This window comes from Brachyistius frenatus, unplaced genomic scaffold (genome assembly GCF_029030835.1).
Source record: "Brachyistius frenatus isolate BFR_SWC_R1_liver_20210118 unplaced genomic scaffold, ASM2903083v1 Contig_3, whole genome shotgun sequence".
Lineage (NCBI taxonomy): Eukaryota > Metazoa > Chordata > Actinopteri > Embiotocidae > Brachyistius > Brachyistius frenatus.
In genome coordinates, this window is record NW_027210602.1 from 10,999,917 (window position 1) to 11,144,095 (window position 144,179).

The following is a 144,179-nucleotide window of genomic DNA, read 5'->3' on the forward strand; positions in this document are numbered from 1 at the left end:
TAACTCTGTACTTTGTAGGAGCCCCTCAGTTACAGTTTCACATCTTTTTCGCTAAACCTCTAATAGCTTTGGACACCTAGATTTGGGCCCTTCATCCCATTCTTCCTAACAGACCCTCTCTAGCTCTGTCAGATTGGATGGGAAGTGTCTGTGAACTTCCATCTTCAGCTCTCTTCACAGATGTTCTGTGGTTTACCCTATGGGCTTTTGACCTGTCACCCCAGTTCAAGGTGAACTCTCTGCAGCAGGTTTTCTGCAAGGATTCTCTCTGTATTTGGCAGCATTCATCCTTCCTTTAGTTCTGATGAGTCTCTCTGTCACTGCTTCTGGGAAGTACCCCCATAGCATAATGTGACCACCACCGTGCTTTATTGAAGGGATGGTATTAACACGTGATAAGCAGTATCTACTATTCACCAGACATAGTGCTTAGAGTTCTGCCAAAATGTTTTTTGACTCATTAACCCAGAGAATCTGGCATCTTTGAATCAGAGCAGCTTCGGTCCGGCTGCTCTATCATGAAGGGCAGCAGGTTCCTCCATCTCTGACTGACCGCTCGCTCAGTTCTTCTTCACCTGTCTGCCCAAGGCCCTTCTGGCCTTGTTACTGAGTTATTCTTGATGTCCATTTCAATGAAGAGTCCTGGTGGTTACAAACTTCTACCATTTACAGTTATTGAGGCGACTGTACACAATTGTATCACAGTTTTACTTTATGGGGCCTCATATACACACATCTGAGCCTTTCTAACAATTTGCCACAGACAAAATCCAGTGACGTTATAGACCAGAAAAGCCTAATTTGGTCCTACGGGCCAAGTTTCTTTCATTTGATCCACCAAGGCATTTGACAAGCTTGAGCGCATCCTCCTTACACCTTAAGTGCTGTAAAATCCTAACATATTGATTACGAACCATAAATTTTGTGCTGCAGTACATAATATGAGTTTCACGGCAACGTACCTCAGAGGGCTGTAAAGTTTCCATACATCTTATCTACAAAGAATAATAGTATTCTCTTTCTCTCCTGGTGCTGTAGTGTGTCTTGCGTCACTGACTTTGGGCTAACAGGACTGACAGATATCGAGGCAGTGGTGCACTGACGAGAGAAAATTTGGAAAAAATGTGCAAATCAACTGTTTTTGATAAAAACAATTCTTCAAAATAATACAGTTACTATTTTGCATACATAAGAGTAGTGTTTTAATTATTCTGAAATGTTATCTCTAATTTACAAGGTTAGTTTTGCAAAATATTTTACATTTTAATTAAATGTAATTTTACATAACAAAACATACAGATTAATTTGAGCTCTTCATTGGAAAGACTTTGGGCACCTCTGTTTCAGACACATCTCAATTTTTATTAAAACAAATTACACCCAACCACAGTTTGAAATATTTCATGAATAAGCAAAATAGATAAGAGTGTAGTGATGTGAAAACAGTAGTGACAAATCACTTAATGAATATTGATATAAACATGGCATTACATTAATAGCATTGTTTCAAATCTGTACATGTAATGACTGGTTAAGTGCTTTTCATCTCTAAACAATTTCTTTCTATGCATGTAGTTGCGAGAGGTGCGCCTGGAGGTGGAGGAGCTCCAGAGCTCCAGAGTTCAGGAGGACGTCATCTCCAGGGCAGAGAGCAGACTCAAGGAGCTGGAGAACACTCTGAGGACCGAGGAGAGGTCAGTCAGAAAACAAAGAACCTCTCAGCACGGGCAGCGGACAATGAATGTGCCATGTCTGTCCGTATGATGAGGTCCTCGGTCCGTATACTTTCACTCCGGTCATTTGGCTCCTTCGGTCCTCGTCGATGAAAAATAGACACACCGTTGACTGACATTCCAGTTTTTATTCTACTCTGATGAGCACATAAAAAAAATACTTGTTAATGAGCACTGATAATACAGACTGCAACCAGACCTCACATGTCATAAAGACAAACAAACGTGTACCATATTATTAGGTATGCCAGTATCAAGATCGGCAGGACATATTTGGAAATTATTTGGAAAGAGATCAGGTGAATGAAATGCAATAGAGGTCCTGCCAGCTGGCAATCGAATCGGTGACTCGCTGTCTAGGGCATTTGGGACCGATGTGATTCCCATTTTCAGTAATATGATCATCTCTGTGAGCTTGACAGCAATGATGGGCCTAAGTTAAATTCCACCACAAACTGGGAAATTAATCTCTTGAACTGTAATAATATATCAAACAAATTCTGCCACTTGCTACTGCATATTTTGAACTGAATTGTCCCTTTAATTTTGATTTCAGAGTAGATTTGTTAGGTTTATGCTCAAGGTAACATGAAACTTTACACGGTCATTTGTTGTTGAGTTGAGTTAAAAAAAATTAAAAAAATTAAAAAAAAAAACAGTTCAGCAGACTTTGCAAGTAAACAATTTGAACAGTTTGACTTGTTCTCAACACTTAAATATTCTGATGGTGATGCTGCAGTTGGTTGATCTTTCATTCACTTTCTAAAGAGGGAAAAAACTAAGCTGAAAGAAAAGCTCATCACACCTCTCTTTTCACAGCATGTGCACATGAACAGATGGTTACTAAATATAAATGATGTGATAATAGCCCATAAAGCAATGTTTAGAAGCGATGCACGATATGTAATAATAGCCCATATACAGTGCATCCGGAAAGTATTCACAGCGCTTCACTTTTTACACATTTTGTTATGTTACAGCCTTATTCCAAAATGGATTAAATTCATTTTTTTTCTTCAAAATTCTACACGCAATATCCCATAATGGCAAAGTGAAAATAGTTTCTTTAAAATTTTTGCAAATCTATTAAAAATAAAGAACGAAAATATAACACATACATAAGTATTCACAGCCTTTGCTCAATACTTTGTTGAAGCACCTTTGGCAGAAATTACAGCCTCAAGTCTTTTTGAGTATGATGCTACAAGCTTGGCTCCTATTCTTGGGCAGTTTCTCCCGTTCTTCTTTGCAGGACCTCTCAAGCTCCATCAGGTTGGATGGGGAGCCATTTTCAGATCTCTCCAGAGATGTTCAATCGGGTTCAAGTCTGGGCTCTGGCTGGGCCTCTCAAAGACATTCACAGAGTTGTCCCGAAGCCATTCCTTTGTTATCTTGGCTGTGTGCTTTGGGTCGTTGTCCTGTTGAACCTTCGCCCCAGTCTGAGGTCCAGAGCGCTCTGGAGAAGGTTTTCATCAAGGATGTCTCTGTACATTGCTGCATTCATCTTTCCCTCCATCCTGACTCGTCTCCCAGTTCCTGCCGCTGAAAAACATCCCCACAGCATGATGCTGCCACCACCATGCTTCACCGTAGAGATGGTATTGGCCAGGTGATGATCAGTGCCTGGTTTCCTCCAGACATGACGCTTGGCATTCAGGCCAAAGAGTTCAATCTTTGTTTCATCAGACCAGAGAATTTAGTTTCTCATGGTCTGAGAGTCCTTCAGGTGCCTTTTGTCAAACTACAGGCGGGCTGTCATGTGCCTTTACTGAAGAGTGACTTCCGTCTGGCCACTTTACCACACAGGCCTGCTTGGTGGAGTGCTGCAGAGATGGTTGTCCTTCTGGAAGGTTCTCCTCTCTTCACAGAGCAACGTTGGAGCTCTGTCAGAGTGACCATCGGGTTCTTGGTCACCTCCCTGACTAAGGCCCTTCTCCCCCGATCGCTCAGTTTGGCCGGGCGGCCAACTCCAGGAAGAGTCCTGGTGGTTCCAAACTTCTTCCATTTACAGATGATGGAGGCCACTGTGCTCATTGGGACCTTCGATGCTGCAGACATTTTTCTGTACCCTTCCCCAGATCTGTGCCTCGATACAATCCTGTCTCGGAGGTCTACAGACAATTCTTTGGACTTCATGTCTTGGTTTGTGCTCTGACATGCACTGTCAACTGTGGGACCTTATATAGACGGTGTGTGTCTTTCCAAATCATGTCCAATCAACTGAATTTACCAGGTGGACTCCAATCAAGTTGTAGAAACATCTCAAGGATGATCAGTGGAAACAGGATGCACCTGAGCTCAATTTTGAGTGTCATGGCAAAGGCTATGAATACTTATGTACATGTGATTTTTTTTGTTTTTGATTTTTAATAGATTTGCAAAAATTTCAAAACAAATTATTTCACGTTATCATTATGGGGTATTGTGTGTAGAATTTTGAGGGAAAAAATTAATTTAATCCATTTTGGAATAAAGCTGTAATATAACAAAATGTGGAAAAAGTGAAGCGCTGTGAATACTTTCCGGATGCACCGTAGTACATCACTTATAAACATTGCTTTCTTAATAGTCTGCAGTCCGGTATTCTTGATATTGTTGTTGATCATTTTCTGATTTTGGATTGTTGGATTATAGCTGTTTCCAAACAGCCATTAATTTCTGTTCAAGCAAGTTTAAAAAGTTTGAAAATGAATTTTGACTGTTTTGAAAACAATGAAAAAACACCCTCAAAAATTTGCAGAACAGTTCGCTTTGATATGAACTATATTTTACCACGGTATTGGTTTTGCTTATACTTACAGCTAGTGTATGATTAGACTGGCACGGCCTTTTAAAGTGTGTGGTTGGCTGATGTGTGTGTTTTGTGCAGGAACAAAGCGACTCTGACCAACACCATCAGTAAACTGGAGAGGAGGATCAACGAGCTGAGTGATCAGATGGAGGAAGAGCACCGGATAGCAACGGAGCAGAAAGACCTGGTAACATACGCGCGCACACACATACACACACACACACACAAAGTGTTACACATACAATTTCTCTCCACATGAGGGCAGTAGAACACTGTTCTGGAGGCAAGAGGCAACCCACAAACCTCCTATACATTCAGTCAAATCCAGCCACTGGTCTCAGTTAAATATATAATTTCATGATGAAATCGTCATCAGAACCAAACTTCAACTAAAAGTTTGTGTATTTGGAGACTATGTTGTGTTTTTTTAGTGTTAAGATACGAGAGGATGTACTCTTTTTGAACAGTGGAGTATTCGCATCCACATCACAAATCAGTTCATAATTTGTGATGTCTTGCATTGGAATGGATCAAATGAAAAGTGAAAGTGAAGGTGTTTTTATGTTTTTACTGCTCACACTAACCAGAGCTCTCTGATTGGTTCTCCAGATGAGCCAGAGGATCCGTTCCCTAAAGCGGCAAGTAAATGAGGCAGAGGAGGAGGCAAGCAGAAAGGAGGCGCAGTACCGGCACACCCAAAGAGAGCTGACTGAGGAGAGGGAGACGACCAGCCGACTGCAGAGACAGCTGCTCGACCAGCACCTGCAGAACAAGTACAAACTCCACACACGCACACGCACACGCACACGCACACACACACACACACACACACACACACATACAGAGACAGACAGGTTGAGGATAATACAATCTCCTCTGGTAGGCCTGAATATGCCTCTTTGATATTAAGCAGCAAGTCCCTTTAACTGTTCACATACAGTAAAATATCAGTTATTATTATTTCTCGTATTTATCTTTATCTATGGCTGCTATGGTTACCAGAGGTCAGTTCAGCAACATACAGTAATTTCTCACTTTCCTCTTGTGGTATCAATGCAAAAAAAAAAAAAAAAAATACATCTCTTGCCCTCTTATTCACATACCATGCCATAATTTGGGGGGTAAACAAATAAAGCATCATCTCTGTCTCTAACAGGCGTAAGGAGAACCTGTCGATCCGTCAGACTCTGGATAACCTGAGGTTGGACCTGAGCGTTGACGAGGAAGACGACGATCAGCTGCAACAGAAACAAACAAACAACGTCACCAAAGTCTAAAACTCAACTCTACATTCTGTCACAACAAAAAAATGAATATACATTCATGAAAAAGAAGCTTTTTACATTAAAACACATCCCTAAATCTAACCCTAGCTGAAAAATATGCCGATTGTTGTTTTGTTGGTATCGTCATAAAGTAAAAAACTAAATCCTATTTGTGCCCACCAGGACCCTTTTTTTCTCCTGCGGTATTGGCTGAAATGTTTTTGAACTATTTATTTTACGTTGGCTACAATCTCCAATTAATTTCTGAAGAAATTTACAAACAAAAGTCATAAAACATGGTGCCAAGCATTGAAACAAAGAGAATCTCATTATGTATTTATTACTGAAATCCCTACTGTCCTTACTGTATTTTTTTTTTCATGTACACAGTTTGTTTATACTACTGTGCCCTGACTAAACCTCTCACGATTGGTCTTTAAATTACCTGGGAGTGTACCAGTTGTATTCCATTTTTATTATATTTTTCTGTAAAAAATATTGTCTAGTAGGACTTCTTGTAGCTCACATACGCTCCACCCTCTGCTGGTGATTTCAAGGAACTACAACCATAACCACAGCAAAAGGAAGCTCCTGGAGGACAAAGCCTCTTTGTTCGCCTCGAAATATACAAAAGAATCACGATCCGCTTCTTTGCCACAGAAAGAAAATGCACAGTAGTTTGATAGGGAGATATTTTTACACATCAAAGAAAATCTCACTAGTGGCAGTAATGATATGGTTTTAAGTAAGGTGCCTTAAGGTGCCTTGTACTTTTTAATGTCTTCCACTAGATTGCTGAATTCTGTTAGAGTAAGCTTTTAACAGTTAGAAGTACATTTTGGAGTGTGAATTTTATATATCATCCAGCTGCTCTAAAGTTTGGTGGCCTTCGAGTCCTCAGTTTGGTGAGGATGGGGATGTTAGGTTAGGTTAGGTAGTTACTTTATTAATCCCCGAGGGGGAATTTTTTTCGCTACAGCAGCATACAGATTTATTTTTCAGTTCTCAAACAACAGTGTTCAACCGACTTCTCCAATGGCTCTTTGCTGACCGTTCTTTAATAATGAGGGATTTTCTGTGCTGAAATCACATTTATATGCAGTATTTGGTTGTATCATATTGCAGGGTAAGAAACATAACAAGGTAAAACTGCACGGAATGGTGGGAAGTTATTGTAGCAGTTTTTGATTTACACAATTAAGAGATTATTTATACTGAATGTTTTTTCTAAGTTTATGTTGTTTTTGTGATTTGAAAATGATTGCGTTTGCTGTATTTTCACTTGCTTGTGGGGCAAGCTTTTAAATTTAGAGAATGACATGTTGGATGATTTTAGAGTTTAGTTTCTTTATGGGATTTCTATTAACAAAGACGACAAAAAAAGATAGAATCAAAAAAAGGAGGAAAATCTCTGTTTACACTTTGTGTTATCCAAATTCAATCAAACCACAGGACCAACTGAGGACACGTTACACACATTTAGTTACACAGTACGTGTTTTCTCAAAATACGCATGATACTAAGGGAAGTGTGTTGCATACACACAAAGTTTGTCGGTGATATCCTGTAATTATGAATTATAATTACAAGAAATGATCTTGAGGAATTCAGAAAATCCTTACCTGAAAATCATGGGGTGTTTTAGAATTCTGCAGTGTCACAGCAGTTCAGTCATGGTTGGCAGTATATCCAACGGTGCACAGCAAAAAGAAACTGGTAGTAACTACATCTGTTTTTAATTTGTACACATCCACAGGTAAAAACACAGGGCTCATGTTGCAGCCCATAGTGCAACTCACTCTATCCTTGTAATAATGAGAAACGGTTAACGTTTTTAACGTTGCCATACATACAGTGAGATGCAGGGTTCTTTCCTGTTTGCGCACATTTTTGAAAAATAAGTACACTAAATTAGCTATTAACAGCTTAATTTGCTCTGTACCATTGGATGAGCTGTCACTGAAATTCTTCCTGAATACTGAAGAATGCTAAAAACCAGAAGATTCTCAGGCAAGTTCTGAAATGTTCCACTTCCTGCCTCATTATTCTTGTACATTTTCAATAGCAAGTCATAATTATGAGATAATGCATTTACACAAAAAATTGGAGACTTTGTGGTTGTGGACATATGCTTTGTGATTCTTTGTACCAACTGTTTAATATTCTGCATGCTCTTATTGAGGAGGACATACTGTAGTTTTATTTTTTGGTTGTTTTTTCAAAAGTAAATCTAGCGCACAGACAGAAACAAACAGAACTGGGACATCTAGTTCAAATCATGAGTAGAAAATTAGGTTCATTTGCTTGTTCTATTATTGAATATTGTTAATATCCAAAAAGTTCATCAGTGCTTAAATTTGAAGGAACCTCAATTCCTCCTGATTGAGTAAACTGAACTCAGTTCTGTTCTGCATGTTGGTTGCTTGCTTGAAGGATGATGGTTCGAAACACGTGAAGCTAATATACACATGCAGTTTGAATTCTTTATGTTTACATTTGTTTTGTTTTGTTGTTTTTTGGAGATAGGAGTGCAAATCACATGGTCTCTTAGTGAAAGGGTGTTGTAGCTCAGCTATAATTACTACACCACATCGTGGTTTTTTTTTTTGGGGGGGGGTGTTATCTTTTCTCGTAAAAAAAAAAAAAAAAAAAAAAATATTAACACAAATGTAAAAAGAACTAAAATTAGTTCTGAGTTATTTTTGTAACTATACTTCACATTCCCACTGATTTTGCTGTTCTCGGGTATTTATTTTTATTTTTCATATTTTCTCTTTTGGTAAGAAGTTTCTTAGGACAACATACAAATAAATTCTTCCACACTGTCAATTTGAGGTAACGCGTCTCTTTTTATGATGACAAATTTACTTTTACGAGCATCAATAGTTTGAAACACTGCTAATGGTCAACTATTTTGCCTACATGGGTTTCATATTGTATTTTTCTCCTCCAAATATGAATTAAAGAGCTTTGGAATTTCATAGAATTGGCATCTTGATGAAAACATTTTCAGAGAAAATAATCGTTACATCAGGCAATACTTTACAGAGTGTATAAATTGGATATCATCAGCATACAAATTATACAAATCAAGGATGTCTATAGAGGCAAAATAAAATAGGTCACAAGTCTTGAGGAATTAAATAACTTGTGACTTGATGGGAAAAAAATAGGAAGAAAACTACCCATGTGCTTGTATTCAAGGGGGACCATGTATCTAGTTAATGTGGTGGTTTTATGCTTAAAAGTGACTGAAACAGATTTTTCTTTTCATCTAAAAGAAACATCAAGATTAAGCCATACTGACCTGAGATGTTGAGTTACACTTCAAGTAAATTATTTTTAACTGAACTGGATCATTGCACCCATATTTCTCCTGCCAACCAGTGTAAAAAACAAGCTCAGCAGATAGGGGATTTACAGTTTTTGATCCTGAAAGGAGCACCATGATACTTTTGAACATGGCATCCACAATAAAGCCTAAAAAAAAAAACCGTCCTTAATAGTTAAATCAATGAGCTTAGTGTGATTAACTCACACACATAGTGGTGAGGTATAACAACAACAAACACAAATGATTCCAAAGTTATTATAGTACTAAGTCATCTTTAATCAGCTGTCAAATCTCACAACGCCTGTATGGCTTTACTACAAAGTCAATCAATCATCATCTATAACAAATGCTTCAGCTAGATAAAATGTAAACAACTGACTCTACAAGATACTCATCAAAACATACATGTTCAGTTCCAATTTATAACACTTTCAAAATCAAAAAGCTTTTCTTTAATGTTTTACAACTGTTACATAAACCAAATACTTCAGCATGTGTCAAAAGCAACAGAAGTATTAATCATACTTCATGAAATGTGTCAAAAGAAGCTGAATCAACAGAAATTTTAAATATTTTTTTTTCCAAATGATTTTTTATTAGTTTGATTCCGTGTTCAGAAGGTGCCAGATGGGTGTGGTTATACACCCTTAAAATTAGTGTTATGGTCAGAGTCGTTACCATGGTGGGGCAGTCCTGTTCTGTGACGAGGAGCAGCAAGGTGTCCTGTCATGAATGCACCATTGAGACACTTTTTTTTAAATAAAATATTTCTTATCCCCCCCATTTAAAAAAAAAAGCTAACACATTTTTACAGTTACTTAACAATGGCTACAATTAAGGCCTACTCGCATTATCACAGAGAGTGCAGGTTGCAGGCCCACCCAATCACAATTAAATGGACAGAAGATGAGTAATTATTTGTTGTTGTTGTTAGTTTCTAGTTTCCAGACTTGTAATAACAAATGATCTGGTATTGAGACCAAACAATAAGAAGACAACAGACTGCATTAGAGAAATAGCAGCAAGCTAAACACAGCTTCCAGGCTTGTTACAAAAACACAAACATTCACTGAAATGTAGCAATCTACATTTGCACTGTAGCTAATGTGGCACCACCCGGGGTTTTAAATAAGGTGCAGACCCAGTTAGCCACAAAGGTAGCTGTTTTGTTGCACACTTTGCTGGCTTCAAATAAAAGTTCTTATAATTCCTGAAGGTCCTCTACAGTGCTGTTTTTTTAATATCTGAAAAAATAATACAGAATCAAGCCAATGGTGTATAGTAACAAGTAATTGCGACTTTAATGAAGTTAAATATTCATAATTAATTTTTACTTCATTTGGAGAATAATGATTCCCCCATCCCCAATTTACATTACTCTAATTAAACAGATAACTATTGCTTGATTGATTTATTTTTGAAACAATGACTAGATCCACAACTTCAGCCCAGATTCCTCACTATGCCTAACACGTTTCAATATCATATGTTAAATTAGCAACTCACAAGTCCTTAAAGATTTCTTTTTTTGGTCTTGGGTTAAAAAATTATAATTTTGTTCCTACTGAACCCCTATATTGTATGCAAAAGAGCCCTATCTATTTATCCAAAATTTAAAACAAAAAGAAGGAAAGGTTTGAGAGTAGAGTTGAGACTTTATGAGAATCTCTTCAGAACAGAAACACACCTCAGACAGACACATCAGACTCTTGGGGAGGGTTCACAGTCAAAGAGACAGTTTGTGACTCTGCTGATAAAAACAGCACAGCCACCATCTGCATCAAGTCAAAGCTGACACTTCTAGAAAGAAAAAAAAACACAGGATAAAATGATTTATTTGTAGCTCTGGCATTAGAAACACAGAACGCATCACAGGTCATTCCATTCTCTTGTTGTCAAACATGCTGACAGTGCAACAAGCACACACAGGGAAAACTGAATAAACCAGTACAAATTGCAGGCATCAGAGAGAATTCACTCGCAGGGGATTTCCAAAAATAAAAGCTCTTAGAGGTACTTAGATTGATTAGTAGTTTTGATATATCGGGCACAAAAACAACATCAGGACTTCTGTTCTCTTTTACTTCTGCTTTGAAAACTATAACCAATAATGCATCAAAATATTCAGTAGCTCACAAACTTTACAGAGGATCAGACAGAAGAGTTATTACAACAGGCACAACATGACTCGGCAAACAGTGTAAACTGTCATTTCAAAAAGTACATATAAGACACAGGAGGTCTATGGAGGAGATGTTTCAAGAAAAACATGATTGAGGCAGCGAAAAAACAACAATTAAAAAACATGTAAAAAGACAAAACAGGGTCTATAGATATAAATAAAAATATGAGCAACATAAGATAAAAAGCTGTCAATTTGTCGTGGATCATCACAATAAATACTTTGTTTTGAGGAAAATATGCTGAAATTTTTTCTAAAATACACCCAAAAAAACCAACACATTAATCATAGCATTTCTTTTCTATTTGATCCAAAGTGTCCTTTTTTCATTAGAAATTCATTGAAATGACTGAAGACATCATGCAACATTTTAACCGAAACTGTTGCAAGTCACCTTGATCAAAGGGCTGTATGACATTTATGGATAGCAAATATGTTTGTGCCACTTCGTAACTGAACAAGACACTCAAAAAAGAAGAAGGAAAAGGTTGACCACTATTAGCGGCTTCAATAAAATCAACTTGTAAAGACAAATATAAGACATTTTTAAGTTGCAATAATTTATATTTTAGTAGTACCAATAGATGGCATGACTGTGTTGTGAACCCAGAGAGAATTATGCATCATGACACTGAGATTTGTATCTGTCTTTAGCTCCAAGTTTTGGTTTATTGTCTGGTTTTGTCTCAATGCTCTCATCAACCAAGCAAAAGGTTCCAGCAAACCGCAGGTGGAAAAAGTTTGTGAGTAGCTGGTGAAGAAAGTGAAACATTTTTCAGTTAAAGATACAATTCATTCAGTTGGTGGAGACACAACCAGAACTAAAACAAGGAATATAAAATGAAAAAAGGAAAAATACAACTCTAGTGGAATGATGTTGGAATTAGGTCCAGTGGATATCTTAACAGCAGCTATTTGCCAATACTGTACATCATAACAGTTTCATAAAGGGATAACCTGTCACTGTGGTGTTTTAGCTTGGTCCAATGGCCAAACACCCCAATTTCACTTAATGCATATTTTCTACTGAAATATGTCTTAATTCCTTATTGAAATACTGAATCATATTACATTCACATAAGAAAACCACTTTTTTATAGCTTATCTCATAATTATGAGTTGTGGATCTCTTAATTATGAGATCCGGATCTTGTAATTACGAGATCCTTCCTCATAATTATGAGATCTTTTTGCATAATCAGGATATCCAGGTCTTGTAATTTTAAAGAGATCTGGATCTTAGTGTTTTTTGACACATTAAAATTAACTGTCAATTTGGTTTCTTATGTGAATGCAATGCACTTCTGTAATGAAAGCTGGAACAAAGAAGACAGATTAACAGGATTTTCTGGAAATGTTGCTGCTAAGTAACTGGTACACAAAGCAAACCAACAATTCATGCTCTGATCAACTTAAAATAAATCAGCAGTTCGGTGATGATTTAAAATGGGATCATCTGTTGGCAAATTACTCAGTTTGGTTTTGAAATTTCTTTAAAAAATAGGAAATAGGAGCAAAAAGCAACCTAAAAAACTGTGAAGGCTTAGTGAAAGGCAAGGTGAGGTATGGGTTTGTCAAAATCCAACCCTTTCTATTTGGCACACTGGCAGATTAAATTGGTGACAGCAAGGTGAAGCCACAGCTCTGTGTTTTTGTTTTTTTGTTTTTTTAAATCCAGAGAACACAATACAAAAACTATTACTAATAAAAATAATTGAATCAAATCTTAAAATTAAAAACGGTATCTGTATAAAATGATCAAAGTAGTGTTTTTCCATTATTGAGCCACACATATCAGCTATTATTCTTAACATTACTGCTAACCCACTGGAAACCACTGGTCACATGTTTCAGTAGTAATACTGGGATTACCTGGCGTAATTAAACTCAGCTGGTTCACCAAGTAACAAAATAAAGATTTATCTGCTGCCAGGTGGCAAGCAAATTTCACCTTTTCCCTTGTTTCTGGTACATCTCAATTTTGCTCAAGATTTTTCATGAAGTAAGGCAGATCAAGGTGTTACTTGATTTAGTGAAAACTGTTGAGTTGCACTTTATACAAAAGAAATCATCTCAGAATTGACATTTTCATTAATTGTCTGGCTTCTAAAGACATGTTTTAAGTGTAGGGTCCTGGTGCAAAACCAGCAGCCTCTTATCAATATGCCATCATATTACTGTGTTTTGGCACAGAAATTGCTAAATGGTCGGGCATGCAAAGAAGAAAAATAAAAATACAAATTAAAAAAACACCAAAAATAAAATAAAATATGGTTTCCTATAGTATTTAAATTTTAGCACTTTTAGCACCCTATCTTTATGTGAAATAATATTAAAATATTGTTGATATTAACCATAATGACATTTTCCCCATTAACCCATAATGACAGGATGAAAACATATTTTCAGAATTATTAAACTCTAAAACAGATTTAGTATTTATTCAGATTATTTATTGTGGTCAGTTGCAACCGGTTAGCTTGAGACATTGTCCAAAACTTCCCTTGAGTCCGCCTGTGGCAATCTGAAGGATTTGGACATAATTTACAAAGGCAGACAATTCACCTTGCATGTCAGGAGAAAAACAAATCCATGAAATCCAAAGGTCTCCCATGATAAAACTGTGGCAGGGCATCAGGACAAGGGAATAAAACCATTTCTAAAGCTGTAAGATTTCTCAGGAGCGCAGTGGTCTGACTATTGTAACTCCTCTTAGATTTGGCCATGCAGCCAAATTGAGCAAATTAGCAAGGTCATTGTCAGGGTTGTAATACCACACTTGTGGTGAAACACGGTGGTAACAGCAACATTCTATTGGAGGCTTCTCAGCAGCAGGGAGAGAAAGACTCGTCAGAACTGAATGCAGCCAAACACATCGATGTCCTTGAAGAAAATCTGCTCCAGAGTGCAGTGACATAAGACTGGGATAATTGTTTGCCTTTCAGTATGGCAGTGAATTTAAGCAAACAGCCTTGGGTCATTGAGTGGCCCAGAAAATGGACAGACTAAAGCCCCATAGATTATAAGTGGAGAGTCCTAAAGATAGCAGTTCACAGATCTTTCCCGTCCAATTTGACAAAGCTTGAGAGAATCTGTCAGGAGGAATGTCTTAAAATGTTAAAATCCACCTATGAAAAGTTTGTAGATATTCTTACCCAAGAATACTTCAAGCTAAAAGTGCTGAATTAAGGATCTGCAGAATTTTGTAAATTAGATATTTCAGTTTTGGATCTTTAATAAATTTGCAAAACTTTATAAAAAACGTTTTTACTTTCTCCTTATAGTGTATTGAGATTGGATTGATGGGGAAAAAAATGCTAAATTTATCAATGTTAAATTAAATCTACAACAAAATAAAGCTTGCAAAAAGTGAAGGAGTCTGAATACCCTCTGAAGCGTCATGAATATAGTGTTAAGCAACCAAACACAGCAAGAAGTTGGTCCACAGAGTAAGTTAAGTGTTAAGCCAAAACAGTCCAATTCATAGCCAAGAACAAAACTCTGAAACGACTTCTACTGTATGTTAGTATTTCACACATAAACATAAATCTGGACTAAAGACTTTAGTATATTTTCTTTATTTTAGAGAAATGTTTGATCAATTTGTTAACTAAGCTTAAGAAGTCTAAAGTAATGAGAAAGTAAATCACAAATTTAATGCAGTTTGCACAATAAAATTAAAATTACAACAAATAAAATAAAATGAGTGTTGAATTTAAAGAATAAAACAAAAATATGAAAACAGAAATAACAATTTATGTTTTACATTTATTTTAATATAAATAATGGGTCACTGTAAATTCTAAGACTGGTCACGTACAGTATGGGCCTGAAAGCCATATTTCACTTTGATTATCTATCAAAGATAATCAAAGCAAAGGTCAAAATCTAAAATCAGCTGCACTAAAGATCTGATGACACCTGACTTATATTTGACATATTTCTCAGTTTTCCAAAAATGTGTATCTTTATTATTTCACTATAAGAGACAATTCAAGGCATATATATTGAAAGGATATATTCAATGACCTTCCTTCAATATAGCCTATATCATGTTTGTTCTCTGTAAATTTTGAATTATATTTTAGGCTACACATTACCATTAATTTTGTTTTTCAGTTTATTTGTAGAAAGTTACGCTGACAACACATTTCCAGAACATCAAATTAGCTGACTGGTCCAAAACTCCCACAGACATTATGGGATAATGTGGGATAATGCTTTAAAAGCCAAGGCAGTTTGGAACATTAAGTAAGTATTTTCTCTATTTTACATGTCCCGTGCTGTACCCAGGGCGGCATGGTGGTGCAGTGGTTAGCACTGTCGCCTCACAGCGAGAAGGCTTCGTGTTTGATCCTGGGCCGGGGCCTTTCTGTGTGGAGTTTGCTTGTTCTCCCTGTGCCTGCGTGGGTACTCTCTGGGTACTTTGGCTTCCTCCCACCATCCAAAGACATGCATGTTAGGTTAAGTGATTCTACAAATTGCCCTTAGGTGTGAATGGTCTTTGTTTCGGTCTCTCTATATGTGTTGGCCCTGTGTTGGACTGGCGACCTGTCCGGGGTGAACCCTGCCTTTGCCCAAAGTGAGGTGGGATAGGTGAGCCTCTTCAGGATAAAGTGATTATAGATAATAGATTGGTGGATGCTGTACCCATATTGATCCTAGAATATGAATGATGTCTGCAATCAACCAAGTCTGGAAACATTATGGAGTTTTAATGATGAGTTGCATCAGCAAACTATAACCTGGCAGTGAATTGAAGTAGTTTTGTGGCTGGGGGAAAAGTATTATATAATTATTATAATCAAATGATAAAGTATCATATGTTATATAAGTAATGTGAAATACAAAATAGCCAAACATTGCTGATATAAGTCATGGACATATCTGTTCTAACGTTCTCTTTTTACAAAAAAAATGCCCAGAAGGGTATACTACATTAGCTCGTTTTTGTATGAAGTTGGTTGGGATGATGAAAGAACGGTGCTTAGGACAAAAACTGACTTGAAAAAGAATTGGCACTTTATGCAACAACTCAGCAGCCACAACCTTGAACACAATGAAGTGGCAAGATCTTTAAATCTATCTTTATCTTTAAACCTTGACTGACAATTTAGAAATTGCAGAAACCTTAGAAAATTGTCTTTATTCCAATACAGAGCTGCTTTTAAAAAAAAAAAAAATTAGCATCCCCCTGGTAGCCACTAAATCTAACTAGCCAGCACTGATAGTCTACATTAGTCGCCTTAGCTATAGCTACAGTACCTGCTAATTTAACAACAAAAAAAGAGGTCAGCGATGGTTACTGACCTTGTATGGTCTTGGACAGTAATTTCTGCATGTGCAGTGGGTGCAGATTCTTTTCTGAAAGGTGCATTGTTTGACAGTCGTGTCCAATTTTCAGTTTAGAAGGTACTAATGATTACTATCAAGCGGTCATAAACACAATAATCAACTCTGATTGGTTCAATTATGGAAAATAACAAACCCCAAAGAGGTTATTTACATGGTGTTCTTTGCGTCTCAGGTCTCTCTGTTGAGAATTTTTACTTTCTACAAGTAGAAATTTGAAAATAGGCCTAAATCTTTACAGCTCACTGTGGATCAAGCTATGATGACATATGCTAGCCAAAGAAGCTAAGAGCCAAAATTAGGTAAACAAACAAACATGCTACCAGCTTGATTGACAGCAAAGCCAATTATAAAAAATTATATGGCATTGTCAACCAGACAAAGCTGGTGTGAACACTGAAAGATTACCATATGTGGCTAACACAGGTACAGCATAGGAAACCATGTGAAACAGGGAAAAACTAACATAAAATAGCATTGGTCATATTTACTCACCCAGGTCCAGGAGGAAAAGCTTCAGGAGAGGACCATGACTTAATATACATGATACGGAATAGTAATAAACTCATAAAGAGTTCAACATAACTCTTTATGGAATCAATTAAACATGACATAAAAATGTTCCCCTGTTATGAAGTAATGAATAGAACAACAGATCAGCAGTCCAAATTAAAATTTTAAACATGCCTTTTTGGGTGTTTAGGTCCATTTAAATCATTCAAAGCACTTGCGAGCAGAGAAATTGGAGCTTGCAGAGCTTAATTCCCAGGGTGTATGTTTTCAGTGAGGCACAATTTGTATCTGACAGTGATGAAACTGTCCCCTCCTGTTTTAATTTCCTCCTAAAGGCTAACAGGCTGACACTTTATTACTTTAAATGTCCATTAGAGGGGGATAGAGTTGTTTCATTGTCAGAGTGACAGAAAGTTTGCAAGGATAAAGAAGAATAAAGGGAGCCAAAATATGAGGAAAAGATGGCCAAAGATTTAGTTAGAGTTTAGTTAGAGAGTGAACAGGAGAAGATGAAGAACATGCTACCAAAACTGACAGTGAAGGATGAACTAAAAGAAGGAGGGAATGTGGCTAGAAGAAAGGACAGACGAAAGGGGAGCGCTGACTGGTTGTTGTCCTGAATCATTTCTTGATCTAACATGCACATTTCTTCTCGTTGGGCTGTGCATCAGCAAGCTTTGTGGCCCCATTCCCATTGGCTGGATCAGCAGGTGGTTTGTCAACGCACTGCTCCATCCTCTTCATGACCAGGTCCAACAGCGTTATCACCGCCTTGTCTACCTCCAATCCTGTTGCAGCGCTGGTCTCAAAGTAAGGGATCCTGTAAGGAACAAATGTGTATTTTAAAAAGGTACAAAAAAGAGTAGCTTCACACATCATGACCATTTTTCCAATGCTCCTATCAATTTTAACATTGATTTCCATTTGCTTGAAGTCATATTGTAGAGACATTGATGTAAAAAGTCATATGCAGTATGATCCTTGCAGTGTGGTCCTTGTGCAACTTTAACAAGGACCAAATCATTATGGCCAGATGACCGGATTGAAGCCTCCGCAGTTTGAGGGGTGCCCTTGGTCAGCAGTGTTGACTACTGATGAACCAACAACAGGGTGTTCTGGAATGAGTCCAATCTGCGGCAGCACCAATTCTCATCTTACCTTTTGGTGCCTGATTGAATAGTACACCAGTAAAGCTGTGTTCTGCATCACCTTCAGTACCAAAAGTATATTTGGCAGAGTTGATTAACTAGCTCATCAGTATATAGTATGCATTTAAAAAAATCAAATCAAATTTGCATAATCCTGCTATGTTTGGGTTGGTAAGAGTATAAAGGCAACAGACTCTTAAAACGTGTCTGTGGGAAAACAGTGGGTTTCTACAAACCAAGGTTTGTAGTTAATGTGCAAAATTTGGCCAAATTTGCCAGTATGATTCTACAAGCATTTATACTAATACAAGTAACTGTCAAACAATCTACGACAAGTTGAATGATTAATTCATTGATATAATCATTTCTTAATTCAAATGACCAAAAACCTTTCCAGTTTACTTCATGATTTGATTCTGATGATATATAACTGATAACATGGACTCACTTTAAATCAACACTTTGAGTTCTAACAAATCAATTTCAGACCTTTTATTAACTAAACAGCTAATTATTAGCAAACATAACAGATATATGTTTATTTTGTTGTTTTATTTTGAAAAGACAATTTCCTTTGAAAAAAAACAGTTTCTATGTAGAATGACAAATATGATAAAGATATCTAAGTAAATCAATATCTGGCCTCTTCTGTTTGACATGTACAGCATTGTGAATGTGGAAATAAAACTGAAAATGTCAATTGACGGTTATCTGTAAGTACATTTAGGATCTGGTGATCATATCATATTTATACTCATGAACATTTTTAATTTCACCAAAGAATAAGATCAAATGTTCTACTTCCAGCAACAAAACTTGGTAGGTTGTGGCTGGCTGAAGTGATACCTGATAAATCATTTTTACTTTTTCTATTAGGAAGTAATTTTTTTTGACAAATCCCTGATACGTCATTTGTGCACCCAGGTTTGTCTTGTACTGTTTGTCTGTAATGCTGCATTTTGCCTCACTGCTTGTTTTATAGACAAGCTGTTCTGTGAAATGTGTGAGACTCTTAACAATTTAACAAAGTAATATACATCCGTTTAAAAATAAATCAATGCAAACACTATAAATGTTTAATGATAAAAGTTTAAAAAGTATTGTTTTGACGTGAACTACTGAATGTAGTTAAAGCACTAAAAGGAATGTGTCAGTTTAAGCAAGGAAAGGTCTTAATGAAGTGCTAAAAGCAGCTGAAATTGGCCAAAGCTCAAACGTTTGAAAAGTATTTGTAATTTTAGTTTTTAGTGTAAGTCCGCCAGGTAATTACTTAAAATCTGTCAAAAGCAGTTGACGTGTAAGAGATGACGCCAGTTCAACTGTTAGAGATGAAAGCAGTTCAAGTATAAGAGATGACAGTAGCTGAAGTGTAAAAGATAACGGCAGTTGAAATGTCAGTTGAAGTTAAAGTGTAAGAGACAGTTTGGCAATAGAGAGACAGAGCAACACTATGGTCATTGAATCTTAAGTGAAAATGGAAAAGAGAGGCTCCTGTGGTGAGTTCCCCGATGAACTAGAAGAAACATTATGTTCAGTCATACTTAGCCACAATTAAATATGTGCAACAAATGCGATACATCAAAAATAAACTTGCCCGTATTTATCAGCCAGCTCCTTGGCCTGTTTCTCCTGGACTTCCCGTTGGTCGGCCAAGTCCGCTTTGTTTCCTACCAAAACGATATCAGGGTTCTCACAGTATGCGTTGGCCTGTAGCTGGCCTAAAAACGAAAACAAATAAACAAAAACAAAATAACATGGCCAAAATGTAATACTTAAAAAACAAAACCTATTTACATGCCTGAAAATCTGTGAGGTGCACGAGGGGAACGTTTGTAAGAGAGAAAAAAGTTTTTATTCATTGTTCTTTTATTTCTCCAACTTCCTTTAAGTTATCTGCAGATTCGATAACAACTTTCAAGTTATCTGTAGACTTTTGAGCAAGACTATACTTCGGTGAAATGTTTTGATAGCTGAAGATGTAGCAGAAGACAATCCAAAGCTGAAACAAGGGGCCCTATTTTCATCTGCCGAGGTGCAGCGCATTGTGTGCCCGGAAGCTCAGGTGCACCAAAGGCATAAGTGGGTTTGGCCAATTTTGCATTTCGGTGCAGTGGAAAAATAGAACTCGATAGTTAGAAGGTGTGTCATAGCCGTCATGGCCAATCAAATCAGCTCCTCCCATTCCCTTTAAGACCAGTGGGATGCAGTGGAATGTCCGTTTCTTATTAATGAATAAGGTGTAGACCAGCACTGTCATCCAAACTTTAGGTTGGAGAAATTACTTGTCTGGAGGTTCAGGCTTGAATCACCGAATTTATGGTCCTAAGACTTGGCCTCCACGATCTAATCATGTTAAAATGGCTGCTGAAGAGGTAACTAATATCATAAATAACTCTTTTCCCGGTATTATGAGAACTGCTGCCCAGTGTAAGAAGCAGTTCATGATACAAGACAAAAACCTGTATCTTATAGATGCAAAACACTGGCAATTAAATGACAAAGTGAACAAAGAACACTCCACTATAGTGAAAGCGGGTGCTGGAAAGATATTAAGGAGTGCCAATATGTAAATTAGGTTAGCTCCCCAAGTAATTCATGTACAGTATTACCAAAACTGATAAAGAGCAATGTGCTCCAAACGTCACTGATGTTGTGGTGTAATAAATGAACTGTATGCTTTGAGTGTGCCTAACTCATTTTCAAATCATTATTTAAATGACCTAAGTTGCTGTGAGTAAATTGCCCAGACTCGTTTTTGGGTAAGTTTCACACTCTGAGGTCTTGCATCACTGGCGAGATAACTAAACCAGATGAGTAGATGAGAATACTTTTGAATTGTTACCCCTTTAGGTGTCATTTAATTGCAATTCATTTGTAGTTAAGTTTTATATTTTATGGATAAGATTCTCTATTGCATCATTAAGTGCGCCAACTGCCTGATTCACATCCAAGTCAATGAACAAGAGTCAGATAAAGTTTTCATATGATAAACTGAATTGGAAGGTTGCATTAAAAAATATATTGTTTTAATTATTTATTTAAGTGGATTAAATACATAGGACATCCACCAAACCTGTCTGCGGTACTTTGGATAGGTCTGTTCATGTGGTCTCTTGGCCACTGGCAAGTGGCCCAGGTGCAAGTTCAACTCAAAATTGACAACAGTTGTACTGCACTGGCAAATCTTCAGCAACACACCCCATGTTGCGCTGCTCCATCTATATTGCCGCAGCCGGGTTGACTTTGGTCTACAAAAATTGCAAATAAGGGGAGGTGCGGAACAACGCCCCTTACCCTGCACCAAAATACCACTGCACTTGGATTTCTGCTGTGTCTGCGCTGGGTATGAAAATTTGGCCCCAAGCAGTTAACATACTCATCCAGTTTCTGACGTTGAGAAAGCTCTGCTGGCTGGTGAGATCAAACATAAGCAGGAACCCCATGGCGTCCCTAAAGAATGCCGTTGTTAGACTGCGGAACCTGAAAAACAAATAGCAAAGGTAAAAAAAAAAAAAAAAAAAGAAGATGGTTTAATCACCGTCCCACTAAGAACATATATTATCTGAAGCTGTAAGTTACAGAGCAACATTACCATTAATTTGTGTTAAGTGAATACAAGTACAATTTCACTCACTATTAACTGTGGTTTTGGTAATCCTGAAGGAGATATTGGACTCTTAGATACTAAATGCATCACTACATTTACCAGCTACATTGCTGTCTTTGCTTGCCTGCTGTTTGGCACTGAGTAGGTTTACAGTGGCTTTTAAGATCTTTTTCTTTAAATACAACTTGGCCAAAAATTACACTACGAGAGCAGAGAGAGTGAACCAAAACAGCTGGACAGCTAAACAAATAGCTGAAATTTGCCAAGCTACTATAGCCTACTAAAATGAGTGACAGCAGTAACACATAACAGTTTTCAGAAAACAAAGTACTGAAAACATAGTGCACACAACCTCCCGAACAGTGAACAACAACCCCATTATTAGCATTAGTATTTAGCAAAGAGTTAGATTTGCTCAGGAGTTTGCTGGTGTTGACCAGAAAAGAGATGTTTTATTTATGGATGTTATATTTCAATTTGTCAGATGACTAGACACAAAAGTTGAAATAAATGCGAGTGTTGCTTTGTGTTTGCTAGAAGTGCTATATGCTAGATGTAACTGTGTTCAGAACAAACGCAAAGTGAAATTTGCCTCACTACTTACGTGAGTACGGCCACGCAAGTTAAATATTTTCAATCCGCACAGATGCAAATTTGCATCCCTTTCCATCAACTGGTGCCAATTCACTGACAATCACGTCTTTGCATTGTATGTAATCACTGTAATTGCTGTAATGATTTGCTTCGCGTTTGGTCTGAACACACCATAACTCAACAACTTGGCTATACCACAATTTTAAAGCTGCCCCCAAGTGGCCATATAAATATGTTATTTCAGACCTTAATGTGTGATACTATCTTTCACAAAACACTAACAAGCAGAGAAACACAGACTTTGAGATAATGCAGAACACGATGTTCTTGTGTTTCAGATACATGGGCCAGACATGGCCATCAAACAGGCCAGGGGGGTCTGGTACCGTGTAGTTCATGGATCCTATTACTTGGCTTTTAATAGGGCCAATGCAAATCAGAGTCAATCACAGAAATGATAGCCTAAATGAAGACAGTGTACATAAAGTAGATGTGTGCTGCTTATTCTACCAACACTACAGAGTAATGGGTCTTCCCCAGTTGATCTGCATGTTTTGCAGCATGCTGGGCTTCTGAGTGTGACACCAGCAAGTGTCAATAACTTATTAGCAAATATTTAATAAGCAACCAATCAGAATAAAGCAGCAGATATCAGGGGTGTTTCCTAAGCAAACTGTGTGATGAACAGATCTTACAGGTGGAGTAATGGCTTCATATGTGTGTATGATCATTAGGATCACTTTATGAAAACAGGAATGTGTTCTGTTACACTGATCCAAACAAACACAGATAAAATTATATAACTAACACTGACTCATTTAGCAGTGAGTCATCAGGCCTTTATAAACTGAATCAACAGATCGAGGTCGGGTCCAATTAAAGGCCACAAACGCACACACTCACACACACTCTACATGACTGACACATGCCCTCATAAATACAGATCTGTTGTTTTGCCTTCCAACCATTCATAATGGTAATACATGCAATGGCTTTCATTGGTTTCCAATCATTATCTTTTACTTCTATTACAAAAAAGACACAATTATAATAGGATTAGCAGCCCACCTCTCCTGTCCAGCTGTATCCCAGAGCTGAAGGTGAACCTTGAAGGTTTTTCCTGTGGTCGTCCCATTGGAGTTAGTAGCTGTATAGGCCTAAGGAGATAGAAAGAACATGATTTTAGGTGTGAAAGACTCTTGGTTACAGAGCAAATGACTGGCTTTGTACACTTCATATACAAATGTAACTATTTATAATATATATTATATAATACATTTCAGCGCAACAGAATAGAATTAAAAATCTCAAAAAACTACTGCCTTTTGTATGACCCCAGAGCAGTATCAACACCTCTTTAACACAGTCTCAACAAATTGAAGGTTGTATGTATCGATGGGTATTAGATAGTGTTTGTTTTAGCTGGGTGAAACTAAATGCACTGGCGACTAAGCATGTGTATTCATCACATTGTTGAAGACAGCATATTTTTTGTGTACAATCACATTTAAGGAGATGTAAACTTGGACCTTAGTAGACCTCACTAGACAACCTTCAACATAACTTTCCACCCTTAAAATATTTTATAATGTAATTAAAATATTAAGGCTTTCATATCTACTCATGCCATCTGAAAACACACTACATTGGACTTGGGCAAAATATCAAATATATTTGATGAATTAAAAATTTTGTTTTTGTATGATGTACATTTCTGCATGCATTGTCTATGGTTTTCCTGGCAACAGTATGATAAATGTCTACGGTTGTGAAATCCTTCCTCATTGTTTTCTATCATGACCGTGCAGTGTTTCAGCATCTGATAAGCCATTAAATTCACAGATCTTTTCCTGAAACTGAACTTCCAAGATTGTGTTTTATCTGGTATGTGAAGAAATATGTGCCAACTTATGCAGCTTCTCCATTTTTGTACTTCTCCGTTGCTTCAGATTGTGAATATCTATGAGAAACACCAACACATCTGGACAGTGCTCTTGACCATGTAATAATGAACTCTTGTATGCTGCAGCTGGTTTTGTTTGTGTCTCCACAGGAAGCCTCTGGCATGATTCGCACCTCTGACTCTCCCAGATGAGACACTGTCAATTTCTCTGACACTCCGAAGGCTGAGTTTACATGGATCATGCTCACAGCAGTTAGGTTAGACACTGAGGTTGTTCGGTTTTCCAGGTGATAACTGACATCCATTTAAGTAGAAAATGTTAATACTTGTTCGTACATTTGACAGTTTGAGTCCTCTACGCTGAGCCAAAACATCATGAGCAACTGGCTAACATGCTGTTGGTGCCCCTACATGATTAAGCATTGTCCTTAGTTAAAAGGTTGGAAACGACTGCTTTGACTCAGCTTTGTCAAATACAGGCATACACCAATGAGCCAAAATGTTATGACCACCCCTGTTTACTAAGATGTTGGACCTTCACGTTCTGCCAGAACGTGAAGTTACGGACCAAGATACAGACTCTGAAGGTGCCCTGCATTATTCTGACCAAGATATTACAGGTAGACCCAATAGGTCCTGTAAAATGTGAGCTGAAGCCACTGTGGATTAGACTTGTTCCAGAATATCAAACAACACCTTGCTCTTAGACTGGTGGTTTGGTTATGAGGTTGAGTTTTGCAGGACCATGGCACTGCATTTTGGCACTTCACCTTCTGCAATTCCTTTCTTTTCTTTGCCAAATATATTCACATTCACAAGTGACTTCAAAAATGATCCTGACAAAGCAAACCTCAGATCTTCAGGAGGGTAGTTCCAAAGTTGAGAAGCCCTGACTGCAAAAGCCTTATCAGACCTTTGGTCTTGAGCCAAGACTCAGCAGGGATTTAGACCCCAAAAAAGCCCAGCATTAACAAAATTAAGAAATGATGCTTTGGTGGGGATCTAATGTTTAAGGTAAAACATGATATCTAATCCAGGAAAAATATTTAGATCAACAAAAGTATGTGTTTAAACTGTGTGCAATAGTCATACAAGATTGTATTACGCTGGTAAGTTATCATAGCAGTAAGTAGTACTTTTTTATTAGTATCTTTTTCACAACAACCGTGAGGTAAACATTTGAAATATAGGTCATGTTACATACTAGAAGGCACCTTGATGGATGGTGCGAGCTGTGGAATAAAGTGAACCTCTATAAATTTTGTTTTGCAGGAGCTTCCTGCATTGACACCCCTGCTATATTGCCAGACTTGGAGACGAGCAGCAATAACACTTGGAGCCAGCACATTAGGTTCTTAAAACCAAATCAGCAAAGTCTTAAAATCAGCTGACAAGTAATCAGGGAACAGGGACAAGACAAGGCTAATCTACTCATGCCGTTGTAAATTTGTTAACAGTTGAGCAGTTGCATTCTGTACCAAATAAAGGCATGAGATACTTTTTGACGTGAAAAATAGGGGTCGGGTCTATTTTATAAATGATGCAGCTGAGATGCACGTCTTAGCAGGCAGTGTGGTGGCTCTCATCCATTAATATGGACGACGAAATGAACAGTAATAGGTAACGCACACGGCATGCAAGCAGTGTGTTACAGGCCAAAGTCAGAGGCTGCAAAGCCTAGGTAATCCTAATTTAGAACAGAACAGAAATTATTTATATTTTAAATACAAATAAATATTGTTTTGGAAGCCACAACAGTTTCACTTCACAAATTCAGTATTTAAACTCAATAATATCTCAAAGGTAATGAATTTAAAATGTCTGAATAAATAAAAAATAGATGACATCAAAATACTGAGTGAAGTGTAAAGAGAATGACCATGGAAATCAAACAGCACCTACATTTTAAATAATTTATAAAATTTTATATGCATGCCAAACAAAGAAAAACAGTTAGTCTAAATACAGCTTTTGTCTTAGCTTGTTCATAATAATTTGCAATTGGCCAGTGTGCTGTGTTTGTGTTAAACATACTGGTGGTGGATGGAATACTGTGAGCAAAACTGAAAAATACATTGCTTTTCAACATGTTTATTTCTCTCCAAAAAAATTTTTTTTATTTTTTTTTATTGATTGACAGCATATACACAATCATCTGGATCTGACCGAAATTAGATTCTATGTATAAATTAAAATAACTTGACTGTGACTCAGCTCAGCAGCCAAGGTGGGAGAAAAGCAGCAGAAAATCCAGACTTGGCCTGACCGAAAATGGCTGAATAAATACCATGGTAACTATGGTAACCAAGTCTCTATCACCTGCGTAAGGTGTACCAGAAAACTGATTGAAAAATTGAGATTAACCTGTTGATGAATTAAATGTTATTCCAAAACTACAAAGCCTAGAATAATTATCTACAAACATACTGCTAGCAATATTCACACATTTCCCTCATTTTGTTTCTAAAAATTATAAGAGTTGGGAACTCACCACTCTCTTTTCCCTGAAGTCAATTCCAACGGTGGTGATGAATTTGGGGTTGAATTTGTTGTCGGTGTATCGGTACAGGAACGTGGTCTTCCCCACACCGGAGTCCCCCAGGGCAAGGAGCTTTATAAGGTAATCATAATCCCCATCAGTCATAGTGATGTCCGCAATAAACCTGTAGAAGAGAGATATGTATGGTCACATGCAGATGCACATTTATTAACTTTAAGTTCAAGTTTGAGCTTCCATGGGTATTCAGGGTGCGTGTGAAAAATAGCAAATGACATGAATGATGAAATAAGTCACCGGATAGAAAACATACTTTGTAAGAGAAATGACATGGTGTGTGCCTGTGGGTGTGTTCTACGCACTGCCATGTTGAATTATGGTAGCAGGAATCACAGGGTCATGCTGACCAAAACATTACTTTCTGGGAAAATAGTAACTTTGAGTGTGTTTGTGTGAGAACATGATTGCTGGTGAGAGAGTGCCTGTGGATATGAGAAAGCAGAAGAGACAGTGTGAAAATGCAGTTCAACAAAAGAAGAGCACAGAAACAAACCTATACCGTGCATTCACAAATAGAAATGTATTAAAAATATTGATTTATAATGTGCACAAAACATGTTTTTTATTCAATTGTATTTATTTTGAGTAGTGAAACACGAAAAAATGCTGCAGCAAGAGTACTGACAGGATTTAGCAAGACCCCCCTCTCTAGCTTTAAGGTTGGACTTAAAACTTTCAGATTTGATAAAGTTTGTAGTTAGGGCTGTCACGGGTGACGCTGAACCATCCCTTTGTTATGCTGTTGTAGGCCTTAGCTGCTGGGGGATCTCATGATGCACTGAGCTCTTTTCCTCTCTCTCTCTCTTTCACTTTCTATGCACTTAGATGGCATCATTACATTAACCATTAACTTCATGCTTTCTCTCTCCACTAGGGGATGATGCCCCTGACAACACAGCTTCCAGGATTACTGAGACCCCCCCCCCCTCCCACCATCACCACCACCACCACGTTAAGGTGTTGATTCTCAGAGGGGGCCAAGCACTTTTATGGCTTTTTCTATGCTGATGATACCAATTTGTATACCATCACCAGATTACGAATTTAAACTTGTTTAAATTATTTTTAACTCCAAAGAGACCTAATGTATATATTTTACATGGGCGTGTACCAAACAGATCTAAATGATAGTCCCACAAAAACGCCTGCTCAAAAAAAAAAAAAAAAAAACATTTTGTTTGGTATTTTACTGAAACAGAGATGGTTTCTCTTGAAAACAGAAACCCATTATACAATCCATCTACATTTGATTATGGAGATTAAGTGTTGTGTATGTGAATGCAAACACTGCTACCTTTAAAATTTTGGATGCTGCCTAGGAATGTGGTTTTCATGTGAAATTCTTTAATATGATGTATGAAGTGTTTGTGTATCTAGTGAGTTGTAGTCTGGGGACTGTGTGCCTCAAGGCTAAATTTGGTATATTTAGAGAGGATCATAAGACTAATTCAGTCAGCTGAGCAGAAACATTTCTGCTCATCTGACTGAAATGTCACACTGCGCTTTATCGCAGGACTCTGCTCTCCTTAGAATAGCCTCTCTGTGAGTACAGAGACAATCAAAAGTAGCCTATAACACCATCCACCAGTCCAATTGAAGTAACGCTCCACTGGTGTTAATTTTATTCAGTGAGCAATAAAATTATATTATTATAATAAAAGAAAATAATCTCTAAAAAAATCTTTGTAATTGAGAATTCCTCATTTTCTTTTCTTGTGGAGAAACGTTGTACCACAGATTGACCTTTTTTTTTTTTTTTCTCTTGCTCACACTTTTAGCATCTGTCAATCCTGGTTATGATGATGGCCTCTGTAAATGCGAGGTTGGGGGTGCACACTTGGGAGGAGTTGAGTTTATTGATCTGTTGTCATTAGAGTGAAACCAGAACTGTTCACTGTGTGAGCAGTCGTGATTTCATTGGTCAATTGTTTAGATGGGAAAAGGAATTATTTGAACTACTTAATCATGAAGATAATAGTGCCTCCTGCTCTCTGCACATCACAGTACTACTTAACATTCACATGCAATAGGAGCAGTCTCAGAACTGTTTGATTGACCCTCATATAGGAAGTACTAGCTTAAACTGTTCATCTTTACTGTTCCCCCTTTCTCTAATCCCTTTCAAAATGTTGTTTTTGGATGCATCAGAGAGCTGTGTCAGTAGAAGTCGCTCTATAAATCCACTGTACAGGATCTTCTCAACACCAAACAACAGACACAGTTAGCAACTATTTAGTATAGCAGTTAAACAAACAGATATTTCTCAAGAGTTAGTTGCTCCATAACTGGTGCATGTCAGTAAGTTACTACTCATATTCACTAGCAATTTAAAAGTTGATGCCGTGTCAATGTGGTGATGATACATCATGTTGTCTACTGCCAAAGTGGCCAAAAAACCCCTGTTACTCTCGATTTAAAATTCGTTATTTGAGCAAATTCACCACCAATACGCTTCTGCAGCTCTTGTTGGATAGCCAATATTCCCTAAGATACACTAAGATAGCCTGAACATGCCTTCAATAATCAGCACCTAACTGTGTCATTTATATAGGGTTTCCTTTGAGAGGCAGAAGAATATTGACTGAGTTGCTGGTTTTCTAATGCAGTCTAATGCAACAGTCTAGCAATAAATCCTACCTAAATTAAGGCTATTATGTTTGGATTTTTTATAATTGTTTTAAATAAGGGTAAAGTCAATTTCATGGCCATTTATAGTGAGAAGTGATTCTAATATCTGGTCTTCCTCATTGATATGAATAAGATTCATTACAGGTCAGTTCAATTACACAGTTTCTGTTAAGTGGACCTAATCAAATTAAAATTTGCTGCACATCTGATAACAGAAATATATATTTTTAAAAGACAAAGATATTGGTTCGAGGCTTTGTTACATTCAGGGTGTGGGGACATTCTATCTCAATAACAAGCTAGTGCAATACCATAAAACACACAGAGACATTAAAAATGTATGAGCAATTACACAACAGGAGGAGGAGGAAACAAACTAAAATAAATGGCAAGAGAGAGGGAAAGACTATGAGGACACATCAGGCAGGTATGAGGACACATCATCGGTGTCACTATCAAAGATTCTATTACGAAGTTGTGTTCAAATCCTTCAAATCTGCATGATAACAACAGACTGCTTTCAGTCAGACTGATACACAAAAAAGTCTGCAGCTTCATAACCAATACAGTTGTATACTTTTAGACTACACATGAAAAGGCCTTTGTAGTGACGTATCTGTACAGTTCTACAACCACAGACAAGCATATTCTATTTTTTTTTATTCTGGAAATTGTCTTGAATATTTGAAAGCTGTAATTTTTTAAGAATTAAATCCAATTTCATTGTAAATTAAGGGGCAGTAGTGAGTCACGGTAGTATCCAAGCAGTCTGTTCTCAGTTCAGTGTAACGCTGAAATCTGTGACCCATCAGATATGTTACCAACTGTTGGCTGGTTAGGTTGGCCAGGTTTAGGAATGAGGAGTGAGGGTAAGACTCTCAGGGCAGGTCACAGAATCTGATGTGGAACAGATCACTGTGTAACACCAGTTGCTCTAGATAGCAGGAAAGCACTTTGCATTTCAGCTCTGCCGCCTTTCCTATGTCTGTCTGTGTGTGTGCGTGCGTGCGTGTGTGTGTGTGTGGGAATAGGAAACCGTGTGAAATGCTTTGAGACCATTAAAGGGATAATTTGCCATTTTGTAGATGGACTAAAAATGGGGGCAGCACAGTGGTGCAGTGGTTAGCATTGTCGCCTCACAGCAAAAAGGTTTTGGGTTGGAATCCGGGCCTGGGCCTTTCTGTGCGGAGTTTGCATGTTCTCCCTGTGCCTGCGTGGGTTCTCTCCGGGTACTCTCACTTCCTCTCACCATCCAAAAATGTGCAGGGAAGTGTTGGCCCTGTGATAGACTGGCGACCTGTCCAGGGTGTACCATTGGACCGGACCGCATACAGCAACAGAACTAAAAAGAAAGAACAACTGATGGAAACGTAACAAAGGAAGTGATCAAGACTGACCAGACTGCATGTTTACAAAAGGCCTGTCTCACCTAGCCGGGTGTTACCAGAGCCAAATTCCCTGCATGAATAATATGGGTTTAGGTACACTGCAATGTGTCGTTGCATCCCACAGGGGGTGGACCGCGGGTTAATTTTGAAACTATTGGAGCAGCCTTTAACCAATCAGAATTGACCACCATATGCGGAGAGACTCTAACACCGCTGCAACTAGATCTAGAAAAGAATTTGACCCCAGCATCACCACACTTAGCCTTGACACTCGTCACTACCCTTCAGAGTGGCCGAGCAAACGTTAATGCTTACAGCCTTTCGAGACTATAATTGCAAACTGAAGCTGTGCTCTACAGTGTAGCAAAACCAGGCGAGGTCTCAACAGAAAAAATAAATAAAGTTGACTGATACCAAAAGTTCACATCTTTATCTCCAAAGAGTGCTCATTGTTGGTTTCTTTGAATCATGAAAAACAACTTCTAACATTTTCTAAGAAGTTTATGTCCTGTGTGGAGATCTTTCATATCTCCTGTTCATATATGTTATGATTTATAACATTACATATTACTATCATATCTTATTAACACATCTAACATAGCATAGCATACTACTATAGCAGCTTATATATTTTTACCCTGTTGTGACACTATGGAAATAACATGGCAGAGTTGAACTCTATATACTCCCTATTAGTCACAGATAAACTAGTCACAGGTGAGCTGTCCGTAAACACCATAAAGGTGACTTGTGGCAAGACTGAACCCTATACACTTCCTGCAAGTTACAAACATGTTTTGATAAACAACACTAAATGTTATTTATGATATAAGTGAAACCAGCTGGATCTATGTGCTCAGCACTTATCCATATATGGACCTATGTATGGATTCTGTGAAATAACATCAGCCCACTTCTGTGCAAAGTGAGAGTATAAAAACTGTATTTGTGTTTGTATATGTGGTAGAACTTCATTGCTTAGCGCAGTGATGAACTTCTCCCCATGCGCATGTGTAAATAAAGAATTCTTGTGTATTGATCTTTGACTCCATCCTCATCTGTGACCTGTCTCCCGAAATTGACCACCACACCTGCATCTGACATTAGCCATCAAGATGGCAGATCAGTCATATGTATTTCATTTGTTTTGTGATGGTTCACTTTGAAAGGCAATCATGCTTAATGAGTGGAGAAAACAAACAGCTACTGGAGAAAGGCTCAGTAATATTCTCTAATATAGTAAAAATAATTAAATCACCAATCTCATTGGTTCTTTATTGCAGTACTTCAGTATGAAGTTGAAGTACAACATGGTCTGATAAAGTACAAAATATACATGTAGTGTTGCTTTGTTTTCTCTGGTCAGCAAGTTAAATCCTACACTGAACTACACATTATTTCCGACACCACAGCAATCTCATTTTTCACAGAGCAGCATAAATACACCTGACAGACCCGGAGTGTAGTTTCCATCATTCGATTCCATGTTGCTCTAAACACACACTGATTTATTACACACTATGCAGAGTGAGAAGAAGAAGAAAACTGTGTGAAGCACTACAGAATGTTTGCAGCAATGAAATCCAAATATGACTCCATTACGAGATGAGATTTCAAATTGAACAAGCTGATTTCACTGCAAAGGTGGATAGATAATGTAAGAAAAAACTGAATGTCCCATAACTTATTTGCTTAACAATCTATAAACTACGTGATCAACAGTCCATAACCAACGTGATCAACAGTCCATAACCTACGTGATCAACATGTCTGGGTGTTATATTTGACTGTGACTTGAGCCTGTACCTACATTTAAAGGAATTAATCCAGTCATGTTTTTATTACCTAAGGAATATCTCCAAAATTGCTATTTATTATTATTAAATAACATAGTGTTACATTTGCCTTTAAATCGTTGCGCCCTGATTATTGTAATGCCTCGTTAGCACTCCCAGGGTTTTACAAATTAATTCAGTTATACTAATCCTGAGTGATAGCACAGGCCACAACAAAGCAACAAATCTCAGCTTCATTGCAAAGGCTGCCAATCTTTTAAACCATTTGTTCTGCTACGAGGCCTCAGTTTGGGTCCAGGTTAACCAAATTTCTCCAGTCATACTAACAGTGGTGATTAGAGAAAAATGATAATGTTAGCATATTAAAATATTGACAAAGACAATGCTAACATGCTGATTTCTTTAGCAGGTATAATGTTAACAGTTTTAGCACACAATTCGCAATTGATTAGAATGTTATTAGTTTTGACGCCACGTGGTCATAAAAATTATTGCCTGATGATCGCGCAAGAGATGAAATATAATGGGTCAGTAAAGTGATTACAGTTCATCCTAAAGATGATTTTGCCTTTGTTCTATTTTCAATTTCATATGGGTTTACATGATTTGGAAATCATCACAAACTGTTTTTATTTACATTCTATGCAGCGTCTCAACTTTTTTGGAAACAGGATGGTAAACAATTCAAAAAATTATTCTGAATTACCAGGATATCGGTAGGGAAGAAGTATCCCAACCCAAAATGAATCATATTAGAAAATAGTATGAAGGGGACAGGGTAAAAAACACAATCATCCACGGCATTAAAAGAAAAATATTTTTGAGTCAGTATTAGAGATTTATACTTAGAAAAAAAGGCAAAGAAACACTGGCCTTTACTTTGTGTTACTCGTTATCTGCTGATTACAAAAGAGGTGTTTTATATTTGGGGTTCATTAGATCGTTATACATATTGTGGCCTTGATCCTTTAATTAAATCAATAAATAATAAATTTTAGTTTAATACACTTTAATCCAAATCCAATTTAGTGAGTTTCAAATTAGATTTAGTCACATTAGAGCAGATGGCTCTGCACAAAACACTGGACTGTGTGTAGAGTTTAGAGCTGCATAACAGCATGGTAGTTTTCACAGTTTATATGACAAGAGGCAAACTGTAGGTGACACAACAGCATACAAGTTAAAGGTTTTAGCAAAATTACTAAAGTGTATTTTGGCCAAGTTTTTGTAAATTTAACAATACAGGTTTGTGCAGAGAATATTCCAGGAAAAGATATAGTTTTTTTGCAAAAATTTCCATTAGGCCTTTACTACTGAAAGCAACCTCTCCTGTATTAACTATTTATCAACACCAACAGAATTTATGTGTCTTCTGATTGAAAATGCCCACTGCAGTTTGAGGCTCACTGCAAATGATGACAGATTATTTAACATTTATGTTTTGAAGGCTCCTCAAAGCCCCAAAGCATCAGATACATTTTGTTAACAGAGTGTCACATCTCTGCAAATTGAATGAAAAATCTTTTTTCTCTGACTAATGTCTGGTCACAGCAGCAGGTAAAAGATTTTCTCACAAGGGTAAACCAACTGAGCCAAAGGTATTAAATGTTAAAGGTTTCCTAAACACAATAATTTTGCCTACAATTAAAATTATTTCAATTTGATCAGCTGTCAGTACTTAACAGATACACAATGATAAAGACACATTGCAGTTACTACCAAAAAAAGCATTAAGGTATCCATTGATTAAATATATTTACCTTGTGCCCTCTCAAACTGTAGTTTAAAAATGTTTGTTGCCAAATAATCTATTAGCTGTAAAAGGTCAGCAATCACTTGTCAGAGACCTTTACGTTTCATTGTAATGGCCTCCAAATCATCCTAAATAGATCAGATGAATAATTTGTTTTCCATCTGTCCTGTGGACTCTGTTGAAGGCCTTTGCTGCTGTTACCGATCTATTCTCTGGAGTCAGCAATCAATAACTGCTAACAGATTAAGATTGACCCTTGATAATTGAATTTGCCAAAACGTCCTCCTGGGTTACCACTTAAATCGTCCACAACCTTTCAGCATTTCAGACCCACTTAGCAAAACAGTGAGACACATCTTATCTGACAAGTTAACCAGTGGGTACCAGTGGGTTATTCCAAAACCCTTATACATCTTATGGCTGTTCTAACATAAATTGGCCATCTTCTTTATCTTCATCTATAAGTATACAAATAAGTTATATAATAACTACAAAAGCTTTGGTACATGTATGAATGTGCTTGATAACTCAAGTGCATACTGATCTGTTGGCTCTGTTGAATGTCTGGTAGGGTAAGTAAAGTATTTTCTGAACCCCGAACCGGATAAGACGCCACACTTGACAGACCTTGCCATGAAACATGTCTTCAGGATTTTAGATAGGTCTGTTAATTTGCGCTCTTGCCCACTGAAGCCACAAAAACAGCTCTCCACCAGCTGTTCTGGACTTGGACATGGTCTGAGCCAACAAACGCGCAAGCCGAAACAAGGTGCAACAAAAAAATGCACTTCACTGGCACATCATCAACGACGCACCCCCTATTGCACCGTTCCGCCCATCTCGGCGTGGCCAGGGCTACCTTGGTCTATGAAAATTGCAAATATTTTGTAGTGTCGCAAGGAGCTTTTTTCTGTGCTTGTGCCGCACCAAAATAACACTGCACCTGGATTTGCCCTGCACTGGTTATGAAAATAAAGCCCCTAATGTTCATTGCTAGAGAAGAAGTTAGGAGATACTCAAAGTCATCCTCTGGAAACAACAAATGTCTATACAGAGTGTCACAGCAATGCATCCAATAGTTGTTTAGATATTTTAGTCTAGACCAAAAAAGTCAACCATATTTCTATTAAAATCAATCAACCATTATCTATAGTACTGCTACAGTATATGGATGGCTTTGTACTCAAAATATAATGACATGAGCCAAAGAATCACATCCTATAATAAATGTAAGGTGTTACCAGGTGTATTACATCCTTAAAGAAGCCGATAAAATGATAATTACCATCTAAATCAATATGTTCTGCTGTTCTGTCAATTTCCATTTGCTCATGGTCTGGTATGTCTTGGCTGTCATACAGGAAGTGATGGTTTTTAACATTTCTTGGTTTCTTTCCAAATAGAAGAAATAAACTGCAAAACAGATAATGAAAAGACAAAGAAGACGTCGCAGATTGAAATATGCAGGACAAAACAAGCCCGCAGCAAAGACATCAGAAATTAGGACTGAAAACACAAGACTTTCTTTCAAGGCACCCACAAAAATCAAAGCTCTTCCTGTTCTGTGCTGTTGTGACTGAAATAAACAAAACCTTTCAATTTACAAACCTTTCACTTTATAGCGATTATATGATGAACATTTAGCAAAGGAGAATGAGAGAGAAACAGAAGCTGTGTTTTAATTGCAATGGCTGAAATGGACATGAATGTTTTACTTGAGAAGAAAACCCACTGTAAAGGTGTAACCACATGGTCCACTTGTGGTCAGAGGGTGACGTTAGCTATTAGTGCTTCTTTCTGTAACAAACTATCTTTGGCTGGAAAAACAAAAATCTAAAAGGGAGGAGGGATAAAAAAATTAAAAAATTAAAAAAAACCCGATGAGATTAACCTCTAAACTTGGTGAATCTGGATATTATGCCAATTTGGAATCAGATCTAAAATGGATGTGGCTTTCAGAATCAAATACTTGGTTCAAGAGGCATAGAGTTTCAAGACAAAAAACAAGTATAACTTCAGCAGAGATGAGGAGGGGTTTACTACTCTGTGAAAGACTGCATGGGCATGTAGTGCAACAAAGAATAATGTTTCTCAATGTAAAAATTGCAAAGAATTTGGGGATTTCATTATCTACGGTTTATAATATAATTTACAGATTCAGAGAACCGGTAGAAATCTCTGTACACACTGGACAACGCCAACAATCAATATTGGATAGCCACGATCTTCGGGCCCAGACAAAAATCTATAGTGGAATTCACGACATGGATTTAGGAACACTTCCGAAAACCACTGTCTGTGAACACAGTTTGTCGCTGCACACATGTATGTAGGTTAGAACTCTACAATACACAGAAGAAACTTTACATAAACTTGATCTAGAGACTCCGCTGCCGTCTCTATGCTTGAGCTCATTTAAGATAGATTGAGGTGAAGGAAAAAACTGTCCTTTGGTCTGACAAATCAAAATTTGAAATAATTTTTGGAATTTATGATGCAGAGTTGTCCACACTAAAGAAGAGAGAGACCATCCAGCATGTTATCAGCACATAGTTAAAAAGCCAGCATCCGTGATGGTATGAGGGTACATTAGTGCACATGGCATGGGTAGCTTGCACATCTGGGGAGGAACCATCAATGCTGAACGATATTTACAGATTTTGGAGCAACATATGCTGCCATCCATACAATGTCTTTTCAGGGAAAGCATTGCTTATTTCAGCAAAACAATGCTAAACCGCATTGTGCACATATTTCAACAGCATGGCTCAATAGTAAAAGAGTCTAGCTGCTACAATGGCCTCCCTGCTGTCCAGAACTGCCCCCCGTTTAAAACATTTGGTGCCTCATGAAATGAAAAATATGACAAAGGAGAACCGGAACTGTTGAGCAGCTGAAATCCTATATCAGGCAAGAATCATAGATATTTCACTTTCAAAACTCCAACTCTTCAGTTTCCAAACATTCAGAGAGTGTTGTTAAAAGAAGAGGTGATGCAACACAGTGGTAATCATGCCCCTTTTTTAAAACATTTTGCTGGCATCAAATTCCAAAAAAGCATATATTTTTCAGAGAATAATAACATTTCTCAGTTTCAAAAGTGTTGTACAGTCTATTTTCAATTAAATACGGGTTTACATGATTTGCAAACCAGCACTTTCTGTTTTTATTTACATTTCACACAGCGTCCCAATTTTTTTGTAAATGGAGTTGTAATAAAGTCAAAGATTGCATAGGTGAACTTAATGAAAAACAATGATATTGAAGGTGGGATAACTTAACTACTGCGAGCACGATGTAAACATGTAGTGTAATTGACAGATGCAAAACATGCAAAGGTCTAACTAAAGACATCAATGTTAGCACAGGTATAACTCATAAAATCAGTGACAGATAGCCTAGCCAATAATGTTAAAGAAAGCATTGATATAGCTAACCAAAAATAGTGTATGTGTAACATGACCATAATTGGTACTCAAAACCTTTAGAGACTCCACTACTCCTTAATTCTCAAGGTATCTACTTAACAAGACCATTTTCTTTCAAAGCTTAAATGTATTTTAGTTTTTCAGACGTTGTACTCTTTTTTTATTTCCTAAAATGACTGATTTTAAGTTCAACTCATTTAAAATTATTTCTCTTAATGTTAGAGGGATTCGGGACAGTATTATAAAGGAAAGCAATTATCCTCTTTACTAAAACAAACTGATGCCAACATCATTATGTTACAAGAAACTCACTCTTGTGATATAGACAATACATTTTGGAACTGTCAATGGGGGAATCACGCATACTTTTATTATGCCTCTCTTCACTCTGCAGGTGTTTCTCTTCTCTTTAACACATTTACAGGTGATATATTGGAAAACTTCAACTCTGAAGATGGCAGATGGATTATTGCAGATAATACTCAGATTTACTCAAAGATAAAAAAAAATTTACAAGATAAATACAAAGATGCATACTTGATTGTAGGTGGGGACTTTAACAATGCTCCAAACAATTTGATGGATAGAATCCCAGAAAGAATGTCACAAAACTCACAATTTAAAGCCACAGCCTATCTGAATGAGAAGTTGCATGGCGTTTTCTTAACCCAAACTATAAAGAGTTTACATGGTGTAATGCGAGAGGAACACAATAATCCAGGATAGATTTATGGTTAACCTCTACATCTTGCCTACAATACATATCCAAAGTTTCAACAAATTTAATTTAATTCCCTGTGATTTCACAGAAAATCACAGGGGACTCTGATGGTTTATCTACTGAATTTTACTTGTGCTTTTGGGAGATTATTGAAACTCCTCTTGTGGAAATGTATAAAGAATGTATTGATAAGAAAGAAATGACAACAGCAATGAAACAAGGATTAATCAGTTTGATACCAAAACCAAATAAGGACCCTATGTCAATAGAAAACTGGAGACCAATCACACTCATAAATGTGTATTATAAATTATTCGCACTGGTATTTGCTACACTTTTAAAATGCAACCTTACAGAAATCAGATGAAACCCAAACAGGATTTATGGCTAATCATCATATAAGTAACAACATAAGATTGGTTCTAGACTCTAGGCTTGATTATTCTTGAGTATGTAGAGTCACAAGCAGTCATTGTATTTATTGACTTCTATACAGCATTTGATAGTGAAACACCCATTTATTAACAAGGTTTTAGATTTGTTCGGATTTAACTTTATTTCAGTAGTTAAAATGTTATACAAGGACATCAATAGTAACTTAATGATTTACCCCAGTACCTCCAAGAGATTTTCTGTTAATTGATCAGTACATTAAGGCTGTCCAATTTATCCTTTTTTTTTTTAATTATTTCTGATTGTTGCTGAATTACTTTCGCTAAAGATTTTTAAAATCCCAAATATAAATGTTTTGTCTACATTTCGAGACAGTTTTGTTTCTGAAAGATAAACACCAAATTGAACCAACTATACAACTAGTTGATGAATTTGTAAAGGCTTTGTGATCACATCTTAACAGGACAATGTGAGATGTTCAGCCTTTCTGACACAGATGAGGAGAGCATATCCAACATTAAGGTGAAAAAACCTGTCAAATATTTAGGTATTGATGTGTCTAAAGATATGTTGATTAGAAAACAACTAAACGTGTCTTCCTAGACTTACAAAGACAAGAGATTTTTTTTTTTTGAATATGTGGCTTTAACATGACCAGTCTATTTTTTGCAGAATTCTCTTAACTAAGGCTGAAGGTATTTCTAGATTCGTCTACCATGCCATTATTGTTTGTTCAAGACTCAACTTCTAAGGAAATCAACAGCATACTTACTAATTTTGCCTGGAAAAACAAAGATCACTACCTAAAAAAAAGAAATATTATCTGGATCCAGACAAGGTGGATTTGATTTATTGAACGTTATAGATCTAAATAATACATTTAAAGTAAAATGGATCAGAGAATGCCTTAAAGCCCCAAATTCCATTTGGTATTTTATTCCTAACAACATTTTTTGAAAATTGGGTGATCTTCGTTTTTCGCTTACCTGCAATTTCACTTTTACCAAATTGCCTATAAAATTATCAAAATATCATCAACAGGCCCTCCTAGCTTGGAAGTTATGTTACATACACAACTTCTCCCCACATAAAACTATGACATGGAATAATGGAGACATCACTGCAGGAAAGAAATCTATCTTTAAACAAAACTGGGTTGACAAAGATGTAATTTATGCAAGTGACCTTTTTGACACCAGTGGTGTATTGTTTAGCTATGAACAAGTCCTTTCTGTCAAATTCTTTCCTTTAACAAGCAAATAATTTAATTACGTAATGAAAGCTATTCCCAACGGTCTATCCCAATTAATGAGAAATGATCTTCAATTTCAAGAAGCATCAAGAATAGAATCACTTTTGATGATAAACGGTACTGATCTCAGGAATACTAAATGTAACAATAAACATATACAGTGGTGTGAAAAGTGTTTGCCCCCTTCCTGATTTCTTGCATGTTTGTCACACTTAAATGTTTCAGATCATCAAACAAATTTAAATATTAGTCAAAGATAACAAGTAAACACAAAATGCAGTTTTTAAATGAAGGTTTTTGTTATTAAGGGAGAACAAAACAATCCAAACCCACATGGCCCTGTGTGAAAAAGTGTTTGCCCCTAAACCTAATAACTGGTTGGGCCACCCTTAGCAGCAACAACTGCAATCAAGCATTTGCAATAACTTGCAATGAGTCTTTTACAGTACTGTGGAGGAATTTTGGCCCACTCATCTTTACAGCGTTGTTGTAATTCAGCCACATTGGAGGGTTTTTGAGTACGAACCGCCTTTTTAAGGTCATGCCACAGCATCTCAATAGGATTCAGGTCAGGACTTTGACTCGGCCACTCCAAAGTCTTCATTTTGTTTTTCTTCATCCATTCAGAGGTGGACTTGCTGGTGTGTTTTGGATCATTGTCCTGCTGCAGAACCCAAGTTGGCTTCAGCTTGAGGTCACGAACAGATGGCCGGACATTCTCCTTCAGGAGTTTTTGGTAAACAGTAGAATTCATGGTTCCATTCATCACAGCAAGTCTTCCAGGTCCTGAAGCAGCAAAACAGCCCCAGACCATCACACTACCACCACCATATCTTACTGTTGGTGTGATGTTCTTTTTCTGAAATGCGGTGTTACTTTTACGCCAGATGTAATGGGACACACACCTTCCAAAAAGTTCAACTTTTGTCTCGTCAGTCCACAGAGTATTTTCCCAAAAGTCTTGAGGATCATCGAGATGTTTTCTGGCAAAAATGAGATGAGCCTTAATGTTCTTTTTGCTCAGCGATGGTTTTGGTCTTGGAACTCTGCCATGCAGCCATTTCTGCCGAGTCTCTTTCTTATGGTGGAGTCATGAACACTGACCTTAACTGAGGCAAGTGAGGCCTGCAGTTCTTTGGATGTTGTCGTGGGGTCTTTTGTGACCTCTCGGATGAGTCGTCGCTGCGCTCTTGGGGTAATTTTGGTCGGCCGGCCACTCCTGGGAAGGTTCACCACTGTTCCATGTTTTCTCCATTTGTGGATAATGGTTCTCACTGTGGTTCGCTGGAGTCCCAAAGCTTTAGAAATGGTTTTATAACCTTTTCCAGACTGATAGATCTCAATTACTTTCTTTCTCATTTGTTCCTGAATTTCTTTGGATCTTGGCATGATGTCTAGCTTTTGAGGATCTTTTGGTCGACTTCACTTTGTCAGGCAGATCCTATTTAAGTGATTTCTAGATTGAGAACAGGTGTGGCAGTAATCAGGCCTGGGTGTGGCTAGATAAATTGAACTCAGGTGTGATAAACCACAGTTAAGTTATGTTTTAACAGGAGGGGGAAAACATTTTTTCACAGGGCCATGTGGGTTTGGATTTTTTTCTCTCCCTTAATAATAAAAACCTTCATTTAAAAACTGCATTTTGTGTTTACTTGTGTTATCTTTGACTAATATTTAAATTTGTTTAATGATCTGAAACATTTAAGTGTGACAGACATGCAAAAAAATTGGAAATCAGGAAGGGGGCAAACACTTTTTCACACCACTGTACGCAATATATTCTATGAGAGAAAGAAAATTACCCCTCGGAGGAAAGCCTTTTGGCACAAAATGTTACGGGTACCAAGAGGGCATGGCTACTGCCAAATAAATTCTACATAATATATATCTAACCAATCTAGTGCAAATTTTTGGACATTGAAAACAAATGTAATTTATGTAATCATGATCCAGAATTATTAATACATGTTTTTACCATTGTACACATTATATTATTTTCTGGTATAGAATGGAAGATTACATAATGGGTCAAATTAATGTTAACATTCAATTTAATGTAAAAATGCTATCACATATTTTGAACATGAAAATCATGACTTTGAATTCATTATGAGTTCATTATGAACTTGTATTGAATACTGAATTGTCTATGGCAAATTTTAAATGTAGAATAAAAAAGAATCTCCCTAACTTCACTTGATTTTTGGGTGAATTTAAAAAGTATGTTAAGACTCTCAAACTGATTAATACTAAGAGGAGTAACTGTCCAACTGTATAGTGAAATTCTTGAAGAGGAATAATAGGCTATTTTTATTTATGTTTCTTTTTCTCCTATGATATTTGCATCAAGTGAATTTATGTATTCAAATCCATCTATATTTGTTTATTTGTTTATTTCATTTTATTTATTTTTGTTATTCTACTGTCCTATTATTTCCACATTGCTACCTTTCTGTACGAAATAATGAGTGAGTACTTGTCTACATTGTTTGTAAATTTATATATTGTTCAACAAAGTTCAAAATAAAAAAAGAGACGGCCAGGTGAGGCAAAAACGTGACACTAACATGGTATCCTTTAGAAGACTGACTGGTGTATTACACAATTTGGTATGTTACCAGGCTATAATATCAGGGACCTGGACATTAACATTATTAGTTTAACTTGTATGTGGCAAAATCAAAATCTCTTTCGTAAAAAACATTTATATTCTGCTTGACTCCGCTTCTTTATGACCAATCATAGTCCACTATGGCCTGCACTGCTCTACAGAGCTCATTTCTCCTGTATTTGATGTCATCTGATCCTTTGGTCCCTAAATTAGATGAGGAGGTAAAAAAATAAAAAAAAAAAAAAAAGAGCTCTCAAGAGTTTTCTCTTCTTTCCCTTGTATTGCTTATTGTGTTGTAGGTCATGTGATCAGTCAGCTGACTTGATGTGATGTCCTGCTGTTTGCCCCAGGACAGTAAAAAACACAAAGCATCATTACCAGCTGGAGTATGTGCCCTGCTCTTCAGTGTCTCCTCGGTCCTAAAGGAAAGTGATTTGGCTTCCCTGCATTGCACTGCACTGTTACAGTATTGTAAAAGATTATTTTCTGATGCTAGAATTAATACTGTCGTTACATTACATTTCATTTAGCTGACGCTTTTATCCAAAGTGACTTACAATAAGTGCATTTCAACCATAAGGGTACAAAACCCAGAACAACAGGAATCAAGTAAATACAATTTCTTGTCGGCTTGTCATCATATGTTTCTATCTCTAATAGGTGGAAACAAGCAAGGAAATATATAATTTTTTTTTTAGGTTGTCAGAGTTAAGCATTCCATGTTGTGTGTAAAATCTAATAATCAATAGAATTCCATTACAATTCATCGACATCTTCTGGTTTGCCATTTCTCAATCTAATTAAGCTTCTTTTGTGACCTTTTCTGATTCCATTTTAGGTCCTTAACTCTGCTGTTAGTGTTTTTATGTCAACTTTGAGTGAAGTGTTTTACTTTCAGGAGCGTATAGAGATAAAGACACAATTATTAGCTATTTTAATTTAAGCTATTTATTCTATTGTTTTACTACAAATTAGTCATGCAAATGAACAGAACATTTACCACAATCCTACGTGGGCTGTGCACCCGAAGCAGAGAAACGGATCTAATTTCTCAAACAGAGGCAGAGTAAAAGTGAAATTGTTTCTGTCTTTAAATATTAACTCTCTACCCTTAATGCTTGTGACACAATTTTAAGTTGAGAAACCCGAAAACAAACTAATGCTTTAGTTTTCAGAAAATCTGTCAGTTTACAAAGATTAATCTGGTTAAATTAAGAGTCGGTGGTCTTTTCTCATCGTCGATATTTCACTTTGAAGTTAATCTCTTTACTTCCAATCAATGCCTGGTGCCTGTCGGGGATATTGGAAATCATTTAACCTTTGACCCCTGTCACAGTAACTGTTTCATCCAGCCACGAATTTGTGGTTGTGAGAGAAGGAATAAATTTGTCTAAAAGAAGAGTGAGTGTTTTCTTTGTCCTGGACCAGAGCAGTAGAGTACTTCTTCAGATTACATTCTCACTTTCTGAATGCACTTTTTCGAATGTATCTTTACTTAAAAGTGGCGATCAGGATTTTGTGTCAAATTCAAGTCCAAAAAATAAAACTGCTCAAATTTGAGCCGTTAAATTTAAACATCAAAACACAATTAGCTTAGCTTCAAAATGTGTACTACTAAAGATAACCAATCTGAATGGAATCTAAGAAGAGGAAGACGTATCCCTACTTCAAGTATTTTATCTATGTTTTGGCTGATTTAAATTCTTAGTTACGTTGAGGGTAAGAATGTGGGACATTTTGTTGTTGCCAAGTACTATAAGGATAACTGAAAAATACTTTTTTTAACACTATTTTTCTTTTTTAAATGAAGCCTAAAAGACTAAAGACTAAAAGCAGTGAAACAGAGTTTACAAGAGAAAAAAACACATCAGATTAATATTTACCTCAACATTGTCAGTGTACCTGGAAAGAGTGAACTAACTGTAAAACAAACTGTAAAATAAATCATGAAGAAAGAAATGCCTTTGATATGTGAGCAGGAGGAAGCGGCATTTGTCACCACACCGAAATCAACACTTTCATGCATATCCAGTGAACCTCGCAGATTATTAGCATGTTCTTAACATATTAAAGACTTTACATGATTTCACCTCGTCAGTCAAACCAGTTTTCCGATCATACTGTTTAAACAAAGCATGTCTTTTTGTTTTGTTTTTCTACACAATAGAAGAAGCTCCTATTACAGTGTTAGGCTTCAAAATTTAGGTAACAAGTCAGATTTAAAAAGCTAAGGGAAACAAAAGTATTTCCTCTGAATGACAATCAAATACATCAAACAAACCTGACATGACTGAAGACAAAAATCCGCTACAAGTGTTCACCGTATTAGTTTTATACTAGTCAGCTGAACAGGAAACATAAGTTTGGTGAAAGCTAAAAGAAGTTAAATTAAATTACACAAGCTCCCTAAAGGATATGGCTGATGTTATCCTCTATTGCTCCAGACCTTCTTCCTTTTCTCACCCATCTCATCAACACTTCTCTGTCAACTGGCTGCTTTCTGAACTCGCTGAAGGAGGCAAGAGTGAACCCTCTCCTGAAGAAACCCACCCTCAACCCGGCTGATGTAAACAACTACAGATCTGTCTCTCTTCTTCCCTTTCTTTCCAAAACTCTCGAACGAGCTATCTCCAATCAACTCTGCTCCTATCTCCACCATAATAACCTTCTTGACCCTCACCAGTCTGGTTTCAAGGCAGGCCACTCAACAGAGACGGAGACAGCTTCACACTGCTAGAGCAGCCTCTCTCTCCTCTGTCCTGATCCTTCTTGACCTTTCTGCTGCATTTGACACAGTGAACCACCAGATCCTTATTTCCTCTCTTCAGGACCTCGGTGTCTCAGGCTCTGCTCTCTCCCTGTTCTCATCCTACCTCAACGACCGCACCTACTGGGTAGCTTGGAGAGGATCTGTGTCTGAACCTTGTCCTCTCACTACTGGTGTCCCTCAAGGCTCCGTCCTGGGTCCCCTCCTCTTCTCTCTGTACAACAACTCTCTCGGCTCTGTCATTCGCTCGCATGGCTTTTCCTACCACAGCTATGCTGATGACACCCAACTGATCCTCTCTTTTCCCCGATCTGAAACGCAGGTAGCAGCATGAATCTCTGCCTGTCTGACTGACATCTCTCAGTGGATGTCCTCACACCACCTGAAACTCAACCTCGACAAGACCGAACTGCCCTTCCTTCCGGGGAAAGATTCTCTCACCCTCGACCTGACTACTACCTTGGACAACTCTGTGTTATCCCTGACCCTGACTGCTAAGAACCTCGGCGTGACACTCGACAGTCAACTCTCTCTTTCTGCCAACATCGCTGCAACGACGCGTTCCTGTAGATACATGCTGCACAACATTAGGAGAATACGTCCTCTTCTCACTCAGAAGGCAGCGCAGGGTCTGGTCCAGGTTCTGGTCCAGGTTCTGGTCCAGGTTCTGGTCATCTCACGTCTGGACTACTGTAACTCCCTCCTGGCAGGTCTACCTGTTAGTGCCATCCGACCTCTGCAGCTCATCCAGAATGCCGCAGCTCGACTGGTCTTTAACCTCCCGAAATTCACTCACAATACTCCGCTCCTCCTCTTCTTCTTCCTCCTCCTCCTCCGCTCCCTTCACTGGTTACCAGTAGCCGCCCGCATCCGTTTTAAAACATTGGTACTTGCGTACCGCGCTGTGAACAGATCGGGTCCAGTTTACATCCAGGACATGGTCAAACCCTACATCCCAGCCCGCTCCCTCCGCTCTGCTTCGACCAATCGGCTTGTTGCTCCTCACTGAGCTAAACACTCTACAAAATCACGACTGTTTGCTGTCCTGGCTCCTAAATGGTAGAATGAGTTCCCCACCGACATCAGGACAGCGGAAACTCTGTACATCTTCCGCTGCACACTAAAAACACACCTCTTCCGACTTTACCTTGAATAGTATAACTTTAGTAGCACTTAAAATGGCACTTTGTAGTTTGGTTTTCTTGAAGAAATTGTATTTTCTTGATTCCTGTTGTTCTGGGTTTTGTACCCTCATGGTTGAAATGTACTTATTGTAAGTCGCTTTGGATAAAAGCGTCAGCTAAATGAAATGTAATGTAATCCTATTTTTTTTAATGTCAACCAACAAAATAAAAAGACCATATGTGTTTGTCTTTGAATGATCTCTGACAGTCCTTCGTGTTGCCAATAGCCCTGAGCCCATTGGTTCCCATAAGAGTTTTAAGTAAGTGCAGAAATAAAAATGGGTCTCAAATGTAAAGGTTTTTTTTTGTTTTTGTTTTTTAAGAGACTCATTAACTCCACAAAACAACTGGGCACTGTACATTTGATATAAAACAATACTCAAATGGGAGTAACTAGTTCATTTATTGGGGTATATTTTTCAGCAGTCGATTATATCAGCAGGGCATTGTATGTGGGCTCAAATAAACAGTGGCCATGGACATGGCACTAAAGTAACACGCCAGCCAGTTAGAGGCAAAACAATTAAGTCATATTATCAACAAGTCAATCGACAGGAAAGACATTTGTCAAGCAAAGATACTACAATAGAATTTTGGGGGTTTTGATGAAAAAAAGAAAAGAGAAGGAAATGTTGCAGGAGTTTTCTGACATTTCATAGCCCAAACAAATTAGTCAATTAGTCAAGACAGCAACAGATAACCAAATCCACTATTTTTATTGTCAAATAATCTATTAGGCTTTCGCTATAGAAGAATAATTTTTTTTTTTTTTAAATCAATTAATTGATGGATTTAGTCTTTTCTTGAAATTTGTTTACAGTCGGAAAACTACTGTATATACTAACTAGTAGTTACACTAGAGCAGGGGTGTCAAACTCATTTTAGCTAAGGGGCCACATACTGCCCACTTTGATCTCAAGTGGGCCAGACCAGTAAAATCATAGCATAATAACGCATACATAACGACAATATTTCTCTTTGTTTAAATCATTGGTGAAGGTTTTTGGATGATAAACCCTATTTTAAGGTCTTTCTACAATAAACCAGAAACATAAAGACCAAAAACTCAGACATCAGCCCACTGTTTATCTGCCCCGGCTCTCCTCTGCAGATTCCCTCGCTTTGTGATGCGTTTGACGTCAAACTGCCTGTGGCACCGAGCGCTTCTTCCTCCGGAGCAGACGTCGCATTTACGCTGTTTTTGAAGAAATTACTGGATCGATTAAAAAAAAAAAAATAACAAAACGTTTGTACTCATAAACCTCCATATTCTCATAGAAATGCAATTTATGTCTTTCTGTAATTTTCACACTTAGCAAAGTCATCCGGCGGGCCGAGCTGGACCCCCTGGCGGGCCGGATCCGGTCATATGTCATATGTTTGACACCCCTGCACTAGAGGGTGGCACTACAAACCTACAGAGTTTTGTGGTTCCAGAAGCTTAAAAATGCGTTGAGCTACTTGGTGTTAGCTAACTGTTAACACTAATAAAAGTAAACGCTATTCTGTCACAATTAACAAAACAAAACTCCAAACTAGCGAGCTTGCTGACTGTCATTTAACAATGTAGCCAGCTCAGTCCAGGTATACAACAACAGAGATTTAAATCCAGTTTTCAGACACTGTGCCCTTTATAAATCTGTTTAATGAACACACGTTTATATTAAACAAATATTTACCATTGAAGCATCACAGTCTTGAAGAAGTCATTTCAGAGGGAAGTTGTAAATTAATGTTTTCTTTTCCGCAAATGTTGTCTTCCTTTATGTTTTCCTATATAAATTTGCCTACGTTTATTTAATTAATTCTTTCAAAAAGTAAATATTACTATAATCTATTTTTATGACAAGTTTATCCTCATAATATAAAAAAAAAATCATGTTAAAGGACCCAGTATGTAGAGGTGTATGTAGTTTTTTTTTGTAAGACTGTTTCTATCTTCTGAAAACAAGCCTGACAAAATATCTTTATATTTGTTTATTTGTCGCTACTAATGCTTTTGTTTGATACATATTCAATTAAATACATTTCTATTTACCAAACTTTTTTCCTCTTAACGGCAAAATGTAAAGCCGCTCCTTGTTTTTGGTGATGCTAAAGACTTTTTTTTTTTTTTAAAGTATAGATAACAGACAACAAAAAGTCTAACTGGTGCTATGTTTTCTGATCCCAACACTAAGATGATCAAAGTCAACCCTTAATAAGTCAGCAGTTGGAAGCCTCAGAACACCGCTATCATGAGACGGAGAATATGAAAAAATCCACTGCACAGAGCCCAGATAATGAGCTGCCAGGATGATGCAGCTGAGCGCAACAGCAAGCTAATGGTTATCAACTTGTAGGAAGGGTGTCATCCAATTTAATAGACACAGATGCACCGACTACATTTCCATGTAAAAACAAAAAAGGAAATGTTTTTTCTCTTCGCCTCAGCACACAAACACGGTCTGTCACATGCCTACAAAAGTCAGGAAATAGCTCCAAAATGTACTCAGCAAACAAACAGCCCTCTGAAAGTCCCTGAGCTTCTTACCTCTTAGTGGCTCCTCAGCTGATTCAACGGTGTGATATCCTAAGGGAGATACGAGGTGTCCGGAGCAGCTGACCAGCAGCCCTGCATATACACCCACCCACTGACTGACCACCTAACTGACTGGATGGAAGTCTGGATGACTAGATGACTGAATGTATGACCACCATTCGGCTGGAGGCAGCAGGGGAGAGAGCCACTCCCTTGACCGAGCATGTGACTCGCTGCCTGCAGGGATGGATGGGTGACTAGTTTTATGGCTCTGTCTTACTATTGTTGCGGTTAACGTGTTGACTGCATTGCTGCCTCAATAACTGACCAGCTAACTAACCAACTGACTGACAGACCAACTGATCTTTGTATGAATGACTGATGAACTTAAGCTCACTGGCCAACAGACGTACTTAAACAAGGTGTAGTTCAACAACTATTACTCATAAACTGACTAACTAAACAACTACCTGACTGACAGACCCCCTCACTAACTTACTGAAATACTGACAACCAACTGCCTCAATGGTTAATTGATTAACAGCACTGTATAATGCACCAAAAAGGACAAGAGGAATATATAAAACTGACCCAACAACTGCTGACAATGTGAATGACTAATTGTAGAGGACAGGATGAATGACTAGCTGGTTGGTAAGTTCACAGACCAACTGACCAACTAACTGACTGAATACCTGAATTAATAACTGAATGACTAACTAAATGATTAATTAACAAACTAAATGAATAATTAACCAATACCTACTAAAAGATTAAAACGTACATAACCAACAAACTAAAACTAGACAACCACTTCAACAACTAAAAAATATTTTACCAACTAACAAAGCAGGTGACAGATTACCCAAATTTATAAAGAAGTGACAAACTAGTTGACTTACTAGTATTAACTTACCAACTAAGAACTGTGTGATTGGCCAACAAACCAAATTTACTTATTAACTAAATTATCCATTATATGGTTAAATTACCAACCAACTGAAATCTACCTTACCAACTGACTAAACTAACCAAAGACTCAAGTAACTAACAGACTGATTCTCCACATTATCAACCAAGTGACAAGAAAAATGATTGGTTGACAAACTAACTAAATTACTGACTAACACACTGACTATTCTGACTTGTCACTGATCAGTTGTTGACTTGTACTAACTGATAAACCAGCTCTGTCTAATGAACTGATTTTCAAACAACAAATTCCAACAACTAGTTTACAGGTTACCTGGATGACTGGTTAGATACCTAGTAAGAGTCAGATGGAGTTTCGATGTTTCCCTCTTTCTTATCTGCTACGTTATGATTCCCTTTCTGTCTATCTCTCTGTTTTCTGTGTAATGAGAGGGTGGGGCAGAGCTACAGAAAGCTAGCTGTAGACACACACACACACATATGACATACACACCCTTATCAGTTAATAAAAGCTTAGCAGCCTCAGGTCAGGTAGTTGGGAAAACTGTGTGTGTGTGTGTGTGTGTGTGTGTGTGTGTGTGTGTGTGTGTGTGTGTGTGTGTGTGTGTGTGTGTGTGTGTGTGTGTGTGTGTGTGTGTGTGTGTGTGTGTGTGTGTGTGTGTGTGTGTGTGTGTGTGTGTGTGATTAGCAGTAGTAAAACAGGAAGTAGTAGCAAAAAATGATGTGGGAAAGCCCCTGGTAAATTCTGGAAAGGAGGAAATGCATTCTGCATTTTGTCTCCACCAAAGCCCGAACATTTTATCTTATTAAAAATGTTTACTACAGGCTGCAAAAACTGGCTGCAGTGTCTGAACAGATCGTGTATAAGCTTGCCAATGTACATCTGTTTTTCAAATTAAGATTTATTTTCATGAGAGAGTCAATAGTTCTTACCACAGAGTCTCCTGAATGATATAACCATTACAAACCAGTTTAAGTAAAATTTGAGGATTTTCACTTTAAAATAAAAGTTAAATGAGAAGGCCGGCAGCCATAGGGCTTCTTTCAACATTTCCTTCATCCAAAGTAACATTAACAGAAGGAGACACCAGAAAAGCAGAGGGAAATAAACAGCTGAACCAACTCACAAACAAATTCACTTCTGTTTGACTTCAAAGTTTTGGCTTTAAAACAATATTTAAAAAAAATTCCTGGTTGTTCCATACATGTTTGGTCTATCTGGCCAGTTTCGGGCTCACGCTTATGACAAACGAACCGAGATTGCTCATTCACTGTATATCTTTTGTGAGGTAACAGCAGGAAGAGGTTTTATCTATACATCTTTGCAGAATATTCAGGTCTATAAGCTTCATGACTACTCGCAGGCTTATTTGGTAAACTACTGTGGCTAGAGGAGAACCTGTTACATGGTCTTTTCCTATTTTCTTTGTAGTAAGTTTTACCTGGCATTTATTTTCTCAGGACTGTACCATTCAAACAGCTCTTTGAGATAGATAGCTTGAATCTTTATATCTTTGATGTCCATCTCATAACTGTCTGCAAATCATTCCTTTTCTGCAGTGCAGTATATACTCTGTTGGATTATGGTAAATAAAAGTGGAGGATGAAACACTTCCGTTCACATGTTACCATGGTTACCAAAGTTTGTTTACATGGCACCTCAAAAACAAGGTAATTCAAAGTATTTGCCACAATATGTAAGACATTAAGAAAAGAAACACATTGACTCATAATATAATAAAAAGCTAATTATTATTCAGCCAACAACACGACTGTTGAAAAAGTAGACACAACCTCTCAGGGTCCCATGTGGCCTCACCTCAACACATTGCAATGGAGACACTCAAAAAAGAACAGACAGCCAAGTTCACCAGTTCAATTGTCATTTGGCCCTATTCACCAAACTGGTCAGTTCTTTAGACCTACCAGTGTAAGTTAAATTTCAATTCAATTCAGGTCAATCTTATTTATAAAGAACCAAATCCCAACACAACCCATCTTAGAGCACTTAAAACAAAAAAGTCCTTACAAAAGAACCTTACCACATTATAAAGAGTAACCCAACAATTAAAAACAATTTCAAAATGAGCAACAATTGGAACAAAAACAATTTTTAACTGGAAAAAAATATCCAACATAACCAGGCTCAGACGTGTAGGAGACCTTGACTTGTGGGAGAGAAAGGAGAGCGGTGAGGGAAAAGAACAGCATAATAATACAACAAACATTTAACATTGGGTAGTTTGGTGGGGCCCGAAACTTTAGATCAGACACGTGCAGTTCCGGAGACTCACTCAGTCAGTCACTGACTCAGTTGCTCACTTATGGACTCTGATATAAAAAATTATATCATGCACAACCTTTCACGATGAACCACCAATTATTGATGCTGTGTAAACCTTTTCATGAATAATTCATCTGTTTTCTCCATTTAACAAAAATCTTAACAACTCCTATTCAAAACTAAGAGTACCTTTCAGCTTAGGAAAAATGTGAAAAAAATCTAATATATAATAGAATATCCTGCATTTTTTTGGATGGTGTAAAACAAAAATTGTAACACATTTAAACACTGAGATGAGGCTGAAAAAAACTTAAATAGACACAGAGGACATGTTTCCTTTGGTCCCTCAGCTGCTCTGGAGTGTCCCTGTGTCCAGACAATGAAGAATCATGCAGCTCATGTTGGTGACCTTTAGGCAACGTTAAAGGGCACCCAACCACAACACTAACAGTTACAATGACAAAGCAAGATCTGTTGCCTGCTCTCCAAGGAAACACTGACAGAGAACACCAAGATTGGCAGCTTCTCCATTGGCGCCCTGTGCTCTTCACGGATGAGAGCAGGTTCACACTGAGCACGTGACAGACGTGACAGAGTCTGGAGACGCCGTGGAGAACGTTCTGCTGCCTGCAACATCCTCCAGCGTGACCGGTTTGGCGGTGGGTCAGCAATGGTCTGGGGAGGCATTTCTTCGGAGGGCCGCACAGCCCTCCATGTGCTAGCCAGAGGTACCCTGACTGCCATCAGGTACCGGGATGAGATCCTCAGACCCATTGTAAGACCATATACTGGTGCAGTGGGCCCTGGGTTCCTTCTGATGCGTGACAATGCTAGGCCTCATGTGGCTGGAGTGTGTCAGCAGTTCCTGCATGATGAAGGCATTGATGCTATGGACTGGCCTGCCTGTTCCCCAGACCTGAATCCAATCCAGCACATCTGGGACATCATGTCTCGTTCCATCCACCAATGCCACGTTGCACCACAGACTGTCCAGGAGTTGACTGATGCTTTGATCCAGGTCTGAGATGAGATCCCTCAGGAGAACATCCGTGGTCTCATCAGGAGCATGCCCAGGTGTTGTCGGGAGTGATACAGACACGTGGAGGACACACAGACTACTGAGCCTCATTTTGACTTGTCTTGAGGAATTTCCACAGAAGTTGGATCAGCCTGTGATCTGATTTTTCCACTTTTATTTTGAGTATGATTCTGAATACAGACCTCCATGGGATAATGATTTTCATTTCCATTGATCATTCTTATGTTATTTTGTTCTCAATACATTCCTAGATCTCAATGAATGAAATATTCCATTTGAAAATCTTTATTCATTACATAGTGGAATGTGTTGAGAACAAAATAACATAAGAATGATACTTTCTTTGTCTGTAGGCTGCAGCATAAAGTAGGAAATAACAACAATGGACAAAAAACAACCAATTTAACAATGTTTACCTATGCGGAGTAACTGGAGAGAACCCACACATGCACAGGGAGAAGATGCAAACTCCTCACAGAAAATCCCCCGGCTGAGGTTCGAACACAGAACCTTCCTGCTGTGAGGCGACAGTGGTAACCAACACACCATGCTCCAAGTCGAGGACAACAATTCCCAGTGAACCAGAAAGAGGATCTTTAAAATGAATTGTTAATGTATTGGATGGGTCTCAGTGGTATAGATCAGAGACACACAGCTGCCATCGAGATGGAAATTAGTTCACAGTGAGTATTAAAGCTCACAACAAAGACACACAAACAGCAATGAGTTAAACAGGGTCACACAACAGTAATTGCAATGATACATTTTGACAACAGAATGTGAATGATGGGAAGACTATGTATTTCTGTGTGTATGTGAGTGTGTTTGTGTAACCATATTCCATAATAGCCTCAAACAAATAACTGGTGCCCCCAAAAATGCAGCAACCTGCAGCAGAAACAACTCCTCAAGTATTCACCTGCTCGATTGAATTTATCTCAAAGATTTCTGTCAGACGTGCTGCAAACAAGAAATACTTTACAAATAAAAACTGGAATGTTGGGGTTCTTTTTCAGAAACCAAAAACCAAGTCAATTCAACTTGTCATTGTGGTGTGAGGAAATATAAGCTATATAGATACTGCAACCATTGTGCATAGTTTTCTCAACTGATTTTTTTTTGTGCTGGTGGAAATAGAGGGGAGAGATGGGGATGGCATGTAACAAATGTCCAACTGGCTGGGAATTAAATCATTGCCATTGCAGCTACCTGGTATGCACATTAACCAGGCCACAAGGCACACCTTTAGTCCAGTGTTTTTATTATGGATGAGGTTAGCTAGTCATCCAAAAGGACATTTGATGAGATGAGACATCAAAACTTTGTGTTTTACAGAATGAGAAGAGAGAGGGATTTTGATATTGAAAATTAAAGAAAAAAAAAAAACTGTATCTAACAGACAAATGTAGCATTAGTACAGGGACACCGGATTTTTGACTTTATTTTTCATTTAAGTGAACTCTATAAGGACCAAACATTTCAGGAAGTGGTGGCCTTGAGTGAAATGAAATCATCTGCAGGACCAACAGTAAGGTCTCAGCCGAGCTGAAAAACAATCAGTAAGTCATGCAGTTTCCATTACAGGCCTGTAAAAACTACTGCAGGAATGTCCTCTCCTATTTAAAGCTGTTTACCCAGGGACAGACACTCAGCAGAACACAACAATTGAGTCATTCTTATGGAGGAGCAAAACTTGACAGCTTGTAAGTGAAAGGTCACTGATTTCAAACCCATGTGTGAACATGTGCTAAAATACAGACAATATCTAGTATAGTTATGATCCCACTTTACCTTGTTAGCTTGCTAATTATCTCTAAACACGCAGTGAGAGTTTAATTGCTTGATGGTGGTGCGTTGGGGAAAAAAAAGTTATAAAGATTCATCATTAAGGGAAAAGAATGTGGAATGCTTTTAGAACTATCAATAAAATCACTCCGTAAATTCCTAATGTAAGTGTTAATGATCAAAAATACAAAAGTGCCATAAAGTGCAATACCACAGAGGGCAGCTAAGGGTTGCCTCCCAGGAGTCTCATTCAATTAGTCATAGGGGGCTATTTTCGCACCCGGTGCAGTGCAGCTGCAGTGGTGATCCAGGTAAATTGGCATTTTGGTAGAGCGCAAGGGGCATCTTTTTTTTTTGCACACTTGCGCAATTTGCAATTTTTGTGGATCAACGTGAATCCATCCACGGCAATACGGGTAGAACAGCGTAACAAGGGGTGTGCGTGAAAGATTCGCCAGTGCAGTGCAATTTGGTGTCAATCTTGAGGTTCACCTGCGCCCCTGCCAGTCAAGCCAAGTGCAGCACAGCCAGCAAGAGGCTGTTTTTGTGGTTCCAGGGAGCAACACTGTACATGAACAGACCTATCTGAAACGCCACAGGTTTGGTGAATGTTCTATCAATTTAATCCCACTTACATTAATAATTAAAACATCATTTCTCTCTCTCTCTCTCTCTCTCTCTCTCTCTCTCTCTCTCTCTCTCTCTCTCTCTCTCTCTCTCTCTCTCTCTCTCTCTCTCTCTCTCTCTCTCTCTCTCTCTCTCTCTCTCTCTCTCTCTCTCTCTCTCTCTCTCTCTCTCTCTCTCTCTCTCTCTCTCTCTCTCTCTCTCTCTCTCTCTCTCTCTCTCTCTCTCTCTCTCTCTCTCTCTCTCTCTCTCTCTCTCTCTCTCTCTCTCTCTCTCTCTCTCTCTCTCTCTCTCTCTCTCTCTCTCTCTCTCTCTCTCTCTCTCTCTCTCTCTCTCTCTCTCTCTCTCTCTCTCTCTCTCTCTCTCTCTCTCTCTCTCTCTCTCTCTCTCTCTCTCTCTCTCTCTCTCTTTTTGAATGCAACCTTCTGATTCAGTTAATCATGAAACAAAATCATAAAAAAATCAAGCTGACTCTTATCTATTGAATTGGATGGGAATCAGGCAGTTGGTGTGCATCCTGACACCGTACAGAATTTCATCCATAAAATATAAAAGGCACTCGGGTTAATGACAAATGACTTGAAACTAAATTACACATAGGAGTAACAATTTAAAAGCTACTCAACTGGTTTAGTAATCTAGCCAGATGTACAAGGTCATGGAGTGTGACACTGCACTAATTTACGCAAAAAAGGTTGGGGCAATTTACGCATTGCAGCTTAGGCCATTTATTGGAAGTTGTTTGGAAAGTTCCCGATGCAGCTAATTATAATTTGTTATCATTAACACCACAACATCAGTGAGCGCATTACTCTTCATCAGTGTTGTTAATAAATAAATTGCATTGGGAGCTTTAAGTGTGCTTAATTTACTTATTGTCAATCCTCCTGATTTCACTATATTGCATGAGTGTTCTTTGTTAATTTTGACATTACATTAATGCCAATGTTTGGCTTTCTAGAAGACTGCCCTTTGTCTTATATTATTGAACCACTTCTTGCACTGGGCAGCGGTTCTCATAGCGCCAGGGAGGGAAGAATTTATAATATACCTCCTGGATAAGTATGTTCCCTCCTGTATCACGTAACCATAAAGCTAGAGAGGGTGTCTGCCCCTCGAACGCAGACTGGGAGCTGGCTCCACAGGAGAGGGGCCCGAAAGCTGAAGGCTCTGCCTCCTATTCTACTTTTGGAAACTTTGGGAACCACAAGCAGGCTAGTGTCTTGGTTCTAGCGATGACAATGTCAGTTTGTTAAGCTAAAATATCTGAACAACTACTGGATGGATTGGCAAGAAAGACATTCAAGGAAGAAAGAAATATGACAAGACTTTGGTGATCCCCTGACTCAGATTCTTAACCCAACACTATAATCTCAGTCGTTTTTCTGTTCAACTGCAAGAAGTTTGTGATATCCATGTTTTATTTTTGAAAAGAACTGAAGCTCATGTTTAGGACAGAAAATGTTACATCATGTGTGAAATGAGACGTCCTGCATAAGAGCAATATCCTGACTACGAACAACAACAGCTTCTCACAAACTGCAGACAACAAGTATTAATTGTTGGGACACGCTGTGGGAAAATGTGACTAAAAGGAGCATTCTCATGTTGTTTTCTGCCAGCACAATGAAGACCACTGTAGCCCAAATGCTGTGCATCATGTAATAATGTCACGCTCTTCACAGGCCATGGTGATGTCAACCAGTCAGCAGAAATTGCACTGACCTGTGTAATTAACATGTCCTGCTTTTTTTTTTTTTTTAGAGAAGCATTGCAGTGAACAGACAATTGAACTGATTTGCCATGACGTTTATTAGTTACAACAGTCAGAAGATAATGGCAGCAGCAGATTGTGCATTTATATTCTTCACATCAGCTGTGTTTGAGGATTTACAGTGCATCCGGAAAGTATTCACAGTGCTTCACTTTTTCCACATTTTGTTATGCATCCATCCATCCATCCATCATCTTCCACTTATCCGGGGTCGGGTCGCGGTGGCAGTAGGCCAAGCAAGCTGACCCAGACTTCCCTCTCCCCCGCAACATTTTCCAGCTCATGCTGGGGGATCCCGAGGCGTTCCTAGGCCAGCTGGGAGATATAATCCCTCCAACGTGTTCTGGGTCTTCCCAGGGGTCTCCTGCCAGATGGGCATGCCCGGAAAACCTGCAGAGGGAGGTGCCCAGGAGGCATCCTGATCAGATGCCCGAACCACCTCAGCTGGCTCCTTTCGACGCGATGGAGTAGCACCTCAACTCCAAGTTACCTCCTGATGTCCGAGCTCCTTACCCTATCCCAAAGGCTGAGCCCGGCCACCCTACGGCGGAAACTCATTTCGGCCGCTTGTAGCCGCCACCTCGTTCTTTCGGTCACGGCCCAGAGCTCGTGACCATAAGTGAGGGTCGGAATGTAGATCGCCCAGTAAACAGAGAGCTTCACCTTCCGGCTCAGCTCCCTTTTCACCAACACGGTCCGGTATAGCACCTGTTGTACAGCTGCAGCCGCACCGATCCGCCTGTCGCATTTTGTTATGTTACAGCCTTATTCCAAAATGGATTAAATTCATTTTTTTTTCTTCAAAATTCTACACACACCCCATAATGACAAAGTGAAAAAAGCTTGTTTAAAATTTTTGCAAATCTATTAGAAATAAAGAACGAAAATATAACATTCATAAGTATTCACAGCTTTTGCTCAATACTTTGTTGAAGCACCTTTGGCAGCAATTACAGCCTCAAGTCTTTTTGAGTATGATGCTACAAGCTTGGCACACCTATCTATTTTTGGGCAGTTTCTCCCGTTCTTCTTTGCAGGGTCCACAGCCATTTTCAGATCTCTCCAGAGATGTTCAATCGGGTTCAAGTTTGGGCTCTGGCGGGGCCACTCAAGGACATTCACAGAGTTGTCCTGAAGCCATTCCTTTGTTATCTTGGCTGTGTGCTTAGAGTTGTTATCCTGTTGGAAGATGAACCTTCGCCCCAGTCTGAGGTCCAGAGCGCTCTGGAGCAGGTTTTCATCAAGGATGTCTCTGTACATCGCTGCATTCATCTTTCCCTCAATCCTGACTAGCCTCCCAGTTCTTGCCACTGAAAAACATCCCCACAGCATGATGCTGCCACCACCATGCTTCACTGTAGGGATGGTATTGGCCAGGTAATGAGCTGTGCCTGGTTTCCTCCAGACATGACGCTTGGCATTCAGGCCAAAGAGTTCAATCTTTGGTTCATCAGACCAGAGAATTTTGTTTCTCATGGTCTGAGAGTCCTTCAGGTGCCTTTTGGCAAACTACAGGCGGGCTGTCATGAGCCTTTACTGAGGAGTGGCTTCCGTCTGGCCACTTTACCATACAGGCCTGCTTGGTGGAGTGCTGCAGAGCTGGTTGTTCTTCTGGAAGGTTTTCCTCTCTTCACAGAGCAACGTTGGAGCTCTGTCAGAGTGACCATCGGGTTCTTGGTCACCTCCCTGACTAAGGCCCTTCTCCCCCGATCGCTTAGTTTGGCCAGACTCTAGGTGGTTCCAAACTTCTTCCATTTACGGATGATGGAGGCCACTGTGCTCATTGGGACCTTCAATGCTGCAGACATTTTTCTGTACCTTTCCCCAGATCTGTGCCTCGATACAATCCTGTCTCGGCGGTCTAAAGACAATTCCATGGACTTCATGACTTGGTTTCTGCTCTGACATGCACTGTCAACTGTTGGACCTTATATAGACAGTGTGTGCCTTTCCAAATCATGTCCAATCAACTGAATTTACCACAGGTGGACACCAGTCAAGTTGTAGAAACATGTCAAGGATGATCAGTAGAAACAGGATGCACCTGAGCTCAATTTTGAGTGTCATGGTCAAGGCTGTGAATACTTATGTACATGTGATTTTTTTTTTTTTCGTTCTTTATTTTTAATAGATTTGCAAAAATAAACTTTTTTCACGTTATCATTATGGGGTATTGTGTGTAGTATTTTGAGGAAACAAATTTATTTAATCCATTTTGGAATAAGGCTGTAACACAACAAAATGTGGAAAAAGTGAAGCGCTGTGAATACTTTACGGATGCACTGTATATTCAAAAATAAGACAACAGCAATTTGTCAGATGGAAGGTCCCCTCAAGAAGGGGATCCTACTATGTTGTGGAATTCCCAATGTTTCTGGTGAGATATCACTTTGATGGGCGAAAGTAGAAATACTGGTTTATGCCATTTTCAGGGCTCAATTACAATGAAAAAAGGTGTTTACAAACTCAAATACGGAAACAAATTTGTAATGCACATGCTTGGTCTTAATGCACTTTGGTGATCAACCATCTAACAGTTGTCTTCCCTTTACGTCCCACCACAGCGACTTTCTGCAGCGCAACTCTGAAGCTCTACAGTAATTTAATGCTATCACCACCTTTGCACTGTCTGTCAGCACAAAGGTGGACAATTCAGGTAACACTTTTGTGGTATTTTTACAAACAACTGATGCTGTCGTTTTTCTTCATTCCTTAGCATCAATTCACCAAAAAAGAACATGTACCTTTTATTTAGAGGAAAGAAATCCTTCAGGGCAACAAAAGAATGTCAGGAGGGAGAAGAGAGGAAGAACAGCTTGCCGACAACACTGACGTTTAAAAATGTATGAGCCTCCAGCCTCCAGCAGAGTGCTTGTATACGTGTGTGTGGCGTTAAGGTAGGTAGGTAGGTAGGTAGGTAGGTAGGTAGGTATATACTTTATTAATCCCTGAGGGGAAATTTTTTCGCCACAGCAGCATACATACAGGAGCAATAATAGAAACAATAGAATAAAATAATAATAGAATAGAATAATATAATAAAAAAAGCAATCAAATAAAAAATAAAATATAAATATAAAATGCACAGTACATACAGTATATATACAGTACATTAAATATCTATATATATTATATACAACAAACCAATAAACACAGTCAACATATATACATACAGTACAGTATATATCTATATATATAATATACATATAATATACAAGCAACCAAGAAACACAGTCAACAGTGTTATTGTACTGTGATGGATTTTGCCAGAGGTGAGTTATTGTAAAGTCTTATGGCAGTGGGCAGGAATGATCTCCTGTATCTGTCCTTGTGACAGCGGAGCTGGAGGAATCTTTTGGAGAAAGTGCTCCGCTGTCCCTGCAGCAGGTGGTTGAGAGGGTGGACAGGATTATCCAAGATGGACAATAGTTTGTTCAGCGTCCTCCTCTCCACCACCTTTTCCAGACTATCTAGTTTGTAGCCGATGATGGAGCCGGCCTTCTTAACCAGCTTGTTAAGTCTGTTGGTGTCACCGGCTCCAATGCTGCTCCCCCAGCAGACCCCAGCGAAGTACAAAGCACTGGCCACAACAGACTGGTACAACATCTCCAGCATCATGCTGCACACATTGAAGGATCGAAGTTTCCTCAGAAAAAAGAGTCGACTCATCACCTTCTTGTAGACAGCATTGATGTTGGTCTTCCATTTCAGTCTGTTGTCGATGGACACACCCAGGTACTTGTACTCCTCCACCATGTCCACCTCCTCTCCCAGAACTCTCAGCGGTTGTGGAGCCGTCGTCTTCCTCCTGAAGTCGACCACCATCTCTCTGGTCTTGGCCACGTTCAGGAGCAGGTGATTTCTTCCCGCCCACTCCACAAAGTCCTCCACTACTGCCCTGTACTCATCCTCCCGTCCATCCCTTATACATCCCACCACTGCAGAGTCATCAGAGAACTTCTGCAGATGGCAGGACTCTGAGTTGTTCTGGAAGTCAGTGGTGTACAAGGTGAACAGGAAGGGAGACAGAACAGTTCCCTGAGGAGCTCCAGTACCACTGACCACCGTATCAGACAGCACACTGCCCAGACGGACAAACTGTGGTCTGCCTGTCAGGTAGTCATTGATCCAGGAGACGGTGGACGTGTCCACCCCCACCACCCGCAGCTTCTCACTCAGCAGCAGTGGTTGGATGGTGTTGAATGCACTGGAGAAATCAAAGAAAGTGATTCTCACAGATTCACCGGTTCCATCCAGGTGAGACTGAGCTCGTTGCAGCAGGTAGATGATGGCGTCGTCCACTCCCACACGAGGCTGGTACGCAAATTGCAGAGGGTCCAGAGAAGATTTCACCAGCGGCCTGAGGTGGGCCAAGACCAGCCTCTCCAGCACCTTCATCACATGAGATGTGAGGGCAACCGGTCGGTAGTAACAGCCAGAACAATAAGGTTGGAACCCGTTAAGATGACATAAACCTCAGTGATGAGGTGTAGTTTCATTTTTTGGGGGGCTTCTTTCAGACTATACAGGCCAAAACACAGGGGTGCCAAACAGTGTATGTCAAAACAACCGCCCCTATTATCATCTATGTAGAACCCTACACGGCTAGTGGAAAAACACTTCACATCACTGTCCTATTTCCTGCGTCAAAAACTGTTTGTTTGTTTTTTTTACCAGAGAAAACAGGAAAAGGGAATAGTCATTTGAAGTGTTGGTAATAAATTTGCTTAACAGTAGTTTTGGTGACCTTTTAAATAGTCCAGGACATAAGGTGGTGCTGGTGAAGGGAAAATGTTTACCTATGCCCTATAATACCCTAAATAAAGAACTAATAATAAACAGACCAAATCTGCAGGCTGGGGTGCTACAGAAATGTATGCAACAGTAAATTATGGTACAATAAAATAGTTTTTCAACATTACTAGGCTATTTGATTCCATATCATATATATTACTTTCACTTTGTTTAAACACAATAAGGTAACTGCTGCAAATATCCTGTTGTGAGACTGAAAAGAAAAAAATCTAATATTCTTGACTTTAGTGCACAGAATGAGATAGTGTCTGCACTAGAGTGTCTTCTTTAAGAGCTCATTTGGCAGTGCAGTTGAGGTGGGGTAATGACATACAAATGAAAATAGTAAATGTTTGAAACGGTGACATACAGTATGTTTATTGGAGCCATTTCATGAGCACAATCATATGGTCACTGTGTGCTATAGTCCACAGAAGCGAATTTGTACATCCCAAACAGTGAGCGACAAACTGCTAAATGCACTCAGACACCCAAAAATTCAGGATGATATACTTGCTGAGCGTTAGATCAGAAGACTAAATTCCACTCTCATGTCTGTCCATAAAACATGAAGTTACAGCCAGGAGACAACAAGATTTGCTAAGACACCTCAAAATAAGAAAGACATAGAAAACAAAAAGAACATCTTTTACTTTAGTAAACACATCAGACTTCTATGAACAGGAAAATATAATCCTGGCAACTGAGGACCAGCTCAAAGTCAATGGGAAGACACCATGCAACAAATGATTTAATTGTTGCATAATTGCACATAAACTGAGTGTGTGTGTGTGACAGCTCCTCTCTGCAATAATATTGTATTAGTAGGGAGGCTGTGGCTCAGACGGGAGAGTGGGTTACACACTAATCAGAAGGTTGGTGGTTCAATCCCCAGCTCCTCCTGTCCACATGCCTAAGTGTCCTTGAACCCTAAGCTGCTCCCGATGGTGTACCATGGTGTGTCTGATGGTGGCACCTTGCATGGTGATCTGTCTCATTAGTGTGTGGGTGAATGGGAAAACCATGTAAAAGCGCTTTGAGACCGAAAGGTGATAAAATGCTATACAAGTACAGACCATTTAATCACTGAAGTGCTATGTATCTCATGTACATGTATCTCTTTCACATGGCTCATGCTACTGTATGATCCTGTAGGTTTTTAACAAATTGGGAGGAAAGACTCCCTCAAACAGGTGGAAGCAACAAACTAAACATCAGGGGCCTTATTAATAACTGTTGTGTACGCACAAAACAGGGCCTGAAAGAAGCATATACCACTCTACACTTCATAAAAACAAACTTGACAAGAGAATGTTTGCACCTTTATGCAAACTCTGATGCATATACACACGATAAAGAGACAGGGGAAATTGGCATGCTGTGGTAGTGGTGGGGGGTTATTTGAATAAAAACTCTGCATTTAGAAGTAATTTTGCACTACTATCATTTATTTAAAAATGCATTTACTGCTTTAAAAATCATAATTACCAAACACTGGTAAAACAAAGCTTAGAGTGAAGCTATAGTGGCTTAACCCTATTTTCAGGGTATTTTCACTAGCTTCACTTTTAAGCTTATAACCTGGTCATTATAAAGGCTAACCATTCATGCTATATATTGTTGTTATTTTTGAACACCCTAGGCAATTCATATTTATAATTATTTGATTTTATAATACTTGCTCAAGCCATGCAATTTAAAATGAGATGTGCTGCATCTCTGATGAATACTTACTGCACAATTCAACTGAAAAGAAGGGGTGGGACTTTAGATGCACTTTGCCTTTATCAGGTTGTAAGCAGGTTGTAAGGGTTAAGTGCTGTAAAAAAAAAAAAAAAAACACATTGTTGCAACTAAGTGTTATAATGGGAGAAAAAAACTGCAAGGACTTCCCAGCCTAAGTTCTTCATCTCATGGCCTTCGTCACGTGAACTCTCTTTTGCATGCACCCTCTTCTCATGCCAAGGCAACGTCAGGCGTCAGTAAAACACGTTGTCCTCTAGATGTATCGTAAGGTTTACCATGACACTGAGCTGGTTTTGGTTCATAATGGAGCTGCATTGTGGAATAAGCCTGATGTTCAAACGTTTGCCCTTTGTGCAAAAATAGCACAATTGCCCCTCTGCTGTCTTTAAAAGCAGAGGGGCTTTGAGACTTCCTCTTTTTGGGCATGAGATCTGTTTGGGTGTTCCACACCAAAAGCTTTAGAGTTGGGATCTCAGCACAATAAATATGGAGAGACTAGTTGTTCAAGTTGAGAAACATCGTGAGCTGTACGACTCACAATCCCATCATTATAAAGACAACTGGAAAACATTGTTGCCAGGTGAGTTTGGCTCTTCAGGTCAAATCGAGTTTTAAGTGGCTGTCCCCCGGATTTTAAGACGATGTCTGCACTTTGAAGAAAACATTTTTATGGTTTGTGATCTATTGGTGCTTTTGGATCAAATGATGAATCATGGCGAAGGTTTGTTTTCCGCTTGAGTCGCCATGTACATACGCTGCTAATATCTCTGTCTTTGTGTGGAATTTAGTTACTTGCCAGTGGATCTGATTGTTTCTCACATTTCACACAGTCCCAGCTGATGGTGTTTGTGTATGTGAGAGAGAAAGAGGTGTCTCTGTTTGACTTATAATAAACTCGTGTCAGCTGAATCTCAGTTTATGAGTCACGAGTCCCCAAATGAGGAGTAGGAGGAGAAAACACAGCCAAGGAGAGAAAAAAATATAAGTAGGAGGAGAACAATGAGCAGGAGAAGAGGAATGGGAGGAGGAGAAGGAGACGACAGACCAGAGAAGAAGGGCCACAGGGAGTGGAAACCATGAATTAGAAAAAAAAACATACAGAAGAAATCAACTAAGAAAGGGAAGAGGATGGAGAATAAAGGCAACAACAGAAGATTAAAAAAAGAGAGAAGAATAGAGGACCAGGAGGGTGCAGAGGACATAGAGAGTATAAAGAAAAAAAAGTAAGAATAAGGAAAAGGAAAAGGAAAAGGATAAAAAAAAAATTAAGAAGGATGAAGAAAAGTTGTCACTCAAAAGAGATATATAAATATGTCTGCAAAAAGGAATGAGATACAAAGAAAGAGGGAGGAGGATATAAAATAAGAAAGCAAAAGGAAGAAGAGGAAAAAAATTAAATAGAGGGGAAAATGAAAAGAACCCAATTTGTGTCAAATAACTGCAGACCTCTAAGAATGTGTTTTTCTGAGCAGAGTTTGTGTCCTGTAGCAGATAAAAAAGAATAATCACATCAGATCATACTAAAATCACTTGCAGGCCAGTGTAACAGGCACCCTGACTCAATTCAAACCCCAAGCCTCACCAACACCAAAGCAGTCCAGAAGCCAGTAGTATTGACTAATAGGGCTCCAACAGATTTAATATATGATTGTACAACTGAGCCGGGCTCAAACTCAGACATTACACCTTGGCAAGAGTAGATTGTGGGCCCTATTTTCATGGCTGGCACTGTGCAGGGACAGCACAGATCCAAGCACATTGGCATTTCAATGTAGAAAGAAGGGATTTTTTGGGGGGCACTTGCACTGATTTGCAATTTTCGTGGATCAACATGATCTGACTGGATGGACAAGACAGTTGCAACAAGGGATGTCGTTAGATGAGGAAGATGCGCCTACGCAGTGCAATTTTGGTGTCAATTTTGAGGTGTAGTTGCGCCTGAACCTCCACCAGCTGGAACCATTTTTTAAGTCGAGCTCAGCCAGGGTATTTGCATGACTTCAGTGGGCATGAGCGCACAGGAACAGACCTATGTAAAATCCAATGACAGGTGAATGTTCTATGTACAGAAAGACAAATGTAAGTTCCACTTACATAAATAATTAAAACAAGATTTTATAAATACAATCTTGGGATGGTATTGGCCAGGTGATGAGCAGTGCCTGGTTTCCTCCAAACATGACGTTTGGCATTCAGGCCAAAGAGTTCAATCTTTGGTTCATCAGACCAGAGAATTTAGTTTCTCATGGTCTGAGAGTCCTTCAGGTGCCTTTTGGCAAACTACAGGTGGGCTGTCATGTGCCTTTACTGAGGAGTGGCTTCCGTCTGGCCACTTTACCGGTCTCAGCGGTCTACAGATAATTCCTTGGACTTCATGACTTGGTTTCTGCTCTGGCATGCACTGTCAACTGTGGGACCTTATATAGATGGTGTGTGTGTCTTTCCAAATCATGTCCAATCAACTGAATTTACCAGGTGGACTCCAATCAAGTTGTAGAAACATGTCAAGGATGATCAGTAGAAACAGGATGCACCTGAGCTCAATTTTGAGTGTCATGGCAAAGGCTGTGAAAACTTACGTACATGTGATTTTTTTTTTTTTTTTTTTTTTTTTTGAATAGATTTGCAAAAAATTAAAAAATTAACTTTTTTCACATCATCATTATGGGGTATTGTGTGTAGAATTTGTTTGGGAAAAAATGAATTTTAATCTATTTTGGAATAAGGCTGTAACAACAAAATGTGGATGCACTGTATTATCCTTCCATGGTGTGGAGAGGGAATAAACAGAAGTTAAAGGGTGGATGTAAAGTTAGAAACTGCAGTGACTCCCAGTGGAATCAGCTTTATATGACCTCAGCCATAAATAATGAATTCCTCCTCCAAACCATCCAGAGAGGGAAATGAGTCTGGCTACATTTCTAATGCTGCTGCATGTGAATTTCATCTCAGTTCGAGGTAAATATCTCTGTGACTTTAATGAGTGTGTGATGATAAAAGGAGTGGAAAAGAAGGAAAAAAATACAGGGACAATGTTAAGTAAATAAAGAAAAGAGAGGAAGAAGAGAGAAAAAAAATTAGAAGAAACAGCAGGACAAGCATAATTGATTCATCATTCTATTGTGAACCGTGGCTACTTATGATCCCTTACATTATTTCCAGCTGGAGTAACATTAAAAACACTGGCAGGCATAAAGGATACAAACAATAGTCCAGCAATAAATTCTGGCCCATCATGAAACAAAAAATACGACAAAAGGAGCCCAAACAGAAATCCTATATTTGGCAAGAATGGGACATTTTACTTTTAAAACTACCGCAACTCCTCCGTTCTTAAATGTTTGCAGAGTGTTATAAAAAGAAGAGGTGATGCAGTACAGTGATTAACTTGGCACTGTCCCAACTTTTCTGAAACATTATGCTGGCATCAAATTCAAACTGAGCAGATATTTTCCCTAAAACGAAATTCTCCATTTTCAACAATTAATATGTTGCCTTTGTACTATTTTCCATTAAATATGGATTTACATGATTTGAAAATCATCGCATTCTGGTTTTATTCACATTTCACACAGCGTTACAACTTTTTGGGAAAAGGGGTTGTACAGTCATGGACTGTCTGCATTGTAAAGCTGTATCACTTTTATGATTGAGGAATGTTTTTGTAACTTCCTGTTCTGAAAATAAAAAATAAGATGAAAACTAAAATGTTTTCCACAATGTCTGTGATGTGCAGTGCGCTCTTTATCATACGAATGTTTTAGTTTACTTTAAAAAAAAAATATATATATATACTTCAAAATATACTGCATACATTTCAAATTTTAACACAAAATAATTGCATAAACCTCTGCAAATTGTGTCACAATTCTTTAGAAAAGCTGCTGTAGAATCAAGCATTTATGATCACAAAATGTATGCATAAAGGACTGAAAAATAAGTGCTCAGAAAATGAAGGGGTCTGAGTACATTTGAAATACCAAGTGTAAGTAGACCTGTTCATTCAAAGTATGTAACAATGTTTTAATGACTAACATTTATATTTGCCATCTGCTAAATCAATTATAATTGTAAATACATTGTTGGTAAGTATATAGGACTGGAAAGATCTTCATTTGGAAGGTAGACTGAATATCAGATTTAAATGAATAAACTCTGAAATGACAAAAAGAATATCTTTTTTTTTTAATGGCAGCACAGAACAATCCTCACCCATGTGCATATTTGCACATTGCATATTTTATGGACAGGAATATAGTAGAGCCTAATTGTGAATCTATGATAGTATAAAACCAAAACATTATGTGATAAAGGTTTAAGTCCACAGTACAGTATAGGAATCATATTCAGATTACATTTAGTTGTTTGATTTGTTCTTATGAAAAAAACATATCAATGAAGCTTCAACTGCAAATTGTTTCAATTATCTTGCTGTCTTCATGTGGTAGATTTCCTGTATTGTTGTCCCGGAGAGAGAAAAATAGTCTGATTAAATATGAGGTTCTGATGCTTTTATTTAAAATAGTTGGGTGTCCATCCTAAACCAACCTTTTGTAAACGCTTTCTGACTGCAGTCTTAAAAAAAACAGACAAATCTTATTTGGATTGAAATTGATTGATACACCGATACTCCAATTAAAAACCACAATCCATTCAAAAAAAAAAAAAAAACATGTTCAAACTGAGAGCTGACACCTCTTCCTCATCCTAAGTGAGCCAGAGAGAGCACAGTAGGAAGCATTGCAGTAACAGACATAGCATCGTGACCAGGAACTCTTTGCACTTGGAAGACAACTCCACACCTCTCCTCCTCTTCCTCCTCCTCCTCCTCATTTTCTCTCCTTTCTCTCTTTCCTCCGTCACCAGGCAACTAGCCTTTCCTCAATCCCGGGCTTTATGTCTTCCTCCTCATCCTTGCCACTCCCCTTCATGTATTAAACCTTCCTACTGCATCATATGTAGGATATATATACAGAGCAGCTTTTTGTTTTTGCATATTCAGACTCAACAAAAAAAAGCAAGAAGCATCTCAGTTACACCTCATTGTTTTCTGAACCATCAGCATTTTCTAGACAAGAAAATGTCTAAAATACCGGTTCTTTCTCGTTGCATACTTAACATGTATAACATCCCTGGTCCAGAGGGGTGTATGAGACCTTTTAGATACTCTGCGACTGTTCAGTTGTAGATACAGTAGGTTTCCTAATAGAGGATTTTTAAGAGAAATAAGCATTATCAAGGAAAAATACTCAAATATACAGTGAAGGAAATAAGTATTTGATCCCTTGCCTTTTTTTGTAAGTTTGCCCACTGACAAAGAAATGAACGGTCTATAATTGTAATGGTAGGTTTATTTCAACAGTGAGAGACAGAATATTTTTAAAAAATCCAGAAAATCACATCATATAAAAAAATTGATTTGCATTTGATTGTATGAAATAAGTATTTGATCCCCTAGCAAAACATGATTCAGTACTTGGTGGAGAAACCATTGTTGGCAAGCACAGAGGTCAGACATTCTTGTAGCTGGTCACCAGGTTTGCGCACATCTCAGGAGGGATTTTGGTCTACTCCTCTTTGCAGATCCTCTCCAAATCCTTAAGGTTTTGAGGCTGTCGCTTGGCAACTCGAAGCTTCAGTTTCCTCCACAGATTTTCTATGGGATTAAGGTCTGGAAACTGGCTAGGCCACTCCATGACCGTAATGTGCTTCTTCTTTGAGCCACTCCTTTGTTGCCTTGGCTGTATGTTTTGGGTCATTGTCGTGCTGGATGACCCGTCCACGACCCATTTTCAGTGTCCTGGCTGAGGGAAGGAGGTTGTCGCCCAAAATTTCACAGTATATGGCCCCGTCCATCCTCCCCTCGATGCGGTGAAGTCGTCTTGTCCCCTTAGCAGAGAAATACCCCCAAATCATAATGTTTCCACCTCCATGCTTGACAGTGGGGATGGTGTTCTTGGGGTTATAGTCAGCATTTCTCTTCCTCCAAACACGGTGAGTCGAGTTGATGCCAAAGAGCTCGATTTTGGTCTCATCTGACCACATCACCTTCTCCCAAGCCTTCTCTGAATCATTCAGGTGTTCATTGGCAAACTTCAGACGGGCCTGTACATGTGCCTTCTTGAGCAGAGGCACCTTGCGGGTGCTGCAGGATTTTAATCCATTATGGCGTAGTGTGTTACCAATGGTTTTCTTGGTGACTGTGGTCCCAGCTGTCTTGAGATCATTAACAAGTTCCTCCTGTGTAGTTCTGGGCTGATCCCTCACCTTACTTATGATCATCGATACCCCACAAGAAGAGATCTTGCGTGGAGCCCCAGACCGAGGGCGATTGATGGTCATTTTGTGTTTCTTCCATTTCCGAATAATCGCACCAACAGTTGTCTCCTTCTCACCGAGCTGTTTGCCGATCATCTTGTAGCCCATTCCAGCCTTGTGCAGGTCTACAATCTTGTCTCTGGCGTCCTTAGACAGCTCTTTGGTCTTTCCCATGGTGGAGAGGCTGGAATCTGATTTATTGATTCTGTGGACAGGTGGGTTTTTTTTTATACAGGTAATGAGTTGAGATTCTGTTCATTTCTTTGTCAGTGGGCAAACTTAAAAAGTTGGCAAGGAATCAAATAATTATTTCCTTCACTGTATATTGGAGAAATATTTTATGGGGAGGTTTTAAGGCATATCTTTATGGAGAATTTACCTGACATACAAAATGGTTAACCAAATATAGTGCCAAATATTATGTTACAAAAACAAAGTAGGCATTTGCAATAATTATAATAGCAATAACAACAAAGTAGATATTTGTACTGGATATTAAACATTAAACAAACACAATTTTTGTGGTTTAGTGGATTAGAAGGAAAATTATTTGTCAAATGTTTTAGTGAATGATTTGACGAGAGTTAAAGTGAATTCTTTGTACAGTTGGTTTTATTAATCTAACTATTTCACATAAATAAAAACAAATCCACATCCAAACCTTGGACACTAATATTAAATCTTATTATAGCACCCATGACAAACAACTATTGACATATTTTGATTGTTAATTTCCATTTCTTCTCACACGAAGCGACATCTTGACATTTGACAAACCAGATTTAAGGAATGTTCACTATTAAATTATTTGTCCAGTTAATGTAGTGATTATTTGGTTCAGCTTTGTTCTTTCAGACCCTGATGCTAGGTTTGCACTTTTTATCCTAAAATGACTTCAGATGTTACCCTCATCCTTTCTATCACCTTATTTGCCTTTTATTTTCTTTGTTTTTTGTCTCTTTAAATCACATTCATCCCTGGCTCTTCTCTCCTGCTGTTTCTTTTCCTTTTACCCATCACTCTCTCTCTGAGTTCACTCGTATCCAAACAAGTACAGTTTTCCTTTGAAGCCATCCCTACATTGTGCTACAGAGCCTTCTAACATACATCAAGCAAACTCTATAATCCACAAATCTCCACAAGACAGGGAGTAACTTCAAAATCCCACAGCCCTTACAACTTTAGAAAGGATATTAAGTCAAATACGGTTGATGACAAACAACATTTTCTCAACTTCTTTTTTGCAGCGGGGCTTGAAGTTATTCATAACTTAAATAAATGACACACATTATATAACAGACTCATTCATCTGTTATAAACTGTATCTCATTCATTTTGTGATAAGTAAGTTGACTTTATGTCACAATAAAGCAGACCAGGTTCAGGGCCATAGATAGCATTTTAGAAATGCCATTAGGAAATTACCAGGAAGTTACCATTTTATTTTCCAATATAAGCATCTAAATGCTGTCCCAAAGCCAAGTCCATGCCTGAACATATATTATAACAGAGAAATACTGCATCCGTTAGAAAAATATTGGATATACTGATATTGATAGTGAAAATACGAAGAAAAAAAAGAAGAAAAAAAACATTGATCAAAACATACTAGAACGCTAAAGCCTTGTTCAGACTGTCAGCTCAAATACACTTTTTGCCATAAGCAGATTGTATCCACATTGTTGGTTTTTTTGGTCTGGATAGCAAAAAAACTAAATGGAAAAGCAATTTTTTAAAAGAACGGATTAAAATCACATTTGGAGGTGGTTTGAAGTGCAACTCCAATCGGATTTCTACAGATGCATCTCAGTCTGGATGCTCTGGTGGCTCCGATTTCTTTGTGTGACTTGCAACCGTACACTAAGTGACAACACCACTGTCAGAGTAACAGAGTGAGCAGGATCTATGCTGCTACTACTAGCAGAGCACCATCAGAGAGTGAAGATTTTGGTGCTATAGATGACAACGAAAACAATAGTTCACAGACAGAAGCCAAAATAAATAGTCTGTTCTCACTTCAATCCCAGCTGCTTCCGTGTTGGAAAACACAGTTTATATCTGTGACAAAATTGCTGGTAAATATCATTACCAAAGCAACTTGTGTGTATAGTTTAGCGATGTCTGAACACACCAAATCCGATCTGCTAACTTGCAAATAACAGTGCAGACATTCTGTCCTAAGGTTCTGATTTGAGAAACAAATCCCAATTTGCTGCAGTCTGAACATAGCCTTAGAACAACAATCGAATGTCAAATGTGCAAATTATTCCGTTGCTACAAGCCAAATAATTGGGAGTGAAGATTTTGCAGATGTGCTGAGTGATGAAACTTGCAGTTTGCAGCATCCCCATTTTAACCAGAATCAAGCGGAACCACTGATGTGTGCTGACATCGCCAAGTACAGAGTGCTGCATGCTGCTTGGCTACAGGAATGCCACATAAGCTAAATTATTAACAGAGAGGAATAACAGAACAGAACATGTATTTGAGTATGTTGAAAAAAAATTGCTTTGTTTACAGTTATTTAAAGTGAAGTTTATTGGACAAAATCTAGAACCAAATGGTAAGGCTGAATTACCATGACACAAGAGAATACATATTTGTCATATAGCGCAAAATAGAACAAGAAGTTCCAATTCAGAGATCTGATTGGTCAACTGTACATTTGGAACGTGCTCAAATCAGCATTACAGTATACCCTGCTCATCACTGGAAATATCACTCTGCCTTCTCTATGGGAATAAATAATTGGAATTGAATTTCATAAAGTATGGAATATAATGTTGTTTTTACTTGTTATAGGCCTATTCAATGTGACCCATTTGGCTAAATCGCTTTCACTTTGCTTTCTGAGCTATAATATGTTTCACAGATGAAACCACAGCAGTTTGAGTATCAGTTTGCTGGAATGTCAAATTGCAATAAGCACATGATTCAGAGAAACCTCTGAAGCATCTGAGGCATCTTCAAAATAGTGAGATGCTGTTTTCCATTTTCTTTGCTGTGGCCTCCAAACATCGAATCAGATAGGAGGAGACATAAGTAAGTAATGATGTGAAACTGTATGTTAGTTAATAGAGAAAATAGTCAGTAGAGTAATCACCAATCCTTAGTTGCAGCCCTAATTAATAGAAAAGGCATCCAGGGCAAAACCACTGCGCACTTCCCAGTGTGGCATTTCTGTGAATACCTTCCATCCACTGCTGCTGGTTATATTTATTATTAATAAGCTGCAATTAGATTTGAATCTGCTGCTTCCGTTTACAGCACAAACACTGTGATTACCAGACGAATAAAAGTTATTCAAGAATAACTGCTGTAGTGAAGAAATTTCCCCTCGGGGATTAATAAAGTGTATAAAATAAAATTTTAAAAAAAATAGATCAAATATGCTCAGTTTCAATGCAAACTGAATGCAATTTTGTTCAACATAGTGATCTCTCAGAGGGCTACTAAGCCTTTAATGTTTAGCACCGTGTGACACATAAATTGTTACTAATGTATTTAAATTGACTATAAAAACATTACTAATTGATTAACCAGTAGCTTTCATGTTAAGGGTAGGCGTTTCACACCTCTAAAGAAATAAACTTCAAACCTTGCTGATGTTCGTGCCTGGCTCTAATGAATTTCTCTTCCAACCTGACAACCCGGTATCATGCCAAAGTGTGTTACATATGCCTCTCTGTCAATGTCATGGTTTAGTTTTGCCTGGTTTTGAAAAACCATGTGGTAATGTTATGGAAAATGACCTGTGTCATATGCTTTTCACAGGAAGGCAAACCAACTGTCACACTGACCTGCTGTCCTCTAGTGGACTGGCGGGTGCATTAAACATTTTGGGTTGATACTGGGCTAAACCCTAACAATGTTAGTGAGCAGAACTTATAACCCTGTAGTTTTAGCGCCTTGTGCTAGGGAAAATAAAGTTTGGACGTTGCTATTTTAGCATCTTGTTTCAGGGAACTGGACTTTGAAGCCTTGGTAGTGTTGACATGTTGATGTAGGAGTCAGTACTTCCAACTATCACAATGTTAGTGCCTTGTTTTAGAGGAGAGAACTATGATTGCCACTGTTGATGCTTTAGTGTGCATCACATTAAAATAACAAAACAACTACTAAGGAGTTTGTAGGAAAAAAACAAAAGGGAAGCAATACTTGTTCCAACAGTAGGAGTGGTTACTCACCAAAATGCTCATGTAGCTTGTTTTATGTGGGAAGGCAAAACGACAATTGAAAATTCAGATTTAACAACACAACGGCATTATCAGGACACAATGAAACCTGCAGTCCTCTTATTCTACTGAAAAGACTCGTATTCATACTATATTTTTGGAAAACCATTGTTTTTTGTAGAGCTGCTAAAACTACACCAGACCAGGAATTTAATGTGAATATTTTCAACTTTCAGACTCCTCAAATGTCATCGCTTTTAAGTCTCCACCAAGGTTGAACTTATAAGAAAATTTGGAGCTTAAAAAATCCACAAATCATGCCGATTTCATGTCATCCAGTTGGAGTCACCATTTTTGTCAATGTGCCAGCTCCAAGGAAGTGACTGCAATATCACAACCGGGAATGTAATAGTCTGTATTGAACTGCTAACACACAATTGCAAGTACAATGTTATATTTTCACAGACTGATTGTTAATGTAGCCTTATGAGCAACAACCAGCTCACATTATGAGCGAATGCTACATTAGCCCACCTGTTGCTGTTCCAGCATTTGCTATTGCCATTTCACATGTTGTTGTTAAAGGCACAATACCCAGTATCTACACAATCTACGTTACCTTCATTGTCATAATATAGAATTTTGGCATTAACTTGGTACAGAGGTGTTGGCAAGGGCGGGACTTTTTCATTTAATTGATTTCAAAAAAGTTGTTGGACCAACGACCGCCCCATAAAGTAGGGACAGCGGCCCGTTGGTTTATTTTATTTTCTGACACTGGGCTGGTCCAATCACATCTTTTACTAGACCCCAAATATTGCCCCTCTGTCCTGTTTCTCATGATAGATGCCATACAGACCAAAGCGGAAATGGGGTGCAGAGACACTGTGGGCCAACATTTTTTTAACTCTCGATGTGGACATCGCCAAATGTGTCAAAATAACATATATTGGCTGCCGGGGCTGCGAAGCTTTAACATCAGTTGCAGTACCCAACACAGTGCAGCAACAAGCACTTAAAGGAGGAGAGTAGAGCCGCGGCCACTATCAGTGACAGGGAAGCTGACTGTAGTTGAAGTGTGGTGAACTGTGGGTCCAATTTCCAAGCAAAAAAGCACACTATTAATTAAATTAGCATGTCCCACACAAGGTTGTTTACTCCTCTTGGACAATAAAATAAAGGGGTGATCTATTAACTACATAAATCTTATGGAATGTTTCATCATAAATGATTGGAAACTTTAGAATAAGTAATGAAATAAAATGGAACGGAAACATTAATTGAATAAACAAGTATTTGCTCATTACCAGTATGCTATTGTTAAATGGTAGACTGTAGCTTTTTGCATCTTTGTCTGGGAATTACAACATCTCTGGACCTGAATGTACTGGAGTGTCATGGCCCTTAAAATGTTAACAAACTTTTTTTTTCTTCTTTTTTTTAATTTATTTATGCATCTTAAAGTATTTCACCTCTGATGCCATGCAGGGAGTCAATAAAGAGTGACTAAGTACACTTGTTCACGGCACTTATTACTCAGGTTTCAAGTAGTTTTGGGGTACAGTTGGTGTTAGGAAAAATAGTAACTCATTGTCAGTGTGTAAATTTCCATCTAGTCTATGCATTAAACTGTAGTTGAAAGGTCACTACTGCATGCACAAATCACGAATTCCTGTCCTGCAACACATCCCCTCGGAGGAGGAACTGGCTTATCTAGTTTAGCACGCACATAAATTAAAAGCAAACATACCCATATAGTGTGCAAAGAACATTTAATGCCTACACACTCACGTTGCACAACATGTGAACATGCTTAAATATGACTGTAATCACGTGCTGTTATGTAACCCCATATGTACAATAAAAGGTGCAAAGAGGGAAGTCTGATTCGGAGTTGGCTGATGCCAGGTGAAGAGCTTACAACTCTAAGACCCTGCACGGACTTCCCTTGCTGCAAGTAAAACTCAGATTTGGTGCCAAGCCTTGTTTTTGTCTGACTGTGGGTTTGATTCTTATCCTATCAGCACTATGTTATAGTTCTGAACCTAACAGTTGGTAAACATATTTAAGTGGACCGCAAGGATGTGCTGGGGGGTGGAGTGCAACCAATTGTCATGGGCCGCAGGTCAAAAACATACCAGGGTCGATATTTTGTCCCAGACCAGCTGAGGGTTTTGGTTAATGTGACATCCCTGCTTTCAATCCTGCTATTGTTTGTACTTTGCTGTAAGGTAGCACTGTATACTTTCCAAACAGTGTCATCGTTACAGCCTTGTTCTAAGGCAGAGGTCTTCAACAGGGGTCCGTGACCCCCAGGGGGCCCGCGGAGGTACTGCAGGGGGTCCGTGAAATTTTTTGTTGATTAGACAATTTAAAAAAAAAAATGTGTTTCCCAATTTTTTTTTTCACAAATTTAAATGTCTTTAAATACACATTAACATGAATCCAACATGTTGTAGTGAATGGTTAAATGGAGGCAGAAGATGTTATCTTTCAGTCAGAAATGCACACATTCAGCGACACACAGAAGCTCTCTCAAGCTGGGCACCAGTTCACTCACAGCGTAAGACTAGCCTGGACCTGTCCCTCCAAGCCTCCCGCACTCCTCCAGTTTAATATAAAACACAATTTTACACAATATACAGTATATAGTAGCGGGTCCCTGCTCCATCTTTCTATCAGTTTGGGGGTCCTCGGCCTGAAAAACGTTGAAGACCCCTGTTCTAAGGAATATATCTTAAAACCTGGACAATAGGATCTGTTGCAGTTCAAATCAAGTCAGGTTGACAAAAAAAGAAACACATCACTGTCTTTAGTTTTTTTCCCATATAGGTCTGGGCTCCAGTTAAAACGCTCAAGTTTATTCTTGGATGAATTACACATTTTATAGTTTGTGCACCAGGCTTATTTTAACTGCATGGTAAAAAAAAAAAAAAAAAAAACATTTCTGAGGTTCAAAAACCGACACCTTTTGTGACACACACAGTGTCACCAGGAAAAGAGAAAAAAACAAGGCCAGCACCAAATCACAAAATGTCAAGGCAGTAGTTTAATAGAGAATCCCTCTGCCCTTTCCCAACTACTGTTGTTATGTGGTGGAGTATTTTTCCAGGACCCAAATGCAAGCACACAGACTCGAGGTATAAGTTCCAAAAAATACTGTCTTTATTGTCCAAAAAATAAACAAACAAAAAACTACAAACCAAAACGTGGCACCGAGCGTGTCCACTTTACGTCCAGTCGGGAGGGCAACTCAACCGACAGCTCCAGGGGGACATGGGTAACAGGACAGCCGGCAGACCAGCGGAAGGGACGGCGTCAACAATCCTCCTAGCCGGGAGGGCAACTCCACCGACTGGTGATTTTGACCGGGATATCCGCAGGAGACACAGAGGCCGGAGGAACGGGAACAGGAACAGGACTGACAGAGAGCTGACGGGGAGCAGACGGAAGACGGACGGGTGGCTAACAAAAAATGAACCGACAACCAGAATTGTGCAGGGGCAGGTTACATATAGTCTGGGGAGGTGATCAGGGAGATGCAGCACACCTGCAGGTGGTGATCAGGGATGAGTGGCTGCATCTGCTGGGACTGGTGAGGGGCGTGGCCACGGGAGGTGAGTGGCGTGGCCACAGACAAAGACAGGGGACACAGGAGGAGAGGTGATCGGGGGCAAAATGGAGGACAAAACTGAACTCCTGACAACTGTCTGTCAAAGTGGAGTGAGCAGTGAGGAAATCAACTGAAAAAAATATTTTGCAGAAAAATCTAAATGTCAATGTTTCGCCCAGAACCACAGGACATTAGAAATACTCTCTGCCACCAGGTGCCTACATCTCTGCATCAAAGTCTGTCTGATGCAAAGGTATTAAAAAAATTACTATCTGTCAAAGCATGATGTGGGGGAAAAAGAAGGTAGACTGAATCATTCTTATCTAGCAAATTCAAGAAGAGAAAGCCCTGCTGTGAAAGATGTAAAGAACCAAAGAGAAAAGGGTCGATGGGGTTGGAGAGGGGTTGGTTGTAGAGGTTTAATTATGCCTCATAATTTTTCCCTTTACTCTCTTGCATCAAATAAAAAAAAGTCTAACACATGAAACGCAGAAAGAAGCAAAGACAGAATGAATGAAAGCTAAAATAGGAGAAGAAAGAGACAATGGAAATTGCAGGTTGTGTTTAGTCCCAGGGTGCATTCTTGGCAGCAACATATACTATAAATCTCATTACTTCCCAGTTTATCAATCTGTGGTCATTTTATCTAAAAATGATTTCAACTCTCTGGTTCCCATGCTGATCATTATTTTCATTTTCTTACAATAATTTAATGATGTGATAATCAGCAACTAACACCTTAAGCAAAAGTACTGCTTCAAGGACCATTCCAGAGAGACAATCTGATTGGAGTTTTGGCTTTGCAGTCTCTCACAGTCTACACCAGAAGATTATGCTTTTTTCCCAGGATGCCTTTTCTATTAATTAGGGCTGCAACTAAGGATTTATGATTACTCTACTGACTATTTTCTCTATTAACTAATATACAGTTTCACATCATCCCTTACTTATGTCTCCGCCTACCTGATTCGATGTTTGGAGGCCACAACAAAGAAAATGTAAAACATCATCTCATTATTTTGAAGCACATCCTTGCGGTCCACCTTAGAGAGCAGGGTGTCTCTGAATCAACACTAGCATCTGCCATTAAAACAGCACGATACAGTGACAAGCAATGAGAAAATTGTAATCTTAGTATTTATGCACAAGGATAAAAGTGTCTACTGTGGGAAGTTGATTTGCTGGGGGCAACAGATCAGAAAGAATCCCCACGGATAAAACTCCACTTATACACTGACATTTGGTATCATTGATCTGTTTTCCCATGTTTAAAGTGTACTTAAAATTTTGACCAGGAACACATGCTTCCCCTTTTGCTTTCGAGCAACAACAGTAATTAATTGGCCAACCACAATGGGGTCACTTGTCTGAAAAACACATTTTACACATTATCCAGGGCTGTTATTTTTATGGTAAGGGCAGTTTTGCAAAGAAACACAAAAATACAAAGAAAACTTCAGTCATGATAACTGAACAAAATTTGGACAATATATCTGGAGGCATTTTAAAAGTTCACATTAAATTTACTGAATAGGTTACGTGTTATGATATGTATATGTATGATATGACTTTCTGCATGTATATGGTTGTCAGTCTTTGTCATCGTAACTCTTTCAAATGGTTTCTCCTTCTCACCCCCTCTCCTGTTTATCTGGCTGTAAGTTATACAGAGTGACTGGTTGGCCACCCGAGACCCTTGAGATCATGTCGTTAACCTGAATGTGTCACAGCATCTTCATCCTTGCACTAGAAGACAACTACAAACATGGCTAAGAACAATGGGCCTAACATGCATCCCTAACAGGTAAAAATCAGTCCACAATTTGACAAATAACATCATAAAATAGTGTCCAAACCAGTTTCAAAAGACAGTATGTCGACCTCATGAACAAACGATGAAATAGCTTTCAATGATCAATTCAAAAAGATTTAACAGTATATAATTGTTTATTTGATTAAAGACCCACTCGATTGTTAAGTTTTTAACCTTGCTAACATAAGCATGTGTTGTTTTTTTAAGCTACAAGACATATATGATGAGTAAAGTAAGCCTTTAAACAATGACTTTAAAACTACAATGACAGTCTGGCTGTGTCAATAACACAGATTAGGGCAGTCAGGGCTTCATATATAGTGCACCCGGAATGTATTCACAGCTCTTCACTTCTTCCACATTTTGTTATGTTACAGCCTTATTCCAAAATGGATTAAATTCATTTTTTTCCTCAAAATTCAACACGCAATATCCCATAATGACAAAGTGAAAATAGTTTCTTTAAAATTTTTGCAAATCTATTAAAAATAAAGAATGAAAATATAACACGTACATAAGTATTCACAGCCTTTGCTCTACTTTGTTGAAGCACCTTTGGCAGAAATTACAGCCTCAAGTCTTTTTGAGTATGATGCTACAAGCTTGGCACCTATTCTTGGCCAGTTTCTCCCGTTCTTCTTTGCAGGACCTCTCAAGCTCCCATCAGGTTGGATGGGGAGCGTCGGTGCACAGACATTTTCAGATCTCTCCAGAGATGTTCAATCAGGTTCAAGTCTGGGCTCTGCCTGGGCCTCTCAAAGACATTCACAGAGTTGTCCCGAAGCCACTCCTTTGTTATCTTGGCTGTGTGCTTCGGGTCGTTGTCCTGTTGGAAGATGAACCTTCGCCCCAGTCCGAGGTCCAGAGCGCTCTGGAGGTTTTCATCAAGGATGTCTCTGTACATTGCTGCATTCATCTTTCCCTCCATCCTGACTAGTCTCCCAGTTCCTGCTGCTGAAAAACATCCCCACAGCATGATGCTGCCACCACCATGCTTCACCGTAGAGATGGTATTGGCCAGGTGATGATCGGTGCCTGGTTTCCTCCAAACATGACGCTTGGCATTCAGGCCAAAGAGTTCAATCTTTGTTTCATCAGACCAGAGAATTTAGTTTCTCATGGTCTGACAGTCCTTCAGGTGCCTTTTGGTAAACTCCAGGTGGGCTGTCATGTGCCTTTTACTGAGGAGTGGCTTCCGTCTGGCCACTCTACGACGAGCTCGGCGCGCTGGTAAAGACCCAGAGGGAGTACCGGGAGTGCAGCATCATGTGTTTCACCGAGACATGGCTGCACTCACATTTCCCGGACCACAGCGCGGCCGTACCCGGCTTCAGGACTGTTCGGGCGGACAGAGACGTTGTTCGGAGCGGCAAGAAGAAAGGTGGAGGGATTGCAGTTTATGTGAACGAGAGGTGGTGTAATCCCGACCACGTGTGTGTGAAGGAACGTTTTTGTAGCCCGGACATTGAACTGCTAGCCGTGGGGATGCGCCCATATTATTTGCCGAGGGAGTTCACGTCCGCCATTGTTATCGTTGTTTACATTCCTCCATCAGCTGACGCAGAGGCAGCAGTGGACACCATCCACTCCACTGTGGCTAAACTACAGACGAAGCATTCTGGTGCATTTTTGTTAGTTACTGGAGACTTTAACCAGTCTGGATAAAGTACTGCCAACTTTGCACCAGTATGTGAACTGCCCCACAAGGAACAATAAAACTCTGGACTTACTGTATGCTAATGCCATGGATGCATACAGTACTACTGCCCTTCCCCCCCTTGGTAGATCAGACCACAACCTGGTCCTGCTGACTCCCAGGTATGTCCCCCTGGTGCAGAGGCAGCCTGTGACCACCAGGACTGCGAGGAGGTGGACACAGGAGGCTAAAGATGCCCTGCAGGACTGCTTTGGGTCCACGGACTGGAATGTGCTGTTTGGACCACATGGGGAGGACATCAACAGCAGGACGGACTGTATCACAGAATACATCAAATTCTGTGAACACTCCACCGTACCATCCCGGACTGTAAAATGCTTCCCCAACAACAAACCGTGGATCACCAGTGACCTGAAAGTTCTTCTTAATAAGAAGAAAGCAGCCTTCAGGTCTGGGGACAGGGAGGAGCTCAGGAGAGTGCAGCGCCACCTGAAGGAGAAGATGAGGGAGTGCAAGGACTCCTACAGGAGGAAGCTGGAGGCCAAACTCCATCAGAACAACGTGAGGGAGGTGTGGACCGGTATGAAGGAGATTACTGGGTTCAAGGGGAGAGAGAGACAACCAGGGGGCTCCCTGGAGAGGTCAAATGAACTAAACTGTTTCTTCAACAGGTTTAGTTCACCACCCTCATCTGTCTCCTCCACACCTCACACCTCCAAAACACCTCTGCTGCCTCCCCCTCCCCCTCTGCGCCCCCTGGTGAACTGCATAGAGCCCTCAATCTCAAAGGGCTCTTCCTCCATCGACACCTCAACCCCCCCCCCCCCACACACACACACACACACACCCCTCACCCCCCTCTCTGTGACGACTGGCCAGGTTAGGAGACAGCTGGAGAGAATCCACCAGCGCAAGGCTGCAGGACCTGACGGCATCAGCCCCGTGGTCCTGAAGACCTGCGCCGTCCAGCTGGCTGAGGTCCTACAACACCTCTTCAACCTGAGCCTGAAGCAGGAGGAGGTCCCGGTGCTGTGGAAGACATCCTGTCTGGTTCCTGTCCCCAAGAAGACGACTCCATCTGGCCTCAATGACTACCGACCGGTTGCCCTCACATCTCATGTGATGAAGGTGCTGGTGAAATCCGCTGGTGAAATCTTCTCTGGACCCTCTGCAATTTGCGTACCAGCCTCGTGTGGGAGTGGACGACGCCATCATCTACCTGCTGCAACGAGCTCAGTCTCACCTGGATGGAACCGGTGAATCTGTGAGAATCACCTTCTTTAATTTCTCCAGTGCATTCAACACCATCCAACCACTGCTACTGAGTGAGAAGCTGCGGGTGGTGGGGGTGGATGCATCCACCGTCTCCTGGATCAATGACTACCTGACAGGCAGACCACAGTTTGTCCATCTGGGCAGTGTGCTGTCTGATACGGTGGTCAGTGGTACTGGAGCTCCTCAGGGAACTGTTCTGTCTCCCTTTCTGTTCACCTTATACACAACTGACTTCCAGTACAACTCAGTGTCAAGACATCTGCAGAAGTTCTCTGATGACTCTGCAGTGGTAGGATGTATAAGGGATGGACGGGAGGATGAGTACAGGGCAGTAGTGGAGGACTTTGTGGAGTGGCCGGGCAGCCAAACTCTAGGAAGAGTCCTGGTGGTTCCAAACTTCTTCCATTTACGGATGATGGAGGCCACTGTGCTCATTGGGACCTTCGATGCTGCAGACATGTTTCTGTACCCTTCCCCAGATCTGTGCCTCGATACAATCCTGTCTCGGAGGTCTACAGACAATTCTTTGGACTTCATGGCTTGGTTTGTGCTCTGACATGCACTGTCAACTGTTGGACCTTATATAGACGATGTGTGTCTTTCCAAATCATGTCCAATCAACTGAATTTACCACAGGTGGACTCCAATCAAGTTGTAGAAACATCTCAAGGATGATCAGTGGAAACAGGATGCACCTGAGCTCAATTTTGAGTGTAATGGCAAAGGCTGTGAATACTTATGTACATGTGATTTCTTTTCTTTTTTTTTTCTTCTTTTTTTTTCGTTTTTGATTTTTAATAGATTTGCAAAAATTTCAAAATAAAATTATTTCACATTGTCATTATGGGGTATTGTGTGTAGAATTTTGAGGGGAAAAATGAATTTAATCCATTTTGGAAAAAGGCTGTAATATAACAAAATGTGGAAAAAGTGAAGCGCTGTGAATACTTTCCGGATGCACTGTATTACAAACCTAAAGAACTAAGTCTGCAAGATTCTGGACAAAATGAGAAACACTTTTTTTTTCTAAGAATTGAGATCAAGTCCTTCCTCACAATATGGTTTTTAAGTACAAAGACTTATTTCTGTCATTTACATGATGCAGAAGAAAACTCAAAAAATATAAGTGTGTCTGACATAGGACCAGTATTGTGCCGAGTTCTGCTGGCCTGCCGAGAATTGGATGCACCTCATGAGATACCGCACCACATACTATGGGCCATTTTGTCTCCACAGTGTGCACTTCATACATTTTATACTGTCCTAACCTGAAATAACAGGGCATGCATTACTCTGCAGCAACTATCAGTTCTGTAGAATAAGGCATGCACCCCTTAACTCTCACTAAAGATAATTCAAATCAAAGTTTAACTGTAATCAAACGGTTTAATCACCACATACTTAATTTGCTGGGCCGCCCTGCCAACAGGACATCCTGCACCCCACCCCCACCCCCACTCTAGAAAGAAACGAAATACGAACATACTCATAGAACTGCAGTTACTTCCAATAACTACTATATATTTACTTAGTTCCTGTGCACCCGTTTAATTTCAGTTCAGAAGGCAGACACAAGTGAACATTACGTGAGTTGATGACAGCTACACTCCTTATGTGACTGTAAAAGAAGCGCAATAAAGCAATTACACTATCAATGGACAAACCTTGACCTCAACCTTGACCGCTGAAAACCAGATCAGAATATTAGCTTTTTTTTTAGGCACCCTACCTGTATCCACTGAAAGTAGTAAGGATGCTAATGCCATCACGCTAGCAGTCCAACCTGGAGCCGCATTCCCCGACAAGTAGTGTAGCAAAATCATTGCGACCCCGGAAAGTGGGGGTGATATATTGAAATCAGGAAACCTTGCAAATTTTAGATCAAACATATGAAGGAAATCACTGATAAATAAAGTTAAACTAACAAAACAAATGTGACCCTAAATGTTCAATAACTACCTCAGATCATTTATCATCATCATTGACAAACTTGATAAAAAAAAAAGATGATATTCTTTATAAACAGTAGACCTACCACATTGCAAAATCATTACAATCCGTGGCAGTTTTCCCTGTAGCAGTGTGCAGTTATGCGATGTACCGTACATGTATTTCTAAGGGGGAAGGCTGAACTCAGTGGTTCATCGAACCTACATCGCCACACCAGCGTAATCCTGCTAATGAGCTAATGCTAAACACATCAGCAGTTAATCAATAAGCAAAAGTAATACCATGTTGTTTAATTAACGAATTATTTCAGCTCTCTTTTAATACTAATCAAAGTGTGAGATACACTGCGATTTGGTGCCTTTGAGAACTAATATTGTAAGTGGAGTGGTGACTGTGTGTGTGTTAAGTGCTCAGACTACAGTTGAGCACAAGATTTGATTTAAAAAAAAAAAATTTAAAGATTAGATTTTGGAAGCTCTCATGTGTGTGGTGTTACACAGGTGAGAGTCAGGTTATCACAGCAGTGTTTGCTGACTTAGAACAATCAGAAACTAATTGTTGCTGTCAGCTCCAACAGATCACTGAGATATGATAATACTTATTTATTCTTTGCTGCTCTAGCTTAGGCAGCTTATTAAGTCTGTAAAAAAAAAAGTGTGGGTTCTTTGGTTCCAGCTGGCAAGTGAGATTTATCCAGATTACTTAAACTAAGAAATAATTACATAACAAAATATTAACTAAAACTGAATTCTCCTGACAGACTACTGCTATCTAGTAGAAACCCTATCTATGCATTAATCATTTTAAGAAGACTGAATCCTGCTGTTTCTGGTCAATACGCAGCAGGTGGGTGGCAGGAGCAGAGAAGAGGCACTGACTGAGACAGAGAAAGGCAACGAGCCAGAGGAAAAGGGCACGCTGTTTAGAGAGGGCTGTCCTGGAGCCAAAAGGTCACAGGGAATCATCAAAGCAAAGCACCCAACACACGTTCTGCAATTCTCTTTGAATAAACCTCAAAGGTACCACTGGATTTTCAACTTTAATCATGGAAACTGCTGATACATCTCATGAAATGCCATGAAAAGGGGTCCAGACATGAACATGTGAAAATAGATTCTGACTCCACACTATTGCTGCCTCAGTCAGGCTGCCATCAATCAGGAGTGCTCTGTGGGAGGACACTGTGGCAGGCAAAGCAGGAAGAAGGGAGAAACAGAGGAAAGTAGGGCTGCACAATTGTGGATAAAATGAGAATTACAATTTGCTTTGCTTAGAATTGAGGTCACAATTCTCTCACGATTTGTTTTTAAAACTCAATCAGATAAAAAAAGATTAAAAATAATCAGATTTAGTCTCTTGTCGCCTCCTATTAAACCTTTGAACTATTATTTTTCAACGTGTTATCTTTGTTTCTGTCAGTTTCTGGTGCTCTGCCTCATCTGGTGTAATAGTGGTTGTCTTTGAAAGTGGCAAATCCCAAAGAGGCAAGAATCCATATTGCAATTTTATTACGATTAATTGCGCAGAAGGAGAAGATTTTGGTTCAGAAAAAATGGAGAGGGTAAACTGTGCATGGATAAAAAGGGAAGAGTCAGTTAACATTTAGGCACGTTTCCTGTCCCAGGGGACGCAAGATGAATATAAATGGCGGTGAGAGTTTTAAAGAGTTCAGAAGAAACATTTCTGCTGTACAAAATTCTGTCTTTTTTTTTCTCGTTAAATAGTTTTACTTAAAACCATTTCTGGACATCACTAGCCTTCTGGACTGTTTCATGGACACTAGTCCCCATGATGTATTTTTTGGGGGCTGCCACAACCGGCTATCAATTAACAGCCAACTAAACATATTGATGCTGTCAGTAATGGTACACAGAGGTTTAGTGTGTAAAGAAATTCAGCCCTGGACTTGTGAATACAGACTGGACTGCTCACAGGGCAATCTCACACTAACTTTGCATGATAGACCAAACAGAGAAGTCCCGAGACAACTACCGTCAAAAAAATCTTGATGTATTTTTTGACAGTCCACCGGATTGTTTCTGGATTACTGATGGTCGGTTCATCCCTGATGTTATACTATTAGCTGCCTTTACAAGCAGTAAGACAGGCAAAAAAAACTACAGACAGTTTGTATTTACGGTTTATGATACACAGGCAGGCCACAACTCTCTTGCTTTTACTTTACTTTTGATTATTAATTTGTCTATTTATAAAATCTGAACAAATGAATAGTGATTCTGAGGAAGCTGGGGCCTTTAGTGTGCACAATAACACCAGTAGAGATAACAACCCTATGAACCTGATGTAATCTGTAATCTCCATTACAAGTCCATCAGCGAGAAATCCAATTGGATTGATACAGGAGACATGAAACAATAAAGCTAGCCGCCTGCCGCATGACAGCGACTGTATTACCAAAACAATAAAGGCTACGTCCATCTTTGTTTACAAACAGATTTATAAATCAACAAGTACTCTTGAGTCTGCCTAAAGGACAAAAACATTTACTCTTTACTGTCACGGTGGAAGTGGAAGATTCTTGTGTGTCTGAAATATTATTTTTCATTCAGGGAAAAATCTGCATGAACACTTTACAGTGGATTTACTGTAAAACAAGATGTTGGGGATAGAACCTTGTGGGAATGAAGAACAGAGGAGAGGCCTACATGAGACAAAAGCCTGACCACAGAGACAGAGTGCCTACAAACCCCATCAGGCTTTGCATTCACACCTAAGTGCGAAGTCTGACTTGGCTGAATATATTGGCCTTCTACCGGAGGGGAACCCACGAGCCCAGCAGGAATCCCATGTTGATTCCATGACGTCATGTGCCGGTTAAATTCCGAGGCACGCATCTACTTCACTCTCTTGCCTGATAGAGACCACCGACTCTCACCTGTGACCACGTAGAGAAGAGGGGTCACTCTCTTACAACTCGACCCAGATGACGATGAAAGGCACCAATCAAACATTCAGGTTTTTGTTTTCTTTCCCAAGTCTAGCCCATAGTTTATCACTCACTGGATGAGCCATGAGACTGTTGAGAATCCAGAAATCAGACACACGGAAGCTGCAGCTCTACATTAACTGCAGAAGTAAAAGGAACCGGATCGCAGTTTCTTCATGAAAAACAAGGGACCCCTTTTTGACCCAGGTCAACTTTGGCAGACAGAATAATACACAGCATAAATGCGGCAGCACAGTCCACTGAGAAGGAGAGGTAACCTGAGGTCTACCGATCTGTTAACTTTTTGTTACTGCTTGGAGAATGGAAATCTGCCTGGTGCGGTGGTGGAGACAAAACAAGAGTCCAGCAGGGCTGACCACACCAAGACGGAAAGATCCCGGCAGGATCGGGCTTGGTCAGCTTGTTGAATTAAAGCCTTAAAACTGGGCTCCATGGAGCTGGAGTCTCTTGCGGGACACCAGGCAGTTCAAAAAGCGACCACACTGACATTCTCCATTGACCCTCAGCAAGCCTTGATTGGTCACAGAAGCTGACAAGCTTTCTATCACTTTTACAATATCAAGATATGCACAGATTAGCACTTTGAACAGATACAAAAACATTTTTGCAGTAACATTGCCTCATTTTATTAAAAGGTAGAATGCAACTACAAATCACGTTTTATTTGATTAATTCAACTTCATGTTTAACATTGCTTGTTGGCAGCTTAATTTATATGTATCAACAGTATAAATGGCAGAATAGAAAACACTTTAATGCAGAAAATTACACTGACAAAATTCCCAACAACATTCAGTATAAGCCATGCCCACTTTCAATGCAATACATATGTGAATACAAATTAATATTTTATAACATAAACTTTAGCGATATCGCAAGAAACAATCTTTTGATACCAAGTCAATGCCAAAATTCGAAAAATGTGACAAGATTCGTTTTTATTTTGTACCACAAATGCTGAATGCCAACAATGCTGAGGATACGAACAATAACAACAACATGTGGAAAGGCAATAGCAAGTGAAGAGGCAGCATCAGGTCCACTGTGCAAGAAGAGTTAGATGATCATGAACAAGTTATAGACAGCCCAATCCAAAAAGAGAAAAGACTTCAAACTTTCTCAAAGAACCTCAAAGACAGGCACCCACATCTTACAAGCTGAAAGAATAGTAGTTGATAACTTCCTATTAACACTATTTTGTCACCACATGTGTCATTTTGCCAGTGTGCACCAGAACAACGCTCTGACATTTTTATTCCTTCAAGTGAGGAAATAAAATGTTTACAGTTCTCATGATCTGTTTGACATTTATTTAATTTTTTAAGGGCTTGAAGATCCTATATAAAACATGTCATGCATGAGAGCCATTAAAAAAAACAATAGAATGGTCAAAGCTGTTATATTGATATTTAAGGTGTATTGATTGATTCATCATCTCAACTCAATGCATAATTTTGATTTGCTACCGTTTGCTATGTTGAAGTTACTGCATAATGCAGTAATCCAAATGCAACACTTCCAGTACATTTGTTTCAATTTTTTTTAACTCTAGCATTTCTGTTGTGAATCTGTTGCGACTGAAATCAGACAATAGCAATTAAGGTGAGAAATACATAACAACCACTGAAAATATCATAATTATACTGATGACTTTATTAAATTAAAGTGATGGAAATATACACAATGTATCTGATGATTTGTATTTAAACTGCCACACTTGCCACACACAACCTCGGGAACAACAACTTTGAGCGTGCACATGCCCACGTCACTACTACTTCGAAACATAGCACTTGTCCTCACAATGTTCTTATCCTGAATTGTTAACATTATTGTTTGTGAATTGCAGCCTCAGTCGTAATGCGCACACAACAATTAGAAGGGCAAACTTTGTTTGGCAAATGTTGTTTTAGCATATAACGTGAGCTAAGTGCTGCTCATAATGCCAGTAGGCTACAGTCAATGCCTTTCAGTTAGCACAATGTCCTGTGTCCTCCGCATTTATGCAACATGAAGATCAACAGAAGGCGCCAATTCTACTATGGAATGTAATTAAACCACTGCAGAAGACAAAGATGTAATCCTCCTTCATTTCAAGATGACGTGATTAAAAAGAAACCCAGTAAAACAAACAAAAGTCATCTAGAAAATGTGACATATTTGTTTCAAGTATTAATTACACAGATTTTCGGTATTCAAACCTCAAACAAACTTTTTCACCTAAGTTTCAAATGTAAAAGACTTTTTGCAATATTTCAAATTTCTTTTTCCACTTTGTATGATTAAATTGTAAATAAGCATGAAAACAGGTACTTAACCACTGCCATTAGATGCAGAACAACATGTTTTTGGAATCTGATAGGTGCATACAAGTGTGACATCACATTTCCCTATTGAGCCACACCCACTTTTTTTTCTTTTTTGTTTTTTCCCTCGTGGTTCAAACCAGTGACAGAAACACCAGGGGAAAAAAATTAATCAGGCGCAGAAATGTCTGTGAAACATCCAAACTGCTCAAACTTTTCGCAGATAAAAAGTGTTTACATGAGAAGCTGATTGAGAAAATGTCATTTTTAAACATGACATCTAGTAGTCTGCATCACTCATGTTGTGTGTGTGACAGTCAGGGTTCTAGTTCTTCCTTACCAAACTGTGGCATTGTGCGTGGGTCACTCTCATGATGAACCAGTAACGGTCAAATAGAAACTGTTCGGGCACACACTTTTGACTGAAATATCACTATTATACAGTACATAGCCTTTTCCATTCATTGGCGAGCTCCAAAACCAGAGGTAGGCCGTGGGTGTCCACATACGTTTGACCTCCAACCAAATTCTATCAATGAAACGCTTGACACATTGCGGTCACACACTCCCACCCCAAGACCAGCAGAGTGAAGAAGTACCATGTTGGCTAAATCGCCTTGAGACTTCTGAGGTGAGAAAGGGTATTAAGTGCAGACCATTTACAATGCATGTCACATAGCCTAAAACGCACATGCATACATACCCACACACACCCCAACCATAACCACACTGCACGAGAGAGCAGAATGCACGACATGTCACACACACTCACACGCAAAGCCGAAGCTGCAGGCTGTAGAAGACTGTGGTTCTGGAGGCTGCAGACACTTTGCTCCTGAGCAGATCCTCCAGCAGCCCCTGCGCCGGCTATGACTCATACCGCCTGCCAGTTACTGATGCTGGACACAACTAACACGGAAACCCACCGATAAACACGCAGCAAACAACCCGTCGAGCACCAGCACGACCCGAGCCTAACGGATGCCCCGAGAACATCTGCTTCTCATCTCTTTGACACTTACCTCTCTTTGACGTTACAGAAACAAAACTCAGATCTTCCTCGCAGGAGTCTGCTGCTGTTTGGCCAGCTCGTCTCCTCCTCCTCCTCCTCCGAGACGTCGCATCGTTCCCACAGTCCTGGTCGAGTGAAAATCCACGCAGAGATCACCAAAACCCGCCAGGAGATCAGGATCGGCGGACTGTTCGGGTGCGTTGTGGGCTGAGGACAGCTCGAGTGGACCTTTGAGAGTCCAACGAGTCTGATGGATGTTGCTCGGTTTCCTCTCGGGGTGGAGGTTTGACGCTCGAGCCTCCTTCAGGGACTCGTCGGAAACTCGGATTTCTCAGCTATTCAGAAACAGGCGCGTGTTTTTTTTTATCTTCTTCTTCTTGTGGGCTTCCGGCAGGCTAAGATGCCTTGCTGCACATTGCTGCCTCTCACATGTTGGGGTTAAATTGCAATTCGGGGTATGTCTAAGGCGTAGCCATGTTGGGGTTATAAATTCCAGGACTGCTTTTACAATCCTTGGCTTGGATTAAGAAGGTCTTCATTGTGGCCGTCTGTATCCCCATTAGTGATAATGTGGAGTGTTACTGAGCTCTTTATTCTTCATATACTACATTCCATAAGTAGGCTATAGCCTACATGTTTAACAGTTTGTTGTTTCCTGCAGGTTCCACACAGTCCACCTTCATGCTTGCCCATCTTTGCTAGATCCCATTCCAACTCACAGTGCCCTCAGTCAGGTCATGATTACTCTGTGTCTTCTCTAGTTGCCTCAGTAGCACCACACAGCCTTTACACTCTGTATTGAGAAGTAATGACGTCCCCTTTTTTTTCCCCCTTTTCCCACTGATTCTACCACAAAGCTGTTATGTTTTCCTTGATAATATTATGCCACTCAGACATACCAACACATACAATCAGATCAATGTCTTTCTTTTGGGCTATTTTAGCTGCCTTGTCTGCAACCTCATTCTCTTCTACCCCAACATGGGCTGGCACCCGAGGAACCCACCAAACCTCCAGCCTGGTTTATTTTGAAAGAACCAACAGCTCCACCATAAGGTCTGATTGCCCCGAGCTTGTTATCTTTCAGTGTTGTGAAGTGTTAAAGTGCGGCTGAGTCAAAGCATGTGACTGCCCTCCTCATCCTGCCATCCTCTACCCACTGTAGTGGCCATATAGAATAGCCTTAACTCATTTGTGTAAAATTAAACTCTGTCAGTCTGGGATGCAACAGGCAAAGCCTGATTTTCCAGTTTGGGGATCTAGGGTCCCTTCTGTATATATCTGGAGGAAGTGTTCCCAGTTGTTTTTTTAACCTAAAATCTATTTCTCTAAATCTATTCAATCCCAACTTTTCCACTAACTTGTTCAAATTGAAAATGACTTTTTTTTTCTTGCTTTTCCCTGTACCCCACCAGCCTGGTGCAAACCAGACCAATTTCACCCCCTGAATATGGGCCTGGCCATTTTCCATACAGAATTGTTTGCAGTTTTGTCAAAACCAGCTGACACGACTCTGCCACCACTGCAACTACCGTTGTTGAACAACGTTTTTCTTTTCACAGTACTGTACAGCTTATTTTTGTAGTTGTTTTAATGAACGCCGAGCAGCTTTACCAGGTGCTGACCGTTTATTCTGCGCTAAACATTCAGCGATTGTTTTCCAGTCACTGATAATTGAAAAAGTGTTAAAGCTGTGCTCGTCGCTGTCACCAGCCGCCCAATCACAATGAAGGACTGGCGGGACAAATGCGGTTAACCACTGACACTGGCCGCTGATTGGTCCACCCTTAAGAGTCGCTGTGCAAATGCTAATACAAGCGAAATTACCGGAATGTGTTTGCAGCGATGAAAAATGAATCTGTGACCAACAGTCGGCGCACCCAGGCTAGTAACCCCACTCCCATTCATCATCCATCATAACTCTTTGATGTCCCCTTAATTTAACTACATATTGCATTGCTAATTTTGCTCTCTGAATTACCAATCGTGTTTCTCCCATCCTTACAAGTAAAGCGTGGATTGGCGTTGTATGGAGGGCCCCACAACACATTTTCAGTGCTTTAGCCAAACGTGCTTCCATGTGCTTCTGGTGTTTTAATGCTGTTAAAGAACTATTTTAGTTGAGTTTTGTTTTAATTTATAATAAGTTATGTGTTATTTTACAGGTATCTGCCTTGACTGGCAGGGGTGAGGGTCACAAGAAGAGGACAGGAAGCTGTGGGTTGTCCCTTAGTTTATCTTTTGTTTCACCGTGTTTGAGGTGCTGTTAGGGGTGTATTGTTCACAGTAATATATCTCATTAATATTTAAAATTTCTTATATGACAAAAAAAAAAAAAAAATTCTGATCTGCTTTTTTGGAGACTGTTGCTCTGGTGTAACTGCAAGGTTAGCATTGTATGATAAGTAACCTCTAAATAATGCAATAACACTCCCAAATCAGAATTAGGGGTGTTTATGTTGCTCTTCCCATGATGCATCCCTTACATTGAATGAAGAAAGCTAAAATAGATTAAAAAAAATAAGTAGATAAAATAAAATAGATCGTTTTCAAGATTATGCAGACCCACATACCAAGGTCAGTTTGAGCTAGGTTCACACTCCTTTTTTATAGATAAACTTCCTAAAACTTTCACATTGTACAACCATTTAAACCAGGCTTAACCCAGGACAGAATAAACATTTTCCTACCCCAATCTTAGGTCTGGCCGTCCTGATCAGAATGTGATGTGCTCCAAAGCACCTGTGACTCTGGGAACAGACTGACCTTTAACATCAGGACTCTCTCCAAATTCCATATCTGAGTAAAGAGACACTTACCTATGATTCCAGAGGATTCATCTGTCCTAACAGACAAACCGTTGAGTTGATTAATCCTGAAAATAGACTATCCAAAATGTTTTACTGTATACTGTACTCCCTTTTTTCTCTTTAATGTGTTATATTAATAAATAATTTAAATTTGTCTGAAGTGTTTTATGTAACTGACATAAATACATTGTTTATATTTTGAGTCACTGTAGTCAATTATTTTTCACAGTTTAAAATATAATTATGGCGGTTTTGGAACAAAGCCAAGCCTTTCCAGCCAAGCAAATGGTAAATGGTCTGTACTTGTATAGCGCTTTATCACCTTTCGGTCTCAAAGCGCTTTTAACATGGTTAAACTACTAAACGCAACTTAAACTACTCATCATTGTTATTTTAAAAAATATATACTTTTATATTCCCGTTATTCACTTTGAATACTAGCTATTGCACCCAGCCAGCAAACTTTCTTCTTTTTTTTTTTTTTTATGATTCTGTTCAGTTATTTTTCAACCCAAAACAACACCAGTTGTTTTCCCAGTAGCTGTGCAGTCAATCTCCAGACCCACACCCAGGCAGTAGCCTACCAACAAAAGAAGCCCAGATGGGACCCCAGCAATGGAACTGAACGCCCGCAGCACAGCACCAAACACCAGGAAAGAGGCTTGTCCAGACCACTAAAGTATCATCCAGTAGGCATGATCCTTACAAGTTTACGCTGATCTTTTTGGGTTGATATCTGATTGCTAATTTAGCAAATTCCTAAATTTGTAATTTATCCATTATCTAAGGAACTAAATCAGTTTTTCACAGCGTCATCATTAATTTTCCACCATCACTCTCTGATAGTTCAATTAATTCTGTTTCATTTTATCAATAATTCATTTGAAGAAATAAATATTCATATCTATCCTTGGTGTAAATATTCATCGATAAATCTCTTCTTTTACACCCAGCTGTTGTTTTGTATATTTTCTGGAACATATCAGAAGGAGGTCGCGTTTATGGAGAGGTCACGGCTTCAGATTAACCAACTGATACATTTTGTGTGTTAAAATTAAATCTTTCTTTAATGTTCGGAAGGTGGTATCCCAAAAATCGTAACTACAAATATTCATGATTGTTGCTTGATACCGCTGCAACAGTGTCAGCCAGCTGACAGGTTTATATACCTGTCATAAATGGTACAATAACGATGACAAATCTATTTATGTATATCCATATATTAAAATAGCAATACTTGGCATCTATGTATCAATAGCATATTGCCACTCAAAATATTGCGATACTATGCTGTATTGACTTTTCCCTCACCCCTCCGGAAAACAACAAAATAAATAATCTTCATATGACCTTTTATTTTAATTGTTAACATATTGAAACTTTAAGTCAAGAAACAGAGAGTACAAAAATAGCCAAAAGTACACTACAAAAGTACACTACAATAGCCAAAAGTACACTACAAGGAACCCCATACAAGAAATGTACAGCTGATAATTCTTGCAGCAAGTGAAGGCACCATCATATGAGTATGGTAGATAGCCTATACATGTATCAAACTTGAAGAGACTTGCATCCTCAGGGTACTAATGCCTAAAGTGTAATTGAACATTCACTTTGGACTTAATGTTCAACAGGTGGAAACAAAATATTCTACAGATATGCAGATATGTTGCATGACTAAATAAAAAAGAAAAGAAGAGAAATTAAATGACAGAGATGTTGGATTGGATGCTGTAGCAGACAAACAGATGCATTAATCAAAAAACACTGACTGCAGAAGCATTATTTTTACAGCAAATCGGGTGGGCTTAAGGCGTGACAGCAATGCAGCAAGTTTACATGTGAATAATGGCACAACATTAAAATGTCAGAAAAAACATGGTCTACAGATAAATCTCCGAAAACCCCTGCATTGGAAATAGGTTGCTAGGAAACAGATTAATTTCCTGTCATTGCTTTATAGTAACAAACACTGTAACAGGAAATAACCTTGAGCTGTTATGACAAGTTATGCTTTGTAAAGTACACTGATGTGCAATCCTGGTGTGTTTTGAGTGACTAAATGGCCTCCTTATATTTGCACAGAGACCAACTACTGCAACTAGATTTACACTAATTCAAATATGTATAACCTCAACTGAAAAACAAAACCTATGTATAACATTTACATAAATTGTTAAAGTAGCTCAAAGAGTGATAAAGAAAAAGTGATAAAGTGTTTTTCAAAAAGTCTCATGAAAAGAATAAAACCAACAATGAACTGACCTCATAGTTTGTCCGTTGTTGTCCAAACACCATTAAAAACGTGAATGAGGCACTGTTGCACTGCACATATTCCTTCAATAACATACACACACATTGTGTGGTTTGTTTTGACTTTTGAAAAAGCATCAAATGTATATCAATCCACAACAGAAAATAGTCCACAGGTAATGTACTGTTTGCCACTGCTTAAGACATATTTCTTAAAAACGGCAATGTCCTGCTGTTTTGGTAAATTATTGAGCTGTTTTGTCACATTAAACTGCCAGATTTTTCAGATTTTTGTCTTCAGATAAATTCAGTGGGCACTGAGGAAAGAATTAATGAGATCACATTTTTGACTGCTGATTTAGTTTTTTAATGAGGTTTGTTGACAACAAGAAAATACATAGCGCTACAGAATAACACCAGATCTCTGTTTTTGAGCATGTTGTTATATCATTCATTATTTATTGATTTACTGCTATTGAGAATGTTTGTATGTGTGATCATGCATGTGCTGTCAAGTCACATTCAGAATCAAACTTTTCCCACAGCAAACTGTTGCCATGGAGATTTAAGAGTTCAGCATGTCATGTTTCTCCATTTCTTTGGTCAGGAAATATGGACATGGTTGTATCTGTTAAATCAGGTACTGAAGAGTATTACACATAGCCAGCAAAATACAGTATCTCCATATCATATGCTGTTTGTTTATGTCTAGTTTATGCTTTATTTCCATTAATCAGTATGAGCTGATTATCTCATATAATATATATAAATTCAAGCTATAGATTTTTTTTCCATTGATACTGTTGTTCAAACGTGGCATGAATGCAGGAAAAGGCACAGGCTCAAGTCAGGCAGATAAATGGAGTGATAATTCAGAACACTCATTCCCTTTAATTGGTCACCATAGATAACATACTGTTCCATTTTTCCAAGTTAGCAAAATAAAGGGTTGTAAGTAATGAATTTTTAGTAATAAACTTAGTGGCCCTGTTGGCTCTGCTGATACTTTGGAGTCATCTGTGACTTAGTACCGCTTTAGAGTAAGTTGAAGAGTATTAAAAAACAAACTGTTGGCTGATGTTGATGTTTGAGTGCCAATATCCCAGGTCTATGTTATTATTGTATCATGTTTGCTCATCTTTATTCCACAAGGGGATAAAATAATAAATAAAATAAACATACAATAGAATTAAAGAAACAAATAAACAACAGGACACAGAAAAGAAAGGAGGGAAACTTGGCTAAATAGAAAATAAGTAGCACAAAGTAAAAAAATAAGCAAAGGAGGACACCTGGTGATCAAACACAGATATGACAAAGAAGCCTGGCCAAACTGATGGTCCAGAAGTGTCAAATAGTTAATAATCACCTTTAAATCTGACAGGATGTGAGGTAATAGTTAATCCAGTGTAACCGGACTTTACACTTTAAATCAAAACCAACTTTTCATGTAATCTAAAAGAGGTTAAATGGATTTTCAGAAACCATTGAGTTATTATACTCTGCTAAAGCTGAACATCAATTGCAATTATTGATTTAACCAATGTAAACCATACAGTATATGTCATACCTGTGCGGTCAAATAATCAATGCTTCCTGTTATAAATCAACATGGGCACTGTTTATAAAAGATAAGAGCTAGGCATTGTTCCCGTTCTAAAGTCTGACATAACACAGTCCTGAATGGGGAGGGACTTGTAGGGGAGCTTGAAATAAGTAATGCAACAAAGGTGCTCCAAACAGAGGACTGGCTGAAAATATCAACGTATGTAACTCTTCATTTTGTCAGAATATGTTTTAATTCTATACCATTAGAGAAAAAGCGTTAAATATGACATTCTGTATATATGTTATGTTGAACTTTTATGCTTCACACAATAATTGTGATCACATGCCGCCTCTCTGAAACCACTCCTCTTCCTGGAATGAATCTGTCCTAACCCCAGTCATCTTCCTGTTTTCCGACACAGCCTGTTCCATTCAGTTCAGATGTTTCCTACTCTGTGCCTCTTCTGCAGATCTGACAGTGTCCGGATGGGTATAACCAAACATGTTGTGAAATGAATACCCTGTAATTCAGATCAGCAAGGAACCATGAAGAAAGAAAACTGAGCAGTGGTTTCGGATCAGTTTATCCTGTGTGGGAAAGTGAAACTATTTCACATGCAGTGTTTTTTTTTAGTTGAAATGACGCAGCAGCAAAACCTGATGGACAAGAAAAAACTCTGCTGTTCGATCTGTTTGGATCTCCTGACGGATCCAGTAACTATTCCCTGTGGACTCAGCTACTGTAAGAACTGCATCGAAGTCCACTGGAATGAAGAGGATCAGAAGGAAATCCACAGCTGTCCTCAGTGCAGACAGACCTTCACACCGAGGCCTGCCCTGGTGAAAAACTCCATGTTAGCAGATTTAGTGGAGGAACTTGAAAGGACAGGACTCCAAGCTGCTCCAGCTGATCTCTGCTATGCCGGACCTGCAGATGTGGCCTGTGATGTCTGCACTGGGAGAAAGCTGAAAGCTGTCAAGTCCTGTCTGCAGTGTTTGGTCTCTTACTGTGAGCTACACCTCCAGCCTCACTATGAATCTCCTGTATTTGAAAAACACAAGCTGGTCGACCCCTGCAAGAAGCCTCAGGAGAACATCTGCTCTCATCATGGTAAAATAATGAAGATTTTCTGCCGCACTGATCAGCAGTGTATTTGTATTCTCTGTGCCATGGATGAACATACTGACCATGACACAGTCTTAGCCTCAGCAGAACAGGGTGAACGGCAGGGAGAGATCGCAACAAGTCGACAAAAGATCCAACGAAGAATACAAAACAGAGAGAAGGAAATGAAGGAGCTTCAGGAGGAGGTGGGAGTGATCAATTGGTCAGCTGATGAAGCTGTGAAGAACAGTGAGAAGATTTTCACAAAGCTGCTCCATATTATCAAGAAAAGAAACTCTGATGTGAAGCAGCAGATCAGATCCCAGCAGAAAACTGAAGTCAACCGGGTCAAAGAGCTGAAGAAGAAGCTGCAGCAGGAGCTCACTGAGCTGAGAAGGAAAGACGCTGAGCTGGAGCAGCTCTCATACACAGAGGACCATGCTCAGTTTCTACGCAAATATTCCTCATTGTCATATCTTAGTCAGTCCACAGACTCACCTGTCATCAATATCCGTCACCTGCTGTACTTTGATGATGTGACAGCGGCTCTGTCTGAGGTCAAAGATAAACTACAGGGCATCCTTAGTGACGTATTGAAAAATATCTCGCTGACTGAGACTAAAGCGTGCATTTTGCTGCCACAAGGAGAACCCGAGACCAGAGCTGAGCAGTTACAATACTCAAAACAGCTCACACTGGATCCAAACACAGTAAACACATGCCTGGCATTGTCTGAAGTGAACAGAAAAGTAACAGTGATGAGTGAAAAGCAGTTATATTCCAGCCATAAAGACCGATTCACTGACATGTTTCAAGTCCTGAGTGAAGAGAACCTGAGCGGACGCCATTACTGGGAGGTGGAGAAGAGCAAATATGAAATTTCAATAGCAGTCGCGTACAAGGACATCAGCAGAACAGGGTATGAAAGTGGATTTGGAAATGATAACAAATCTTGGGCTTTGGAGTGTTTCACCGACACTTACGAGTTCAGACATAACAGAACCAGCACTTTTATCTCAGCCCCTCGGTCCTCCAGAATCGGAGTGTACCTGGATCACAGAGCAGGTATTTTGTCCTTCTACAGCGTCTCTGACACCATGACTCTCCTCCACAGAGTCCAGACCACATTCACTCAGCCGCTCTACCAGGGACTTGGTATTTTTGGTTCAGATGGTAGTGGAGCAGCTGTTGAACTCATACATGTGGTTTGAATCCACACCTTTAAATAGATTCAACTTACTTCATGATTCAGTGGTTGATGATTTGATTCATTTGTCATTTTAATTTAATTTGTGTAATGTATTCAATGATCAGGAAACTATAAACTGGACTTGTCCAATAATTACCTAAACATAAGCCAACAAAATACATATTACAATAGACATAAGTATGGGCTTTGACTCCTCAGTTGGTTCAGGGGAAGTTTGCAGTTGTTCTCCTTTATTTGAGAGCCCAAAATGTGGTAAATTTTAGACTTGTGAGAAGTGGGGGTGTTAAAAAAAATAACCTGCTCAGCATTAGTTATGTCATGTTCCATGGTAATACTTTCATATAAACATATAAACTGCTGTTTTGATTATTAAGAGAGAAATCCTCAATCAATTCATGGTTGCATATACAGTCATCCAAGAGTAGAGATGGGATTTGATCCAGAAAATTACAGCACATCAATGTAGCTCAAGAGTCTGTATCTGTACACTAATGAAGTCTGTTTTACAAAAGTATTAGCTTCAGGTGCAAACTTTGCATCAGATGGGCAGTTATGAGAGAAAGAAGCCAAAGTGCAGTTAATACATTATATTTCCTCTATATACATAATGTATTTTTTTTAATCATTTGTACAGTAAGGGGAATTGCTTTGAATCTGTCGTGATTTAACACATTCAAATGTTCATTCTTACTTGTGTTCTTTTATTTGAGTAAACATTTGCACTTTTATATCTGGTTAAAGTACCAAAAAAAACGTTATTTTTTTTTTTCAATGATTTATGATCATTGTGTACAACACGAAAATAACATTGCTGATAAACTTTGTATTGTCAGTTTGGCTTCCCTTGACTATGATGTTCACCAATGACTGCAAGGTTTGCCGTACTTAGGCTACAGGTTTAAGGTCCTTAGATGTATAGGCCACGTACACTTCAAGACATTCAAATCTCTTTGTAAGATTTATCTGACAGTTGTATAATGATTGCAAAACAATTTCATGCATTGTTATAAAAAACCAACAGTAATCAAATTTACCACAACAGTTCAATTTTATTATCATTGTAACTCAATAGTAATATAATTAATATGACTACTTTTACTTTTAATTTTAAAAAAATTATATTTAAATGCATGACTTCACCGGTCACCATCATTATTATGTAGGACAATTATTATTTTGACTTAGGCCACAAAATGATTTAAGAATTTATTACATTTTAAAAAACGTCGATTTACAAAATCACCCTAAAACTATTTTATTTAATGTGATTACATACAAAACATAATATAACATGGAAAAAGACTGAATAGCGTCCCTACATCGATTTTCTCTTTTTCTTAAACACTCGAAAGATAATGGGAACATGTTGTTAGCGTCACCAGCACGGAATGTTTTTGGTGTAGCACTTCCAAACACGGAAGAGAAACGCTACATCCCGCTCGGGTTCTGTTTTCGTCCTCTCTCCGGGCAGAACACTTACTTTAAGCAAAAACTATGGCAGTGAGTGCCGTCCACCTGGAGTCAGACGCCTTTCTGGTGTGCATGAACCATGCGTTAAGCACCGAAAAGGAGGAGGTGATGGGTTTGTGTATCGGAGAAGTGGAAACCACCCGAATCGTCCACGTACACTCAGTCATCATCCTCCGCCGCTCGGACAAGAGGAAGGACCGGGTGGAGATCTCCCCGGAGCAGCTGTCGGCGGCCTCCACGGAGGCGGAGCGGCTGGCCGACATGACCGGCAGGCCGATGCGAGTCGTCGGTTGGTACCACTCCCACCCGCACATCACTGTGTGGCCCTCACACGTGGACGTGCGGACCCAGGCTATGTATCAGATGCTGGACCAGTGTTTCGTTGGCCTCATATTCTCCTGTTTCATCGAGGACAAGAACACGAAGACGGGCCGCGTGCTGTACACCTGCTTCCAGTCCGTACAGGCCCAGAAAGGCTCGGAGTACGAGCGGGTGGAGATCCCTGTCCACGTCGTCCCCCGCGACGCTATCGGCAAAGTGTGTCTGGAGTCGGCAGTGGAGCTGCCGCGGATCCTGTGCCAGGAGGAGCAGGACACCTACCGCAAGATCCACAGCCTGGCGCACCTGGACCCCGTCACCAAGATCCACAACGGCTCGGTGTTCACCAAGAACCTGTGCAGCCAGATGTCGGCGGTAAGCGGGCCGTTGCTGCAGTGGCTGGAGGACCGGCTGGAGCAGAATAAGCAGAGCATGGTGGAGCTGCAGCAGGAGAAAGAGAGGCTGCTGCAGGATCTGGCAGCTCTCTGAGCCAGAGGACACACTAGTTGTACAGAGGATGGGAACATTAGGCTCTTCTTGTTCTTGCTGACCAGGCTGTGTTGGGTATCAAACCACAGAACGAAATACTAAGTGAAAGTGTCCCTAATGTGGAGTAGGGCTGAGTGCTAGTCCCTAAAACAAATAATCCAATATTTCAGGGTATTTAAGCGAGAACAATATTCTTGATAATATTACAACATTTTGAATCATTAATATCAAGAACATGGGGCTGGGCAATATATTGATATTGAATCCTGATGTGACACTAGATATCAATTTTAGATATTGTAATATGATAAGCTGCACAGCAAAGTGGTGTCATTTTCCGGAGTTACATGACTGTTCATAGCTGTTCTGTTATTCACCTTTTCCCTATTATAACCACATTACTGATAGTTATTTATCTAAAATCTGATCTGATCATGATATTGAGGTATCCTAATATTCGATTTTGTCCATATTGCCTAGCCTTACAAAGTTACACAATCGCAAAACAAAACAAAAAAGGGTTGAAGCTGTTAAAGCAGTCTGTACGTTTGGCAACAAAAAGCGCATTCAAGACGGTCTCATTTGGTCATTTGCAAAATGTAAACAAGGATGTATCACCCATCCACCTCTAATGGAAACTACTGCTTAGCTAGAGGGCATGCTGATGGTGTAAAAACATAAATCCCTGAATGAGATTCAGCTGAGCCTACTAATGGACGATAGATGAAGATAATGTGCCTTTGGACTAATTAAAGTGTCATTGTCGATACTGTATATGGAGGTTATGGGATGGAAGGTATGTGTGGGTTGTTGCTGTGTCACACCCACCACCTCTAATGTCATGTGATTCTTGTTCGCATCATTTACTGTTTATATGCTTGGTCCTTTTTGTTTTGCCATGTCTCATCCCAGTTTCCAAGAGAGCACCATTCAGATGTGACCAATGTGTGCTACTCCTCTGGGAAATGTTCAACTGTAAAATAAAACTATGTTTTGTGATCTTCCCCAAAGATACTCAGACTTCACTGATGCTCCAAAACAAAGTCTTTAGTTCTGAAATAACAGGGTCATAATACTTACTGTTGTAAGTGTAATAATGTCCTGTTTTGATCACTTATATTACACAATATTGATACACAGTATTTGTTGAGTGCAACTGAAACTATTGAGAGTTTTTTTATTTTCCTTGTTTTACTATTCTACATTTACAGAAATAATTAATCATTATTTTACAGCTGCTGGTCACACTTCATATGCAGTTTGAAGACCTTAGTGTTTAAATCTTATGTTTAACAGGACTTGCTTGTGCAAATGACCAATGTAGAAAGCTAAGCTATTATTCCAGCAGTTCTAGATTTGTGTTAGTTGAGATTTGGCGCCTAATGACAGAAGAATATTGTCACATTACCAGGTTTACTTGTAAACACAATACAACAACATCTGAGTCAAAGCCGGTCATCACTGGAGACTGGATACCAGTGTTGTCTAATATACAGTTATACAAGATAGTTATTATTCATTTGTAGTCATGATATAAACCATAAATGCAGTATAAGCTGCTGGAAATACAGCTTTCATTTGAATGTAGCTCTTTACTGCTTTAACCACTCTATTGAAACCTGCAACTTGACCCAAGAACAAACACTCTTCTTTCACTTATTTCTGAAATAAAATATATATTTATTTACTGACTGATTATCGGCATGTAACTATCTTTATATTACTTTTCTGAAACTATTTACATAGTTAAAGAAACAAAATTAAAAAAAAACTATGATCAACTATTCAGCTGTGATAAAAGAAACACTTGTAGTGCCATTAAGACTCAGAAAAAAAGAGCGGAAATATTATAGAAACAATTTCAATATACACCAAACATATTAACAATGGAGAATGCATAACAAGTACATGCTCAGTAATTACAATATTTCTCATGGTAATGATGATATTTAGACAAATTCTGGTTCTGACGCATTTATTGTATTGCTATAACGTTGAGCTAACAAAAGAATCTGCTTTTTTTTCCAAGTAGATTTAAATAAATGAATGAAGAACATTTTACGATTGTGGATACATTTATTGGTACCCTTCCTTGAAAGAAAGAAAGATACTACAATGTCCTATAAATGACTTTAAACTGGCAAAAGTAATCAGCATCTTTCATTCTTTGTTCCATATTTAATCAAATCTGACTTTACTTTTGATTTTCGTTTAAACATAATATTTTGAACAACAAAACAAACAAGAAAATATTTGATGGGACCCTTTAACCTAATGTTTTGTTGCCCAACCTTCAGAGGCAATCGCCGCAAACAAATAACGTCTGTAACTCAGTGGGACTTCTGCACCTGTTAGCAGGCAGTTTGGTCTCGTCTTCCAGAGCAAACTGTTCCAGCTGTCTCAGGTTTGAAGGGTGTTTTCTCCAGACTGCATGTCGCAGCTCTTTCCATAGATGTTTGAAAGGATTCAGATCAGGGCTCATATAAGGCCACTCCAGAATAGGAGGGCCTATAACCTGTAACTGAGACAGCTTTCTGACCCTGCGCAGCACATTTTGCTACAGAATGTCTTGGTAGTCTTGAGATTTATATGTGCTCGGCACAGATTTAAGGCAGCAAAATGGCCCTAAAACCAGAACTGAACCTCCACTACTTGAACAGAAGTTATGGTGTTCTTTTCTTGAAAAACATCATCTTTTTGTCTATGAATACAGAGCTGATGTGACTTAGTTTTGTCTCATCTGTCCAGAGGAAGTCCTCCCAAAAGCTCAATGGCTTGACAATAAGCATTTTAGCAAATTCCATTCTTTTTTCCTTTAAGTTTTTCTTTCAAATGTGGAGTCTTCCTGGGTCGTCTTCCACTGGTATCATTGCGCTCAAAATGCTGCAATCAGACACTGATGTACTTAGAACTTGGAATTTGGCATTTATTTGGAAGTTTTCCTTGTTTTTTTTTTGTCTGCCATTTCCACAGTCTGTTCAATCTGGAATCGATTTTCATCTTGCAGCCACATCCAAGCAACTTCACTCCAATCCCATTTATCCTAAACTTGCAAATAATATTTGCTAATAACTGTAGTCACAAGGATATCAAGCCACTTGTCTTAAAGCCTTTCCTTTTAAACATGCTTGTCTGAAATCGTCTTTCTGATCAGACCACTCTCTGCTTTACTTTCTTTGGTCCATGTTCAGTGTAGCGCACACAATAATACCAAACAGGAAAGTAACCACCTTTTTTAATTTAAATAGGCTAAATAATTGAATACAAGATTGAAGACATGTGTGATACTAATTGAAGAAAACAGTCAATTTAAAATATCAATATAACCCAGTTATTTCTCTTCTTATCTGGGTGTACCAACAAATCTGCCAAGGCCATTTTAGACTATTCTTTTTAGAAGAACCTGTTACGTATACCATAATATCTACCCACAACTGTATCTAATAATGAAGTGGATTTTTTTTTATTTTTTTTTTCCCAAAAAGTCATCTTCTCCGAGACAAAACATTCTGGAAAAACCTTTTTCTGGCCATTGTGTACCAACATAATTCAGGAACAATAGGGGCGATTGAGACTGTATTTCACATTCATCTCAGATTCTGAATTGTCAACACTAATGTCCATCTAGAAATTGTGGTGACTGGTGATTTTATCTATAAAAGTGAATTACTATTTTACACCTGGGTTATTACCATAATATAATAATAAAAAAATAATAACTTTATTTATATAGCACCTTTAAAAACTGAATTTACAAAGTGCTCTACAGAGAAGCAAAACATAGTCATACATAAGTCAAACATATGTGCCACTCAGCCGCTATAATCAGGGTATGAAAATGATCGTGTAAATAGACTGCGCCTACTCCAGACAGTTTCGGCATACATCGGTTACGCTCACGAACATACCCAAAACTTAAAGTCGGTAGAACGCATTGCGTCGAGCCGCGCCATTGGCTGGTGGTACGTGACGTAACATTTTCAATCAGCCGCCATATTAGGAAGCCAACCCCCTCTTTCATGCGGTTAATGACAGACAGGATACACGTCTTGGCTATTTCTTTTTCCGCAGGTATCGGTTTGTCGTTGAGCGCTTCAATAGAATTTGATACACTCGCACAAGTGGTCTGTTGGTTTTGTTTGGTTCTTTAGCCACTTCTCTACTAATGGCGACTGCGGCTGCAACTCCTACCGGTCAAAGAAGCACGTGTGGCAGCGGCGCACCATGGAGCCCGACCAGGATAACCAGGCTGCAAGAGAAACAACAGCTCAGGGACCTCAACGACCGTCTCGCCGTTTACATAGACAAAGTTCGTAGTTTGGAGTCTGAAAACGATGTACTGCACCTACAAATTAACGAGAAGGAAGAAGTGAGGAGTCGGGAGGTGACCGGGCTGAAAGCGTTGTATGAGACGGAGCTCGCCGACGCCAGAAGGTGTTTGGATGACTCCTCCAAAGAGCGGGCCTGGCTGCAGATCGAGTTGGGAACATTCAAATCCGACCATGAGCAGCTTCTACAAAAGTAAGCCCCTGACACTTTAATCAGGTTATTCGGTCTTAATACGAACCGGACCTCAGGATCATTATTAGGATAATCAGCTTCAGGCTGTTTTGCATTTTTGACTGATCATGTAGATCGCAAAAAACAAAACAAAACTTAAACTACTAGTGGGACATTTGAAATACTCGTTGGGGTCCTAAGCAGGAGTCTTAGTTTGCTAATGCATTGACCTGGCTTTGCTTTAGAGCCATTGATAGTTAAGTACAAACACTGGTGCAGTATGGAGTATTTCGGTTTTATTCAGTTTATTATGGTGTACAAGTGTACAACATAATGTCATCATCTATATTTAATTGATCGGATACTGGGTCTTGTGTTTGTACACAAAGCTCCTATGTATTAACCAATATGAATGGGCGTATATTGACATACATCCCACAGAACTCAACAGCAGCAACACGATGTCTACTAAACTATGACTCGGTCTATAGTGGACCAGTTGTTTGCACATTATGTAAATGATTACAGAAAAATGGGTTTACACAGAATTCAAGAGCTCTACTTTGCTAGGAGTGCTGCACAATTTATTTTGTATGATAAACTTTATCACAATGCCGGGCTCTCATTGTTATAGCTGTCAGCCATAGTTCAGACCAGCACATCCGGGAACTTTGGCTTCCAGAAACGTCCCCGCCCCCTTTTGGGGGAAAACATTGGCCTCTCTCCATTGACATCAATGTAAAATAGCCTTACTTAAACCAATCTATTGTAAACCATCAGGTCAAAATTACTTTAAGAATGACACTGTGGCACTATGTCTAGGGGTTATATTTGCCTCTGCCTGCCAGAGAACATGCTGGATAAATGATAACGTTTAATTTCATCCCTCCTTAGTCACATCACTGCAGTCTTCCCTTCTATAGAGTGGTGCCATAGAGCCCTTCCATCAGGATCTTTTTTAGGACATAACGGGGAGATGACTTGCACCAACATCATTGTTGGGGCAAATAACTACACAGCAGCTCTTCGGCATAGTGTTATTATTTAAACCCATTAGTTTAAAGCAGATGTTTGAAGAAAAGTCTCAACTTCCTCCATTGCTCTCAACGCAATCTGCAAATCTTCATCCAGGAACTAAGGATCAAATTACATTTTTTTTATTATTATTATTATTATTTTTTTTTTTAAACTATCTAGCGTCTTCTACGGCAGGTAGAGTGAAAATACAATACCTAAACACAGTGCCGCCGTGTCGTCTTTCAAAGTCATTCTGATCCAGTGGTTCACAAGGGATTGATTTAGTAAGGCTATTTTACGTTAAAGTCTGTGGAAAAAGTCCCAATGTTTTCCTCCAAAAAGGGGCGTGGTGATCAGAACCCGCCCCTGGATGACCAGATGCAGGTCTGATCTATTGGTTTCCATCAGCGCAGCCCCAGCAGCAGTTACTCGCAGCTGTTAACTTAAAGAACATGAATATAACTTAAAGAACATCATCAGATCATGTGGGGTGTTTCCTCCTGAAAGTGTGATTCAGCTGCATTTTCAGAAATAAAGTGCCTGTTAGTTGAACTCTGTCATTAATAGTAGAATGTGTCCTACCAAGTTATTTTTTTCCAAACAGAAGCAAAGCAATATCACCCCTTCCAGATGCATTTATTTTCATGTTGCTTTGGCTGCAACCAATGTAGCTTAAAGCAACTTTGATTTCATGAGCCTATGCATGACAATCAATAGTTCGATAGATGTAGCAGACACACTGAACAGCATATTGTGCATTCTTGAAAGATGTGTTTTCCCTACAACTGTTGTTCAGCCTGGGGAGTCAGGTGTGGAGGTGGGGAGTCTGTTGTTGAACAGAGGATGTATTTTTGTTTCTGTGGGTGGGGAAAGTTGGTGGAGTCATGCACTCTGACAACAGAACAAAGGTGGCACTGGCAGCCTTGTTTGAGTCCATGTGCTTTTGCCCATTAGATAACTTTGTCTATTTATTTTAGCAATTTATCTTGATTGTGGCTAGAGGTCCACAAATAATTGATTTGGCTGATTAATTGGCACTTGATAGATGGTTTTAAATATGATCCATGTCTGCACAACTGATAGTCGCCAATGGCTGCACATCCTCCACCAAAGACAGCAGGAATGTACATCAGTTTTGCGTAGAGGTTCCATACACAAAGTAAGGGAATGTCATTGTGTACCTGAGATCAGAGGCATGTTGGCCATCAGGCATGACAGGACAAATCCCAGTGGTCTACTGCGCTGGTGGACTGTCAACTGTTATTGACACTCATTTCCATACAATTTGTCAAGGTAGATTATATTAGTGATAACTTTTTCATGAAGCAATTATTTGATCCATGAAAAAAATATTATTATAGCAATAAGAAGGAAAAATAATGCCCTAAACCTTTGCGGTCCCAAGGTAATCAACGTAATCAACCAAATCACACCTCAAGATGTTCTGTTACTAATGATAATTCAGAGATACAAAAAACGGCATGCAAAATAGGGGTGCAACCATGTGAGTGTTTCACGGTATGATGACTGTCTCAGGAAATATCATGGTACTCAGTATTTACCATTTCTTATTGTCAATTAAAATTACCCTTAGAACCCGATAGACACAAATTGCATCCAATTCCCACCCCTTCTTCTCAGTTGAATCACAGTCCAACTTTATAGGCCTCGACACCTTCTGGCCCTGACAGACCGCTATGTAGAAATCTCCCGGCAGGGAGCACTTTGCGAGTGCACGAAACCTTTGCTTGCATGCGGCACAATAAAACATTTTTCGTACACATTTGTGCTTTACCTCCACTGCTACAGCTCAATCCTCGGAGACACACTTGATTAGATTCCCAAATATTTTCTGGGCAGTTTATACATTCCTGTGTTGTCCTTGAAAACAATTTAAGAAACAGCATTCTTATTGGAACATGTTGGTTTTATCGTATATTGCTGTAAAAGTGTCTCGGGTATTTCTCATGCACTCATAGTCTAGCTGAGCATGTTACATTCACTTTGGGTGAAGGCAGGGTACACCCTGGACCACTGACCGTATATAAAAGTGGTCTGAAAAATGAGGCAGATGCGGAAGGGCCTTAAGATGTGATACCACTAGGTTACACTAGAGGTTGGCTCCAAAAAACGTCAGCTCCACTTTTTATGAAACATAGCAGAGGAGATCGAGTGCAACCGTCAATAAAACGCTCACACTGAGCTGAAATTAAACGGGTGCACAGATATTAAGTTGATACCATAATATTTTTTTCTGTTATAGGTGTACAATTTATTTTTCAGACAATGAAACACTGAATCTGCATTGTAGTATGTAACATTACTTTTTGTTTAAATTTGTTTATACACTACTGTTATTTACCTGACTGTTGCTGATTGTTTAAGGAAATTCACCGGCCACTACACAGAATTACACGTATTTGGCGGATGGAAGGTATTAGTTTCCAACCCTGGTGCATACATAGAGTGCATACATAGAGTCTTCCTCCTAGCAATTTGCAGTCATGTTGTCTTCCAATAGTGATGCTCAGGAGTATCGCTGAACTATACCAACTAACAGTAGTTGGTACTGCTCCACCTTGTAGATTTAAAGGCTGCACCCACATTTTGAGCTCCAAAACGAGGGAAATTGAAGTTTTCCAAAGGTCTCATGGAATAAGGCTTTTCTAGCCCCCTGTAGAATGAAGAGAATTGAACGAAGACCGGTGACGTCACTACACAGACTACATTGTGACGTTAACAAATGTTATAAAAACTAAGGAAAGGTGTTTCTGGATCATGTTTATATATTGTTTATTCTTTGCATGGTAGAGTTTTAACCTGCATTTGTGGATGTAGTGATGAACTGTATTCACAGACAATGTTTGTTTTTGTTCTTAGAAGTTTTTCTTAGCCCAGACTAAGATTTCCTCAAGACATTTGTGTCTGTTTTTAATGTAGTGCTGCCTGAGGGCCCGAAGATCACAGCCATCCAACATGGGTTGTCAGCCCTGTCCTTTGCGTACAGAGATTTCTCCAGATTCTCTGAATCTTTTAATGATATAATGAACTGTAGATGTTGAAATCGGCAAATTCTTTGCAATTTTACGTTGAGGAACATTATCCCTAGATTGTTGCACTATTTTCCCATGCAGTCTTTTCACAGTGATGAACTTCTCCCCGTCTTCGCTGCTGAGAGTGCTGTTTTTATACCCAATCATGGTACTGATCTGTTGCCAATTAACCTAATTAGCTGTAAGATGTTCCACCACGTGTTTCTTTTATCTTTACCCAACTTTTCCACTCATTTATTGCCCTTCTCCCAACTTTTTTTTTTAGATTTGTTGGCATCAAATTCAAAATAAGCACATATTCTTCATAAAATAATAACATTTCTCTGTTTCAACTTTTGATATGTTGTCTTTGGTATATTTGCAATTAAGTATCGATATATGGGATTTTCAAATCATTGCATTCTGTTTTTATCTACATTTTACACAGCGTCCCAACTGTTTCGTAAATGGGGTTTAATATACATGTGTCTGTGCAGCTGTCACACACACACATAAATAACCTTGTCTTGCACTTCTACTTATTTATGCCTGACTGTTCCATTGTCATCCATATATACTCATCATGCCTTGTCCACCTTCCAGCTACAACAAGAAGGACTCTGAGGCAGCAGGAGCGCAGGCCAAACTTAAGGACTTGGAGGCTCAGCTGAACTCGAAAGAGGCCATGCTGGCTACTGCGCTGTCTGAGAAGAGGTCCCTCGAGGCCACACTGGCTGACCTGCAGGACCAGCTCCAGGAGGTATAGCACTGCTGTGGCTTGAAAATGATCACATTTTGAAAAAAATCATCTTTGCCCATTTACCTCCTCCTTTGGAACATTAATTTTCCATTTGTCTAGACTTGATTTTAAAGCACTGCCTGTTGTTTTGATGTGTTGTCAGCTGGATACAGGTCTTGCTCAGGCCAAGAAGCACCATGCAGATGAGATGCTCCTGCGCGTTGACTTGGAAAACCGCTGCCAGAGTCTGACTGAGGAATTGCACTTCCGTAAGAGCATGCATGACGGGGTGAGAATCATTCTTCTTATTAAGTCACAGTAGATACAACTCTGGTGCAGACTATATGGCATACAGTGTAAATGACTTGATGATGCAGAGCAGTTGTGTGACTTAGTTCTGAATCCATTATAATCTGAACTGTGGTTCTGAGTGCTGTAGCTGCAGAACGGTGTTCTCCCGTTCGATCATTCTCCTTTCTTTGTTGTCAGTGGTAGTTTTTTTGTTTGTTTTTTTAACTGAAGTTTAGTTCGTTAGTATTGAGGTGGAAAAGACATGGATACATGTACAATACTTTGTTGTTGGATATATTCATTGTTGATTTGGCTCTGTTCATAGGATCTATTGTCAAGATGAAAACATTTTGAACATCACCAGAGTCATTCTTTAACATCCGCTAGATGTGACTCCCTGAGACTTAAGGAAATGCTGTTGGAGAAATGGAGCCACAACCGCATGATGACAATGAGTTTAAATTAGGGTTATGTGTCTTATTTGTTTGTTTTGTTCCTTTAAATGAATGAATCACTTTCTTTTATATTTCATTTATTTTAACAGACTAACTTTAAGTGAACAGGATCATCAAACCTGAAAATACAGTCTGAATAATGACTGTGTGCTGTGCTACAGGAAGTGAAGGAGGCCCGGCAGCGGTATGAGACACGACTGGTGGAGGTGGATTCTGGACGGAAGGAAGAGTATGAATATAAACTAACTCAGGCCTTGGCAGACATGAGGGCTCAGAATGAGGAGCAGATCCAGATCTACAAGGACAACATGGAGAGCACCTACGTATCCAAAGTATGAACACACACACTCTCTCTCTCTCCATATGTGTTCAATTAATGTTTACCCATTATAATCCATTATATGTGAAAAGGCCTCTGTAGGAGGAGAAATGTGGACTGACTGTCTCGTACAGTGAAAGGTAATAACATATCTCCACATCTGCCCCCATATCTTGGGGGGCAAGTGTGGGGTTAATCGCCCCATCTCTGATCTCAGATGGTCCTGGACATCCAGGAGCGAACAGCCCAAACACGGGTTACAATCCCAGAAACACTCCAAGAAATAAATGCAGAACTTGGACAGCAAAGCTGTTGTCTAGTCCTTGGAGTGTTAGTGTAGTGTTTATTCAAAACCATAATGCTTAGTAAAGCAATGAAAATAATTGTTCAAAACTTGTATTATTGAAAAATATAATTATAGATTGAGTACTATAATATAACCAATTATTTGTCGGCATGTCGGCACTCGTGAGTGCGTAAGTGTGCTCTTGAGTGCATAGATTCTTTTCTTACCCAAGAACAAATCCCAAATAAGACAACATTGTGAATGCCGGAATCTTTATAAAAACTGTTAGTATAAATTTCTTCTTGAGAACAGTTGGTAAATGAGGCCCACAGAGAGCAGGAAATGTGGCTGTGATTGAGGAGTATGTGAATATAGGGGGGACAAGTTCGTCTTTGTTAGTTACTTGGCTGTGACTGACTTTGACGGTGACAATCTTTCAGACTGTGTTTGATGCACTATGTTGAAATAGAAGGTTGTTTTTCATTTGCGGTTTTTTTTTAAAATTATTATTATTATTTTTTACTTTCTTTCTTACTGCATGAAAATTAAAAACAAACCTAAGGCTTGATAAAAGGAAATAATTATTTGTTTGACTTCACTCAGGTGGTCAAGAAAATACTACAAGCATACCTACTCCATAATAAACATTAAGATGATATTGCCAAAATACTATCATAGGCCTTATTTCGTATTTTCACAAAGCAGTTAAAATCATCTATGCAAGTAATAAACAATCTGTCATGAATTTTTTTTCGCAGTAAATTAAAACTGCAACATAACAAACAGCACTTCGTGCATGTCAGGAAATGACAGACACCGCACATTTCCTCTTTTTAGAGTGTGAGAAGGAAACCGTGTTGAGAGAAACCGTGTTGACGCTGCCGACCCTCAAACCATATTTGTGTTTGTCTCCAGCTTGAAGACCTGCATTGGTTATCCGAGACGAACGGAGCATCAGCGAACATGGCCAGAGAGGAGCTCCGAGAGTCCGCCCTGAGGATAGACAGCCTCAACACCCAGCTGGCAGGACTGCAAAAGGAGGTTGACATTTTATCTTATTCTTAAAGTTTTTATTTTTTGCACAGAAATTAGAATTTGTTTCTTAAGCAGCAGAATTTAAAAACCCTGTAAAAGCCAACAAAGTTGGCAACTGCACTTACAAAAGTCTTAGTGTGCATGGTGTGTTAAGATAAAGCCAACTCCCTTTAGATCAGTGCTGACCTGAAGATACCCCACCACCCATTTATGATATGGAATTCCAGAGCTGACCACGAATAACAAATTATCTGTTTGTTGTGGCATACGAGTACCATAACAACAATATTATGAATATAAAAAAGAAAACGATAAAGAAAATATCTTTTTTTTTTTTTTTTTTAGATTGACAAGTTTATTTTTCCAACATAATGCTATTTAGAGTGAAAACATCTCCAGAATAAATGCATTTAATTATTGTTAAGCTGTTTCCATTATCCATAAATTCATAAATGTTTAATATGCAAAATAGTTCATGCTAGCCTATGTCTTCATTTGACAATGTGTGAATTAAGGTGCTTCTTACACACTCACCTTATTGCCAAAGCTTTGTTCAAGGCAGCTTCCCACTTTGGTGTATGAGCATAGAATGCATAATGTTGGTATAGAATCCTGTGAATTAGCGAGATGTTTGGCAGATAGCGATATCGAGTCAGTCGACCCTTGCAGTGTCATTCTCCTGTTATGGCACTTTGTGTGTTCTTTAAAAAGTCATCAGAGCAACAGCAATTATGACATTTTCTTATCTATCTTTTACCAAAAAAATCATGCTTTTTAAAAAAATATATATATATATTTTTTAAATTCCTTCCATAGCTAGCATTCACACCAAAGGCTGTTGAGGCATTTTGCTTCAGGTAATGGTGGGATGTGAAGTGTAGTGTAAACATTAGAGAAAAACGTTGACTAAACAAATACACTCTCAGCTGTGTTACTCAGCAATGTTTCACAGAAGGTTGAATTTTTATTGTGATACTTTTTACTAAAGTAGATCTGAAAGCTTGTAAAATGACACAATAGACCTTTTAGTCTTTGCCAGTTCTGTGACAGTTGTGCAACATTTCCATCTCCGACTGTGACCTTCTTGTATACATTCAGAATCATGGATGGCGTGAGCGTATAATGGAGCTGGAGGCAGCTCTGGCACAGGAGAAAGACATGAGTCGCATGCTGCTGGCAGAGAAAGACCGCGAGGTAGCTCAGATCCAGGCCAAGATGCAGCAACAGCTGAATGAGTACGAACAGCTGCTGGATGTTAAACTAGCCCTGGACATGGAGATCAATGCCTACCGCAAACTTCTGGAGGGAGAAGAAGAAAGGTAAGGACCCACAAAGTTGCGCTTGCATAGTTACATTTCTTGTCTTCTGGCAACACATGTTGAGGCGCTTTAGTGGCCTGGATATCGAGAGATAACTGCGGCGTTTCCCTCCCCTAGACTGAAGCTGTCTCCCAGTCCTTCATCTCGCGTCACAGTGTCTCGAGCCTCATCCAGCAGTCACAGCGTGCGGACAACTCAGGGAAAGAGGAAACGTGTCGACGTGGAGGAACGGGAAGCCAGCAGCTCGGTGTCCATCGCTCACTCTGCTTCAGCCACAGGATCAATTTGCATCGACGAGATTGACACGGATGGCAAGTTTATGTGCTTCTACAACAGCGGAGTTGAGGTGAGCTCCTGAGTTTTTGTGTATTAAATGCTTTTATATGCTTCATGTACATCTTTTATTTTGAGATGTGGTGTAATTTTTGTGTATTAAATACATGTCTTTGTTGCGTTAATGACTGTCTGTCTATCTCAGGACCAAGCTATGGGAGGTTATGAGATGATTAAGACTATTGGAAATACTACAGCCACCTACAAGTTTACACCCAAATATGTCTTGAAGGCTGGCCACAAAGTGATGGTAAGCGTTTGTCTGTACTTAAATTGTTATAATTTTCAACTGTAAGCATGTGGCACGTTAGGAATCCTCTTGTCCGACAGAAATTATAAATGTCATATCCAGGTTTGAGTCATTTCTATCATACAATTTTGTTTTTAGAAATTTAGAGAGAAAGAAGTTTTTCCTTTTCTTCCTTTAGTGGTCTGACAGTGTAGCGAGCCAGCAGACACACAGAGACACCATTTTGTGCATGTTCTTGGTCACTCAATGTGATATTACATTGAATATAAGGGCTTTTCCGTCCGCTGTGAGTAGATTTGGGCATCCGATGCTGGTGTGAGCTCCAAACCTCCCACAGACCTGGTGTGGAAGAACCATTTCTCTTGGGGATCAGGGGAAGACGTCCATGTCGTGCTGATCAACCCTCAGGGAGAGGTGACATCATCCACACACAAACATCTATCCACCATCTCAAAGTCATGTCACTCCCTCAGTGCTCTGTCTGTTGACGTGTTGACGTGTTGACGTGTGTGTGTGTGTGTGTGTGTGTGTGTGTGTGTGTGTGTGTGTGTGTGTGTGTGTGTGTGTGTGTGTGTGTGTGTGTGTGTGTGCGTGTGTGTTAGGAGGTGGCAAAGAGGACCACTACCTACAAGACAGGAGTAGAAGAAGAGCAGGGTGAAGACGACGATAATGGAGTAGAGGTCATTGAAGAAGATCTGTTCCATCAACAGGTGAGGCTTCAGCTGAGTACAGAGTAGTTTTAGGATACAAGTCCTATAAAATGCACATGTATTAGCAGTATAAGGTTTTTAAGATATGATAACCATCCCATGGTATTCGGTATTTTGCAATTATTATTTGTTAAAATTACCCTTAAAGGAATGAAAAAACAAGGTTTTTTTGATAGAACAAATGCTTTACTATGAAATCAGAAACTGTTTCTTTTAATTAAAATACATCTCCCTTTTCAAAATGTATGAATGCATTCATGTAAAATGACATGCTTATTTATTAGCAGGCAATAGTCCAACATATTGCAGTTTTTCTCAACAACACAGAGACAACACTTAAACCACAGCAGCCACAGGTTTCTCATACTTAGATTTTTCATATTAGTCTTGATATCAAGGGTGAAAAAAAATTGTCTTATGAAATTGTTGTGTTTTTTTATATTTAAACCACTACATGTTGTCAGTAGAGATATCGTGTAGCGGAGATTGTCTAAAATCGGTCAATATCTGACTGAGCAATTTAAAAATATTGGCTTCTTGCCTGGCGGACATAAATACCCTTGCTTTATTCGGTTATATCTTGAACATCTTTTCACCCCCAAATTTTGAATTATTGCTTTGAAAAGTACAAATTATTTATCTTGTTAAAAGTTATTTATGCCTTTATTTGACAGTATCATTTGAAATTGGAAGGGTGTGAGGGGGGGGAAGAGAGCAAGTAAATGGGCATTTCAAACAAAACTACTATTTGAATTGTAATCGAATATCCTAAGCAGGCATCTTTTAGGTGCTTTACTGCCACCTTCTGACGGGAGTTACACATTACAACCAGGGGCTGGTTAAAAAAAACAACTAATTGCTTTTGTAGATTATAACGACTTTTCAAATATTCAAAATCCGTGCCCCATTCCTAGTGAATGACTGAGGGGCCCAAACCAGGGACTCGCATTCGCATTATGTGCAGTGGCAAATAAGCAAATAATAAATAAATATAAAACAAAGTTGTATGTTGGTGTTCATATCTTAGGTACAAGGCTTTAATGCTTCTCTGTCATTGTTGTTGGACAATATCGGTGTACAAAAGCACCATGAAATAGAATTTATATCTCAACAACAAAAATTCCCGGGAAAACATTTTGTAGCTGTGAACATTCTGCCCTTCACAACGTTGCTCTCACTATTCTGTGCACCAAGCTCTACTGGATCTTTCATGATTGGTGATGCCATTTTCCAAGAGAGTTGATTGGTCAGCAGGCAGTGCCTTCATATGTTTTGAGCTGTTATCTCGAATTTCACCCACTCTGAAGCCAGTTAAGTCTGCAGCATAAGTTACGGTGGCAATGTATCGGGGTGAAGGACCTTCATAGTCCGGAAAATCCAGGGTTAAACACCAAGTTACCTCGTTAACTAAAAATCCTACTACGTAGTACAACCCTCACTCAATTAGGCCTGTCTCAGCCTGATTGTAGCTTTGTGTTTTGAATGGGACTATAATTGTTTTTCCTGATTCTGCAGGGAGACTCTCGCACTGCTAAAAGAGGCTGCTCCATCATGTGAATCAACTGGACCAACCAGCCACCATCACCTCCTCTGAGCCCAGCCGGTCTGCTGCCAACTGTAATACGAGAACTATTTTTCTATCTTTCTTAGTGTATTTCAGTAAAATATACGATTTTATTTCTTTGGTCGTCATAAAAATGCAAAACTACTTTTTGTACATGTTTTCATGTTAAAAAACCAAAATGTTTATTATTGGCGAATGAACACAATTTTGCATTTGATGTTCCGAACTCTTTCTTTCTTGAAACTAAGCAACAAATAGCTAAACTCAAGGGCGGTTGGTAATTTCTTTTATTTAATGTTTTTATTTTTAATCTTAATATCATTGTACACTATTTTAGACCTTTAAATGTACAAGAAAAGCCACAAGATGTCAGTGATTAGGTTTGGGGTGGTTTAGATCAGTGTTTTAAGTAGCAAAAAACCTACTGTATGATTTTTTTTTTATTTTTATAAAGTAAATAAAAAAATTAACATTGAAAGGACATGTTCACTAAAAGTTCTATGGTAACAGGAAATAATGTAATTCATTACTTCCTCCCATTAGTCTGGGCCTGGACTTGACAAAATGTCAGAATTATAACACTGAATCCTCTGTTTAATGGCATTCATTTGGTAGAGTAGAAAAAAGTGAAAATGCCATGATTGTCTTCATAAAGAAGTCAAAGGAGAGTTTGTTGCAGTTGTTGAGTCACCTTAAAGACCTTATGTGTAGTATTGAAAATGGCTTTACCAATTTCTGGTAGAAGTATCCACCATAGAGTAAAATATTTAATCCTAGACACTACAAAAAATAACTGAAAGCAATAGCCTGCACTGATTTTTAACAGATTGTCTCATTTTTCTGTGAATTGGAATAATTTGGCAGATGTTGTAATTACTTTCTACACACAGGGGTATTTAATGTGTTATCATGCAGTTCATGAGTTTTTCTTCTCTGTGGACTTAAAAAAAAAAAAAAAAAAAAAAAACCTGCACCACTAATTAAGAAATGTTGATTGTATTAATCCTTGATATTTGAAGCCTTTGAAGTACTTTGTATATGTGTTACTATGCATGCTATAGCTGTAATCTTCATAGTTGAATTATTAAATGTTTTCTTGTAATTGTTTTACTTTTTTCTTTCATCATTTCACAGGTAAAATACACACAAAGTGCCATATCAACAGGAAATAACACTGCAAGAGTCAACTGAATCAATATTACTACTTGTCTTCAACCCTGTTTCTAAAAAAGTGAAAAATGTAGATTAAAAAAAAAAAACTGAATACAAATGATTTCTTGGCTTTACAGAAGAAACGGTGACTAATATAGTGCCGTATACCTAATATAATAATATCAGCAGTCAAAATAAGAGCTTTAGATACTCTTTAATTAACGTTAATTCACACAGATATGTGCATGCACAAAAACCAAGTGCAGTCTCTTTCAACTTGACGTGTATAAAAATTATTTTAGCATACAGTAATATGTAATCACTTCCATTGATAATAAGCATTTAATTAGAAAATGTTAATGTGAAAAAAAAAAAAAAGAAATCCTTTAAACTCCCAACACTTGTTTTTCTACTTGTTCCGGTATTCTTCAATGCAGTTTTATTTTATGATGATACAGGAGCAGAAGTTATTTTTGGTAATAATGCAAGTTTTGATGACTTAACACAACATCTGCTGATGAAATTTTTTTTCCAAAAAAATTTGCAAGCTCACGCAAATATGGCAGTTTGCTTGAATTTGTGGTAATTATTGTAATCACAAGATTGCAATTTCCTGGAGGGACTGGTTACCGGCCGTAAATTCCAGTGAAAAGTTGCCTTTACATTCATGAAAAAAAGCTGTTTATGGTAAGCATAGCTTACCATCGCGGATGCTGGCTTTTGAACAAAGCGCAGATAACAAGCTGAAATGGAAAATTTCTGCATCAACAAAAAGTGCCCCCCTTTATCCCATCCACCCCCCCATCTCCAAAGTAAAATAAAATAAAATATAATAAAATGAAAAGAGGTGAAATGAGCGCACATCCACTGTGGCTTTTTCAGGCTGCAACATGAGATCCAGTTTTATCATGAATATATATATATAATGGTGATTTATCAAATGCAGCACAGCGCAGCAAGACAGAACCCTGTGCTGAAGAATAAAATTGAAGGGGGGGGGGGGCACCTGGGTCAAATCTGACAAGGATGTAGCAACTCTGACTTAAATCAATGTGCAATTATACAGTCACACATGACAGAACTGCAACATACAGGTGAGGTCTATTTGATGCTTTTCATTGTAACAGCTCCACATCTGCTCATGGAGCTGCTTCCTTGCTCCACTCGGAGGAAGAGGTGGATCAGCTCAGTTGACATCACAGCAGTTCTGCCTCGCCAGCCTCCGTCCCCACCGCATGCAGACAGCTATCTCAGATCAAACGACTGCTTTCTTTATACAAGCCAAATTATTCTGTGTAAAGTCACAATGATACACTAATCATTGTGCACTGGAAGTAAAAAAAAACGGTATTCATATATGTTTCAAATACTAGAGCAAGTAATGCAGCCTCCAATAAACATGGGGAAAAAATGACATTATTTTACAATTATTCTAACATCTCTCCAATGATCCCATATTGCTTTTCACTATTGATATGTATTTTCAAGCAAGAAAGATGGCAGTTTCATGGGTTTCAGGGCATTTGATATACTTATTTTTGGCACCTTTTAAACAGAGGCCTTTTCCACAGCAGACATTTTGACCTAGCAGGAGAAACACAGGGAATAACTCTCGAGGATGACACTGTTCCAATAACTGAATGGACTAAAGCCATTATTGATATTATTAATTATCCCTGTGCTTTCCGTGCTTCACCATTTTTGGGCATAACAATATAATAGTGGTATGGTCGACTTATTGTATTTCAGAAGTTGCTGTGATAAAAATGGTAAAAAAAAAATTAAAAAGACCTTTTTAAAGCCCAGAAAAACGTGGTTTTAAATCTTGTATTTTACTATAACATTACATTTTCATTAAATAAACCCACAGTAAAATTTTAAGTTCTTTCATTTTAGGGCACTGGTTCACCAACACAGTTTTTCATCTGAATGACAGTGGGCCTCAAACTCATACGGCGAAATCAATGGGGAATCACATTAGCTATTGGTTTAGGTCTACATTCATTGTTTTGTCCAGCCACTATCATATTTTGATTTGAGACTCTCCACATTGATTTACTTGGTTGTACAAATTGTAACAGTTTCTTTTCCTAGGTCTGAGGATTAATATTTCCTTCTGGCTCCACAATTTCAGTCTTCGGACCAGGTCAGGGCAGTTTTTTTTTCTCCGCCTGGACAGGAAAGCTTTCCATATTTTTGTGGCCCATATTAGAAATCTCCTTCTTGCTTGTGGCATCTTCCAGAGTTCAGACTCCTCCATTGGTCTGGTGACCCATCTGCCCTGCACTTTGTTCCATCTTCATTCTAGCCACCACTTTGTTAGATACTGCTGACTTGGCTCGCTTCCCCATGCACGCACGACTGGTCTTTCCATGCTGGGTTCTGCATCACAAATCACTTGCAGATTGATGGAGAGAAAATACTTTCTGTTGACATAAGCAAATTCATTCACTGATGGTGCCCTTATAGCAATGTAATTGCGGTCAATCACATTTGGAAATGGGCTCATTGCTGCAAATTGCACTGCTCACCCTGTGGAGGTCAATTTTATATACCTGGGCGACGTTCGGATGAGACCAGTCAGTCAGACAGCTACCTCTGGATTGAATGCAAGGAACCTGAGTGTATTTGTAAAGGCACTGGTAAAGCATGGTTCCCTTCTGTCTCCCTTTCCAAAGCCGGGCCTGGCTTAACACAGAGGTCCAAAAGAATAGGTTCTTGGCAATTTCAATTGACTCATCAACCAGTCATCATCTTGGGCCAATAAATCAGCATGGTCCCTCAACACATGTTCCCTCCAAACTCTAGTGTGAGCGATGTCCTTCAGCAGTGCCAAGACAGCCATCGTTTATCAATTAGGCAACATCATATTTTACGACTCATTTATAGACCATACTTCATTTACTACACCTTTCAAAACATTATACACAGGATCAATTATGAATCACACATGAGTGCGTTGCCCACCTGACACTGCATTTCACTCCTGGCGACATGTATCTGTACCCCTCGGCTCCTTGTGTGTCAAAAATGTCTGTAAGCCAATAACTCTACAGTCACTGACGTGTGTTAACATCTCCATGTCACGTAAACAGAGAAAACTGCAGCTTTCCCTGGCAATCTTTTTTGCCGGCGCAGTGATTAAGGAATTTCATCTGTGGGAAATTAGCCAGGGGGCGCACAATACGGCAATGTACAGTCTATTGCTTAAAAGTGGCTGTTTTCATGCCATATTTAGGACAAGTTATGGAGGGTACGAATAAAAGTGTTTTCCTTCAGTTTGGATTTGGGGCTCTCTGGCGTTAGTATCAAAATTGTTCTTGAAATTATTATGGTGGATCATTGCACATATTAGTTCCCATCTTGGCCACACAGTAGTAGTAAAGTGCTGCAATTGCAATGCACTGAGCCATTGAGAGACTTGGGGAGAATGTGTTGTGTTACTGCCAAGCTAAAAGAGATATTCTTTTTAATGTGATTAATTTTTACTATTATTTCTTCTGATATTTTTTTAGTATGGCATTCAATTTGTAGTCAAGAATGAATGGTATAACTATCTTCTTATTTTTTTTAATCTTTTACTGAACAGTCCATCGTTAATAGCAAATACATATTTCTGTTCTTTTCTTCCAATGATTCCATTCATATTTTGTACATTAATTAATGATGGATCCTTTAAACTGGATTGGGGTGAATTGGAAGGAGGTGTAGGGGGGCTTTGCACTTCAAGACCATACATTTTTGTTGTTGTGTTTTTTTCTTTTTGTATTTGTGTTTTTCACTTTGTGGCTGCTCATTTTTGTGGTTGGGCTTTCTTTTGTTTTTTTGCACCTCAGGACCACAGGTTTTTGCGTTTTTTTTTCTGGTATGTTGTGTTTTGCTCGTTTTTGTTGTTGCGCTTCTTTTTTTTTGTGTGTGTTTTCTTTTTGTTGTTGTGTTTTGCACCTCAGTGCCAACGTAGTTTTAACACAAAAGAGCAATCTGATAAAGTGATGAGTGAGTTTATGGGCTGGGAACGAGATGTTGTCTAAATTGGGTTACACAGTGACTCCAAAATTGATTTGAGCTAAAGCGCATGCCCCATCTTTGACATTTTGAAACAACAGTATTGCCACTGATACAGTGTACTCCAACATGCCATTAACAGTCTTCTGTGACTAGGCCACTGACTGGCGAAGACCATTGACCGTTGATGTGGCATTGATGAGGACTGTATGAGAAGATAGGGAAAAAAGCTAGAAGATTCTGCTCATGAAGTAAATGTTGTTTATCAGACACTACTCTGATCCTGAACCATGTCTGATTTTCAAGTGTAAACTCCTGCATCAATGGACTACACAGATGCTCACAAGAGGCTGGAGAAGAAGAAGAGGAAGAGCAAAGCAACACGTGTGTCAGTCATTCAACAGAAATCTGCTTAATCACCAACACTCCCGCACAGTTCATCTGAACCCTTGGATGAGACTTAAGTTACAGTTTGATTATTAATACCTGATACCCAAGGTGTCCCTTGATTATTAATTATTGTAGTTTACCACTGCATATAAATGCGGGTCAGACCTGTTCCTTTCAAACTGCATAAATAAATAATAAAATTATAAAAAGCCAAATACAGAGCAAAGAATACAAAACAACACCTTTCATCTCTGTTATGACAGATAGTTAGACAGTCAGGACTTCACATCTGTACAGATGGTGTTTTAAAAACCCTCAAACAACTTTCCTTATGTTCTTTTGTTGTTATATACATCAAAAATTAAATCAGTCTAATGGTAATGCGGCTGCAATAGACTAGATCTATGATATATTGTGTGCAGTTTATGATCTGTAATATAAACCTATTAAGCTTTTCTGAGTAAGAAACTTCATAATCAACCACTAAGAACTTAGATCAGGTAAGAGACAGGCATTTCCCATCATGCCTCGAGGCTGTGGAATGCAACTGTGGCACCTGGTTCCAAAACCTGCATCTGCCTTGATCTCGTGAAGTTATTGTTGGCTACGTTTTATGATGTCACAGCAAGTTGAGATCATTTGCACGGAAATCGAACTGGCATGCATTGTACAACATTCTGTAATCTATTCTGCACAATCCTGGGTCATCTCAACCAAGTCCATCAATGTATGCCAATTTGGTAGACATCACAGACCTATACAAAAGAGATTCTGCTTACATCAGAAGAACGGCTCTTCTTAGCACTGTTTCCTTCTTCTGAATGTTTTTGGTAAAGTATATTTTGAAAAACCGGAAGCACTTACCCGTGAAGACCTACCGGAGACAACATATCTACAACCCTGTTGTAATAGCAACAGAAGCCTTCAAAGAGTGCACAGCACACATTCTCACGATAAATGTAAAACAGATAGTAAGATGGGAAGTAAAGACAGAAAAATGATCAACGTGGTTTTTATTATCTCCTGTCAGGACAATGGTGTCAGCTGACTGCATGCAAAGAAAACAAAAATGTTAATTGTTGGACTATTCTGTCACAAACTGCTGTTAAATGATCTGTCCAAGGCTTAGGATAGTCTTACAGGTTTTGTCTTTAGTAAAACTACAATAATGTGTAATCTGATTTAATTTTTTTAACATCAACATGTGTTCAAAAGGCTTCAATATTTGCTTCTGTTGTTTTCATAATCTATTATGCCTACCCGTTAAATCTCTACTCTCTAAACAATAATGAAGTGAAATATTATTATTTTAACTGATTATTCATATTGTCTATATCAAGTCAAACATACGGCTTTTTTCCTCATAACGTCTACATGGAGTTTCAAAGTCTTATCCACACTTTACGGACGCATTGTATCAGAACATATTTAACTTTAGAATGACCCTTTGAACAGAACATAGACATAAATGATTTGAGTGTATAGGAATGATTATATTGGCTTGGGAAATATACATGGGAATTTGGTAGGACCCGATATTATGTACGAGTAAATAACTTAACAGTGCTTTTGTTTCACATTAAACTGTGCTACAAATAAATACAGAAAAAAAAACATTCAATAAAATTCTAAAAAAGAACTCGTTGAAACTTGTTTATGATGCTCCTCATTTCCTCACCAGAAAACATCCTCTGAGGACCATGAGAAGAAGTACATCTCTGGCCTGTAGAATTTGAGATAATCATGGTCTGGGAATAAAGAATTGCATGGTTGGGATGGCATCACTTTCCTTGTTACAGTAAATGCTTCATATCTGTAGGTATTTGTACGAGTGGTGAAAAATTCAGTAAGTAGGTGGAGGGTAGAATTTGTAGTAATCAGCATGAAAAAAAGATTTATTTCATTTTTGTAAAAAGGCATACTTAAAAGACAAAATACAGAGAAGAATGTTCTTACCACCCAAAAATCCCTTAAAACTATGGTGTTTAGTGTATTGTACAAGTAACATCTGTTCCTGACAGTGTCCCAGGTTACCTGCTGCAATTATCCATTGTTACACTGCATACATAAAGCATAACAGTTATGGTAGGCAAACAGTTAGCAAGAATCAGTTAACGTGACACTAATTTTTAAGGCCATACATTATATCTAAAACAAGATGACATCATTTGACTCACGACCATTCTTGCTTTGTCCCAGTTGCACTCTATATACGGATTCTTTTGTGGTTAAATCCATTCACACTGGAAAAAAATGAAAAGTGAAGTATCCATTGAAAGAGCTGCAGGCAGATTAAACTTGCTTGACTGCAGTGATGTATTGATGTCGAGGCCGGAAAAACTAGCGATATAGCCTTAATTCATTGCAGGAAAAAACAAATGCTGATCACAGCCTTTTAGAATAATAATAATAATAGATGTATAACACTGTGATCATCAATCTACCACAGCAAAGCAGAACTGTAGAAGCTCTTTACAGGTGTCCGTTTATTTTATTCATCCTCTTTTGAACAAAACCTTGATAATGAGATCAGTGAGGATGCTTTTTTTCTGACTGAGCCCATTGAATTAGCTCCACCTACCCGCTCTGGCAGAACAACCACAGCTAAGTGATGGACAGCACATCACTTAAAAGACATTCATACCAATGAACTACAATTCTAAAAACACCCATCTAATATTGTGTAGGTCCCCCTTGTGCCACCAAAATCGCTTTGACCCAGCGAGGCATGGACTCCAGTAGAGGTTTGCCCAATTGTTTACAATAACATATATGATTTTTAATATAATAAAACAGTTCTTTTTGTGGTAATGGCAATAATCTGACTTAATTATAATGTATTGCTGCGTAATGGTATAGTATCCGTTACTGATGCACAGTTCAAAGGGGCTGTTCAAAGGGGTTTCGTGGTGGAGGGGCCAGTTCCAAAAAGAGTAGCATGGAAGTGAAACCACAGTAATAGTTTCTGCTGACTATTTGAAGGCAAACTGTTATCTTATTTGGACATATAAATTGAAACACTGCCTACTGGCCTGAACTCTGGAATGTCATGCTTTAGGGTTTCTAATAAACTCAGCCATATTTCTAGATATGAGACTGCACCATCCAAAGTTGGATGAGTACTGTGTCTCCTAATCAGACCAGGTTTTCCCCAGAGAGTTTTCCAGTTGTCTATCTAGGACACCACCTCGACAGTCAGCTTTTGAATGACGACATGCTGCTAAACACATCTTCACTGGTTAAGAATGGGGAAAGGGAAAACTCAGACAACCTACAAACATTAATTTTAGTGACTTCCGATTGCTGTAATTGGGTATCATTACTGCTGATGATGTAAATAACAATCTTACTGTACTTACGTTAGGACTAGCGAGCAGTTGCAAATTTGATTTCATGTCGATCGCTCTGACCCAAGGTATATGGTCGCAGGGGTCATTCACATCAAGTTTCTCAAAATAACACCGCCAATTACCAGATTTTATATCTCAGCATGTGTGTCGCTGAGTGGGAAAAACTGATTTGAAACAGAACTGTTCGGTGGTGAATGCAAGATTTCTGTTTCGGGCTATGCTTCGCTCGTACTGCCACCTAGCCGTCTTGCTGTCCCCGCTGTTCGGGAGCTGCTGGGAACGGGCTGTGGGAGCCTGCAACCCCGGGCAGCTATGCACCGTCTTCCGAGGCCTAGATAGCTGCAGCAGTTAATGGATTGTTTTTCATGGTGTGGAGCTGCGATTGAAATTTATTAAGCTTCACCTCCAATGAATTGAAAAGACTGCAGTTATGAAAAGCATCATTATTACTAAAGGAGGTAGAGGAAAACCATCTGGCACACTGAGCAGAGGAGAGAAGAAGCCAACGGGGAGAGAGAATCCATTGTTAACTGAGCTGAGCTGACTGAGCTGAGCTGGAGGATTTTGCTCCACAGGTGCTTCAGTCGAACAACTGTTACAATTTCAAATTGACAAATGTACATAAGCATTGAGTGATAGTAAGTTAAGAAATATAAGGTAAAATAGCAGATATAAAGTGACTGCAGGAATCAAGTGTTGGCAACAGGAATTAACCCATTACAGCGAAAGTAATGAGCACAGGAACATTTTTCATGTATGGTGAGGGTACAAAGTAATGCATTATTAGGCCGAGCTGCTCATGTGACCAATTTACTTGTGCAGGGAGGGTCCCTGCACAAGTAAATTTGCACAGTAATACATTTTTAAATCAAGGAAAACATAGAATGAATTAATATCGACAAAAAAATGATGGAAATTGAACAGAAGATTGACAGCTGCAGCAACAGTTTATGAAATCCTTTGGAAAAAAATTGTACCTGCTGTTTAAGGTCTTCAAAATGTGAAACAGGCAGTGGTTCTTTCAAAATAGTGCACTACAAAAAAGAATCTACTGTGTTAAAGCAGAAGTCCACTCATTCCCTAGACTGTGGGCAAACCAAGGCCAGGTCCACATTACCAGGTCTAATTGCCACAAGTAGAGCCATGTTATTTTTCAACAGTCCTCAAGTTTCAGGTTTTCAAAAATTTGGGATCTGTTATAATGTTTAAAATATAGAGTCTCTACGATAAAATCTAGAAAGAGAACCCCCCCCCCCCCCAAAAAAAAAAAAAAAAAAAAATATTGCCACAATTCGTGTTATCAATATGCATTATATACAAGAAGAATGAAGAGATGATGGTTAAGTCTTCCTTAATGCCTGAGATGCCAACAGAGTATTGATTTTGATATCTGAAAACCCTTCAGTACTCCCCAGTACAACACATTTCAATGTCAATAAACATGTGTGGTCACAAACATAAATATCTGTAAAGAAATGTGCATTTGGCTTTTCCCTGCAAGGACAGATGGAGGGCGATGGGCATTACGTGGAGTTTATCCTTCAACATGCCACTACCCCCTAACAGTATGTGTGAACAACTGGAACCATTCAGCCTCACACAGTCCTGGGTGGCAGCTGCTGTTTGTAAATTCCAGCCAGAGCTTTGGCAGCACTCTGGATCATCTGGCGTTGGGTCATACCCGTCATGGCCTGATGCCAGTCTGTTCTGTTGATGTTGGGCAGGCTGCGTTCCAGGACCTCGCCCACTGTAACAATCAGCCCGGACCAGCGCAGGCTGTAGTCGGGTGGAGTCAGAGACTGAGCCTGCATAGGGTAAGGTTACAAAAAAGTTGAATGAGTTGGTAAAAGCTTTGTACACGAGAGCTTTTAAATAAAGTTGTCCTAAGACTGAAGCTGATATTGATCACCATTAATGACAATAAACCAAGTGGCAGTGGCGGAAAATTCAAGTTGTCAACAAACAGCAACAAGACAGATGCCAGTCTTCAGTCCCCAAGACTCTGAACATGATAGGAATGAATAGATAAGAGACAGATGAAGACCGAAAGAAAAGTCTGTTTCAGTGTATTTGTTTATTAGACAGAGTTTTTGTCAGTAATTGTGGACTTATTTGCCTTTGACCAAATTTGTTTATACATCCAAAGAGGTTTTTATAGTCAGTGATAAAATACAGATGTCAATGTGGACGTCACGATATCATTACCACTGATAAAATTACTTTTTATCTATGACATGGTCCAAGGATACAGCACACCTCTGTTGGTTGTGAAATATTCCGATTTTCTATTCTAAAATTACAACTTTCTTCTTGAACGCATATATTTCTTCCTCAAATTATAATAATTTGTAATGCAAGTGGTACAAGTGAATCGTGTGGTGGTCATTTGCTGATTTGTACCTGCTGAATGTGATCCAGAGCCAGAGGGGTTGCCTGTGTGAAGACCTCAATATGGATGCTGTGACCAGGGTCCTCCAGGATTAAACAGCCAATGTCAAACCACCTGCAGACAATAAAAGGATTCAGAAAATTCATGTCTTCTATTTGTTGATAACTCATTGTGATCAAAATCAAATGAGAAGGAAGGACATTAAATCCTTTTATGTTTTTAGATTTTGGTGTCGACAGAAATGCTGAAAAAGGCTAGTAATAGGATTCATTCTATTACACCAGTGGGTCGTGACTAAAAACTGGGATGCAAGTCCATTTTTGAGTGCGTTGCAGATCTGTGCGTTAAAAAAAAAAAAAAAAAAAAAGTTGAGGGAAAAACATGTATGTATATTTTGAAGCGGTGGCAGTGTTTCAATGATAGAGTAAGTTGTCCACCAATCACAAGGTTGGCAGTCTAATCACTGAACCTCCTGTCCACACACTGGTTTAGTTTAGCTTATTTGAGTTTAGTTAAATTTAATATTATTCTATTTTTATTTAAGTTGTATATAATGTGCATTTTAACATTTGTTCATACTTAATATTTTTAACTACCTTTATTTTATATTCTGTAATGTATTGCTTTGTCCTGTACATGCCGCTGCTGTAACGATAAGTCTGTCTGTCTACTGAAGTGGCCTTGGGCAAGACCTTGAACCCTAAGGTCTCCTGCCATTAGGCTTCCCAAATGTCCCGCTGTGTGCAGGACTGCACAGCCTTTTTGTTCTTTTTTTCCACATCCCACAAATTGACACGATGTCCCGCATTTTGATTGGCTTTTCTGAAATCTGTCTTTTATCCAATGGCTCTGAATAAAGCAGGGAGGGCTATCGTCATGGGGCTGTGGATTGATGTCAATCAAACTGAGCTCATGGGTGATGTTCTTTACAAAATATTTGCATATATCTGATGCACAACTAAAGCATCATCAATTCTGTGTAATCGAAATTGAATCGAATCCAGTGTGAAACTCTAGTTATCAGAAAAATGTCCTCATATTGGTAAAACAGGCTTCCTTAGGACAAAGGCTAAAAATCAGACTGAAACATTTCTGCACCAAAATTGGGCACAAAAACATTGCTAAGAGCCCAAAAAACAGATTGAGCCACACATACACATTTTCACTTTCCTCAACATGCTACAAATTGATATGTCCATAAAAATAAAACTTCATGTATTTTGTGCCACTGAATGTAAACTGGGGTTTCCCAAAACTATAAACAAATTTATTTTGTAGTTGACAGCTGTTTAGGGGAGCCTTAAATCCAGCTCATGTAGGTTTATTAAAGCTTAATCTTGCGCAAATAGCAAAAGGGAACAGCATTGGTACGAGTTTTTCTTCTTACTTGTCAGGAAAAAGTTCAGCAATAAAGTTTTCCAAAGAGACCACTGGCTGCTTCTCATGGATCACACCAGCTCGCCGCAGGCTGTCAATGCGCTCCTGAGCCCCCTGTAGACACACACACTCGGGTAGGTCATGACTGAAGTTGAAAATGTCTCGTCTTGTTAAGAGGTTCCAGCCTCTCAGATGTGAAGATTTGCTGTTGTAGGAAAGCTGTTCAGAATTCTCACCAACATTGACACAACTGCCTGACAGACACCTAGTCCTTTGGACTGTCGCTGGATGAGGCATGTTTTACTTAAGTGACTGTGGGCGGCTCTTTATGGAGGGTAGGAGAGCTTGACAAGATCTACATTTCAGCAGGGTATACAATCTTCTCCAAACTCGGATCAATTCGCTGAAGCTACCTTTGAGCTGGACATGGTCATCCATGCCTTTATATTCTCCAGCTTTGACATATGCTACAGCCTGCTGGCACAGAGCTGTGGAGATCGGTCTGGGTATGCGAGTCTGGTCCTCGAGTTACGCCTACAGAGGAGAGATTGACCATCTGATGTAATGTTGCAGCCAAAGCAACTTGGGGCTTAACGGCTTAACGGGGCTTTAAGACAGTGAATACTGTTGTGGACTTCAGAGAAAACAGAGCCCCCACCGCCCATCAGCCTGTGTGACTCCCAGTTGACACTGTTGAGTCCTACTGCTACCTGGGCACCATCATCAGCCAGGACCTTAAGTGGGAGCAATACATTTCCCTCACCAAGCAAGTTGGCACCCTTAACAGTTCACGGGAATTATGTTTTGATTTTCTGAAAAAAAAAGAAGCAATTTTCTAATGTATACCTGCATGCCTTTGGTAAAAAAGTTGAAAAAGCAGGTTGGAGCAGCAGTTAACTGACCTTAACACCAGCTGCGTAGCCAACGGGCTGTGGGGCGATGTTGGACTGACCAGCCTCTCCATTGACCATGGCCAACCCAAAAACCTCCTGAAAGGCATCTCTAACTGCCTCCACATTCATCTCTTTATCTGAAGTCACCACAATGTCAATGTCCCCACCAGACTCTGGAAAACAAGAGAAACATTTATTGAGTACACTTCTTAAACTTAAGGGGTGACTGTCCCTCAAATTGTAGAGTGGGTTTGTAACGGTTAACAAAATTAATGTTTCAGTTCGTATCACGGTTTTATGGTTACGGTTTTCAGTTGTTCTAAACATTTATGCTTTTCCTGCGCTTGGGAAACAAAATCTACAAGTATTTGCCCTAACCAAATTCTAGTTAAAAACACAAGACCAAGCTTTATTATTTTTTATAAAAAATGGCCCCATTAAAGACCAAATGATAGACATCAACAAAACAGCACACAAATGATCAATTAAGCGTCTTTCATTATATTAGAAGACAATAATTAGACAATTTCTTATTATGTGTGTTCATAAAGTTCAGCAATTACTGTTCTGCTGAAATGTTGGAAGGAGGAGATATTTTAGCATGGTTCTAGTTTAATCATGCTAAAATCCTGCACCCTCCGGGAAGGCTAAATATATTTTGCTACATACATTAATCGGCATGGAGATGCTGTTTCAATTCAATGGGTAGGAGTTCTCATTATTTTTTCCCGTCATCATTACAGGTAAGACTAAACGCCTAATTCTCCCAATGGTAGACCAAAACAATGCTGGCGGGTGTCTCTCTGGGTTACTGGTGCGAGGCTTTTTTCCCCCCTAATAAGTTAATGATTTTAATGATTTCTTTCTGCACAGGCCTCACAGCCTATTTTAAACAAACTGAACAATATAGACATGCCCTGAACTGTAACCAGCACTCAAACGGGTTGGACTTTTGTTTTTTACCTGAGCTGTTCCACCCTTATTGCATGGCAATCGTAAGATTAGTAAAATTGCTGACACTAAGGTAAAAAGGCACTATACATGTGCAGACCATTTATTTGAAAATGTATTAAAATGTTTCACTCAGTCAGTCAAGAAATGTGATCAGGAGAGGGCAGGTTAACTTACTAATGTATGGAGCCATGCCAGGATCCAGAGTAGTAATCATGGATTCCACGGAGTGTTTGGTTTTGTCCAGGACTGTCTTTACAACAGTGTTACCTGCTACTCCCTGAGGATACACACAGACAACACACAGGACCTGACTGTCTGAAAACTAAGCAGATCTGATTGCTGAAATACTGTATGTCGTAGTTAGCAGAGTGAGCAATTTTAAAAAAAAAATGATAAAGCTTTACGACAGATATACCACAATTTAACAGTGAATCCACAACATGTGACACCACATAAACCTTGAAATGACCAATATGATGTTAAATTCACACTTCAAATTAATTGTGTCATATTTTTCCCCTATTAGAAAAGCCTTATAAAACAGCCAGTGTCTTAGAGGGTAAGTGTGCTATAAATCTGCCAGGCCCATATATATTTACTGCATATATTTAGTATATCTGTAGTGGTATACACAGGAAAAGCAAAAGATTTGTTTGAAATTGTTTAGAATAGTATAAACAGTACATAGTTTGTCAACCAGAGAGCACGGCAACGTTAAATGTTTAGTTTCGAACCATCTTCAATGACAAGAAAAACAAGGAGTGCTGAAACAAATAGTGTGGGCCCCACAGAGCCGCGACTGTGAAATTCTGACAGTCAAATTAAATTCGGTTAATGTCTATGGGATAATATGATAATAATGAAAACCCTGACTTCTACAGACGCCTTTTCTTATCATTAGCTGCCCTGACTGGCCATCGTTGGGGGTGATTTCAATTGCGTACTCCAGGCAGAGCTGGACAGGTCCACGGGGATAAACACCTCATACCCTCAGACAAGAAAAGAGTTACTACAAGGCATAAAAGACTTTAACTTGGTCAATGTATGGCAAACGGAACACCCTAACCAATTAACATTTTCCTGATATTCAATACCTATCAGACTTTTTCCAGAAGTGACTATTATTTAGTCTCAGCTGACCAAGAATCTAAAATCCCAAACTGCTGATATGATAGCATTTTAATCTCAGATCATCCCTCTGTCTCACTTTTTGCTAAAATTTCCCAGCATTTTATATAATGCTCCCAGATGGCACTTTCAGACAACTTGGCTCAGGGATCCAGAATTTATTAGGTTTGTTGGAAACAAATAGATTTCTATTTTGAAAATAACAGCAATCAAACTTCCGCAGCTGTGAGGTGGCATTTTTAAGAGGTCAGATGATAAGTTTTACAAGTTTTAAACACAAATCTCACAGATTGGAAATGGAACAAATTGAAAAATCAATAAAAGAAATCAAAACTCAAATTTCCCAAAATAACTGCAACAACAGATCTTAATAAGCTGAGAGTGAGATACAATGTTTTGTTTACAGATAAGACAACAAAAAACCTGATGAGATGAAGGCAGTCTTATTATAAGCAAGTTGAAAAAGCTGGTAAGCTACTAGCCTGGCGTATCAAACAAATGCAAGGAGAGAGGGCAATCAACTCAATTGAAATAGATAAGGGGGAGATAACCTCTGACCCAAAAGAAATTGATCATTTTTTTCTGGGCTTTCACCATAGCTTGTACAGTTCAGAATACTGAGATGCCAATTTGTGCCGCCAAAAGGAATTCTTGGAAAATGTCCCCCCTTAGCTGGAGAATCACTAGATTCATTAGAACTTGACCTCGGACCACAGGAACTGTCTTGATGCTATAACCACCCTTAAGAGAGGAAAAACCCGTGGATCCGACGGAATTCCAATACACAACATTTTTAGGACCAAACTAATACCGCCTCTGCTCGACACGTATCAATAATCAGAATCAGAATTCACACACCCAAGCAGCACTCCACACGGACAGTTTTTTGACAATGTATCAAGAATCGTTTGATAGAGGATCCCTTCCTCCCTCGCTGAAACACTGCAATAATTACACTATTATTAAAACCCAGAAAAAACATCAACACAATGTGGATCCTATAGACCGATCTCTCTTCTCAATAATGATCTTAAAATTCGATGTAAACAAGCTGACATTTTGATGAATGGACTTACATCGACTCCCTTTAAACTTAAAAAAGACAGGGCTGCCCCTTATCACCTCTGCTGTTTACACTGGCTATCGAGCCACTAACCATGACAATCTGTAATCACCTCAGCATAACAGGAATACAAATAAGAGATAAAGAACATCATTACAGCCCTGTATGCAGATGATGTAATTCCCTTCCTACGGTGGTAACTCAATGCTTACTTCTATCACTTTAATTTAATAGTCCACAAGAATATTTTGTTATTTTCAACGGTTGTTGTTGATTACTCATCTCAAGTGTGTGTGTGTCTCTCTCTCTCTCTGATGTTAAATGCCATGTAACATCAGGAAAAAGCAACATAACATAAAAGTCTGTTGTCTTCCATGTTTGAAAGGGGCTTTGAAGTGACAGTACTCATGTCACATTTGATTGAAGTGGTGTTACCTTGAAAAAGCCCCAGATGCCTCCACCAGTGTTGGTGTCTCCAGAAACTCTGGGATCCTCCTGCTCCTCTGGGAAAGTGATTGGAGATCCAGCATCAAATCCTCCTGTCATGGCTGGCTGCTGAACCATGGGGTTGGGAACTACACCTGGAAGGATAAAGCATATTTGAAATAATTCTAAAGAAAAACTCGTATGACAATTTTAAATGTATCAACTTCAACTTGGGGCATTAGAGGAGGTGCATTCAGACTGAAATAAGCATGGTCTAACAAAAAATGCAATTGGTTGCATTATTAGAAGTGCAGAATACATAGTTTATGGACTATGACCCATAAAGTCCAACAGCTGTAATACAATGGACGTGTATAGCATGCATTTGTATTGCAGAGTTCCGCAACAGCTGCAGCTTCCTCAGCCACCACTGTTTGAAAATACGGTGGTTCCTCTCTGGCTGCTACATAGCCACCGTTTGGTGCGAAAAGTATCCAGCATTGAATACTCAATTTGTGGACTGATTGGAGTTCCCCATACACATAACTATAGTGTATGTGTTTCCATATTTGACAGTGTTAATGCCCATATGCACTCAAAATAGTGTTAGTACTTAAAGTATGCGATGTAAGCAAACAGTAAGTTTCTCTAATTAATAACATGCTAAAAGTTGACTTGACTAATCAGTGCAATAAATTGGTACATTAGCATGAAAAGCGGCATCAAGCCACAAGGATGGGCTGAAGAGGTTTCGATGGTCAAAGGACAAGGTCACTGAGTTCACATCCGTTTCCCACTGTGAACGCAATTCACACTTTTTTCCCATTTGGCAGAAACATTCACTTGGACTAAAAGATGAAGTGAGTCGATTTTGCCGATCAAAGATCAGATGTCAAATTCAAAAAATGTTCCTGTCAGCAACTGCAACTCCTTTGATCTCTCATCTTAACTGGCAGCCCAACGACAGTGACACGCAGCACCATGAGCATTAGCTAAAAAGGATGAGAATACCATAAGTGTTCGTAGATAAGATGTAGGCAATGTAATTTAATAGGAAAGCTTAACAGCCCTCTGCTATACATTGCCGCTAAATTTATATTGTATGCTTTTTAGCGGCACATAATTTACAGCTCGTAGTCTTTACAGTTAGGATTTTACAGCACTTAAGAAGGGGAAAGAATAAGCACAGGCTTTTCAAATGCCGTGGTGGGCCAAAACAAAGGAGGTGTGGGCCAAACTTGACCAGCGGGGCCGAAATTGGGCTGCTTTGGACTAAAGAAAGAGAGAAAATCGCAAGATGTGTCAGCAGGTAATTTCCTACTGTCATGTCCTATTGCTGATTTAGATAAAGGTCATTTATTTCAGCCAAGGCCATTCCCATAGATGTTGCTCTTGTGGCCCAAAGGCAGGCCTTTAATAAACGTGGCCTACAACCCTGCTACATCCCATTAGAAATGTTCTAATGCTTACAAGAAGATGCCTGACATGTAAGTGATAAGATAAATAAAACTAAGGTATACATCTCTTAAGTACTTTAAAGAAATCTGGACCATAGATGAGGATGGAAGCAAGTAGGAGTGTGGCATCTTGACTCATAGACTACCTTTGTGTGTAGCCATGGCGACATTGGGACCGGGTAGGTAGGAATGGCCCTATGTGGCCAAACCCATATAATCACCCATTGAAATTGGGTCGGGTTCGCACCATGTTAATAGTGTATTACTATGTTCATTTTACATTTTGTTGTCTGAAGTTGATACAATTAAGATGAAAGAAAAGGGATGTGGGTGATTAGTTAATTCGATCAATCAATACATCTAATAACATTATATTGTAAGGGTAAGAGTGTTTTGTAACCATTAAATGACAAAATAGGTGGCCCCAGTGACCCCAGCAGTTTTCTATCTTGCCCTCTTGCTGTTAACACTGAATGGCCTTGCTCTTCAGGATTTAGAGAACTGAGGAAAAGAGAATTTGTGTAAAATTAAGTTAATTAACTGAGTTAAGAGAGCAGCAAGACTATTACACAGACATGCCAGAAACCAGAAATGACACAATTTTATTAAAAAAAATGCTTGTGCTCCCTGTAATTTTAGTTTTAAGATAATTTTGAAAGGTTGTTTTTTTCATGAAATACACTGCTCAAAAAAATAAAGGGAACACTTAAACAACACATCCTAGATCTCAATGAATGAAATATTCCAGTTGAAAATCTTTATTCATTACATAGTGGAATGTGTTGAGAACAAAATAACATAAGAATGATCAATGAAAATAAAAACCATTATCCCATGGAGGTCTGGATTCAGAATCATATTCAAAATAAAAGTGGAAAAATCAGATCACAGGCTGATCCAACTTCTGTGGAAATTCCTCAAGACAAGTCAAAATGTAACTGTGACTCCACTTCACGTCTCTGACCACTTCTTTATCTCTTACTCTCTCCCACTCTCTCAAACCGACAACCCTCCCACATTAACAGACTCTGTACCTGTCTGTCACAACATTCGCTCCCTCTTTCCCTCCTCTCTGGCCTCCTCTGTTTTATCTGCCCTCCCTTCAACTGACTCTTACTCACTCATGCATCCTAACTCTGCCACAGACACTCTCCTTTCCACTCTGTCTTCCTCTCTTGATTCTCTCTGTCCTCTTACATTACGACAGGCCTGCAAGTCCTCCCCAGCCCCGTGGTTGTCTGACTCGGTGCTCCCAGAGAGCCACTATGAGAGCAGCAGAAAAGAAATGGAGAAAATCTAACCACCCTGACGACCTGCTCACCTATCAATCTCTCCTCTCCTCTTTCTCTGCCTCTATCTCTGCAGCCAAAAGCTCCTTCTACCTAACCAGAATCCTCATCTTCCAACCCCAAAAAGCTCTTCTCCATCTTCTCCAACCTCCTTGACTCCCCCTCCCCCCTCCACCCTTTTACCAAGCTACTTTGTCAACTACTTTACTAAAAAGGTAGATGACATACGCTCCTCATTTTCAAACCCAGCTTCTGTAACTACATGTTCATCTTCATCCCCTTTGCTTTCCTCTTTCACCCCCGTCTCCCAATCAAGTTCTCACCTTGGTAACCTCTGCCCGCCCAACCACCTGCTCCCTTGACCCCATCCCATCTCACATTCTCCAGTCTATTGCTCCTGACCTTCTTCCTTTTCTCACCCATCTCATCAACACTTCTCTGTCAACTGGCTGCTTTCCGAATTCTCTAAAGGAGGCAAGAGTGAACCCTCTCCTGAAGAAACCCACCCTCAACCCGGCCGATGTAAACAACTACAGACCCGTCTCTCTTCTTCCCTTTCTTTCCAAAACTCTCGAACGAGCTATCCTTAACCAACTCTCCTCCGATCTCCACCATAATAACCTTCTTGACCACCAGTCTGGTTTCAACAGACCACTCAACAGAGACGGCCCTCCTTCCTGTCTCTGAGCGGCTTCACACTGCTGGAGCAGCCTGTCTCTCCTCTGTCTTGATCCTTCTTGACCTTTCTGCTGCATTTGACACAGTGAACCACCAGATCCTTATTTCCTCCCTTCAGGACCTCTGTGTCTCAGGCTTTGCTCTCTCCCTGTTCTCATCCTACCTCAACGACCGCACCTACCGGGTAACTTGGAGAGGATCCGTGTCTGAACATTGTCCTCTCACTACTGGTGTCCCTCAAGGCTCCGTCCCGGGTCCCCTCCTCTTCTCTCTGTACAACAACTCTCTCGGCTCTGTCGTTCGCTCGCATGGCTTTTCCTACCACAGCTATGCTGATGACACCCAATTGATCCTCTCTTTTCCCCGATCTGAAACGCAGGTAGCAGCATGAATCTCTGCCTGTCTGACTGACATCTCTCAGTGGATGTCCTCACACCACCTGAAAATCAACCTCGACAAGACCGAACTGCCCTTCCTTCCGGGGAAAGACTCTCTCACCCTCGACCTGACTACTACCTTGGACAACTCTGTGTTATCCCGACCCTGACTGCTAGGAACCTCGGCGTGACACTCGACAGTCAACTCTCTCTTTCTGCCAACATCGCTGCAACGACGCATTCCTGTAGATACATGCTGCACAACATCAGGAGAATACGTCCTCTTCTCACTCAGAAGGCGGTGCAGGGTCTGGTCCAGGGTCTGGTCCAGGTTCTGGTCCAGGCTCTGGTCATCTCACGTCTGGACTACTGTAACTCCCTCCTGGCAGGTCTACCTGTTAGTGCCATCCGACCTCTGCAGCTCATCCAGAATGCCGCAGCTCGACTGGTCTTTAACCTCCCGAAATTCACTCCCACTACTCCTCCGCTCCTCCGCTCCCTTCACTGGTTACCAGTAGCCGCCCGCATCCGTTTCAAAACATTGGTACTTGCGTACCGCGCTGCGAACAGATCGGGTCCAGTCTACATCCAGGACATGGTCAAACCTTACATCCCAGCCCGCTCCCTCCACTCTGCTTCGACCAATCGGCTTGTTGCTCCCTCTCTGCGAGCTAAACACTCTACAAAATCACGACTGTTTGCTGTCCTGGCTCCTAAATGGTGGAATGAGCTCCCCCACCGACACCACTGTGGTGCGACGTGGCATTGGTGGATGGAACGAGACATGATGTCCCAGATGTCCCAGATGTGCTGGATTGGATTCAGGTCTGGGGAACAGGCAGGCCAGTCCATAGCATCAATGCCTTCATCATGCAGGAACTGCTGACACACTCCAGCCACATGAGGCCTAGCATTGTCATGCATCAGAAGGAACCCAGGGCCCACTGCACCAGCATATGGTCTTACAATGGGTCTGAGGATCTCATCCCGGTACCTAATGGCAGTCAGGGTACCTCTGGCTAGCACATGGAGGGCTGTGCGGCCCTCCAAAGAAATGCCTCCCCAGACCATTGCTGACCCACCGCCAAACCGGTCATGCTGGAGGATGTTGCAGGCAGCAGAACGTTCTCCACGGCATCTCCAGACTCTGTCACGTCTGTCACGTGCTCAGTGTGAACCTGCTCTCATCCGTGAAGAGCACAGGGCGCCAATGGCGAAGCTGCCAATCTTGGTGTTCTCTGGCAAATGCCAATCGCCCTGCACGGTGTTGGGCTGTAAGCACAGGCCCCACTTGTGGATGTCGGGCCCTCGTACCACCCTCATGGAGTCTGTTTCTGACAGTTTGAGCAGAAACATGCACATTAGTGGCCTGCTGGAGGTCATTTTGTAGGGCTCTGGCAGTGCTCCTCCTGTTCCTCCTTGCACAAAGGAGCAGATAGCGGTCCTGCTGCTGGGTTGTTGTCCTCCTATGGCCCCCTCCACGTCTCCTGGTGTACTGGCCTGTCTCCTGGTATCTCCTCCATGCTCTTGACACTGTGCTGACAGACACAGCAAACCTTCTTGCCACAGCATGCATTGACGTGCATTGTGAGCTGCACTACCTGAGCAACTTCTGTGGGTTGGAGACACCTCATGCTCCCTCTAGTGGTGAGGACACTGGCAAAATGCAAAAGTGACCAAAAATCAGCCAGAAAGGATGAGGACAGAGAAATGGTCTGTGGTCACCACCTGTAGTCACCATTCCTTTATAGGGGTTGTCTTGCTAATTGCCTCTCATTTCCACCTGTTGTCTGTTCCATTTGCACAACAGCCAGTGTTGCTTCCTAACTGGACAGGTTGATTCCCAGAAGTGTGATTGACTTGGAGTTACACTGTGTTGTTTAAGTGTTCCCTTTTTTTTTTTTGAGCAGTGTATATTCTTAAAGGCATTTGAATTAACTTTTGTGTTAGGATTTGTTATTGGAAATTTTTGACACAAAGATTTTCATTGTTACTGCAAATGCATATCGGTTCCAAATATCGGTTTATCAGTCTCTTTGTTTACCAATAATCGATATCGGCCCTGAAAAGATAAAGAAGACTGATGACCGAGGCTATGCGCTTCAGGCTTTAAAGCGCAATAGTCTACTGTGACACACACACACACACACACACACACACACACACACACACACACACACACACACACACACACACACACACACACACACCCCTTCAAACCTCAATAGCCGACTCATATAGTCACAGAAATACAGCACTGAAATATACTGCACCTATCAGGTGTAATATATTGCATTCTATTGAGTTTGAAGACTTGTGCATGTGTAGGTGAGTGGGTGGGTGAAAATGTGGGTATAAATGTGTGAGCGAAATAGAGAGAGGTAAAGAGAAAGTAAATTTCCATTTCTCTAACTGTACAAATGTCAACATACACACGCGCTGACATATATATATATATATATAAACCCCACTCTGGCATCCATATCAACACACCCATACCAGTTAGTTTTTTTGGACTTACTGAAATGAATGAACATGAGTTATAAGTTGCAAAGTGACAAACAACTTTGAAGTAACAAATAGGACCCGAGCTAGAGAACTATTCTTTAAACTTAAACTAACCTCAAGGTCCATTTAGCATCCTTTCTAAAACTTTCAATCATATCATGACAGAGCTGTGGCTCAGATGGTAATAGTAAAGTTGGTGGCTCAATCCCTGGTTCTTGAACTGAAAAGAATGAACTTTAAAAAAAAATAATAATAATTTTAAACTGAACAAGCTCCATTTTCTGATGAAAATCAAGCCATATGATCAAATGCCCCAGACCAGTTAAATTGTTATTTCATGAAAGTGTTCATCTTCCCGGAACAACAGTTCAATTGTATTTTCCTACTTAATTTGTACAAGTGACACAACAGATTCCACATATTGGAATTAATACCGTATATAAGAAGTACATTTAGATTGCATTTTGGAGCTCATATGCAAGTTAAATATGTGACGTGCTGTCACTTGACCTTGATATCTGTTCACAGTGCTGCTTTATGAAACACTCCTGTAACAACAGGAACCACAGTTTACATTTTTTGCCATGTTACTATGTTAAAGATGAAGAAATGCGGTTCTGACCTGTTGTGGCAGCAGGACTGGAGAATGTTGGCATCAGTGGTGTCTGTGGTGTTCGGCCAGCGTGCCCCCGTGTGATGTCATATCCTGCACTCACAGAGAAGGTGGATATGGGCGGGCCTACAGGAGGGGCCGACATGCCAGGAGCAAGAGGAGGAGGTGGTCTGAAAGAAGAGGCCAAAGGGGGCAAAGAGGGGGACACAGAAGGAGGGAAGGGAGAGCTGCTGGTGAAAGGAGAAGCTTGTGTGGAGGGAATGGGAAATTGGGAGGAGAGGGAAGGGGGTGATAAGAGAGGGCCGCTGAAGGCAGATAGGGAGGGAACAGGCGTCAGAGAGGTGGAGACTGCAGGCGGCTCCATGAAGTTGGAGCTGGTGCCTGGAGGTGGCAGAATGCTGGTCAGACCTAAAACAAAAAGAACTTGGGTCACATCAGAGAAATACCTCATACTGTGCATTTTATTAAGTGCACTGTGTAGCTATCCATGTTTACTCTCAATCAGTGCATAAGATGTCATACTATTTTTCAATGACTCAGTTTGGGTTTTTTTCTCTGACCACATTGCGGTTCACTTAGCATTGTGAACAGAAAGCGCTTCAAATTCTGTTCACTTTTTGTCATTGAATTTAAGTCCTCTAGGCTAGCCGTAGCCAATTCACATTGCATTGCACTGTGACGCTCAAAACAAACCACAGGCGTAACCATGGCAACAAAAGCAAGACTGGCAAACAAGGAATTGTTAGGATTAAGGGAGCTACGCTGATCACACAACATTAAAATCACTAACAGGTGTAAGTAGTAAGTAAGTATAACACAAAGCCCTGTAATACTCTAGCCCTACATAAGGATTATTATTAAAATGTTATTTAATGAGACAGGTATTGATTTATGCATTTGCTCATTTTTTAGACTGTAATTTGTGGGTTAAGATGAGTGTTTTCCTATTATTATTAGAAATACTCAGTTTACAAGGATTATAGAATTCTATAATCCTTGTAAACTGAGTATTTCTTGTTGGGGTGTGGTATAACACTTAATGCTTCACCTGCTGGTGGTTTTGTTTTTTTGACATTTTACAAAGCGTCCCAACTTTTTGGGGAACACAGTTGTGTAATAAATTGCATTTTAACATAACTTGTTTGTCTACTGCTGTATAACACAGTGAGGGTTAACAGTTATGGCTCTGTATGGTAACAAAGTCAACTGAAGACATTGTAAGGCAGCTGAGATAAGAACTTAGACAAAGCGTACCACAGTTGTTACTGTGCATAAATGTGCATGAACATCCTCACTGAATATGTAAAGTTGCTCTCACTTGTGAAGACCTCTGGTCTCTGTATGGTATTGAGCCCATTAAAAAATGTTCATGTGATTGTCACAACTCACAAAAACACATCTTGGTTGTGACTGCAACGTTTTGTACCAAAACTCCACCACCCTACTTAAAAAAGTGGACCTTGCCAAACCTGAGGGGTGTGCTACGAAGCAAGTTCAACATACTGTTTGTTTTTTCGTCGGAGCTGGCTCAACAAACTGGATACTTGCAAAATGAGATAATCGGTGCTACAACAGTTGTTATCAACTTTC

At 39.3% G+C, this 144,179-nt stretch overlaps 6 protein-coding genes and 1 long non-coding RNA gene across 10 annotated transcripts in view; 5 read left to right on the plus strand and 2 right to left on the minus strand.

Moving 5' to 3' along the window:
* Nucleotides 1-8,618, plus strand: part of LOC138625491 (myosin heavy chain, embryonic smooth muscle isoform) — a 67,546-nt gene extending 58,928 nt beyond the window's left edge. For both annotated transcript variants that reach the window (XM_069706449.1, XM_069706457.1), the window contains 4 exons: nucleotides 1,576-1,694; nucleotides 4,603-4,711; nucleotides 5,134-5,297; nucleotides 5,681-8,618. In XM_069706449.1, coding sequence (XP_069562550.1) covers nucleotides 1,576-1,694; nucleotides 4,603-4,711; nucleotides 5,134-5,297; nucleotides 5,681-5,801 — 513 coding nt within the window. In that variant the 3' untranslated portion in view covers nucleotides 5,802-8,618. The remainder of the gene's footprint in view (nucleotides 1-1,575; nucleotides 1,695-4,602; nucleotides 4,712-5,133; nucleotides 5,298-5,680) is intronic.
* A 7,867-nt stretch (nucleotides 8,619-16,485) lies between these two features.
* rab27b (RAB27B, member RAS oncogene family) lies at nucleotides 16,486-91,582 on the minus strand. The gene is made up of 6 exons (XM_069706500.1): nucleotides 91,498-91,582; nucleotides 26,914-27,085; nucleotides 23,588-23,676; nucleotides 21,695-21,798; nucleotides 19,913-20,036; nucleotides 16,486-17,990 (listed from the first exon to the last, which is right to left on the minus strand). The coding sequence occupies exons 2-6, from the start codon at nucleotides 27,064-27,066 to the stop codon at nucleotides 17,804-17,806; spliced, it is 657 nt and encodes a 218-aa protein (XP_069562601.1). The 5' UTR covers nucleotides 27,067-27,085; nucleotides 91,498-91,582; the 3' UTR covers nucleotides 16,486-17,803.
* Nucleotides 91,583-91,703: 121 nt separating this feature from the next.
* LOC138625527 (uncharacterized) lies at nucleotides 91,704-94,493 on the plus strand. The gene is made up of 4 exons (XR_011311240.1): nucleotides 91,704-91,836; nucleotides 92,432-92,543; nucleotides 93,653-93,704; nucleotides 94,189-94,493. It is a non-coding gene; the product is annotated as an uncharacterized lncRNA (long non-coding RNA).
* Nucleotides 94,494-98,614: 4,121 nt separating this feature from the next.
* Nucleotides 98,615-101,277, plus strand: LOC138625475 (E3 ubiquitin/ISG15 ligase TRIM25-like). The gene has a single exon (XM_069706424.1). It carries the CDS (start codon nucleotides 98,714-98,716, stop codon nucleotides 100,412-100,414), a length of 1,701 nt encoding a protein of 566 aa, XP_069562525.1. The 5' UTR covers nucleotides 98,615-98,713; the 3' UTR covers nucleotides 100,415-101,277.
* A 529-nt stretch (nucleotides 101,278-101,806) lies between these two features.
* On the plus strand, nucleotides 101,807-103,700 carry brcc3 (BRCA1/BRCA2-containing complex, subunit 3). The gene has a single exon (XM_069706437.1). The coding sequence runs from the start codon at nucleotides 101,908-101,910 to the stop codon at nucleotides 102,688-102,690; it is 783 nt and encodes a 260-aa protein (XP_069562538.1). The 5' UTR covers nucleotides 101,807-101,907; the 3' UTR covers nucleotides 102,691-103,700.
* Nucleotides 103,701-106,709: 3,009 nt separating this feature from the next.
* lmnb1 (lamin B1) lies at nucleotides 106,710-119,642 on the plus strand. The gene is made up of 11 exons (XM_069706411.1): nucleotides 106,710-107,211; nucleotides 111,843-111,999; nucleotides 112,142-112,267; nucleotides 112,886-113,056; nucleotides 114,245-114,370; nucleotides 115,463-115,683; nucleotides 115,801-116,029; nucleotides 116,162-116,266; nucleotides 116,561-116,680; nucleotides 116,869-116,976; nucleotides 118,492-119,642. The coding sequence occupies exons 1-11, from the start codon at nucleotides 106,856-106,858 to the stop codon at nucleotides 118,531-118,533; spliced, it is 1,761 nt and encodes a 586-aa protein (XP_069562512.1). The 5' UTR covers nucleotides 106,710-106,855; the 3' UTR covers nucleotides 118,534-119,642.
* A 6,414-nt stretch (nucleotides 119,643-126,056) lies between these two features.
* Nucleotides 126,057-144,179, minus strand: part of prrc1 (proline-rich coiled-coil 1) — a 20,849-nt gene continuing 2,726 nt past the window's right edge. For all 3 annotated transcript variants that reach the window (XM_069706466.1, XM_069706475.1, XM_069706486.1), the window contains exons 3-9: nucleotides 142,599-142,997; nucleotides 135,677-135,822; nucleotides 133,225-133,327; nucleotides 132,106-132,269; nucleotides 131,214-131,317; nucleotides 129,838-129,940; nucleotides 126,057-129,242 (exon numbers count right to left, since the gene is read on the minus strand). In XM_069706466.1, coding sequence (XP_069562567.1) covers nucleotides 129,033-129,242; nucleotides 129,838-129,940; nucleotides 131,214-131,317; nucleotides 132,106-132,269; nucleotides 133,225-133,327; nucleotides 135,677-135,822; nucleotides 142,599-142,997 — 1,229 coding nt within the window. In that variant the 3' untranslated portion in view covers nucleotides 126,057-129,032. The remainder of the gene's footprint in view (nucleotides 129,243-129,837; nucleotides 129,941-131,213; nucleotides 131,318-132,105; nucleotides 132,270-133,224; nucleotides 133,328-135,676; nucleotides 135,823-142,598; nucleotides 142,998-144,179) is intronic.

What these genes read in the sequence shown, in the direction of transcription:
- LOC138625475 (XM_069706424.1), top strand. Translation starts at nt 98,714, where the DNA reads ATGCAGTGTTTTTTTTTAGTTGAAATGACGCAGCAGCAAAACCTGATG.
- lmnb1 (XM_069706411.1), top strand. Translation starts at nt 106,856, where the DNA reads ATGGCGACTGCGGCTGCAACTCCTACCGGTCAAAGAAGCACGTGTGGC. An exon ending in TGGCAGGACTGCAAAAGGAG is followed by an intron (nt 114,371 to 115,462) that starts GTTGACATTTTA and finishes GTATACATTCAG; the next exon opens with AATCATGGATGGCGTGAGCG. An exon ending in AAGATCTGTTCCATCAACAG is followed by an intron (nt 116,977 to 118,491) that starts GTGAGGCTTCAG and finishes CTGATTCTGCAG; the next exon opens with GGAGACTCTCGCACTGCTAA.
- rab27b (XM_069706500.1), bottom strand. Translation starts at nt 27,066, where the DNA reads ATGACTGATGGGGATTATGATTACCTTATAAAGCTCCTTGCCCTGGGG. An exon ending in GATACAGCTGGACAGGAGAG is followed by an intron (nt 21,799 to 23,587) that starts GTGGGCTGCTAA and finishes TTTGTTTTTCAG; the next exon opens with GTTCCGCAGTCTAACAACGG. An exon ending in CAACGTCAGAAACTGGATGA is followed by an intron (nt 20,037 to 21,694) that starts GTATGTTAACTG and finishes TTTCGTTTTTAG; the next exon opens with GCCAGCTACAGGCCAACGCA.
- brcc3 (XM_069706437.1), top strand. Translation starts at nt 101,908, where the DNA reads ATGGCAGTGAGTGCCGTCCACCTGGAGTCAGACGCCTTTCTGGTGTGC.